At 40.9% G+C, this 144,179-nt stretch overlaps 2 protein-coding genes across 9 annotated transcripts; both read left to right on the top strand.

Moving 5' to 3' along the window:
* The first annotated feature begins 38,182 nt into the window (after positions 1-38,182).
* LOC115057510 (cadherin-12-like) lies at positions 38,183-96,344 on the top strand. Its single transcript, XM_029524662.1, has 12 exons — positions 38,183-38,476; positions 49,151-49,275; positions 53,971-54,140; positions 59,277-59,396; positions 67,515-67,682; positions 67,811-67,998; positions 87,253-87,506; positions 88,148-88,284; positions 90,619-90,740; positions 90,935-91,049; positions 94,923-95,171; positions 95,755-96,344. Exons 1-12 carry the CDS (start codon positions 38,183-38,185, stop codon positions 96,342-96,344), a joined length of 2,532 nt encoding a protein of 843 aa, XP_029380522.1.
* A 14,327-nt stretch (positions 96,345-110,671) lies between these two features.
* depdc5 (DEP domain containing 5, GATOR1 subcomplex subunit) lies at positions 110,672-143,554 on the top strand. Of its 8 annotated transcripts, XM_029525745.1 has the most exons (43): positions 110,672-110,919; positions 111,230-111,297; positions 111,442-111,529; positions 111,655-111,701; positions 112,085-112,170; positions 112,245-112,328; positions 112,401-112,450; positions 113,213-113,282; positions 113,463-113,541; positions 113,627-113,688; positions 113,780-113,849; positions 113,930-114,002; positions 114,096-114,199; positions 114,281-114,355; positions 114,582-114,716; positions 114,809-114,870; positions 114,943-115,016; positions 115,110-115,179; positions 115,276-115,315; positions 115,387-115,507; positions 115,597-115,820; positions 115,947-116,147; positions 118,170-118,305; positions 118,393-118,481; positions 119,073-119,132; positions 120,105-120,288; positions 120,841-121,001; positions 121,968-122,088; positions 129,166-129,333; positions 129,437-129,659; positions 129,930-130,066; positions 130,155-130,248; positions 130,505-130,567; positions 130,884-130,996; positions 131,387-131,467; positions 132,512-132,644; positions 133,751-133,850; positions 134,204-134,443; positions 137,892-138,061; positions 139,680-139,851; positions 139,921-139,981; positions 140,755-140,837; positions 140,933-143,554. In XM_029525745.1, exons 1-43 carry the CDS (start codon positions 110,873-110,875, stop codon positions 141,229-141,231), a joined length of 4,818 nt encoding a protein of 1,605 aa, XP_029381605.1. In that variant the 5' UTR covers positions 110,672-110,872; the 3' UTR covers positions 141,232-143,554. The 8 variants fall into 8 exon arrangements, 7 of the variants coding, with proteins under 7 accessions (XP_029381605.1, XP_029381606.1, XP_029381610.1 ...); XM_029525746.1 differs by lacking the exon at positions 130,505-130,567; XM_029525750.1 differs by lacking the exons at positions 120,841-121,001; positions 121,968-122,088; positions 129,166-129,333; ... (12 more) ...; positions 140,755-140,837; positions 140,933-143,554 and having other exon boundaries at positions 119,048-119,132; positions 120,132-120,246.
* Positions 143,555-144,179: the final 625 nt, after the last annotated feature.

Below are 144,179 nucleotides of genomic sequence, written 5' to 3'. Positions count from 1 at the left end.
TGTCATACAGGAAAGTTTTAAGCCTGGTCTTGAATATTACTAAAGAGTCCGCCCCCCGGACAAATACTGGACGTTGGTTCCATAGAAGAGGAGCCTGATAACTGAACGATCTGCCTCCAGATTTACTCTTGGAGACTCTAGGAACCACAAGTAAACCTCCATCTAGAGAGCGGAGTGGCCTGCTAGGACAGTAAGGAACAATGAGCTCTCTGAGATACGTGTTATGTCCACGTGATTTTTTTCAGTGAAACTTAAGCATGCAGCTCTTTTGGTCAGCCTGTTTATTCCTTGCACATTCCAAGATAAAATTGTTAAATTAGTCATTAGTATCACTGGTGAATGAAAACTGTTGAAATGTAAGGTTTTTGTCACCCCCTTCCCCAGATCACTCACCTTCCTCCCCCTACCCTTGGCTGAAGAGTCCTAAAGGTCCATCCAGCTCCACCTTCCAGCTTCAGACTTTCTCCAATTATTTAAATAATTTGCGGTAACGCTGTACAGTTCACACCCTGAATGTAAAAATATATACCTTCCCCCTCTTCAACAGTCACAGTGTACAATTACCTTCCTTTTCCCAAGAAGACATTTATTGAAAAAGAAATAGGGCATCTAAAATGCTTATTTATCACATATCTAGCTCATCTAGAAAGGACATAGAAGAACAGTCACATTAAAGCAAATAAACTACTAGCACTATCTCGTCCTTTATCACAACCTTCATCAACCTCCACCACCTCCCTCCCTCCCTCTCCCCATCTCTACACACCCCATGATAACCTAATTCATTATTCCTCTATTCACAATTATGTGCTATTAGCAATTTATTTTGTAATATAAAATTCATAAGTTCTTAGTCAAACATGCACCAAGAGAGCAATAAATAAGTGAGTCAGTAAATAAATAATTAAATACGCAAGAAATATATGTAAGCTAAACAAAACAAACAAACAAAAACCCGAGTGATAATAATAATAATAATAATAATAACTGTCTGACTTCTTATATTAACTTAGTACTTTAACAACAGAATGAAACCTTGCTTTTGATTTTTTTTTTTTTTTATAATAATAATAACCCCCTTGCCCCTCTGCTCATGTCCAAGTTGATCGATCCCAATGATCATTATTTTAAATTCCCAGATCCAGAATCAAGATCAGACTTCAGTTCATGATTGTTAATCCAATATTGTGTGTGTGTGTGTGTGTGTGTGTGTGTAAAGACGACTGTGGGTGGGGCCCAAGAGTGAGACAGAGAAAAAGAGAAAGCGAGAGAAGTGAGTGAGGGAGTGATGAGGGATGTAGTGCCTTTGGGCTGAAAATCAATGTTTGCCCACCAGCTTGCTCAGTAAACATCTCCCTGCTTCCCCTGATGTTGCGATGGCGCTGGAGGCTGTCCTGTCTGCCCATCCTGGTGTCTTGTTCCGGCGCGTGTAGAGCTGCACTGCTGGTACCTGCCATCCACCGGCACCAAGCACCTTCAACTTGGCTGGATGGATCAAATGTGATTTCACTCCTTTCTCGCGGAGCTCCTTTCGCAGTTGAACATATTGGCTTCTCTCTTTTTGCACTTTAAAGGAATTGTCTTGGTCAAAGTGAATCCGTCTGTCACCATATTTTATTTTTCTCTTAGGATGCAGCGCGGAGCACTTTTTAGCGAATTTCCCAAGTTACGGAAACGCACAACAACTGAACGTGGTGTCGCTCCACTCCGTGTAGATTTCTTCTGAGGTGATCGGTGTGCAGCCACAATAATAATTTCCTCTTCTGGTATCTCTAATTTCTCTGACAGAAATCGCTTTTTAAAGCTCGCCATATTGTGCCCTTCCGCTCCCTCCCGCTGATAAATCCTGACATTGTTTTGCCTTGATTTGTTTTCCAAACATTCCAGTTTATCAGATTTGATTTGGTGTTGCTGCAACAGGTGAATCACTGCTTCGGCATTAGTTGATTCCTTATCTTCCAACTAATTTATTTGTTGTTGTGCGGCCGAAACTTTCTCTTCTGTGCCCGTTATTTCTCCATGCATCCTCTCACTTACGATCGCAGTTTAGAAAAATCTTCTTTTGTTTCGTCGTGCAGTTGTTAAAACTCCGCTCTAAATTCCTTGATTTGCTCAGAGAGATCTGCTTTAACGCTCAACATGAGACTGTCAATGGCTTTTCCCTCCTCACCCTGTGCCATTGTGTTTGGCGTGTGTTTCCTCTGAGGAGTTTTCTTTTTAATTTCCAATTCTTTGACAACTCCCGAGCGCAGGTTCATGCCACCTCAATCCATTGTCAAGGATGCGGTTTTATAAGATCATATTTAGTGTTTTCAGGAGGTATTTTATAAGCAACTCACAGCGTCCTTCGGCGCCACATCAGCCCTGCGCCATCTTGGACTTTGTGACTGAGATTTCTCAGTCAAAATGTCTTATTTTCTCATGTATATTTATAATTGCTCTTTCAATAAACAAAAACATGTTTTATCCGATTCCTCGAGTAATAATTTTCAGTAGAATACTCAATTATTAAAATGTTCTATAGTAGCAGCCCTACTGGCCAAGTAACAACTTTAATGTGCACAGTTCAAAATATGAAAGTTAAAAAAATAATTAACATGAATTGGAATTAAATAAAATTGTAAAAAACTAAAAAGTGCACATTTGAACTTTTACTTAGTCAAACTAACCATACCTTTGGTGACCAGCATAATTTGGTCCTGACAAAGTGTACACTTTAGCAGAGACAGAACATTTCTGTCACAGCAAATTGAAAAGAGTTAAATTTTGGGTGTTGGTGAAATCTGAGCAAGAGTAGAGTTAATTTGACTCTGGGTACAGTCAAACTGCATATATTTAATACTCAGCTGACAAGTTTTTGGTGTCAGCTGTTAGCAATAAGTTAGTATTAGCGCTAGCTAACGTCAAACAGTAATGCTAACTGCGACCATATGGCACAATGCTATCTGGTGAGACACACTACAACATCAACATTATTTTGTACAAGCAGCAGGAGGAACATAAGGTGTGCCTCTAGGAATGTTTACTGCGAGTCTAATCACAAAAGCATAACTTCTGTGCCACCACAGAGCTACAAAAAGATTGGAGTGAATAATTTATCTCCATAGTGTTAGATTAGCCTTTGAAGAGTCAGGTGCCCTCAGAGTTTGCTTATATTTTACAAGTTTTTATGGCTTTCTGTATTTAATTTGGTAATATTATATTATCTTTTTATGGTTATTTTATTGTTAACGAAGATAATTTTATTTGTGTGTCATCTTTTGGGCGCCCTCTATAACATGATGATGGTGATATCTTCTGATATTATGGTATGGTAAAATACTTTTGCTGTATAAGTTACAAGGTGGCCAACATTGACTTTTTAATTATTTATTTAATTACACTGGCCAAATTGTTCAGAAAGCTAATCTCAATCTTTCCCTGAATGTATACAGAATAGGCTGGCCAAGGTGGAATACGGAGGTGTCCAAAAAAACATTAAAGTTCCCATAGAGTAACGACAACTTCAATTACATCCTTTTTCTTCAAGAGGGTACATATATATAAATATATATTTAAAAATCACAGATTTCATGACATAATTGTTATAGCAGCTTAATGTGATTTACATATATATATATATATATATATATACATATATATATATATATATATATATATACAAGGTAAGACCATTAAATATGTATTTGGAAGAACTGACTCAGTCTTGGTCAGTGTCATTTAGGGGAATGGTCATGGATGCATGAGGCAATAGTTGTTCAGTGACATCTCGGCTGCCTGGCACCTATACCGATCCAGATCAGGCTAGCTTTATTTTTTTGTTGGCCTATTACTGTGGGCGGAGTCAGCAGTACCTATTTTAGCAACGAAAAAAAAAATCTATATCAGTTTAGTTAACTCCAAACAGCCCTTTCAATAAATATCTTAATATCTTAAAATATAATTTAATCTGTCATACTATGAATTGTTTAAGCACTTAAATCAGTATATATATTTTAAAATTATTTCTCTGTGGACCAATTTATAGATCTCAAGATAACTTTGGTAACCGACGAATCCCTGTCATCTGTATTGAGTGACCGATCAACATCTCCAGCTCCACTGCCAGACCCCTCAGCATCACCAGCATCACCGATTCATCAGGTTCAACAATTATCCTCTCAACCACAAAGAATAGGAAAAGGGACCTGAGAGAGCTGGATCACGATGAAGCAAGACAGGTAACCTATGTAACCATCAACAAATTTTATGATTATTAGTATTGAATATGCATCACTATTGAACTACTATCATGCAGCTCATACCAGTTTATTTTTAAAGCTAAAATAAATGTAACAACACTTACACTCAGTAAATATTATATTTGCTAATGCTAAAAGTTTGAAAAACCATATTTGCAGAAGATTGATTCTGTTCTGAGGTCCAGTTCAAAGGGTGAAGAAATATTCAAAGAGTATGACAAAACTAAAATGGTGTTAGATGCAACACGCAGACAGATGGTCAACATACTGATTGCAGAAATGACAGAATCATATGGGTAAGAAATCACTTAATCACCAGTGATATTAATGTAAAAAATATTTGTTTTGAAAGGAAGATTCCACCCATAAGTGTACGGACCTGCTATGCACTGGGAATTGTGACCTTTTTTCCATATCTCCAAGATCCATACTCAAAAAATGGATATGTAAGTTTCAGTGTCTCTTTGAAGACAAAAGCTGTGTTGCTTTTCGGTCATTAGACCGTATTTCCTTATTAATTTTGGGAATGTTTTTGACTCATTGTTTTGTGCCTGTTTGTTTATGTGTATGAACGCTTTATGAACAGGAACATTACTATGATCCTGATGCTAATACTGGCTATCTCGCTTGGAGTCTCATGACAGTCCAGCAAAACACCAGTGATGACTTCCAGGTGTGTTCCAGGTTGACTTTTTGATTGTTGATTGATTGTTAATATAGTGTTCTCCCCTATCCTTACTGATGGCATATGTTACCTAAAACATTTGATCTGTGACCACCATAACATATTTAAAACCTTGTTCCCTGAAAAGAAATTAATTCCCAAACACCATTTAATGATTCACTATCCAAGATGCATTGAAAAAAATTGGCCCGCTTATCCATCTATGGTGTATGAGATTTGAGGCGAAACACAAGTTTTTTAAAAAGTCTGTAAAAAAATTTAAAAACCTTACAAAATCTCTGGTGAAGCAACACCAGTGTCAGCTGGCTTTTTACTATGAAAATTTTAGTTTTAAGAGATTTGAAGTTGGCCCTTTAAGAATGAAAACGATTGCTAGCTGGGAAGGTGGACAAATACTGTGTCAGACATTACATTTAAGTGCTTGTTCAGATGTTTCAACCACAAGTTGGATCAGAAATTATGACACTGAATATCAAATTGGTCTTTTTATATGCGCTGAAGCATCCCATGACCTACCTGTGTTCAAAAGAATGTGCAATATTATAATACATGAGCAACATGTGTTTATAATAGGCTGTACTGTTACCACACTGTACTTTGATGAACATTTTCATGCATATTGTATAGAGGAGAAACCTCATGAATATGCTGTGATTTGTATTGACCAGCTCACTTATTTTAGATCCTTTAACCCTTTAACAATACTGGAATGACAGTGAGAGAGCATACATTGCTCCTCATTGTTATATGTTTTGAAACTGTTATTTGTGGTGCATGTTTGAAAAAAATGTGTTTCAACCAAACGTAACCTTTATTTTTGCAAACTTTCAGAAGAGCTGTTACACCTCACAGTGTTGTTGTTGGCATAACACTGATTTAGACTTGGAAAAAAAGTGCCTTGAGAGAGAGACCCTGGACTTTTTGTTCATCTGTGCATGATACATACATGTTCATTCATCTACTTCGATCGGGAGCCAGACAATCAACTTTCTTACATTTCAAGGTAGCCCCATTGATCCTTTCTGTGATGTACATTTCTGTGATGTATAAAATATAAAATTTGTCGCCAGACCTCACATGTTGACCAAGTTTCATGAGTTTTGGGGCATGTTTAAGCTGATAAAAAGTTGCTTGTTTTGGCACAAAATTGAAGACAAAATCCTATAGATTCAATAGGCCTCTCATACTGTTGAGTGCATGCATATATTTTTAAACCATCTGCATATGAAATAAACAGAGGAGGCTGGCTCCATGGTATAGCTCTAAAATTTGTGCCGACATCACAGAAATTAGAAAGAAAATGGTGTTCCAGCAACAACATCGAGCCTGGAAAGAAAGCTAGTGCTAGAAGTTTATATGACTCAGCACTAATAGAAGAAAAGAAGAACAACCCCGGGTTTCTCTTCAGCACTGTAGCCAGGCTGACAGAGAGTCATAGCTCAGTTGAATCAGTGATCCCCTTAGCTCTAAGCAGTGATGATTTTCTGGGTTTTTTTAAACATAAAAGTCTAACAATCAGAGAAAGAATTCATCAGCTCTTACCTACATTAGCTAGCTCTGAGAAATTTAGAGGTGAGAATTATTCCAGATGTACAATAGGCATTGCAGTTGATTCAGGAGTTGCTGTATTCAGCAGAAGATTATTGTCTAATGTTGGTAGGAGCTGATGAATTCTTTCTCTGATTGTGAGAATTTTATCTGTAAAAAAGTCCAGAAAATCATCACTGCTAAGAGATAAGGGGATCACTGGTTCAACTGAAAAGGAATGTCATGCTTCCTGAAAATGGATCCCAGGGGTAGCATATAAAGAAGAACAATAAAGGGCCCAGAACTGGCCCCTGGTGGGCCCCACAGGTCAGAGGGGCCACTGTGGAGGAAAACTGGTCCATGGGCACAGAGAATGATCTCTCAGAAAGTATAATTTAAACCTACTCAAAGCATCACCTTTGATGCCCACACAGTGTTCAAGGCATGCAAGGAGAATGGTATGATCCATTGTGTCAAAGAACTAAAAAGGCACAATTACCAGAATCAAGGTTTAACAATAGGTCATTAAAACATAAAAAAAAAAAAAAAAAAAATACAGTTTCAGTGCCGTGAAGAGACTTAAATCCAGACTGAAAAAACTCACAAGCATTGGCTTTTTGTAGAAATTCTTGGAGTTGGTTAGAAACGGCTTTCTTCAAAACCTTGGCATTAAAAGGGAGTTTGGAAATTGGCCTAAAGTTAACCAGAATTGAGGGATCCAAATTTTTCTTTTTTAAGAGAAGTTGCACCGTGGAGGATGCAACTTCCAGAGCTGAGACACCAATTTATAAGAAACAAAATAAAAGACTGAACTGAGCTGAAAACCTCCTTAAACAAATGGGATAGAGGGCAGAGAGAGAAACAGGCTCAGACTGCTGAAAGAAAACAGAACTTATTGTAGGAACTGAGGGGTCATGAATAGACTGAGGGAGAGGGGACCTGAGAGCAGAAATCTTACTAATGAAGAACTGCAGAAAATCCTTGCACAGAGAAAACGAAGGTTCAATACTGAACACTTCACAGGGACTCACAAGAGTGTCAGATACATTAAAGAGAATCTTGTGAGCATTTGACAATGAGAGACAATTGAGGAAAAAATTACATTTTTGCAGCTTTCACAGTGTGCTAATAAGTTAACAGATGTAAAAGATCCCAAGAGATTTGAAATGTGTCCTTTTTCCACTTTCTTTCTACCTGTCAACATTCACATCTGAGTGCAAGAGTGGACTCATTCTGCCAAGGCTCAATCTGTGGCTTTACACGCCTTAAAGTCATGGGAGCAATGGAAACCAAAATCCCAGTGTAGATAGAATCAAACATAGTTAAACAGACATCTATGTTGAGGTCGCAAATATTATCCAAAGAATATAAGCGTCAGAGAACTGCAAAAGAGTTGAGGAATTAAAAACACAGACAAGGCGAACGAGGGAAGAGTTCGTAGTGGAGGGTGCATTCAGTGAGAGGGAAAATACAACGGGTAGATGTGATAGGGATGTGTGATAGATATCGGTTATCTGTACATTCAATCTATATGACAACACAAGATCCAAAATGTGGCCTTTTTCTTGCATCAGCTCTGAAACAGTGTGTGCAAGATTCTCTAACCAGAGGTGTAGTCTCACAGCAGAGATGCATCTTGAAGTCAAAGACAATTAAAAAGTGATCATATTTGAGAGTGGCACCTGACCCAAAGTCTGCCTGCATAAAATCTTTATTAAATTTCGGTGGTCTATAGACCTCAAAGAGTTGGAGCTTGAAGCTGGAGCAGTTGATATCTGGAGACTGCTGGCATATACCGGTAATGCGAGGGGAACTGAAGAAACTACATCCAAGGGGAAGGAGCTCCAAAAAAGGAGCAAGTTCACCTTCACGGAGCCAGGTTTCCGTCAAGAACATAAAATCCAGTTTGCGTCAGGTAAAGAAATCATTGCGTAAAAAAGTTTTATTGGTGACAGATCTTCATCAGATGTTGTCTCTTGGGGGCAAGGTAGAGAGGAGGGCGCCTAAGGAATGTTGGGAATTCCTCGACGGAGGAGAGCTCATCAACTTGTCATTTTGATCTGATCGAAGAAACCTCTAATCTCAAGCAGTTTGGCAATCATAGGCAATCATCATCTGGTACATCACTAAACATACAGCAAACATACAGCAGAGTGACGGCCAGCCGGGCACCTTGGCGCCATCTTGTTTCTGAGTACCACTTTCATATGTGGTTCTAAATCAGATACAGATGTAATCTTTTAAATGCAAACTTAGGCTGAATAGTGTTACGTCTGCGTCATTTTAAATTGAATTGAATTAAATTGTCATTTAAAAGATAAACTACCTATATTTAAAAAAAAAAAAAATCTAAAATACCATGTTTGTATTGGTTTTCTGAGTCCCTCCTGTGCACAATTGAGACTAATGTCAATCTAGAGCAGGGGTCAGGAACCGATGGCTCGCGAGGCAGATGTGGCTCTTTTGATGGCTGTATCTGGCTTGCAGACAAATCTTTAACTAAAGAAAAAATAAATTTAAATATAAAACATTCTCATGTATTTCAATCCATTCATTTCCTACTGCTCATGTTTATGGTTGCGGGTGGCTGGAGCCAATCACAGCTGTCCTCTAGGACAACACCAAATTTTTATTGGATAATGCGTAACGTACACGGGTAGTTGTGAGGTCAGGAAGTAAACTTCCCTCCTTTTAATCAAGTAGTCAGCTAGCTAATTGCAGAAACTCTTTTGACAAAGAAGATGGCTAAAAGAAAAAAAGATGAGGAGTATCGTACTTTTCAAAAAAACTTCAACCCGCAGACCAGCTGATTGTCAAAACTTGTAACGCGCTTCCCGTCACATAACACACACTGCAGCGTGTGAGTATTGTTGTACTGACAATGTTTGGCTCTACGCATGCATGTGAGCGGTCTTTCTCACATCTAAAGAACATTAAGACCAACATGCAATCACGTTTAACAGATGGAAGTCTCAACGCCTGCATGAAGCTTGACCTAATTCTGATTCTGGGCACTTGAGCCTGCTGTGTGTGGAATTGTCTGAAAAAAAAAAAAAGACCACAAAATGGAGACATAATTATTATGGACATGTGACCCTAAACAAGCTACATTTCCTAAAGATAAGCAACATATATGAGAAAGTGTGTATTGGATTGCAGGTGTAAATAGCAGTAATACTGTCAAGTGCTCAGGCAGGAGAGAACTGTGTGATTTACCAGCCGTCAGTGACAGAGCTGCTACTGTATAATTATACATTTTTCTAAAAAAAAAACAAAAACAAATTACTATTTTGGACTGTACTCATCTAAACGACCTAAAGCACATTGTGGCCTCATGCCTGTGCATAGCAAAGCGTATGCGTGTTAAACATTACTCACCACCAGGTTCGGTTGTTATGCTCAGACAGTTTGAGAAACAAATCCAAAGCGTGATGTTTCCCAGCTCAGTTTTTTTGTCTTTATCCTTTCTTTTTTTTTATCAGCAGCAGCAACCTCATTGTTGGAACCACCTCCATGTGGCATGAGATGTAAAACAAACACACAAACACAGGTTTAGTTGAGTATTTATTTGTGATTTGTCATCTTTTTAACTCCAATGGTGATTCCCTCTGCAGCAGCAATAAGAACATAAGAACACAAAACAGAGATTTGCACAAACACAGCTGACGGCCTGTCACAGCTCCAAACTGTTCACATAAGAGACACAAAAGAGCTGCTTCTGCTCCCATGATGGGAATTAAAAAATGCTACAAGGAGTTAGTGTTTCCTGGCACTGTACAAATTAACTTGTTTGTGACTTATGCAATTCTGTTTGGGTGCTATTTGTGGGTCTGTGTGTCAGTGTGTTTAGGAATAAGTAAGAGCAACAGTTGGTGTGTATGTGTCTCAGTAGATCAACAGAACTTGGGCATGGCATACCCCGATGACATGAAAAATTTCTCTGGGGGGTTTTGTCCAGACAGAACCGATGTAAGGCCGGGAGGCATTCCAAAGGATGTTTTTCCTTGGGGGGGGGGGGTCTGTTGGGTCTCTTTAAATAATATTATAAAGCGTTTGGTCTAGATCTGCTCTATATGTAAAGTGCCTTGATGTAACTATATAAATAAACCTGACTTGATCTTTTGTTTCTCTAGAGGTTAGATATATTTTTTGTGTGCAACAGAAAAAAAACACCTCATCATCTGCCAGTCTGACAAACAGGATGTGATGCTTCACCAGGCGTTCCCACAGGAAGAACTTCCACTGACGGCTGTTTAGGTAGCAGTTGCAAGTGGTGATGGATTTAAATTCAAGCCACACCTGTGAATCAAAAGCTGGCCTTGCTCATTTTTGAACATTTCCTGTCAAATATGTGTTGTCACTACCTCTTCATATCCTGTTCTGCATGTCGCAATGTTAGCTTCAAGGACAATTTGGGCACTGAGGCTCCCAGGAAGCTGTCTGTTTCCTGACCTGTAACAAAAAGAGTCTAGAGGTTCAGGATGAATGCAAAAAGTGTCATTGTCTACTGCACTGTCTATTCATCCAGGGAAGCATCATTTACCTCAAGTTGCCATTTTCTTGCAGCTGAGTGCAGCCTACATGAAAAATAACCAACAAACGTAAGGAAAACACCATAAAACAAGAGAATCATAAGAAAAAAAAAGGTAACGGCTGTCAAATGATAAAAAAATTTAATCTGATTAATCACAGGGCAGCTGTGAATTAAACATGATGAATCACCATTCCTAAATATGACAGAAAAAACACATATTCTCTGTATGTTGTTGGAACAGAAGGATAAATGACAGGAGGTGGATATATATGTTGAACATTTTTCATTCATGACAAATTCAAATTTTTTCACTAAATATGGAATAGATGGGGGCAACACGGTGCCGTATTAGTTAGTGCTGTCACTCCATAGTAAGAAGACCGCTGGTTTAGTTCCCAGTCTGGGTCCTTTCTGTGTGGCGTTTAGATGTTCTCCCCATGTCAGCGTGGATGTCCAAAGATATCATGCTTGGGTTTTTGGTATCTCTAGATTGTCTGTAGGTCTGAACGGGAGTGGTTGTTTGTCTCTTAATGTTGGCCCTGTGGTGGACTGGCAACCTGTCCAGGGTGTACCCCTTGCTCAGTGTGAGCTGGGATTGGCTCCAGCACCCCTGCGACCCAGATACAAATAAGAGGTTGAAGATGAATGGGATGGATTGAAAACTTCACAACTGATTTTTGGGCTGTATTAACAATGCAAAGTAGTTCTCGCCAATATATCTTGATAGGGAACCAAATTCCCTAAACTACAATCTTCCAGAATTAGAATCATAATTGGAATCAATTATGTAAACCAAGGAATTAGTTTCACAGGACTAATATATAACAGAAAGAACAACATACAAGCAGAAAATAATATTAAAAAGAATATTAAAAAAAAGGAAAATAGTAATGGTAAGTGAAAGTGAAACTTTACTGTATATATTTTTTATTCCTATTGCATATATTTTATTCCCTATGTGTAATGCTGCTGTTACATTGCAATTTCCCAGTTTGGGATAAATAAAGTATCTATCTATCTATCTATCTATCTATCTATCTATCTATCTATCTAATCACTCATCAGACTGAGGGTCAGGGGAAGAAACTGTTCTTATGTGTAGCTGTTTTGGTGTACAGTATCCTGTAATGCTTTCCACAGGGTAGAAGCTGAAAGAGGTTGTGACATGGATGTTATGGATTTGTAGTAATGCTTCAATTTTTCCCCAATCTGGAGGACTACAGATTATAGTACATATGCTCTTCTTCAGTACCAGTTAATCCCTTCCATCACACTTGGCTATAATATGCCGAACATATGGTTACTTTCCCCTTGGGAGGCTAACAAATAAAACAAACCAACAAAAATTTGATTCCACCTAAATATTTCAATGTGTTGAAAATGTTGAACAAGAAAAACAGTAAGCCAACGACCCTGGTCTTTATAGACTACAAAAGAAGAGAACAGACAGCAAAGGATTGGGTAGTGTCAAGGTACCGTGGGAATGGAGAGAGCAGTGGTACTGTGAATAATTTAGTTAACACAATCAATCAAATCACAATTGGCACCAAAAGCATTTTCTGTGGGTGTTAGCTTCAGACAAGTCAAATGAGAGGTGATGAAGGCATTTAGTGCAACACTGCCCTCGAATGGTGGAGCAGAGAATGACACAGTGAAGCAATATCTAATCTGTTGTGTCTAATTTCCCAGTTATAGTTAACCATGTACTGGGCCTCATGACTTTTTATTAACACAGAGGCTTAACCCACAAAGCTGTACCCTGTACCCAGGGTGTACACTGCCCCTCGCACACTGTGAGCTGGGATTGGCTCCAGCTAGAAGAGGGCAGAAGACAAATTAATGAATGGAATTAATATTTATATCTTTGTAACACAAGCTGCTAATTACTTTTACCTTTGTCAAATTTGTTTTTTGTTCCCCTTTTTTTTTTTTTTTTTTTTTTTTTTTTTTTAAGTAAAATTAACCATAACCTGCCCTCGCTGTTGGCTGGCATTGGCTCTATCACCCCCTGTAACCCTTAAAGATACACAGTACAAAGTGAGTAAGAGTAAAAGGAACCATCATAAGCAAAGCAGCTGCTGTTGTCTGGCTGCGAAGTTAAATGTGTGGTGAAGGAACAAAAAAGCCGCACACAATTAATGTGATGTGTGAAAAAAACAACATTAACCATTAAATCTATATATATAGCGGCAGGATGAAGAAACACACAGAAGCCAAAGGTGTGTTTAAACTTTATGACTCAGGAACAACATTGCACCTGAAAAGGCAGTGACATAAACCACTAACCACAGTCCTGCTGGCATGCATATCATGGCATGGCATGGCATGGCATGTCTGCCACACAGCCCCCACCCCCAGCCCCGAACACCCAGAAGGGACTCCTTGAAAGAAGGTCAGTCTCTCACTGGAGGCTTAACCAACTTGCCATAACAGCAGTGCTATCCCTCAGCCAAAAAAAGTGAAGCACAGTCGAGTGCAGGCTGAAACCCAGAAGGCTCAGCTTTCAAAGAGATAGCAGGGGTCCTGGAAGGAGGCCAACCCCAATGGGGAACCTTGGCCAGAAACACAACCTCATCCTCCACCACATGTGCCTAAAATTACATTAGAGTTAAGATATTTGTGTAATAGTTCATTTATTTTTGAGGCTATCTGATTAAAAAGTACATTATTGGAGGAATGAGAACTATACCCATAAATATTACATACAATAACACTTGTATTATCATGCTTAAAAATTATGAGGATATTATGATACATCTACCATCACGTGAAGATACCACCACTATGATTTCCTCTTTAAATCTAACCGCAAAACGGTAAGTACCATGACGACAGTGAATCTTATTTCACCACTGCCCTTTCCAGAACTTTACATCTGACTCATTTGAATGAATTTCTTGTAAAAATATGAAGTCAGCCTCATTATTTTTACAGAGTAGAAAATTGGCTTGTCTCTTCAACAAATCGCACGTAGCTCTGACATCCAATGACATAACCGTTCCATCAGCAATAAAAGAATAAAGTAGCTCTCACAAATAAACAACCAGAACATTTAAGTGTGTTTTAAATTCCTTAAACGAGGGAGTGATAGCCAAAAAAAATTGTGAATATTGAAAAATATAGTGTTGGTATCATTAACACTGTTGGCGTTAGTGATGACTGTTTGTTTGTGATGAATGAGCAAATGAATGACTGACAATGAGTTGTTGGCAGTACCACCTGTGTTTTTAACTTGGTGTCAGAGCAGAATGAAAATCAGTGGTATCACACATCACTAGTATTGACAGCGGAAATTCACTTCTTTTGAAAAGGTGATACCTCAGACTTTACCAATATTTCACTGTCTGAACACTATGTTTGGTTCTGAACTAATACAATTTTTGAGGCTTTTTGTCTTGCTTAAAGCAGTGTTGCTGTTGGGCAAAGATGGGATTTCAGGTAAGTTGGTTGTTTTATCATTATTTTTTTATTTTTTTAAAGAAACTGCTTCTACAGCAACCCCACTGTCTGAAAACACATTTACCAGAACTCTTCTTTTGTGCTAGCAGTTAGCTGAAAGGCAATCGTTTAGTTTCTTTTCTTAAGCGTTATCAAAAGCAAACCCACCACAAACTATGTCAAACAGAACTGCCTACAAAACACTTGAAGACACCTTCGCAGACACCTGGTGCAGCACCAGCTGGCCACTAACACCCTCACCTCCCTCTTATCTTCCAGCTCATCCTCCAGGACATGATGTCACCTGCCCGCAGGCAGATGTAGAGGATGGCACATGCTGTTATGGCCTTACAAAAAAAAAGAAGTTTCATCTACCAAAAGCACTCTCAATGATAACACGTGGCATAGAATGATGGCTGTTGAAGCACTGGGCCCCCACAGCTGCTTGTGAGAGTAATAATGGGGAATGGGTGGTGGAAGCACTGGTACCCACCGCTTTCATCATCATTCAAATTTGGCTAATGGACCACACTTTGTTGAACCAGTTTATTGGCACCACTGCCACATGCTTGTTGATTGGGAACTTAGGCAGGAGAGAAAACAAGAAAAAAGCACAATCAACCATAGAATTCAACTAAATGTTCCAAGAAGTAATTAGTCGAAAACCTTTCACAGCCAATGCTGATTATCAATGAATTAATAATTGCTATGGCAACTAGAGTACCAAATAAAGGAAAGGTTCAATTAATTTGATTAGTGTTAAGCATACCATGATAATTAAAATAGAATAATTCATTTAGTCAAATTCTCTGGTAAATTGTTTATACTGCATAACATGTAAGATTTAACTCCAATGATGGGTTTGGTAAACACAAGCGATTTATCCATCCATCCATTTTCTAATGCTATGCCTGTGGGCCTGATCACAGGGGCAGTAGTCTATGCAGAGGCCCACTCTTTAGTCTTCGTTCATATTTATACCCATGCAAACAAAACTTAAGTTTCCTCCATGTTTCCTCCATATCAATATTGTAACAATATTGTATGAATGACTACAGCTACTTTCACAAACAATGAGGATATTTTAATATATAAATCTGAATAAAATTTAATATTTTACAATAGCAACCATCAATAATGCAAATAATAGAAGAGCAGCTAAAATAGTCAGAACAATGATTTTTAAATTAAAAAAATGTATTGATATTTGACTTTCATGCATGTGACTTGTGAAGCATTTACAGTAGATAAGAAGAATGGTTCCCAAAATATTAGAATAGTGCCAGGCCAGGACTCAGTGAGGAATCAGATGCAGAGGCTTTGTAAGACACAGACTTTATTCTTGGCAGCAAAGATCTCAGAACCAAGTGAAAAAAGGAAACAGGGCTATGAAACATTAACTAAAAGGGATGTCACTAGGTTCTAAGTCGCGAGAAAACAAAATCACTCCCGAAGTAGGTTAAAAACTCTACACTAGAGGAACCAAAAGGGGGAAAACAAAAAAAAAAAAAAACACTCCGTAAGGAGGAAAAACCTGATTAACAAGAGAGACTCACTCACGCTACTAAGTGGAGGATCAAAAGGTAATACTATGAAAACACTCTCAAAAATTGTGGTTATTTTTGATGTAAAATACAAAATAAATCATTTCCAATATAATAGTTTTTTTATTATTTAAATTGCAGAAGAAATTGCTGTCTTAATTGCCATGGGAAAAAACTAACTTACTAAGATTTCTATATCAGAGAAGTGTAGCCTGAAGTTGTTATACATATAGTGTCAAGAAAAGCACTTAGCACTACAGGCCGAGGGTACAGGAAAAACTGCCTAAATTCTATGGCATTCCAACAATCAAAGTCCCTGAGCAATTTCAGCTTGTAGTAAAACACAGGAATGTATGAACACATTTCTAAGGGAACATTTTTGAAAAGGTGAGGGGAGAGGACTTTCTGTATGTCAGAACTGGATAAATAAAAACCAAGGGTAAAATCAAAAATTAAACCATCCATCCTCTACCGCTTTTTTTTTTTTGCAGGTTGTGGGGGGTGCTGGAGCCAATTCCAGCCAACGTTGAGACAGGGTACACCCTGGACAGGTCATTCATAGGGCCAACACACAAAGACAAATGACCACTCACACTCGCATTCAGACCTATGGACAGTTTAGAATCACCAGTTAACCTAGACATGCATGTCTTTGGATGGTGGGAGGAAATCAGATTACCCGGAGGAAACCCACACAGACATGGGGAGAACATGCAAACTCCACACAGAAAGGACCCAGGCCGGGAACCGAACCCACAACCTTCTTATTGTGGGGCAACAGTGCTAACCACTGTGCTGCCCCAAAAATTCAACCTTTAAAAAGAGACTCAAAAAAAGGAAAAGCACAGAGAAGTTTATTCTATTCATGGCTATACTGGTGTGTTTAATGAGCTCAACAAGGAGTGGGTATTCTTCAAATATGCCCCTTCCTGCTGGAGTAGGACAAGGGCATTACTGAGACTCCATCAAGGCCTGGTTGACTGTCCTTGTAACTGAAATAACTGACAAAAGCTCAAATAAGCTTAATATGCAGACTTTAGGTTTTAATTTGAGGGTATTTTCATCCAAATCAGGTAAATGGTGTGGGAATCATACTTTCTTTAAGGGATTGCAAAATTGGAAAAACTAATATAATCATAAATCAAATTGTTATTTTTAATACTTTCAAATCAAATGATTGCAAATCGTTTGCAAGCCTATAAACATCAGCAGATGATTGACTTCGTCCATGGTTGTATTCTGCCAGGCCTCTGCCGCAGCTCTCTTCAGTTCCTGCTTGTTTTTTTGTCATTTTCCCTTCAATTTTGTCTTCAGCAAGGGAAATACCTGTTCAGTTGGCTTCATGTCAACTAGGTGACTTGCCCGTTCTGCAGAACATCTTTGCCTTAAAAAAAATTTTGGTTGCTTTTGCAATATGCTACCAGGCAATGTCAATCTGCACCATGAAGAGCCATTCATGAGTTCTGAAGAAAGTGGCTGAATATGAGCTGATAATATTGCCCCAAACGCTTCAAAATTCATTCTGCAGCTTTTGTCAGAAGTTGCATCATCAATAAATAGTGGAGAACCAGTTCCTTTGGGGACCATCACCTTATTGTTTTGGAGAGGTTTGTGTGTCCCTGTGAACTTGGGAGCTATGTTGTCTGGAGCTTCATGCTCCTGATAGGGTCTCCCATGGCAAATTGGTCTCAGGCAAGGGGCCAGACGAAGACTGGTCCACAAAGACCCCATGAACAACAGAAGAGGGAACAAGAGGACTCTGCCCAGAGGGAGCCAGGCCCGGATGGGGAGCCCGTATGCGAGCGCCTGGTGGTCGGTACTGCCACAGGGCCCGTCCAATGAAGCCACGTGGATAATGCCCCTCCCTCCCATGGAGTTTACCCCTGTGGTCGAGAGAGTCGCCTCCCTGCGCTTTAGGGTTGTGGGGGAAAAACTCTGACTGTTGTCTATGCATATGCACCAAACAGCAACTCGGAGTGTTTGGCATTCTTGGAGAACTTGAACGGGGTCCTGCATGGTGCCGTGGTCGGGGACTTCATACTCCTACTGGGAGACTTCAATGCCCACGGCTCATAAATGTACCTGGTACCAGAGCATCCTAGGCCAAAGGTTGATGATTGATTTTATTTTTTGGACATTTGGGTGAAGAGAGGAGCTGAGCTGTTAACTGATCACCATCTGGTGGTGAGTTGGGTCAAGTGGCGGGAGAAGCCTCTGGACGGAACTCGTAAGCTCAAACATGTAGTGTGGGTGAACGTTTGGAGGAGCCCCCTGTCCAGGAGGCCTTCAACTCCCACCTCCAGCAGAGCTTTTCTGACATCCCTGTGGAGGCTGGGGGCATCGAGCTTGAGTGGTTGATGTTCAAATCCTCCATTACCAAAGCTGCAGCAGAGAGCTGTGGCCTCAAGGGGCGGCAACCCTCGGACACGGTATGCCAAACCAGTCTACATGTGCTTTGTTGACCTGAAGAAGGCATACGACTGGGTCCCCCAGGAGTTTTTGTGAGGGGTGCTGCAGGAGTATGGGGTTAGGGGGTTCAGTTTTAAGGGCCGTCCAATCTCCAATCTGTACACCCAAAGCGAGAGCTGTGTTCAGCAGTGAGTTGGACGCTATCCAAGCAAGGGTTGGCCTCCGCCATGTCACCGATCCTGTTCGTGATTTTCATGGAAAGGATTTCTAGGTGTAGTCAAGGAGGTGAAAGGTTGCAGGTCAGGGGGCTCAGGATCGCTGTTTTTTGTGGACAATGTGGTGCTGTTGGCATCATCAGTCTGTAACCTTCAGCTCTCACTGGACAGTAGGGTGACCAGATCCCAATTCACCAGATGTGGGAACAAAACTTCGTTTGTCTGGGTGTTACATGCCAGGCAGGATCCAAGTGCCTGTGTGTTCTGTTTTCTCTCTTGTTTGCCTCCAGGTGATAACACCCTGAATGAGTTTCCACTGTAAGGACCTGTAAAGTGAAAGGAGCTGGTGGGATTACTTTCTCACTGTTTGAAAGTTTCCCTTGGCATTGATGAACCACCTCAGCCCAGGAAGGCTGGAACAGCACTGGACTGGAGCTGTGAATCAGTGCAATTCCCACCTTGTCATGGAAATCAGCGGGCAACTCCAGCACAGCAATGGCAGAGGTGGTGCCACCCACTGTCCCAACACTTATCGCTATCCACCTATCTCATCCATAAGGCTCTCCGCTTGGGCCGGCAAGGTGCCCATGGACATCGGCCAGGGAAGAGTGACTGTTGAGGTCAAAACGATGTGAGACATCAGGGAGGAGGGTGAATGGGCTACATGTACAGCAGGGCTGGGGGATTGCATGCTGGAGACATACTTTGCCAGGGTAGCAGCAACGGACATAAAAGCTTTCAATCAGCTATTCCTTCTCTTGGAGTCCTGTCTTCAGCTGGTGGATGTCCTCTTTCAACTTTGAGTGTTGATGATTGCAGTGTACACACATAGCCATTTTAGCTGACTTGAAATTAACTTAAAATTATATGTATTGGCTGATTAGCATTAGCTAGCTTGAAACTTGGACGAACTTGGACAAGCAGTTCAAACTTGTAGCTAACGTTAAGTGTTAGCTCTGGGGAACAAACTCCCACTTGAGCCTGTTTGTCCAAGTATTGATGCACCTGTAGCGCCCTGTGAAGGGCTGCAGGTTGCGCTGGGAATTTCGGAGGTCCTTCAGGTAAATGAGAGGACAGCGAACAATCCTCTGTGACCTGGATTATCCTGTGAAGTCCAGTCCAGTCTGCCTAAATATAGCTATCATACCAGACTGAACTGCAGTATGTCAACAGACTCGACACAGAAGAATGATAGATGGTCACTAGCAGCTTCTTTTCAACACTGTTACTACTCAGCACTGTTGTGCCTTCTTAGTTATCGCTGTAGTGTTTACCGTCATATGATGTGGGGATGCTAGGCTGACAAGGCACGCCGTCTCTCCGTCCCTGCAGTTTCTAATGTTCGTTGTGTGTTCGTTATAGTGGTGTCTTCACTCTTACTGAATGTCCAGACAGTGTTGGTGTACGATCACCAGGCGCTTTTCGACATATTAAAATCATTGTCACGGAGTTCTTGCGAGTATGGACATACCTCAGGACTCCTCCCGTTTCTGGCCTCAGTGCCGGATGAACTGCGACGTTTGTGAGCCGGTGTATTCAATCCGGACGAGGTCCCGGAGGAGACACCCCCGCGGTAAACGCGGTGGTTCGCGTGTAAAGATCAGGACATGGTTGTGGATCATCATCCGTGGTTCCGGTATTAATACTTGTATTGGCAACTCAGTCTCATGGTGCCCGCAGCGTTGGATACTTCCTGTTTACCAGGCGTTTCCAGAGCAACTGCAGCCCCATTGGACGCAGAGGAGGCGGGGCAGGGTCTGGGTGACTACGTCATCTGGACCCTCCAACTCTGCCTGCTGATCAGGCAGAAAAAGTCCGAATGGCTCTGATAAACAGCCGGTCATTGTCTAATAAGACTTTTATCCTGCGTGACTTCTTTGACTCCCAGGAGTTAGACTTCATGCAGGGTGAAATAGCGCCCCTGCTGGAACTCTGTCCCCCTGATGCCAGCTTCCTCAGTCAACCCAGACTGACAGGGAGAGGTGGGGCTGTGGCCCCCATATTTAAAGACCGTTTGTCAACAGATGGAACTCTGCTTTCACAACTTTCGAACTGCTGCTCTTCACCATCAACAAGCGTGAGTCTTTTAACCTCGTGTCTGGCTCAACACATCAAGGTGGCCATACTTTGGACCTTGTCTTGGGCTACAGGCTGTCTGTTACAGTGACTGATATCACTCATCAATTTTATTTGAGATTTTAATTCCAAATTTGTCAACTTTGGGTAAAATAACTAGAACAATCAAGCAAACCAGATATATTAGCCCCAATGCATTAGAAGTTTTAACATCAAAGATGTCAGATGTTATAAACCCTGTTTTTAGTCAGACGGTCTTGGTGACCTGTCTCACTGAGAAATTTAATACTTGATTACTTGACTTTATTACTTGACTCAGTGGCTCCTGCAAAACAGCGTAAGGGGCCCAAAGAGAGCCACACTCCCTGGCTAAATGAGGAATTGTTAACCCTTAGGAAAACCTGCAGAAAGACAGTTTGACTTCATATCAGACAGCAATGTCAACAGTGAAAACAGCCTATTATTCTAACCTGATTACGAATAATAAGCACCATTCTTAACTGTTATTTGACACTTTCTCTAGGGTTACACAGCATAAACAGGCTGTCTGCACATGACTTTTTAATGTTTTTTAATGAAAAGGTTGAAGACATCACAGACAAGATCATTGATTCTTCCAAGGATGAAGAAACTGGACTCATTACTAAGTCCATACATAACTGCCCTGGTCTTCATGAATTTGAACTCGTCCCTCTGGCTGCTCTTACTAAGGCTGTTATGTCAGCTCATGGTACAACCTGCTCACTGGATCCTATGCCATCCTGGGTTGTAAAAGAGTTATGGTCAACATTAGGACCTTATGTTTAATAGCTATTGCACATGTCTCTTTCTCTGGGGTTTTCCCAGATTGTTTTAAAATTGCAGTGGTTAAACCACTACTGAAGAAGCCTGGCTTAGCTGTTGACTCTCTGACAAGTTATAGACCTGACTCAAACCTGCCTTTTTATCAAATATTTTTGAGAAAGTGGTCTCAAATCAGCTCATACAGTACTTGTCAACTAACAATCTATTTGGGTCATTACAATCGGACTTCAGATCAAATCATTCCACCGAAAAGCCACTACAAAAGTGATAAATGATTTGCTACTTTCATTGGACTCAGACTCCCCCTCTATTTTATTACTGCTAGACTTGAGCTCTGCTTTTGACACCCTGGATCATCAGACTGAGACTGTGTTGGACAGGCTTGAGAACTTTTTTGGCATCTCAGGTCAGGTCCTCCTGTGGTTGAAGTCATACCTGCTGGAGAGATCACAAACACCCGCTCTGAGTCCTGTACAGTAAGATATGGTGTTCCACAGTGTTCCGTTCTGGGCCCTCAGCTTTTTTCCTTGTATCTGGCACCACTGGGTCAGCTTCTTTGTTCTTTTAATATCAATTTTCATTGTTATGCGGATGATTTGCAGCTATATATGCCACTAACTATCGGTGATCGGTCTAACAAACAGAAACCTTTGGACTGTCTGGCTAAAGTTAAGAGCTGGTTATCAGCAAATCTCCTGCTACTGAACTCAGCCAAGACTGAAATGCTACTTATTAGACCATCAAAGTAGAGCCAACTACAACATACCTTTACTCTGTCTCAAGATGACTGTGTTATTTATTGTGGAGACAGAGTTAGGAATCTTGGTGTGGTCTTTCTTCCACTTAAGAAACATTGCTAGGATCAGACCTGCTTTATCATTTCAGGACACTGAGATTCTGATCCATGCATTTGTGACATCATGATTGGACTATTGTAACGCCCCTTTTGTCTGGCTTACCCAAAAAAAGCACTCATGGTCTGCAAATGGTTCAAAATGCTGCAGCTCGTATCCTGACTGGAGTCAGTAGATTCGATCACATTACCTCAGTGCTGGCCTCCTTACACTGGCTTCCAGTTCAGGTGCGAGCAGACTTCAAGGTGTCACTTCTCAACTATAAAATTGTAAATGGTACCACACCTTCGTATCTTTCCAATCTGGTGAAACAATATGTGCCCGCACGCCTGTTTTTATTTTATTTTATGATTATAATTGGCTCTCGACTCCTTTATATTAGCATTGTTTTAATATGTTTTGCATAGTTTTAATGTGTTTTTATCCTCATATTCTACTTCCTGTACAGCACTTTGATGGAAAGTGCTTTATAAATAAATTTATTATTATTATTGTTATCATTATATGACTGTTGTGTTTGCTGTCCAGATGATGGTACTAAGAAATTTGAAAATCTGAAACCTCATTAGACAGTCTCCATTAATATAAAAGTGGGCAGGGTGTACTCCGTGCTTCCTGAACTCCAGGATGGTCTCCTTTGTCTTAGTGATTTTGTGCCCCACACTCTTGGTTGAACATGACATTGCTAGTTTCAGGATCTAAGTTTGCTGTGCCATCCACAAACGCAGGTCAAAACAACATCATGAGTAGAAAAAAGCAATAGGTGATAGTGGCGTGGGGTATGGAGAAATTTTATATCGACCCAATACCAAGTAAATACTGGGCCAGTATCACCGATATCGTTACCAATGCCTTTTAATAATTAAAGTGGATGTATCTTCAAACTGCTAAATCTGAATGAATTTTCATTTATTTATTACAGCAAAAGTTTTTCTTCAGAGACAATAGAACATGGTTGGAATAATTTTGTTTTCAGACACATTCCTCTTTTCATTATTATTTATATAAATAAGTAAACAATTCTTACCGGTTGAAAGCCTAAATTATACACTTTATCAAGAATAAATCACATTGTCACAATCATTTCATGAGAGGAGGTAAAAAATATTTTATTCCAACATTATGTCCATGAACAGTTTATGATTATCTACCTGGATGTTCTTTGGCAGGCTGAAAGCTTTCTGCCAAAGACCTCTGTTTGAGTCTGACACTGGGGCCATGGTGCAGGGTTTTTCTCCTCCTCTCTCAATTGTTGCAATTGTTGGCATTTTTTTCTTGGTGTGTGGCTTTCATGCGCTTAAATGAATTTGTAGTGTTCACATTGTATGTAACAGCTTTTTTTGCAGATTAGACAACTTGTTATCATTTCATGATAAGAAGTTTCTTCCAACTTCTTACAAAACATGTGCTGCTGAGGCAGTGGGGCTGCTGAGTCACGTGACAGTACAACATCTAAACACAAGAGGGGGAGGAGGAGTGTAGTGTGTGCCTTCCTGCTCTGTGCTGAGGAGCCACACTCACACAGATACGAACAGCTAGGTTGTCTCTCTGATGAAACTGAAACTGAAGTATAGATATTTGGATTGATACGACCACCACTAACAAGGAACATGATCTAGAAATGCTACCATTTTCCCTGGGCCAAAGCTCATCTAAACCATTTTCATTTTGTGTCCATACAAATGAAATGCATTTAAATTATAATAAGTTGATTTTCACAATATCTATGGGAAGCTGTGTGTATGCGTGGGTGAGTTCATCAACACTGAAGTTTGATATGTAGTAAGTTTCTGAGCGCTCATATCACATTGGTTTATATTATCTTATTATATTGTCTTATATTGACAGCCATTACTACTTAATGTGTACTGGATTCTGTCAAAATAACACCCCCCTCAAATGCACATACTACATTTGTGTACATCTAGTCCCTGTTCCCTAACATACCCAAGCAGACACACACCCACAAAGATACTTACTCTAATTAAGACCACCATGTGTTTGTGGGATTATATCTGTGCGAGGCCAACCCAAACCATCTGTGCAGGGGCTGACCAAAGAGTAAAATCACACATGTGCACACACAAACTTAAACTACGCATATTTGCACTTTTAAATCTGCACTCACACTTGCTCATACATCATTTTGCATAAAGATAAAAACACAACATGCAAGCTTGTATTTGCATGTTAACCTTCCTCTTGTGTCAACTTTCTGTTACCATCTCTTATGTTTTGATTTCATGTCTTTAATCACTAAGATCAGCCATAAAATACCCTAAAAACTATTATTTATCATGCAATTTGTTTCTCTCCTTTTTGTTACCTTGTTAGGCTAACTTATCCATGTTGTGGCCTTTGGGCCTTTCTTTTGGCAGAATACCCATGGTTTTCAATATAAAAAAAGTCAAATGAACCTCAGGAATGTTATATAAATAAATAAAAGGCTGTTATGTTTTTAATATTATTAACTATAGTCATGGGCAGTGCGGTGGGATAGCGGTTAGTGCTGTTGCCCCACAATAAGAAGATTTGTGGGTTCGTTTCCTTGGCCTGGGGCATTTCTGTGTGGAATTTGCACGCCCTGTTTCCTCCAGGTACACCAGTTTCCTCCCACCATCCAAAGATATCATGTTTGGATTAATTGGTGCCTCTAAATTGTCCGTAGTTCTGAGTGTGAATGGTTGTTTGTCTCTGTATGTGTGTTGGACCTGCGATGGACTGGTGATCTGTCCAGGGTGTACCCTGCCCTCACCCAGTGTGAACAGGGATTGGCTCCAGCACGGAAACGGATAAGTGGTTGAAGATAAATGAATGAATGAATAACTATAGTAGTATGGCCAGTGTTAAAGGTCAATTTTGATATATATTTACTTCAAGAAAAAGGCAAAAAGCAAGTCTATTTTCCAAAACAGAACTTTATTACTAATACAAAATGAAAAGCGGAACGAGTAAATAAAAGTCTCTGTGCAACAACATGCATGGGCGTCTGTGTATGTTAGATACATGTACAGCAGAACATGACACTTTGAGTGTGTTCTCTTCAAAGGTATTTCTTTGCAAGTAACACACGATGTGCTAATCTTTTTGTCTTTATTGCTATTACATGTGAATACACACATACACCATCATCTCATCTTGTCACATATCAAGCCTTTAATTGTTTAAGATGGAAGCCACATAAAGGTCTTTGTAGACATAGAGACCCCTATGGTGTCTAGCTTTAAAATGGGGGCAGGAGGAGGTACTAATCCACAATTTATCCCCTGTGTGTGTGTGTGCGTTCACCTGCTGCTTGTTAAGAGATGATTGCAGGTCATGTCAAAAGTTTGTTTAGTCTGCATTGTGTTACAAACAGGTAATGCTTGGTTTTCTTTTGCGAACATGGACGTGTGTGTATATGTTTGTGTCATTTTGACATGACTGCATCTTATTTGCTTAATGTCTCTCTTTCACACACAGCCACACGTGAGAAAAGTCTGTAAATATATGTCTGTGTGAGTCCCCCGTAAGTCCTCAGCTTAGGGGAGAACATGTCAGCTGTAATACAAAGAAAACCAGCTGAGAAACAGACCATTTGCCTGGAACCTCATCTGATTCTATCACCAACCATGACCTTACTTTACAAGGAGGGATGGTTGAGGGGAGTAAGAGGCTATGCCAGGCAACAGACTTTACCTTAATAAGGGATCTCATTATATACATTATTATTATTAATTTTATGCATTCATTTACTTTTATTTTATCATATACTTATTGATGTCCACTTTTCTGGTTTTCTGTGACTGAATACCTTACAAAATAATCCCACCTGGAGAGCTAACAGTGCAGTGACACAACTTTAATATCTAAAATAAAGAGGACACCTTTTACAGGCAAATAGATGGGAAGCAACCATATTCAGACGAGTGCTCAATGGAAATGTTTGTTTTAGAGCTGATATCTTTCTTTTTTTAATAAGGAGAGGCTTATTTGGGATTAATATACATCTGAAGTGCAAGGCTGCACTTCTTTCTTTTGGCTACCCATCTGATATGAAAATAAAATACATACAAAATCTCACGGACCATGGTGTCTAGGTGTTGCTTTTATTTTGTCGACACGATTTAAATGAGTGAGCTGCACAGTGAAATAGGGGTTGTCGATGTTGCCTCACAGCAACAGTGAAGGTGTCATAATCATAAAGTAAGAGCTGTGGCTGGCTGACCAGCAACATACAGTATATGATTATATAAATTAGGGATGCAACAATATTCAATATTTTATTGAACCGTTCAATACATCCTGTTCGGTTCAATACGCAAAGGCAAACAATGGTATTTCAGCACGTTTCGGCCCGTCACAAATTCTGATCAAAACTTGCACAGCACATTAGATACACTCGGAGCAGACACAGTAGAGAGAGCAGCACTACACTGTTCATGCTGCCTTCAGAGCCAATCAGAAGTCCCTGAATTTCCCAGGAGCAAATGCAAATACTGGAAAACAGGGTGGAGAGATTAAATCATGAGTTTAAATCATTCTGGATTTAGATGGCGACGGAAATATCACGGTCAACAAACAAAGCGCGGTGTGCAAGCCTTGCTTTGCAATTTAAATCAGGTTTGTTGTTGAACTATTTTGGATTGATGCTGCACATAATGTCATGTTCAGAATTGTTGATTGTGTTTGTAGCAGTTAAGTAGTTTCAGTGAGTGGGTTCAAATTTTGTTTATTTTTATTAGATACTGCACTTTCGATTTGATATTGCCTATTTTTGATAAAGAGCAAGTAAGATAAGTTCTCCCTTTTTATGATACATTTTGTGGTTTGACTACATCTGTGCTATTCTCTGATTTTCTATTTGTAACAGTTAAGTAGTTTGTAATTATGGTGGCTACAATGATGTTTGATGTTGATTATAAAAAAAATAATGTGCTTTCACTATATCTGTGCTTGCTTCTAATTATTTTTACATGCAATATATTGCCTTTTCTAGTGAATAGATTTATATTAAGACACCAAAATCGTACTGTTACCGTGGCCCAAAAACCGTGATGCATACTGAACCGAGGGAAAACTGTACCATTGCATCCCTAGTGTAAATGCTTTTCTTCGACAATTTTTGCATTAAATGTAATGGAGGTCAAAATAATCTCATGGCCCTTCTAGGTAAAAACACTCCTTTCACCTCTCTCTTTTACTCCAGGACCTCCTTAATTCATAGGATCGTTATTCAGGCAGAAATATGTGCAATTTGATAGGTGAGTGAGTTCAAAATGACCTCATGACCTTTCTAGTGTTAATTTAGTTAGATGGCCCAAATTAATGCTAATTTGCTAGGGCTGCAAAGAGCTTGACAGGAATTTACTGTTTGCTGTTTCAGTGAATCCAAACACCAATGAATATACCTGAGCCTGGGGCTGTTTTGTACAGTTTCCATGTTCTCACCGTGCTTGTGTGGGTTTTAATCTGGGTACTCTGGTTTTCTCCCATCCACATGCATGTTTAGGTTAAGTTTTAGGTGAATTGGCGACTCTAAATGTCAGTATGAGTGGTTCATCTTTGTGTGTTGGCTATGTCATGGATTAGCAACCTGTCCAGGGTATACCCTGCTCTCGCCCAATGTGAGCTGGGATTGGCTCCAGGACCTGGAAACAGAAAAACCGTAGAAGATTAATGAATTAATGAATCCCTACCATCTACAAAACCACATTTACTCTCATATTTGACATAGGAATATGAGGAAAATGTAATTTTTATTTGTTTTTCTCCTACTTAAAAAAAAAAATCTCGGTAACACTAGTTGGTGGTCAGTCTCGTACTAATGTTCTGCGTCACACCACCAGTTACTTTAATACCCTAAATATCAAATTGCCTAAATATTCTGCAATGGCTCTGAGAGGAACCTAGAGAGAGGACATTAAGAAAAGGAAGTTTGGCAAACGGAGGGAGGGAGCGAGAGAGAGAGAGGAGGGGCATAAACAAAAGAATAAGAGTCTGAGAGAGGGAGGGATTTCAAGAGAAGCAAGACAGAGAAGAGAGGATACACAGAATAGGGCGGATAAAGTGTGGTTAAATTGAACAGTGAGCACTGAGAAATTACTAAATGGAGAGTTACCTGGAATAACTGCACTAAAGCAGTTTGGAGAAACACTGAGAGACTTTTGTAAGGTAATTGCTCTACTTTTCACTGCTAACAAATTAGAAAATGTTGCTTCATGAAAATTTATTTCTATGTAATATATGCCTGCCTAAGCAGTTGTTTAATTACCTGTTCCCAAGTACCAAGGTTAAGGTAACCTTAAGTAGTTAACAAGAGAGACATGACAGTAAGCCGGAGGGGGTTGGGGAGCATCTAGGTCTCTTAAACCGATTTAAGAAGTGATAGCTAAATTGGCATGCTGCCATTCCTAAAAAGGAAAGCCTGTTGACTATGTGGAAGCGCATCTTTTCTGTCCTTTGATCAGTTTGATTTGGCGATATGAAGCTTCAGTTTAGAGAAGTTGCAATCTGATGTAGAGGATTCAATGGTAAAAGTAAAAAGGTAAACTTAAGATGTAGTTTGAACAAAAAAAAAAAAAGCAAAAACCATATTTTGTTATATACTCACCTTAAAGTTACTAAATTTAGCAACTAGACAGTGCTGGACGAAGATCCAGGGAAACTAAAAAGAGTATCTTGAAGCTCAGTCAACAGGTCATCAACACATCTGTTATTTTATTTATATTCACAAGAGAAGTGTTTCTGAGAGAAGAGAGAAGGATTAATCAGTTCAAATGATTATGTTTCACATTTGTTAGTTTTTATTGGTTTTTGGTTTGTTCATTTTGTTTTAACAACTGACTCACACATCTAGCACATGCTCTGCACCTTTCTTAACTTGGGAGTGGAGCAAAAGGATTTAAACAAAACATCACATTGTGATGTTGCAACACATCAGACAGACGCTGAGAAACATTTGCATTCATTTGTGGTCATGCAGCAAGTATCAGTTTGTCACATCTTAAAAGACGCCACATCTCTATTTCTTATCAGTTAATTTCAATAACTTTGTTCTTTTTTTTAAATCACTACTACTACAGGTATAAATGGACAAAAGTGAAAAGGAAAATAATGGTTTCATTTCTGAATGGCACTTATGCAGAACCCAATGTAAAAGATTAAAAAGTACTATTTGATGCAAAAGTTAGATGACAATAATTCTCTAAAGCAAATAAAGTAATTTAGTTTCATAAATTTAAAGTGGATAACTTAATATAATATATTTATAGATAATATGGAATATGCATGTGGACGTAGCTCAGTGGACTGCATGCTTTGCATGCAGAGGCCCTAGGTTCAATAAGGCATACCATAAGGCAAACCAATAGTCAAATTAGCCAAATCAACAATACAGGTGACCCCAAATCCCCAAAGTGGAAAGAATAAAAAAAAAAAGATAATGTGTAATATATAAATATTTTAATCAAAAAACAGTTCTCAACAGTATTGACGGAAGTCTTTGGTGAAGTTAAAAAAAACAAACCAAAAAAAATTATTTTAGTTCAGGTGTAAGTGGCAATTGCAGTATTGAGAAGAAATATGGTAGAGGGTAGGAAAAGAAAAAAAACAATACAAATATAAGGGAGGATGGGAGAAGGGTCAAAAGAATCAACATAAGGTGATACTGTACCTACAATTGTGATCAGGCATCTGGGTTTAAATATGAAGACGGTGGTGGGAGAGAATTAAGTTGAATTGGCTCAAGAAAAGAGCCCCGCAGGCCTGGCAGGAGCTGAGCCGATTGGCTGAGTGCAGGTAGGCTAGGTTCTTATGAATTGGATAGAACTGGATCCCTTTCTAGTACGTACAGACCATAATTACACTCAGCTGGATTCAAATGTCTGGAAAAGAAGGTGCAAGAGTGTAGATTGTGGGTGTCTGAAGTATGATGAGAAAGCACAACGCTGTCTGGAACATCAACATCACGGACTTAGTGGATATGAGCCTAAAGGAGCTGCAACCTTACTGTAATCTCTTATGAAGCAACAGTAAATATTTGCAAATCCGAGGAAATGTTGCAGTTGTTTTCTGGTAGTTGGTAGCAGACTAATCAACCACTCTTTGGATTTTTATCAATGTCTGGTTGACACTGACATAACCAAGGAAACTTTGTGGTGGAGAGTGAAACTTGCATCTCTCTGATTTCACATTGAGCTTGTTCCTTAGTAGTCTATGTAGCACTAAATGGACATATTAAACATCCTCAGAGAGCATCATTATAATATGAGAGCGGCTCATATGAAAATCAACTGTATCAGCTTTAAAGACTCAGCTCTAAATAGTAATTACTATAACAGTAATTGTAGAAACGTAAATTTTCTTTGATCGACTGACACTTTGCTTACCTTACACAATTCAAAATAATATAATCTATATAGAGTAGTACTAATACAATATACTGTTACTGATCTGCGAAATTCAACAAAAATATGAAATTCCTCTATAATGGATTGGAAAGCATGTTTAGGAATATGTGACATTTCACGCAGAAAATGTCACAAATGCCCAAGTATTTCAGAATCCACAATCTGTACACAGTGTCATAATTATTAAGATCTGGACCCAACACGCAGAACAAAGGCTCAGGTTGATGGTAACAAAAAGGCAGGCTTTAAAAACAGGGACCCTGACACACAGTCAGTTTCTCCTTTTTCTGTGAAATCTAAAATCGGAATACTAGTCAATAAATACCTAGCTTCATTAATACCCAACTTCCATTAATGCATGGCTGATCATTGGGCTAAAGATCAGTAACTACCCTGAATGATGCTAGAAAATCTCTCATTATATGAAGTGTCTAAGACAGTTTGTTTTAAAGTCTCACCCTAAAGAATGGGCAGTATATCCTCTATGTTTCTAAGGTGATGATGCAAATGAATTATTAGAAATTGGTTAGGGGGTATTCAGGTGATGTTCAGAGTGTAGTGGGACATACCAGGAATAGCTGTACCAATTTTTGTGATTTTATCCTCCAATAAATGAAAAATTGGGTTAAAATTTCAAATTCTTTCCACATCTAAGCTATTTTAATGGAATGACTGTCATTAATATGACAGTGAGACTGGTTGTTTACAGCACCACTTGAATACCAAGAAAGACTAAGAAGCAGAGGCAGAGGGCACGACAATACCTACTCCCCTATGGGCGCCTCCCGGTGCCCCAAGGAACAGGCCAGGGTGGTGACGACGGAAGTCCCTGATGACGGACGGGTCCAGGATGTCCCGCCAGGGGACCCAACAGCGCTCCTCAGGGCCATAGCCCTCCCAGTCCACCAGGTAGCGGAAGCCACACCCCTGGCGGCGAACGTCCAAGATACGCCACACCGTGTAGACGGGACCCCCGACCACCATCCAGGGAGGAGGGGCTGGGGGTGCCGCAGGATGAGAGTGAGGACAGGAACAGACAGGCTTCAACAGAGACACATGAAACGTGGGATGAATCCTACAAAAGGAGTGCAGCCTTCATCCCCTGATTGACCCGATCCGTCTCGCCATTGGTCTGTGGATGGTATCCAGAAGATAAGGTGGCAGTAGCCCCAATGGTCTGATAGAAAGCCTTCCAGACCTGAGAGGTAAATTGGGCACAATATCTGAAGGCAGACCATGGATGTCGAACACGTGTTGCACCAACAAATCAGCAGTCTCCCGTGCCGAGGGGAGTTTGGGCAGGGCAACAAAATGTGCAGCCTTCGAGAAACGAACAATGAAAGTTCAAACAGTTGTTCCAGTTTATGGGAGAAAAAGGCACAGGGATGCAGCTTATTATCACAGGGTGAGCGTTGTGAGAGGATAGCGTCCACCTCCACAACAAACTGCAGTGACCGGTCAGGATGGGTAAGGATGGGAGAGGAGATGAACTTGCGCTTGAGCTCTGAGAAGGCTGCCTCGGCTTCAGGCGTCCAGCGGAATGGAACAGATGGAGAGATAAGTGCAGTAAGGAGAGGTGCAATACTGCTGTAGTTTTTTACAAACATGCAATAGAAGTTAGCAAATCCATTGAATCGTTGCAGCTGCTTCCGATTGGTGGGAGTTGGCCTGTTCGCAACAGCTGAGACCTTGGCTGGGTCCATCCTGAGCTCTTCCTGTGAGATAATGAAGCCAAGAAAGGAGGTAGAGGTGGCATGAAACTCACATTTCTCGGCCTTGACTAACAGCTTGTTCTCCAGGAGGTGCTTTAGCACAGTGTGGACATGCTTCTGATCTTCCTGGGGAGAGTGAGAGTAAATCAGGATATCATCTAAATAGACAAATACGAACCGGCCAAGCATGTCGTGGAGCACATCATTCACCAGGGCCTGGCAGACTGCTGGTGAATTAGACAAACCGCAGGGCATGACTAAATACTCAAAATGACCTGACGGGGTGTTGAAAGCAGTTCATCAAAGACTTTTATGGAGTTTCAACCAGGGTAACCCCAGGATCAGAGGAACATGAGGGCTGTCAAGCACATAGAACCTGATTACTTCCTGGTAATTTCTGGATAGGTGCACAGTTACAGGAGTGGTTCTTTGGTAGATAGTGGGAGCATACCATTAAGGGCTTTGGTTTCCAGTGGGACATCAAAGGGCTCAGTCTCGATACCCAGCTGCAGGCAAACGGCACTGTCAATAAGGCTCTCATTAGCCCCAGAGTCAATTAGCGCAGTGAGGGGGAGAGACCGTCCCTGCCACAAGAGGGAGGCAAGGAGCTGAACAGTAAGCCGTCCTTGGCGGATCCTGGACAGCTGTTGGCCAGCTTGCTGGCCCCGTATGGGATGGTCACACACCCATCTTAGCTCCGTGGCAAAGGCATCCACGGACATGGCGAAGGAGTTATGCAGGGGTTTTTCCATCATTACAACAGCGTTACTGTTGCTGACAATTAAATGTGGTGCGTTATGAAGTGTGAAGTGAAGCAGCTCATTGAAGCTACCATCCAATTTTGGTCTCAGACAGCCAGCCACAAGAGTTGCAAAGGTGTGTTTTTTTTTTTTTTTTCGTCTTGGATCACAATCCCCATGAGAAGGAAGCAAAGGCGGTGCAGGGATCGTAAACAAAAAGCAGGAATGTAGGGGCGGGAGGCTCGCTAGGCTACGCAAGCAGCCCCACAAGCTTTCCAGCCTCTCCCTCGCTAATGTGAGATCCTTTGCCAACAAAATGGATGAACTGAGGTTCCAGACGGCTTCAGACAACTTCACCAGAGACTGCTGTGCTCTACTCCTCACTGAAACATAGCTACACTCATCCATCCCGGACACGGCTATCGAGCTAGCATTCCACACAGCGTGTCGACAGGACCAGTAACTCTGGTAAGAACAAAGAAGGAGGCATGTGCATCTACATCAAAAACAACTGGTAAAATAATTGTTGTCATTGTTCCCCTAACTTGGAATATTTGACTGTGAAATGCCATGTTAACCGTTGTACATGTACATTCCACCTGATACTAATACTAGCTCAGCCCTCGGACTATTGCATAGCAACATCAGCCTGCAGCAGAACCGACATACAGACACGGTACATATTATCGCTGGTGACTTTAATCATGTGGACTTAAAATCAGTGTTCCCTAAACGTGGCCAGAGAGTGCTTCTCAGCAGCTGCAGGACTGTTTCAACAGCACTGACTGGGAGATCTGCAAGGACGAAAACCTGAATGTATTCACGGACACTGTATTATGCTACATCAAGAATTGTGTAGACATGGCCACAATGGAGAAACGCATCCGGGTGTACCCTAATCAGAAACCCTGGATGACCAGAGAGGTGAAGCAGCTGCTGTGGGAGAGAAACACTGCCTTCAAAGCTGGTGACAGGGCTCTCTATAGCAAAGCCAGCGTCAACCTGAAGAAAGGCATCATAAAGGCCAAGGAGGACTAAAGGAGGAAGACTGACAACTAGCTGGACAACAACAAGGATGGCGGTTCAGCACCTCACCAACTACAAACCCGGCATCAGAGCTGCTGAGGTTGACACCAATTTGCATACAAGACAAACAGGTCGACAGAGGACGCCGTGAATTCAGCAATTCACACAGGGCTGACCCACCTGGAGACACAGGGAAACTACGTCCGCCTTCTATTTGTGGTTTACATTTCAGCATTCAATACCATCCTTGAACTGCTGAACCTCGGTCTACCTCACTCCACATACCTCTGGATTAAGGACGTCCTGTTGGACCACCCACAGAGGGTCCACAGCTCTTACACTCAGCACCAGTTCCCCTCAAGGCTACATGCTGAGCCCTCTGCTCTTCACCCTATACACCTCAGACTGCACTCCCATCCACACCAGCAACACCTTCATTAAGTATGCGGATGACACCACAGTGGTAGGCTGCATCACTGGAGCTGACGAGTCCACATACCGCGATGAGGTGCAGCAGGTGAGTGTGTGGTGTAGAGAGAACAACCTGTTCCTGAACACAGCTAAAACAAAGGAACTAATAATTGACTTTAGGAGAAACAAACCGGACTTTCAGCCCATTCTCATTGGTGGGACCTGTGTGGAAAGGGTCAGTGACTTCTGCTTACTCAAAGTCCACATATAGGAGAAACTGACCTTGGACAAGAACATCACGCAGGTGGTAAAGAAGGCAGAGCAGAGAATCCACTTCCTGAGAATCCTCAGCAAGAACAACATCAGCCAGAGACTGCTTGTGTCCTTCTACGGCTCCACCATGGAGAGCATCCTCTCATACTGCCTCTGTACGTGGTTTGCAAGCTGCACAGTGGCAAACAGAAAAGAGCTCCAGAGGGTCACCGGAATGGCTGAGAAGGTCATTGGGTGCCCTCTACCCACACTGGAGCATCCCCTCTTACTGCCTTAAGACAACAAACACCATCCTGAAGGACTCATCCCACCAGGGCCACACCCAGGGCCTGCTCTACCTAAAACTAAATAGTATTCAATAGTATTCAAGACTTTTATTTTCATACCACCATCGAATGCAACTGCACTTTCTTTATTACCATTTTTTTGCAACTGCACTACCTCTGGGTAATATCCACTTGCACACTTATCTTCCTGGATATACCTTTTCTTTCTACTATTCATTAGTAAACCATGTTTACTAAATATCCTCTTATCTCTTGTTCCCTAGACTTTATAAGTCTTTATATTGTTTGTATTGTTTATATTGCTGTAAAATTGTTCTTATATAGTTTTTATAACCTGCACTGAAGGCCTACACCTTACTTTTCGATGTATTTGTAACAATGACAATGAAGAGAATCTTGAATCTAGAATACTGACAAGAATACTGTCATCTCGTAAAGGCATATATTGTACTTAAGAATCTTGCCATTGCTTATGCATCAATGCATGCAAGCATTTTCAGAGCATGTGTCCTTAGCCTCAAATACTTTGAATAGGAACATGAGGTAATTTTGGGATAGAAAGAAGTAGTACATGGTTGCTAACTAGTGGTAGACAGTACAATTGAGATTTAGCACAGCAAGTGGAATTACCATTTTTTTTATTCAGGATTGTTTTTGTCACAATTGTGTGACCTTGTTGTTCAGGGGGCTGGCGCTTAATTCATCTCAAAAATAGAAATCAAAGCTATGAAAAACTGTAAAGTTTGAAGCAATAACCCCGAGTCGAGACCAGGAGGCAAAGCTACAGTTTAACACGTTAATCTGCGCCGCAGTCAGAGTGGTTGCCTGCCAAAAATCGAATAGAGTCTCTGTCTATGTTTAGGTCTATCGATGTTTAGGTCTGTCACCCAACCACCTTGGAAAGGTTACTAAACCCAAATTAAAAGAGGAGCTAAAAACAAAAACTTAACTGAAATCAAAAAAGCCATAAATTCGGTCTCAAATAATATTGCAATTAAATGTGTACTATTGAATATTCGATCACTATCATCAAAATTCCTACTAGTCAATAATCTCATAACTGATCATTGTGTTGATTTATTTTGTATAAGTGAAACCTGGCTGCAGCAGGATGAGTATGTTAGTCTTAATGAAACTAAAAACCAAAATTTTTCACATTCCCGTGAAGGTAGTGGTGTCCCTGGGGTAGGGGCTATGAATCTAGCCCTTCAGATCAAGGGTTTTCCGATGCTGACTTCCCAAGGAAGGGCCAGTGAAAATTTCCCAGAATGCTTTACATCATCATTTTCATACTGAATCAAACAACAATGGCGACCCCCAGAGAGTAAGAGGATGTGTTGAAGTTAGAGAAGAAAAACCACAAAAAATTCACAAGAGACAACAGACATCGATGGTGTATTCTTCTCGGGGATGCAGGTTCCTGGTTGCTGCTGGGACTACGCAGTCACTTGTGTGCCTGAACGTAAATTACACAGTGATGTTGCTGTGTCCTAATGGTTTTCCAATTTCTAGGGAAGATTGCAAAGACCTACCCCTTGTGGCTTCCTTTCAAGGGTGAAGGGGTAGTGAGTAGTGCGAACATTGGGATTTGCCCAAAGAAGTTCCAGCAACTTGGAGGAGTCTCATCAAGCCTGGAAAGAAAGCATAAAAACGTATATAAAAAAAAGCTCTCTGCAGTGCTAGAAGTTCATATTACTGAGCACTAATAGAAGAAAATAAGAACAACCCCAGGTTTCTCTTCAGCACTGTAGCCAGGCTGACAGAGTCATAGCTCAGTTGAACCAGTGATCCCCTTAGCTTTCAGCAGTGATGATTTTACTAACTTTTTTACAGATAAAATTCTCACAATCAGAGAAAGAATCCATCAGCTCTTACCTAAATTACAGCAACTCCTGAATCAACTGCAACCCCTATTGTACATCTGGAATCATTCTCATCTCTGAATCTCTCAGCGCTAACTTCAATAGTCTCATCATCTAAACCATCAGCCTGTCTTTTAGACCCAGAGCCAACTAGACTCTTTGAAGAGAATTTCTACTTAATTGAGCCGTTCATTTTAGATCTGATTAATTTGATGTTATCTTTGGGTTATGTGCCTCAGACTCTTAAGACCGAAACCCCAGCTTAAAAAACCAAATCCCATTTATCATATAGATATCAGTTCATCCATGTTAACAATGGCTCCTCATACAAAATAGATAACTACGGAGTTCCACAGGGCTCGGTTGTTGGACCAATATGTTCCTGCTTGCACCTGTGTTGAAAGTACCCTCCTCCCGCTCTCATTCTCTCCTTACTCTACCCAATCCAACCCCCCATCCTCCAACCAAGCCTGTTTCTGCCCCTGAAAGGAAGTTTGCTTGCTCATGGGGGGATCTGTTGGGTCTCTTTAAATAATTTCATAAAAGGTTTGGTCTAGACTGCTCTACAAGTGTCTTGTTGTAACTTTGTTTTGATTTTGGGCTATATAAATAAATCTGATTTGATTTAAAGTGTGACAAAGTGTTCTGAATCTTTGTTGAAGTGACTGTAAACAACACATCTATGTGCTGTCACACTTTTTGAATGCTACACTTCCCATATTGGATTCCATATTGTCAGCAGGTCACAAAATAAAACTGATGGGACAACAACAAAATTAAAACATTCTGCTTCAAAAAATCTTTGTCTCAGTCAACTTCATTAACTGCTTTTTTACTTCTAGGTGCCTGAACTGAGGACTGACACAAGAGAAGACGAGGTTTGTGGCCAGCTATCATCATAGAGCCAAATCCAGTACTTGACCCATGACCTAAACTCCAACCAACATACAACCAGTGAATTCCTCACTCAACATAATGATCTTTAATAACTTGCACATTTCACCAAGGATACTATACTAACATTTTCTTGTCATCACCTTGGCTCATCCTGGAAAATTGGAAATTCAAATCCTGCATTGGATGCATGTCCATGTCCCACCTAAGAGAGAGCTCTCTGAATTTTCATTACTTTGTTTTCAACAGCAATACCACAAATGATCACAAGGGATTTTGTCATTTTGTTTGTGGTGGGCTCTTGCTTCCTGCTGGACTGCAGCTCCCAAATTCCTTTTCAGAGTCAGCTCCACAGAAGTGCTCAATTTGCAATAATGTCAGCCAGGGGGCCAAATGGAAAAAAGAGTGAGGGAATGTCACTGAAGGAAGTGACATTAAAAAACAAAGCAGGCCCAAGGAGACAAAGGATACACCGGGTAAAAAGAGAATGGGTGTGGAATCAATTTTTCGTCGTGGAAGAGTATATGGGGTCTGAGCCTCAATATGTTGGAAAGGTTGGTAAATATTTTTCATACATTAGCTTATATTATTCTACCGTAATATTAAATTTCTTTGGTTTTCACCAAATTAAAACTAAGATTTTACTTTGACGCTATAATTTTACACTGTATTTTATAATAGTTAATAGTTTTAGAGTAGTATTTTGTAATTGTTATAGGTAACATTTTATGGTTGTATAATAGTTTTAAAAAAATTGATATTTTCATGAAGAACTGATTTCCAGTGGCAGAATCCATTCCACAAACACAGGATCCCACCTTAAAGCTTTTATTTGAATTATGTGTTTCTATCTAACGATTTATCATGGTAAAGGTTTGTATGGTGTACGAAGAAGGAATAAATGTGTTAGGCTTAAGCTCAGAGATAAAAGGAACTAGACCCCAAGTAGCAGGCACATGATTCAGAACGTGGGGAAGAAAAACAAGTCTTTAATGGGAATAGAAGCAGACCCGTTGGGCAGGCAGGAAGACAGGCCCACAGCCTGGGAGGCAATGGAGGAAGGTTCATAGGGTAGATGAGCCAGACATGACTACAGACAGCTGGAGCTGCTGGTTCACAGGAAAAAGCAGAATGAAGTGGCCATGAGTGGAAAATTGACCCAGGCTTTAACACAGTGCAGGTTAGCTGATGGCAATCAAGAAGATCACTGGCAAGAGTGTGAGGAGGTGGAGGAGGACTGTGAGGACACGCCCAGCAAGAACACAGGGAAGAAGGGAGAAAAGCTGGAATCCTAACAAAATAAATTGAAAATAGTCATTAGTTAAACAAAGTTAGTTAGAATTCAATTAGAGCACATACTTTGCTCTTGCATTAGTTGATTTATAGTAATATTTGTTTCATACTAAGTGGCTTATTCAGTTTATGCCTGACTACCAAATTATTAATGACATTCTTTTAGAATAAATTGGTTTAACATTCTTATTTAATGAGTCTAAGTTCATAGTCACTAACCTGTGCAGAAATAATTTATGTTTTTTTTAACATTAGTGACATGACTAACCTTTTCATGGAGAATCAATCATTGCTGCTAGTGCTCTCTTGATGAAATGGTGAATATGGTTTCTTAATTAACTTTGCTTTTCATAGCATAGTATGGATGGTTTAGAACTATATTTCTGTTAAATGCACCCAATATTTGATATATTCATTGAGAGTACCATCCAGGTGTGCTAAGACCATGCAGAGTGATCACAACCTTTAGGATTATGAGTGTGCATAATCGTGCAAATGTTGTAGTTGGGAATGAAGAGATTAGTTTTGGCAGCAAAAAAAGTCAGACTTGGGACTTTTCAGTCAACTGAAAATCTTCAACTCGAGCAATATTTTATGTTTTTTTTTTTTTGTCAGTGTGCATTGCAATAAGAGGATAAAACAGATGTTCTCCCTATACACAAAATAGCAAGGTTTGTTTTGCTGGAAAAATACTACCATTCTGCATTAATGGAGCCCTAAAATAGGAGCAGGTCTGTCACACCATGACAGCTGTGAGGCTTCTAGTTTCATTTCAAAATTTGAGCAGCGCAACAGATTCTTTAACTGCCATATAGTATATATGAAAAACACAACAAATAGTTGAATCTTTATATTGAACAGACAAATTGGATGAGACTGACAAAATTACAGCACTGAAATGAGTATAGATTTTTTTTAAAATAGAAATTGCAAGGATACAGGTGTGTGTCGACAGAAGTATGAGATTTACAGTGGCAGCAGCTAAACTGCACCATTCAGTACAATCAACAAACTGCAAATTCTGGGAATACACTCCTCCCTTTGTCTTTGGATCACAGCCTGAGACAACACATATCTTCCACAGTCATTCTCACCACAAGTGTTCTTAAACTGTGTTCTTAGTCACTGTAGGCCCATTACTGCTTCTATTGGATTTGAAGTATTGTTGCTATTGGAGTGAAACTGCCAAACAATTTTTTGTTGTATTCTCATGTGTTTTAAGAACAATAAACTATACTTAAGCAGGTCACCAAAGTTAACAATCCTGCACTTTGCATGTTAATATCATAGAACCGCATGCACTGCTGTTCTATGATATTAACCGGCACTGAGTTCTGCTGTGAGAGTGAAATGAAGAAGTGCTGACCTGGTGCATAGAACATTGTTATTCTGTTGTCTGAGGAGTAGAGGAGAGCCTTGTCGCTCCATTTTTGAGACTGGTGGCTTTCCTTCAATGATCCATGAAGAAACAGAGGAAAAAAGGGTAACAGCTGTTATTATCTTTTCACACGCGTCACATGCAAAAGTGTCACTCACTGGTTAATGAGGTTTCTGGGTAACCTCATGCTGAGTTGTGTTATTATATGATAGTAATACGGTAATTATAATACAAGTGGTTAAATGCTCAAACAGCACAGTTTTATTAAGCCAATGGTTCTCAAACTTGTACTTGAACTTGAACTTGTCATTCAATGCATGCCAATCGAAATGCCAGTCGTGTCATCACAGTAACAATGGAACATAAGAACTGAATGGAAACAGAAATCTGTCCATGACCATTTATTTACCCATCCACCCTAGATGTCAAATCAATGCCCACTGTCTCACATTGCCTTCGCTCCGAGGAAGTTTATTTATTGTTTCCGCTGCATTAAAATGCCGATGCCAATTATACTTTTTACACTATCGTTCCGTCACATCTCACCTCCCCCATTCTAATGCTGAAACTAACTAGGTATAATCTACAAATGAATAGAATTAGATCAGTTGTTTGATTTGTGTGAGTGGGAGTTAAATTTTATCCCTAGTGAGAGAGACCCCTTCCCATGTGCCGCGCCCCATAGTTTCAGAAACACTGCATTAAGATAACAGTACTAAGTAGTCCTTTGCTAATCTATAATAAAGACATTTTGGATAATTGCAGCATCTGTTACCTTGTGTGAAGGATGCTGATATGGTTATGTGCAGGATTTTTAACCTTTTATATCCTTCCATAGAACATCTTCCAGATGATCTTTACATTTTTACATGCTGCAATGCCATTTTTGGAGCATTTCAATTTGCTAAACATCAATACATCCCTAACATTAAAAATATGTATAGACTTGTCCAGTAAATTCCCAGAAGGTGTAATCAACCATTAAAAAAATATTTTTAACAAATATTTTTCTAAATACAGAAATATCATACCTGTATCCTCAAATGGTTCATGTTCACAATCTGATCAAATGTATTCTAACATAGGAAACCCTGTGAACACCCACAGTGTGGGTTATGGGTTTTGTTTTGTTTTTTTTTTTTTTTGTTTTTTTTTGGGGGGTGCTTTATTCTATTTCTGGTCTCACATTGGTGCAGTGCTGAGTGCAGTGCATTGTGAAATCAGGAGTAGCTGCAGCAGTGGAAATGGACACGTGTAGGTGGAGGGGAAGAAGTAGATGTGGTGGAGAAACACATATGTTGAGGACAAGAGGGAGTCGTGGTGGAGATGCATACATGTGGGGTAGAAGAAGCAGCAGTGAAAGCAGGTGTGGCCACAGTGCCAAATCTGTTGAGGAACTGATTAAGTTAATTGGCTCTGCCCACATCACCCACTATTGGCTGTCTTTTCTTTTTGTTGTAGCCAGAGATGGTGTTGATTCCACTCCACAACTCTTGCATGTTGCTTTGTTGTAAATTTCTTTCAATTATCTTTTTGTATTCCACCTTTGCCATCTTCAATCTCCTCTTCAACTCATGTTGCACCTGTTTGAGCTGTTCTTTGTCACCATCTCTAAAAGCTTCCTTTTAGAGATGGTGAAGATTGCTTTTATGCCAAGTGTGATCCAGGGTTTGTTATTGGGGAAACATCGTACAGTCTTTGTTGGTATCACTGTATCTCTACAGAAGTTGATATACTCAGTAAAACAATCACCCTGACTGTCAATGTCCATACTGTTCTTGTCTGTTTCCAGCAGCACACTCCAATCTGTGCATTCAAAGCAGTCCCTTAGAGCATCACGAGCCTTAGGCGTCCATTTCCTGACTGTGAGGGTAGTTGTAGGCTGACTCAACATACATGGTTTATAGCAGGTCCGCAGAAACACCAGGCTGTGATCCGACCGGCCCAGTGGTGGTAAGGAAGTAGCTCTGTAAACATGTTTGACATTGGCATATAGCAGATCAAGTGTTTTACTTTCTCTGGCAGGACAATTAACAAACTGTGTAAATCCAGTCAGGTGGGAGGACAGTTTCACATGGCTGAAATCTTGATCTTGAGGATGTTTAGTTTGTATCCTGGCAACAGTTTCATGGAGAACTTCACATGGAACTTCAGCAGTTGCCTTGGGTGGAATGTACACAATTATGTGTACAAGACTGTAAATAAGTATGATATGACTGAATTCTCTTGGTACATAGTATGGTCTCATACCAAGTGCCAAGAATTTAATATCTGGACAGCACATCTTCTACTCCTCCTTTCTTCTTTCCACTAGCTTTAGTGTCTCTGTCCATCCATATGAGAGTGAAACCAGGTAGCTCCACACAGGAATCAGAGATCTTTTGATTCAACCAGTTTTCAGTAAAACACATGAAGCTGCACTCACGGTATACTTTCTGAGTCTTCACCAATATTTCCATCTCATCACGTTTGTTGGGCAGAGTTGACATTTCCCATGACGATCGATGGCAGAAAGGGTTTATATCCCCATTTCCTGGCCTTCACCTTTGCACCAGCACGGCAACCACGAAAACACCTCTTTGTCTCAGCTGGTATCAGGTGGTATCCTCCAGATTTGCCCAGTTTCAATGAAAGAAGCTCTTCTCTTGAGTAAACTCTTCTCCCCACAGAAATATGCATCAGCAATAGAGCAAAAATAGCAAAAATATAACAAAAACAAACAAAAAACATTTAGTAAAAATTGAGAGCTACCAGACTTTTGCATGATGTGCGATAGCCCACTTGCTAAAGACAATAGTCAGCTTCATTCTGACAGCAGAGGTTTTCATACAACTGTGATCGTGGACAAGGAGCTGGAGCAGAGGATTAAGCTAAGTAGGCAAAAATAACAGATGATGCTATGCTATGTTGAACAGTGAGAGAGAAAGTAACATTTACATTAAATGCTAACTTGCTAACATCGTCTACCCAATCTTTCAATGAAGCTGGGTCAGGCAGACTGTCGCCATCAGCTAAAAGTAATTTTTGAGGTATTCGTCGCGGTGTTTAATGGACAGCAAAAGCGCACAATCTGAATAATTTGGTGGAGGATCGTCAAAATCCATGCTCTCTTCTATGCTATGCTCTGAAAGTTTCTGGCCCAAGCTGCACGCATTCTCATTAGGCTCGGAATGTTTGTATACAATGAAGGGATCCATAGCCGGGCGACAGAGCAGCTCCAAAGCAAGAGTTCGGCAACTGAGGGTAGGCGAAGCAGCAGTGTTCCCGCACTTATCTTACACATCCAGAGTTCAAGCAGTAGTCCCGATCAGCTGGCACCTTCCCGGTGAGGAGAACAATAAGGAGGCTCTGCACTGCTTCGTGTTGACCGGAGTATCTGTGGTGTTCATACCAGCTCTTGCAGTGACCAGGCTTGGGGAGTAACGGAATACACGTAACAACGTTACTGTATTCCACCACAGTTACAAAAAAAAAAAAAAAAAAAAAAAAAAAAAAAGACGTAATCAAATAACAGGTACATTTAGCAAAAAAGGGGATTATTTCGCAGGATATATATATCTATATATCTATATATATATATAGATATATATGCTGCACCATTGTGTCAATCACCATTTCAATGTGCTGTCACTGAAACGGGACAGATAGAGAGAGATAGGGCGCGCATGTCTCACACACGACACTTAATGAGACTCACAACACCGTCGCCCAGCTCTGAAACTTTGCAGTTCTCTCCTCTAGTGAAAAAAAGTGCCTTTACTGGATGGAAATTTTGACATTATTTTGTTTATCAAGCTGAAAAGGGGAACAACAACACTGTGCAGTGCAAGTTATGCCTTCTAGCTGTGAAGCTGCTGTCATCATCAAAGGACTCCCCTTCTAATTTGAAGAAACATTTACAGGTAAGACTGCTAATATTAGCTTAAGTTAACTTTAGTTAGCTAGTGTACCTGCTAATACTGCTACAACTACTACCTCTAAAAAACATTTAGTTATATGCTTTGTTAAACAATAGCTCTGGTTTGCTGGTAATTAAAGTCTGTCCCATATTCCCGTGCACATGTCAATGTGCTTGATGAGCAGGTTAGTACCCTGCGTGGTAACCTGTCATCAGTGTGTGAATGGGGGAATGTGATGTAGTGGCCACAATGATTAGTAAAATTTGTAATTGTAAATGAGACAATGTTCTTAATTGCCTGGATAAATAAAGGTTATATATATTTAGAAAAATGCTATATAAGTACAGTACAGTTCATTGCATGACTAACTTCAAGAAATGTCAATACAGCTTTCTGGCTACATGGTTTAAGTAAATATAAGACAGAAAAACACACAGACATATTAAACATTTAAGCTAAATCAAGGCTGTTAGGCTTTTCAGTGTCATCACAGGAGCAGATGCATTAGGCTGAAAGGCCCAGTTAACATGATCACTAAATTAAATGTGATGATAGGTATTGTAGGTGGCGAGAGTCGGCAGGATGGGATGCGCCTTACACCAATTAGGGCATATATGGGTGATATGACGATAACTACAACGGTGCCATGTATGAAAAGAATACTTGAGAGACCTAATAAAAACTTAAAGTGGGCTAGTATGAGAATCAAGCCTAGTAAGTCTAGAAGTATCTCAATAAGTAGAGGAAGATTAAGTGATCGAAAGTTTGTAATAGATGAAGAGGAAATTCCAATAATTAGGGAAAAACCAGTAAAGAGCTTAGGTAGGTGGTACAAGACAGATTTGCATGACGGAGGACAGGTAGTGCAGTTTAGGAAGGATGTTGCCGAGGGCCTGGAGAGAATAGATAAAACAGGACCTCCAGGAAAGTTGAAGCTGTGGTGTTTGCAGTTTGAGATAGTTGTCTTTGTGTGAGGAGTGGTGATGGCTGGCATTAGGTGGTGACTCTGGGACGTCAGTGTTCACGGTCTAGCCTCCTGGAGGTGTTGTGGGACTAACTAGACGAAACACCAACGAAAGGAGGTTCCCACCTGATGACCCCAAAGACATGATAGCTATCACCGCTCACTGGCCTAGTTGGATATTATCTGTAGGGGACATAGAGCAGGGCGAAAGTTTGTTGCTAGGAAGGTAATCACTGAGTCTGGTTCATTTTTTGGTCGCACAAGTTTCTTGTGTTTTCTCTAAAAAGTTATTATTGTTAGTATTATGAGTTATGAGTTAGATTGGATTAAGCATAATATATATTACAATTGTTTAATTTTTGATTTGTGTTATTGCAGAGGAAGCATTCAAGACATTTGCATCTGAACAAGGAAGACACCAGTCAATCTGAGATGAATGAACAGCTTAGTAAATCTGAACATGGACAAGAGGTCTTGCAGCCTCCCTTCAAACAAGCAAAACTTGGACACAACACAATATGCTGCTACTGCTACTAACATAGTGCTGTTAGTAGACTGATATTTGACTTTGTGATCGATGATGTTCAGCCTTTCTCCTTGGTTGAGCAGTTTTCATTCAAAAAGCTCAAAGAGGGAATCAGTGGTGGCAAAACAGTCATGTGCTGAAAGACCTTAGTGCAGCGTATAGAGAGGGAATTTGTTGCCACGAGAGAAAACTTGACTGTAACACTTGAGAAAGTGGCATATGTGTGCACAACAGCAGACTTGTGGACTGCACACAACAGAAGCTTTTTCGTATGACATGCCATTGGATTGAGGAGGATGCTCTTGAGAGGAAGTCAGCAGCATTGGCCTGTGCACAAGTGAAGTTATGGTGGAAATGTTCTTACCTCAACTCGTAGCAGAATGTCTGACCACATGGAGCAAGTCTTCCTCCTTCATTATAACAGAAGGTTTTGCCCAAATCTTGGTTTTGATTCAATCAATCAATCGCCTTTATTGTCATTATACATAGTACAACGAGATTGGGGCCACCACTATCAATGCAAAGAAATAAACAATATTAGGCTCTTAATATGCTCTTAATTCACAATGTGAACTAAAACAAAGCATATTGTGTCTGCCATGTAAAAGGAAAAAGTTTTATTTTTGCTTAATAAACTGTATTATGTGGCCAAGACTTGAGGACTTTCCTTGTAGGACGATAAGCTACTATCTGAACTTGGCTTCTTCTGTTTCTTTTTACAAGGTTACATTGTTCATTTGTGTTACAGAATACACAAATGTTAGTCCTTTTATTTATATTTAGTTTCTTTTGTCTTTATTAGCATAGTTGGTATTGGAGTAATCCAAAAGTAATTGAAAATAATCTTGTTACATTACTTTAACATCATGGTACTTGGATTACATTACTGACTACATTTTTCAACAGATAACTCGTAACTGTATCGGAATACATTTTTAAAGTAACCCTCCCAACCCTGGTAGCAACTATGGTTAGCATAGACCAGGGGTGTCAATCTCAAATTCACAGTGGGCCAAAATTAAAAATTGGGATGAAGTCGCGAGCCAAACTCAATATTTACTGAAAAACGGACTGCAACTGTGCATCTCTTCCCTCCTCTCCAGATATGTAATGTTGAACCTTTTCATATGGAAACAACTGTAGTTTTGCTTAAACATTGAATCTGGAACAACCAAAGCTTAATATTAACACATGAGAAATTAAATTTGAAATTAAACACATCAGTTGTATTCGTTTCTTATTACGTCTCTCTCCATCTGTAGCCTATCAAGTTCCAATTTAATGTAAATCTTTAACAGGCCAACAACAAAACGACCAAAAATAATTTCATTCAATGAAAATTCAACTATTAACAGTCCATGCCTTGGAGCAGAAAAAGTGCATCAAGACAACATTCATTCAAGCTCAGTTTGCTCTGATTTACTGTGATTCACATTGGTTCGAGCCAGACACCTGACATGTCAAATCACATTTATTTGTATAGCGCCAAATCATAACTAAGCTAGAACAAGCAACAAACTTCCTTTAAGAGGCAGAAACCTCGGCTCGGGGAGGGGGGGGCGGCCATCTGCCTCAACCGGTTTGGTTGAGAGTGGGAGAGGGAGAGAGAGGCGAGGAGGGATGTAGTGTATGGAGAGAATGAGAACAGGAGAGGGGGATATTCAAAACAGGTGTAGGCAGGAACATGATGCTGCATGAAGTTCATGGAGATGAGTTGTAGTATGGAAGTCATGAAGATAAGGGAGCAGGAGGCGTTGCAGGAACATGGGATGGCTATGAGTCACCACCTGCAGGATGAGGACAGGGAGAGAGAGGAGAGGAGCTGGGAGAGACAGACGTTGGCAGAACATGGTTAGTAAATGCAGTATAAATGCTTGGAACTGGGTGAAACAGTGATTTTTAAGAAGCATGGTTATTGTCAGCATGTGCAGGGGGGAAGGAGGGAGAGAGGGTTGGGAGAGAGAGAGAGAGAAGCTCAGTCCTTCCCCCAGCAGCCTAGGCCTATAGCAGCATACCTAAAGAGTAGAGGACTTTTTAACTGTACGCTCTGTCATACAGGAAAGTTTTAAGCCTGGTCTTGAAAGTTACTAAAGAGTCCGCCCCCTGGACCGATGCTGGGAGTTGGTTCCATAGAAGAGGAGCCTGATAACTGAACGATCTGCCTCCAGATTTACTCTTGGAGACTCTAGACATCTCTTCTAAGATGCAAGTGCATCAGTTTCTGGGGTTAGGCTGTGAGCTGAGGAAATCCTCAGGACTGAGTGAAGATGTTCATCAGTGAGACGACTTTCTTAGTGGTGTTTTGTCCATCTTCATCAAAGAGAACAGTTTCTCACATAGACATGTGCTGCCGAACATAGAGAGCATTCTAGCAGCTTGGGCACGGAGTTGTGGCAGTGTGTCGGGAGGAAACATAGAAACGTTGCAGCACCGCTACACTACACTGCAGTCCGATCAGCTCCATTTGGAAGTTGGTGGTGCACTTTCCACGTCATACGCAAACGGATTACTGCGCAGTCAAAATCAGCGTTTCTGGGCTTCAAAGTCGGCAAATCGCCGGGTAAAGTCGGCGCTGAGTACGCTGAATTTTTCAGCAAACTGTGCACTCGGCAACACGGCGGGTGAGATAAGTTTGCCCAATGTGCCTGGTAGAATGGATGCTAACTATTGGCTAACTATTGTCAGCAGAAAGGGAGGGGGCGCTTAGCGGTCTCGGCTGCCCCACCAACGCAAAGCATTCTGGGATTTGTTGTATTAGCGGTGTATGCGCTATATACTGACGGCTCCAGCTCTAATACATATTTGGTAAGATCTTGCGGGCCAAATATAATTACACCGAGGGCCAGATTTGGCCCGCGTGCCTGAGTTTGACACCCGTGACACAGAGGGAAGCCGCAATCCCCGGACCACTGAAAATACAAGGGTGAGCTGTTTATTTAGGAGCTTGACAAGAAACAAGCCGTAGACAATGCAGCCGCTTACCTACCCGCCTGGAGAGCAGAGGAGGGGGCGGGAGGTCAGGAATTAAGGGGTGAATGAGGGACACAGTTTCCTTTTATTCTCCCTAGCAATGTTTGTTAATTTGAGATTGTCAATTAAGATAGGTGATTGATGCTGACTGATTTCTTCAACAGCTGAAGTCCTATGTGTAATTTCTGCCACCTGTAGCTCCACACAGACATGGACCATGGAGACAATACAGTGAAGTACAAACTGTCAGGAGAAGGAGCTGGTTCAGTCTTTACCATTGATCAGATTACTGGAGATATACATGCTCTGGTTGGGCTTGACAGGTCAGTACTGATCAATAATAATATAACTACTTTAATGCTGTCTGAAGTCTCATCTGTCTCATCTTTGCTTCGTTTTTGTGTGTTCTTGTCAAATGTAACTCCAGCTTAAGTACTATTATATTACCAATAAAACCTAGTCAATGAAATGCTATTTTAAATGCTCAACATTTTTGTTGAGACAGATGAGTGGGTCACAAGCCTCTTCATGAAATGAAGAGGCATGTACGATTAAAGATGTGTACGATTATGCAAGATTTCTATAGAATTTCAATTAGCAAATTAGCAAGATAACCATCCATCCTTATTTAGACACATAAAGAGGATTAAGAGGAACAGCTTCCTTAAAGGAGCCAGTAGACCAAGAGAATTTATGTTCAATTTATGATCAATTGCACATATTCTGCCATGGAACAGAGAACAGAATTTGGATCCAAGGAGGCTCAGGAAATGGTTATACTAAATTTTATAAACAAAGTAACAAACAATAGGGGGGGTGGATGGGGTGGTGGCTGAGCCTCTGGGGAGAAAAACAAAAGAAGCAAAAAGAGAAACAAAAGGTGCTGGAAACTCTTGGGGAAGAATGCCTGAGACCCAGAAGAAAAAAGTATTTATATTTTGACGTCTTTTAAATAATTCAAGTAATTGAGGTATAAGAAATATGTCACAAATATTTTTTTCTCAAAAATATGATTTATTTTTTTTATCACATGTCCTTTGTAGGGGACATTGGGTCTCCTTTTTAAGTAACAACTACATTGAAATTCATGAGTTTGGTATAAGATCTTATTTTCAGGACGGTCCACTTCCTTGTGCAGCTTGACATGGGATAAAAGCTGATCATGGGGACACAGATCAACCCCACCCATGTTTTTGTTGTACTCCGCCACAACAGCAGGTCGAGGCAAAGTGACATGGCACTTTTTTTGACCACCTTGTGCAGCTATGCTGGGTCTACACCTCTCCCTTTTTTGCCAAAGCATGCTGTCATTGGACATCTTGGCCTTAAAGATGGCAGGGATTCAATTCTTCATAATGGTCCCTGTTGCCAGGAAACCATTTGACTTCAATTGATCCAGCACTTTGACAGATGTGAAATACCTGTCAAAGTACGGGTGGGAACCCTTTGGCAGTGATTCTGCCATGCAAATGACAGCATTCCCCCCAATGCCACCTGCTTATCTCTGAAAGTGTTTTTCCCCTTGTACACTTCAAAATCAAGCACCAGATCACTGGGACTGCAAAGCACAGAAATGTTCAGACCAGTAGGATTTGGCTTTCCTGGCACAAACTGGCACACAGGACACCGGCCTGTGGAAAGAATTATCTGTTCATCTATGCAGGACTTCAATGGTTGTGGTTGATTGAGGCAGCCCTGTTGCACTTTGTTTATCAGAGGCCTGACCTTCCAGAGAGCATCCTCTTTTTTGGGCCTCTTGCTGGTTATGGAGCAGGAGAGAAGAGTTGAGCTGGAAGCCAGGAGAAGGAGATGGGCAGTGACTTGGCCATCACTGCCGACCCACCATCGAGAGGGTGTTGTGGATAAGGGTCGAAACACCCAATGAACGATGGGTACCACCTGATGACATTAAATCCTCTTGGCCAAGGAACAGCCTCAACCACAGTACTCGCAAGAGGGCACCAACACAAGCTACTGAAAAGAATACAAAGCAATACCCCTAGAGTCTCCTGAGAGGGGAGGGTGGTGGGGGGATGAGAGACTCTTCAGAATGGACACAACGGGAAGGCATTGGAAGTAATTGTGGAAAGACCTGCAAGAACACAAAAGAGCTTAAGATACACCAAATCCGAACCAACTATGGAAAAGGGGGGCCACAGATGCAGCGCACAGCAGTAGCATCTGGTGACATGCAGGAGAACTCCAGACAGGAAGCATCCCACAGTACTGGAGATCTCTCAGCACCTGTGTCACCTCAAGACCTCAGGAGGAACCCACCTGATGCCCTGCCCTTGGGAGCCAACCCCATCCTGCGAGGGAGTGAATTCAATGGCCCAAAATGAGCGACAACAAAGAGTGGGACCAACTGGACCACAGCACTTGACAGTGCTAGAAGTCACACAAGCAGGAACAGCTGAGCAGAAAGTCAATGCTCTAAAAACAATAACCTACAACCTGGATAGAGAGTGGTTTGGAATTGAGAAGGATAGCATCAAGGCTGCACACCAGCCAAGCAGAAGAGAAAGGGAGATTCATTGTCTGAGGGGAGAAATCAAGAATCTTATACCAAACAAAACTGTTCAAAAGAGCCTCTGCTCATGAATGGAAAGGTATCAAGGATCTGACAAGTCAACTCCAGGAGCGTCTCTGCAGACTCTGAAGAGCAGAAAGCACTTGGAGAAAGACGAAGGATAGGGAGAACAAAAGATCCCAGTTCACCAAAGAACCCTTCAGACTCACCAGAACACTGCTGGGTGAAGCAAAAGAAGGAAGGCTGACCAGCTCCAGAGAAGATGTGGAGGCATGCTTGAGGGAGACCCACAATGATGCCTCCAGAAACCAGGCCCTGGATGCAAACCCAAGCATCAACAATGCAAAAACCCCAAGGCTACATTCACTTAAAGTGAATGAAGGCGAAGCATCGTAGGATGTATTTGTAATGTGGTCATCTGAGATGGCAAGGTCATCTGTCACGGATTTGAAGAATCTGTCCCTGGTCATTGAGTTGGAGATGATAGGGACCCTTGTCTTTGCTGCCCAATACATGCAGATCCTCGGGTATTTGACACATTGCTGCAGGGAGACCTGCCCTAATGTGGTTCAACTGTGTCTTGGTCAGCTCACTGTGTATTTAAGTCCTGGTTTCTGTTTAGTCCTTGTCAGATCCTTGTCATTGTCTTTGGCCATTATATATTTTTCATCGTCTTCTTTTGTCTTTAGCCTTGGGTCCATCGGGCCCTTCCACACACCCCCACCCCACGTGACAGCTCTGTTTCCTTAAATATTCAAAATGGATGAAAATTTGTATAAGCAAGTCCCTCTGTCTCCTACAAAGGACATGGACTAAAAAGTATATTTTAAAAGTTAACATACTTCTCTGAAATCTTAGTAATAATGTATTTCAGGCTTTGATACATAAAAAACAAAAGCATTATCAACAATACGAATGTGATAATTGTATAAATTTGATCACTTCTGTTGGCCCCACCCACTTTTGTGTGACACCACTGGAAAGGCCAGGATGTACTCTTCACAGTACAGTAGGGCTCAAATAGGCTACATGCATGGTATTTAAAATGTAGGCCTCAGTGCCATGTCTTCCACAGAGGACAAATATGAATTTCTGTGAGTTTCCACATGAGTTTCAGCAGAAAATCTCTAGCAACTCTACAAGTGACACTAAGTCATAAACAGAGAATTGCTAGAAGATCAAGGATAAGTAGGAACAAAGTAGCGACAAAAAAATCACTAGTGCAATACTAGGAGTGAAAATGGCTTTGGAAAGATGTGTGGTCATATAAGGCGATGGAGAATCCCACAACAAGGAGCAAATAAAATCCAATTAAATAAGATTTATTTGTATAGCGAAATCATAACAAAGTTATATCAAGGTACTTTACATACAGAGCAGGTCAAGACCAAGTTCTTGATAAAATTATTTAAAGATACCCAACTGATCCCCCAATGAGCAAGCACTTGGCGACAACACATTTTGGCAACGGGGGGAGTGGAGACTGGGACTTAAATAGAGTTAATTGGGCTGGGCAGCACACCACATCCAGCCTTGAAACAGAAACGACAAGATGAAAAACATAACACAGAAAACAGAATGCACAGAACTTCAAATTAAGGGAATGACAGTACTGTCCATTCCCTGGCTGGCCTTGTCAGACTGCCTGTTGTATTGAAGGTGATGGCCCGATGAGAGGCTGGAGGAGGTGTCAATGGCCTTGCAGAAGGCTTGCCACACTTGGGACGTGAATTGGAGTCCATGGTCTGATACTATGTCCACCGGGAGGCCATGGAGCCAGAAAACATGGGAAACCAGGAGGTCAGCAGGGGAGTTTAGGGAGAGGAATGAAGGGGACCATCTTGGAAAAATGGAAAATCCCCGCTCCAAGGTGGGAAGAAGATGGCAGAATAAGTCTAGCTGCCAGGGAGATTAATATAGGCTTCCATGGCTTATTTCTCCAGATGCAAGACATTGTACAGCCTACTGGAAGGCAGGCGGGTGCCAGGTATAAGTTAATTGGCGTAGTCATGCAGCGGGTGAGGGGGAAGTGAGAGGGTCCTATCCTTACTGAACACCTCACCCAGGTTGTGAAGAGATCAGGGGGTGTGATCGAGGATGGCAGGAGGTGGATGACAGGGGAAGAGGAACGAAGGAACAGAAACAACAAGATGAACAACATAACACAGAAAACAGAAGAGGAAATTCAAATCACTACTAGTTTTTTCGTTCTTATAATCTAGAAATCATCAAATGGCTTTTCTTCTAACTGCATGATGGGCTGTGACCATCAAATACATATTCTTGTATGCTGAATCACAACAGTAATCTTTCCTCCCACACTGTGAAATGATGAGCATACCCCAATCATGATTATCAATCTAATAACCACTGTCATAAAAGCAGCAGTGTTTTGGGGTTGGTAGCAAAATAAAGAGGTTAGATGTTATGCTGATACTTAGATTGTTCCACAATCACATATTAATACTAATGTATGTGCTGTACTCAGGGAGGAAAAGTCCCACTACATGCTGAAGGCCCAGGCTATTGACATCCACACTGGCCTTCCTCTGGAACCAGAGTCTGAGTTTATCATCAATGTCCAGGACATAAACGACAATGAGCCGCAATTCCAAAATGGACCCTACAGTGGCAGTGTCCCTGAGATGTCCCCGAAAGGTAATGCTGCCAGATGCTTACAGTAGTGATAACAGAATTTTTTTCAGCTTAAATAAAATGGTCATGTGTGGTCAATTAGTTTATTTCCTGACTTGTGTCAATCAAATTTAGCCACAATGAAAATATATGACCTAGAACATAGGTCTTCAACAGGGGTCTGTGGAGGTGCTATAGGGGGTTCCCGAAAATTTTGCTTGATTAGACTTTTTTTTTTTTTTACACCCCCCCACAATTTTTTTAAAAACACAGAAAATTAACCAAGTTCTGTATGTATTATGCATTACAGCTGTTCTTTATGGTCCTGGGGATCAGGGGGTAAAGAATCAAGGCTCTAACTTTGATGTAAAATATATTTATGGGAGATTTCCTGATACTGATCATAAATGTTCATAAATGGCAGTGGCATGGCCACCCTCTGTACCTTGCATGTTCAAAATAAAAACATGAATATGAATCCGTGTATTATGCACAGGTGCATTATACATGGCACTATAGGACCAGTTTAATAGAAAACCCAATTTTATACACAATATATATAAGCAGGGGGTCCCCACTCTATCTCTCCATCACTTAGGGGGTCCTTGGCTTTTAAAACGTTGAAGACCCCTGGCCTCCAATACTGTGGTTTCGATGGCAGTAGAGAGAAAAATTCTGCCTGACATTTCTGTCGAGACGAGCTCATAACAGCACTGTATATTACTCTCTCGTGAAAATTCAGCCTGCCTCACCCAGCAATCACAGTGTTAGGGAAATAAGGTTAGTCTGTTTTTGGGTTTGTAGTTGTTTCATCCCATTCTTTTAAATTGGTTCCTTAGGTTTGTGACATTTGAATGTCTGAGTCTGTTTTTATGAGACTGCCATTTGTTCCTTAGAGTTCAAGATGGAAGCACTCCAATAATATGTAAAAAAGTGTTTACTAAAAAAAGTTTTTACTCAGTAATACCCAAATGGTATTAACATGACCTGCATCTTGACATTAGACACAGATAAGTAGACCCATCTGAAAGCAGGTGTAAATAAATGAAAAAAAAAACAACATATTGAATTACCATTCAAACAGCAAGACTCCATTTATATGCAGTCTGGATCTCTGGGCAGGTGTTAGAAATAAAAATCCACCCAACAAGAGAAAGAGAACAAAGAATTAGAAAAATTATAAGATGGGATCTATAGAATGAATGACAGCGTTGAAGAGGTTGGTCTAACTCAAAAAAGTGAGTCAAGTGAGCAGATGCACCAGACACACACAAAAGTCAACTATACAAAAATATGCTTCTGCAGGTGAGAAGGAAAGAATTAAAACTATGAAAAGCCATTCAAGAGGAATAAAAATTTGGAAAAGGGAATTTGGAAGTGAATTGTATCAAAACCAATTGTGAAATCAAAATGGTGAAACATCAAATATGACAAGTCCAATGGCAATTTTGAGAAAACAAAACAAATAGAGCCCTGTGATGGACTGATGACTTGTCCACAGTATACCCTGCCCTCGGCCAAAGAATTGGCTGGGATTTACTCCAGCATCCCCGGTGACCCTGATGGATAAGCAGTGGAAAATGAAAGAGAGAAACATAATAAATACACCTTTCAGAGACAGAAACTGAAAGCATATCAGGAAGCCATCTTAGGAATTAGAAGCTCTTCCAAAATGTTCTCTCCCAAAAACTTATAAAAATATCATTTAGGGTTAAGTGCCTTGCTCAAACACTAGTGATGATCACGAAAAAGCAATCTTACTCACTTTTAAGTAATATCTTGAAAATTGAAGCAAAAATACTTTTTCTGTAGCGAATCACAGTAAAAACTAAATATTAACTAGAAACTTAACTGCGAAATTTCATAAGTTTATAAGTACAGTACAACAACTGGAATCAGTTCAGTACAGTTGACAGCCCCACTGTATTTTTAAACATGGACAGGTCACCTTCGACGTTTGTGGCCATCCTCTTTATATACCAGGCAGATCCTTTGCTGCCTGCAGATCATGCCACCAGATATTCTTTGACTTGCCTTCTCCCTCCATTTGTCTAACAGAGATCAAAAATCACAATATGACTTGAATAAAAGTGTAATGTAAATACCGTAAAATTAAAGCTGAAAGTACTCACTTAAAGACTATCTTAATTGTTTAATTTCAAAGCCATTGTAGTGGTGTACAGAGCCAAAATGGTGAAAATTGTGTGAATGTCCAAATATTTATGATCCTGAATGTAAAATAATAAAATGTAAAAATATTATCTCCTTGGAGTTGCATGGAGCACAGTGAGTGTGAGTGGTTGTTTGTGTCAATGTGGTCTTTCAATGGACTGGCACCCTGTGCAAGAAGTACCCTGCTCTCACCCTATGTGAGCCGGGATAGTCTCCAGCCCCTCCTGCAACCCACAAACGGATCAATGGTAGAAGATGAGTGAGCGAAAGAAAAGTAAGTAGCTTTCTCCAGAAGTGGCTGGGCTTTCCATGCAGCATTTTATGGGACAAGCAAGACCTTGCAGCTTGCGCTCAATAGACTCAAGGAAGACTTCATGGTGGCTTGCATGCAGGAAGTCCTCCAATACAGGGACTTCAGGGACATTAAAGTATCAGCAGCCGGCATCACATTGAGGACAAGAAGGAATTGGAGAGCGGAGAGGCAGTAGAGGTGGCAGAATCATGCCTGCGACAAAAGGGAAGTGTGACAATCGGCAGGGCGGGTTTGGGCCAGTACCAAAGGACTCAGCAATGCGCCATGTTCTGCAGGAAGAGATCTGTGCAGGGGTGGAGGAATAGTGAGTGAGCAGGGCAGTAAGATTCCAGCAGCAGGAAACGTGGACCAGATGGGAGAGTATACTGCAGTGCAGGATCACCTGGTCAAACATCATGCAGGCAGATTTCTGTTGTGTCCTGTTGATGGTACAGGCAGTCTTGGCATCTTGCCAAGTAAACCTCCACATCTAGGAAAGAGTGAGATGCACTCCTGCCTGTTTTGCCCTGGCAGAGGCTCATTAGAACATCTCCTCAGCAGCTGCCCAAAGGCTCTGGTAGAATGCCACTGTCAGTGGCAACATGACCAGGTGCTGAAGGCAGTTGCTGAGAGTTTAACATCAGCTAAGGCAATCACCACCACACACCAAAGAAAGCAGTGACCTTCATCAAAGCTGGAGAAAAAGCCCAGACTCATGCTGGAACTGACAGTGCCTTGGGAAGAGGAAGCCACTCAGAGGAAACACACCAAGTACCAGGAAATAATTGAAGAGTGCAGGGGCAGAGGCTGAAAAACATTCTACGAGCCAGTAAAATTTGGCTGTATAAGTTTTGCAAAGGCCCTCATTCGTTTGGGCTTCACAAGAGCAGCCAAGCAGAGGGCCATTCAATCTGTCAGTGAGGCCGCAGAAAAAGCAACTAGTTGGCTTTGGTTAAAGAGGGCTGATCTATGGGTAGCTACTGGAAAGCAAGTGTGGGCCTGATCAACCCTTGCTGGGTTACGTGGGCAAGGGTGGATGCTGTGCAACCCGAAACACCTTATGACCCCAGGTCACAACACTGATGATGCATTCCAATACATCCTGGAGAGGTTTCTTGAATCTTGTGATGAGAATATAACATAAAACCTTTGTGTTAGTGAAATTCCAAAATAAATTTGACTTCAAAAATATCTTGTCACATGTTTTTGGTTCAGTTTGTTGATAAATTTTGCTATGGAATGTTTGGACAGATTATCTTGTAGTTGTGGCATATCTTCAGTGTCACATACACACACACGCACACACTAACACAGACTTAGTGGCCCATCTGTCTAAGAGGTGATTTAACAGTCAAGGTTTTCAGGTCAGAAGCTGCTAATCTCAGTTGAGACCCAAATAGCAGATAGAGAAGCGTGACCCCAGCATGCCTCTCAGACACTGAAACACAGGCGCAAAGTGATGAAATGAACATTTAAAGGATCCATATGATTGGATAACTATGAAAAGTTAACAATCCTGAATGGATACAGTCATGTTTGAGATAGTTGTACTTTGAGAGAAATTCACACAGAGGATACAACTAACATAGAGAAGAATAAATACAGGTTATATGATAATACTAAATGAAATAGGAAAAAAAGAAAAACAGAAATTACCATCTTACAATTCTACGCCTCCTGCAACTGTTTGCAGGGTGTATAGTCAAATATTGTGGCAAAATTATTAGTAATCATTTGCCCATATTGATTGAATACTATTTGTGGTCAAAAAATTATTTCCAGGAGAACAGAAACAAAAAGTTTTGGATTTTCAAAGGACACTGCTTTAGCCCAGACTGGCTAAAGACAGTTAAAAGTGGTTACGATCACAGTTTAGTCAGGTTTTCGGAACAAGAATCATTTGGTTTGATTTAGGAGATTTTGTTCTAGGTCAAGTTAAAGGTTAAGACATTCAACATTATGGTTAACATATTAATCGACGTAGTGGTTAGCGCTGTCGTCCCACAATAAGAAGGTCACATGTTTGGTTCCTGGCCTGGGGCCTTTCTGCGTAGAGTTTGCATGTTCTCCCCGTGACTGTGTGCGTTTTCCTCCGGGTACTAGGTTAAGTGGTGACTCTGAATTGTCTGTAGGTACGAGTCTGAGTGTGAGTGGTCGTTTGCGGTTGTGCATCTCTGTCTATCTGTGTGTTGCCCCTGTGATGGACTGGGATTGGCTCCAGCAACCCCCGACCCGGAAACAGAAAAGCAGTAGAAGATGAATGTATGAATGGATGGATGGATGGTTAACATAGTGGTTAAAGTAGGTGGAATGGTTAAAAATAAAGAAACAACACTGAAAATCAATTGCTCACAAGAAACAAACAGTTGTCCTCTGTGTTCTATCAAGCAATCAATCCAACCTCTTCCAAACACAAACTTTGCATTATGTCACCCAACCCTAACCTTCCATTTATCCTCTAACAAGGTTGGTAGAATGCACCAATAACATTTGACTAGCAATCATAAAAAACCTGTTTGTACAATGTCAAAAAAACTTGTGATCTGAAAAGGGATGAGAAGAAAATAAAATTATTACATTTGCTCTATGATCACTCTTGGTTCTTTAGTATTTAGTATGGTACATTATTTTCAACACAATGCTTGTTTTGCTTTGGTGAACCTAATGTGTGTCTGTGTGCATGTGCATTTTTGCAGGAACGTATGTGACACAAGTGACTGCCACAGATAGAGATGACCCGACATATGGCATAAGTGCACGTATTGTCTACAGCATCCTTCATGGACAACCCTATTTCACTGTGGACCCTAAGACAGGTGAGAGAACAGCCAAATTTTTCCTTAACAACTTCATTTAGTCAAGAGTCCACGTATTTCTGTAAAAAGTTTTTCATTATTGGAGAGAGCATTCACAGCTCAGGGGTGAATTGCAACAGAAAAGTGGTCGGTGAGTAATCGTTTTAGTAGGTTTTTGTTTTTTTGTTTTTTTTCCCATTGAACTCAGAAAAACAACTGACTTTTTGTATGAAATCTTATCATAAGTAGCCCAGTTGATGTTATATTAATATTTAACTGTTCACGATATCATTTTTAACTGATAAGGATAAAGCAAGCAAGCCTTGTAACTTGAAATCATAGCATTAATTTACCTTAATCCACATCTGCTTTAATCTCAAGTACTCTCATTTCCCACAAGTCAGTAATCTTAAATCACTTTGTTGCACCTGCCTAGAATTACGTCATCTTCCTCTTTTCAGCTCCACTCTTGAACTGAATGTTATCAATTTCTAATGTACGTGCAAGCAGCACAAAATGAATACTTATTAAGAGTACAGACATGGCATTGCTGGCATGGTTATCCCATTTGCAGTCGCTTACAGTGGACACATTTCAACAGCAACAGAGGATGCAGGATGTGCTGTACTAATTTAACTTGCACACACATTGCAGGCGGAATGTTTAGTAACATTTTAGACAAAATAGCAATTTCAGGCATTTCAATTAGCACATATCAATAGGCTACAATGCAGAAAATTGTTATGCTGCGAGTCTGACCCATAGCAAAAGTATGACTTTCCTCCTTCTAAGACAGTCATACTAAGCAATGCAGTGAGAGCTCCTCCATGCTCCCCAATCAGAAGTGGCCCCAGTCAACTGCATGTACACTCGGGTGGTGAGGTGAAAGCTTACCTGTATTCATGTCATCAAACATAAAGACAGGATGATCTGGAGATCAATAAAGCTCAGCACTGGAGCTAATTTCTGTTGTTTCCTTATTGTTCAGCCCTGGATTGTAGACAACTGCTATAGTGATATGTCCTAACTCCCGTGGAAAATGGTCTAAAGGATAATGACAGAAGCTCGTATTCTTTGTGCACAGCTTTTGTGAACTTTGAAATGAGTATCCCATGTAGTAGCTACTAGGATACACAGTTCTCTGCTAATGATGTTAATTTATGGTGGTTTGCCCTTATGAATGTATAGCCATAAAACCTGATGTCTTGATGAAGACTGTGTTGTCTTCATTGAGTCATATTTCAGTATAACAGATCAAATTGCCCTGAAGAAAATCCTCTTCATGTCAGAGACGAGCTGTGATCTTGTCAATTTTATTGCTCAGTAATCTGACATCTGACAGAGCAATAATTAGGAGGAACATCATGAGAAAATATTTTTTTTCACTGCCAACTCGAAAGCTGCTGAATTGTCATCTAAAGAGATTCCTTTGAGTGCAACTGGACTGTTAATATATTTGTGAAAACGTTTTCCCTATTATCCAAGAGGCTTCATCTGTGCTTTTCCGATTATGCTAAGCTATTCTTCACAGATATAAAACAAAGACATGTTGCCATGATTTTGTTCTGTAGCAGTCTCTGCAACATTTTAATTTTTTCATTTCATTTAATTTCACCCAAACCCTTTAATGCAGCAGAGATGTTCTTCAAACAAGGCCATTTCCTGCTATATGCAGACTATGCAAATGCATAGGGCCCCTCAAGCCACTAGGTGGCCCTCTATAATGAATGGTCAGGCTCATCTAAGAAGAAGTCTGTTGTAACCGTTGTAACCGAGCAAGACATAAAGGCCCGGTTTCGCAAACAAGTCTTATATCAAGCCAGGAGTAGGCCTTTTTTTTTTTTTCAAATATGAGGCTTTTGCATAATCTCATCCATTAATGGTCTGTTAATGCCTGTGTGGTGTTATTTTAAAACATTTTCGAAATTTTTTAGTGAGTGATTCATAAAATAAAAAGGTTCTATCCCCCAAAACACAAACCAAGTTGGAGTTATAAGGTTCTATCTCCAATAGATTCAACATCCAATCGTAGACCGGAATGCACATGAATGGACCAATCATAACCCACCCCTTATCTAACTTGCCTTGTTCATTCTGTGGACTTGTAAAGTGACCTTCTTGGCGCCCAAAAGGAAAGAAAACGTTTAAAAAGAAACAAACACTAACAGAATCGGTAAGTAGAAGCTTATTAGAGTGAGTATGCGCACATTATTTAAAAACCATAAGCTATCAAGTGAGCTAGCTAGCTAGTTTACGAATGTTAGCTAGTTTGATAACATTAGCATAGGTTCGCTTGCTATCTGTTCATTTGATACACATACAGCTAGCTGGCAGCTTAGCTAGCAAACGATACCTGCACTTCTCTCCTACAACAGCTAACTTGCTTTCTGTATTATTAGTGACTTGATAAATTTGACTCTTATCATATAAAATATTTAAATCGTTTTTGTTCCAGGAATTGTGTCACAGAGGCAGAGAGACAGAATGCAGCTGATAGTGGTGGTGGTTGTATTTATAGATTTGATTTTAAAATATAAAATAAACAGGAGGATATCAGAGGCTCAAATGCCAAGACAAGGGCTTTCATGCCAACATCACTCTTGCTGCCAAAACCAAAACCAGTCGCACACAAAAACAGGATCACAGAGGCTAAGAAATCAGACATTTTGTTTATGTTTAAGTGCATGCCTGCTGTCGACAAACTTTATTACACTGCAATATTTCGAATGTAGGTACATACAAATAGGTAAAGTTGGATTTGGGAGGGAGAGCAACAGAGAAGGTAAGGTTAGTGTGTACAGGGATGTTTTCAAAAAATTTACTTTTGTCAATGAATGTTTTGTTTATAGATTTAAACAAATTAAATTAAAATGAATGCTTCTAAAAAAAGCTTTTTATTGATGTTTGAAGTTATTGATATAAAAAAGTTACTTCATTGTTTTTCTGTGTTATTTGCAAATAAAAAACGCTTTTTTCTTCCAGACTTGTTTGGTTTTGTTATTTACTAATATTATATTAAGTACTACAATATATATATTATTGTTATAAATAAACAAATAAATTCAAATCAGTAGTTATATATAGCTATTATTTCAAATGTAGGGTTAAAACAGAGATAGAACCTAATTCTGAGAGCTCTGATTCTGGTTTTATCTCTGTTTGGGCCATCTAAAAAAATCCAAATTCCAAATGTGCCTGAAATTTGATATCCTATTCTCAAAGCACATGCTGGGTAATGGTGTTGTTGAGTTATAATAGAAGATCATACTACATAACAGTTTTACCTACTGGGATGTGAAAACTCAGATGCTCAGTATCTCTTAATTACCCTACACGGAGATAGAACCTTATAATTCTAAGCTCACAATGTGTCTTAGTTGGTCCCAGACTATGGATTCCTGGAGTAAGCTTAAATGAGAACACCTGGGTCAAGCCTCATTAGCCTAAGTGGGAGCACAGCCTGTCACTGTAATGGTGCTCATAAAAACCTGGAATGGAATTGAGGACAGCTTTGCAGGAAGAATTTCGCCCAAACAATGGCTGAAATTAAAAGAGCATGCTCAAAAAACTATACAGAGTATGAAAAAACTCTGCTGAAACAAATTGTGGGAAACCATGCTGTTATTGAAAATAAAGGCCATACTGCTGCTATTGAGGAGTGCTTGGGCTGCTATTTGCAGTGAATTCAATGCAAATGAAAATGTAACCAAAAGAACAATACAGCAACTGCAGGTGAGACATGTCTATTATGACCTGTATATCACAGATGTCATATAGTTTTGTGACATTGTTTATATTGAATGATATCAGCCTTCATAGACTGCGGAAGAACATCAAATTAGATTTGAAAAAAAGGAATGCAGAGACCAGATAAGAGAGATTTAGTACTGGTGGTGGACCCCCACCAAGTGAAGACAAAGGCATCCCAGAGAAAAGATGATGCCACCACCTTCCAGCAGAGACCAAAAAGGATGCCCATACATGAGAAGCTGGTCTTAGAATGTCATGAGCAGAAAATGAAATACCTGAAAGAAGAGCATGACCTGAAAATTAACATTCTACAGGTTGAATTAGAGATTAAATTAGAAGAGAGAGCTGTTCAAAGAAATATGCATGAGGCAGCTATGTAATGAAATGCATTGTGAAAATAAAGTTTTTCTCACTTGACGAGTATTTTGATCTAGTGCGAATATGAACTCTGTTGTATCTTTGCTGCTCAGTTGTGGGATGTGGCCAAGGCGTGAATAAATAGGAACTCTGAGCATATCCGCCTCACCAAGTAGTAGTCCACGATGTTGCCCTCTCTCAAACTGAGCACACAATGAAGAGTTGTGAAAAATCTTTGAATCATTTGTTGCTCCTTTCCAACGGGCAACAATGTTTGAACACTCTTAATTGGGAGTGCATACAGCCTGAACATTGATTGAAAACCAGTTCTTACGGTTCCTGGACTCTTCAGTATCAGGAGTTGATGGACACTTGATTTGAACATGACATCCATCTATTCACCTTATTTTCAAACATGGAAGTAAATAGTGACGAACCTAGGTGTTGTTGTGCAGCACTTCCGGTCAGCCGCTTTCCCTTATCGGAGCTAACGGAGCAAGCTGATGTTGGTCAACAATGTCCTGGGTACACTATAAAGAAACCTTAAAAAACCAAGATGGGAGGCTGGTACCACATCCTCAGATGTTTACTGACTGGGAGGATGACATGAAGAAGTGGCCTGAAATACGATATGAGGATATTTTAATTATTTTGTGTTGTCTCTTGGTGTGGATGGGTCTACTATGCACAACTACAAGAGCACAGAAGCGCACCAGTATCAGTGCAAAGATTATGTACTGCCCAGACAAAGCAAAGCCGACCTCCACTCTGCCTGGGTCCTTACTACATCAGCCGGCACGATCGAAATGGCTGGTTGTTCTTGTGTCACAGGGGAAGTCCTGCAGTCACGCATGAAGAGAAGACATTTTATTTAACATCAAGGTGTAATTATACAGTCTTAAAATCTTTTGGTACCATTCAGTTCTTGAAATATAATTACAAAAATAGAAGAATTAATGAAAAATAGAGGTGACAAACACGAACTGTTCAGAATAAAGTGAGCTCATTCAAGAAACACCCTCTTTCTCATAAATTGTAATTTTTTAGTTCATGTAAACATACACTTTATATATGTATGTATATCATATGTCCAAATTATAGCACAATCAAGGCACAGTGGTCTGTAACTAGATTAAAAAAAAACAACTGGACATGACATTTTTTCTAAATGTAGATTGCACTTTTTGCTCAGCATCATCATGGATAAACCACAGGCAAAGGGATTTATCATCTTTTGACGGAGGATGCAGATAATATCGCTCCTTACATCCACATTCAGCTCTCATACACGGCCAATATTCAAAACACTCCCCCTCTATGTAAACCTTGCGTTTATACCACTTATTAAGACAGCCCCTAACTGCACAAGAGACCCCAGTCTTCCTTGAAGACAAAACCAAAACACAAGTATCTCTCTGTAACTGCAGTAGACACAAGTTAGCTACACAGTGCTCAAGAGTGAAACCACAAAAAAATGGAAGCTGGCTGCGTTCTGTGTTGCCTCTGTGTCTCCGTGAAAAGTAAGGTGAACACAGCCAATCACTCCAGGGAAGCTCCCATGTTCATAGAATCACACTTTATAGTTGGCTTGCTCAGCAGCATCAGGGAATTTAATGTCCTGATTTCTCAGTTCACAAGTGGCACTGCAGATATTGTGAACTATTTTACGCACTGTTGCTTCACTGCTATCACACAAATCACCAGTTTCACGATGAAAGGTTCCAGATGCCAAGAATCTCAAAATGATCAGAACCTGGAGAGAACTGGGTACAGGCCTTCCTCTTTTTGACGAGGAAAATAATTAGGCCAGCACAAAAAGCATTTTAGTCTGGGACTAGACTTAAGCCTTTTCTGCGAAACTGGGCCAAAATGTAACTCACTCTTTGTATACTGTGCATGTGTGGGTGTGGTGGTGGGCATGTGCAACTCTCACACTCAGTGTCACAGATTTGTGGCCAGCTTTGGGCATGACCCAGTAGGTTTGTGTTTAACTTTATTTATCATTTTTAATAAAAAAATAAATGTTATAGGAGATTTAAGACTAAAACAAACCACAAGAAGCTGTGGCTTGATTGAGGATCATCTAAGGGATTATAAATTTCTCCATTGTAGTTAGACAAATTAGGGGCTCCCTAACAGCATCTTTCATAGGGCCCTCAAAGCTAGAAATAACCCCATCTTCAAATGACCATTTAGCCCTTCCTATCTGCGTGGGTTCCTTCGCAGTTTGAGAAGATGGCTTGGTGGAAAGGCCTATCTGGATTTTTGGGCAAATTGGCAGAGGGCAGGACTGTCTGGAGGTGACAACAGCAGCTGAATAATGAGAATTCTTTTAGTCAGTTTTCAATAGTCAGTCATTTTGGTGACTGAATGAGCTCATAGACTGAGATTGAGAAGGAAACTCACATGCTTTGGGTGTCTAAAAACATATTGGAATTTGAACACAAAGGCTGGTAGGAGCTGATGGCAATGTGTGTTGAACGTCAAACCAACAACCAGAAAACAGTCAAGATATCTGTGAGGACTGCAAGGATCCAATCCGGCACAGTCCTCTGGGGGTGGGAGACAAGCTAGTGGAGAACAGATGAGGAGCAGGCAAAAGGCAAGGTCATGATCAGAAGGCTGGGCAGTTTTCCAGCGTCAGAGACAAGGGAGGCACGTCAGAGTATGGCACAGTTGGTAAGAGATCATTCCGAAGTTCTAAAGAGTCCTGCGCAAGGGCAGATGATCTGGCACTGCTGAGAAGTTGTGGACTATTTGTAATGAGTAGGCAAGTGATGATTAGGTGAGCAAGCACAGGCAAGGGTAAAGGAGCTGAGGAACAGATGAAGTTACCAGAGACATATCATGACCCTGAGAGGGTTGATTTGTGACAATCAGCATAATCTCCATCAGTTGTGCAGGTTAGCTGGTGGAAGAAATGAAGTGGTTCAGCTGGAGACAGTATTGACTTGGCTGTTGCCATGTTGATGAACCTGATCAAACAACATAGTAAATATTTTGAACTGCTGGAATCAATATGATCAAGTTCACTAATATGAAAAGTACAGCAGACCTTATGGTATTGTTTTAGATACACAATCAGAAATACTTTATTCATCTTCTGCTGCTTGGTAGATTACCCTCTAACAGTTGTAAAGTCTGAAGGCAGTGGGAATTAACGATTTTCTGCATCTTTCCACTGTGTATCATAGATGGATTAACTGTCCACTGCTGGGGTTTCTCTGATCCACTAGTATGTTATGAAGCATTTAAGATGATCTTTGCCATCTCAGACACCATTGTGCATGTGGATTCTGATAGTCAAGGCATTTCACCTATTATATAGAGTGCTGTAGAAATGAGCCTTAAAAAATGAAAACATTCAACAATCAGAACACAAACAAGTTATTATTTTTGCACCTTCAATTCCCTTGTTCCAAAGTCCGTTTTGTTTTTCTTTCTTTTGTGGATAGATGCTTGAAATAAGATAATAAAATGTAATAAGAAACGCTTTTTATTCTGTGATGCAGAATACATTTATTAATACCTGGAATTATTTTTTTTTCTTTTCTTTTTTTCTTTTTACTTTCATGGGCAAGGGTTCTTTCCAGGCTTGCATTTTTGCAGCCTCTTTGGGTTCCTGCCCTTTCATACTCTGTTTCCTTTTTGTTGTGGGAGCCATGGTGATGCAAACTTTAGAATTGACCTACATATTCTCACTGCACCCCAAAAAATAAGACATCTGGGGATTGAACTAATGAGACCATTACAGGTATTACAGAATAGATGGATAGTGTCTCCAATTTCATATATATGTTATTTGTACGTTTCTTTGTGTGTATTTGCACGTGTTAGTGTCTAATGTACTGCCCTGTGTAATTATGTTTTATGTGTGACTGCAGATGTGAATTAGCTTTAAGCTAAATCTGGTACAGTACATCAAATAGCAACATTTATGTTTAATATAGTACATGGTCCCTTGACAAATAGATGAAATAAACAAAAAATAAAAAACTGTCTCACGCTCTTTCTCACACACTACTTCTGCAGGAGTGATCAGGACCGCACTGGGCAACATGGATCGAGAGGTAAAAGGGGAGTACCAAGTTCTTCTCCAGGCCAAGGACATGGAAGGTCAGCTTGGGGGACTGGCTTCTACCACCACCATCAACATTACCCTAACTGACATCAACGATAACCCACCACGCTTTGCTAAGAGTAAGAATTCCTGGTAATATTTCAATGGGTCAGTTAGTTGATTGGTTTGTTTGTTAATAAAATTAGTCTCAAAGTTCTTTCTTAAATTGTGCAATTTTGCTTTTCTCTTGCCTTTGTCGTTCCTTCAGGTATATTCCATCTTTGGGTGCCCGAGTCTGCTTCTGTTGGCTCAGTGGTCGGCCACATACAGGTCCATGATTTGGATGCTGACAGCAATGCGCAGGTGGATTTTTTCATTGTTCCAGAAGATGAGGGTGACATGTTTGACATCATATCAAATGACCAAAGTCAAGAGGGAGTTGTTGTCTTAAAAAAGGTACAAACACTGATTACTAACTCCACATATGCCTATATTACAGCTGCGATAAAATTGTGAAAAACTCAATACACCATGTGCATTTTATATATTAAAGTCTCCAACAGAGGATTAGGGTCTTTAGAATTATAGTCAGTCACATCTGGGCATACATTGTAAAATTCAGTAAGTCCCAGCACTGTCGGGAGATCAGCGTTCTGTCAGGAATTACTGAGTGAAATAATAATAATAGTGGGGCGGCATGGCTAAGTTATATCACTCATTGCTGAATATATGTTGAATGAATCTGGATACTGGGCCACTGCAAATTTTTATTCTGGTGACTGTGGCAGCCATTTTCAAAACTGACTGCTAGTGGTTACTGGCCTGCCCTACAGCAGCTGTTTCATGTTTTCAGCACCACAAATATAATTTAGAGACATTTTAAAGTTGGAAAAAGCGTTATTACATTGTAACAGAACATATACTTATTGACTCACATTCCCCTTCACAATCTACACTCTCCTCTTTGGCTGTTTCTGTGTTGCTCCTTAAAAAGAAAAAAAAGAAAAAGGAAAATTATCACTTGCCAGATGACATAATTTACCAGTGATCATTTTCAGCACAGTGAATATACAAAATAATTGTACCTTGAGTTAATGAAAAGACAAAATCTGAATACACACACACACGTATATAGTTTACGGATGACATGGAGTCTCTGCTGGGACCTTTTGTGAATTTCTGTGATGTGTTGATCAAATGTCAGTTTATTGTCTATGATGAGTCTGAAGTATTTGAAGAAACTGACGTGTTAAACTGTTTGGTTATGGATGGAAGTAGGGACCAGTCCAGAGGGCGGTGTGCGTGAAGTGTGGATGATCACTTCTTTTGTTTTGACTACATTCAGCTCCAGGAAGTTGTTGGTGCACCACTGAGTGAAGTGAGAGATGGAGTGTCAGTAGGCAGTAATTAGTCCGATTCTGAGAAGCTTTGTGCTTTTCCCTCAGGCTATTTTTGATGTGATGAGTGATCCATGGTTTGGAGTTGGGATATCTCCTGACAGATCTGATGGGGATGTTGCATGAAATACAGAAATTGATGTAATCTGTGATTTAGATCACCCTGAAAAATGTCCCAATCTGCGCAGCCAAGTGAACCCTGTAGTTGTGTAATGGCATCCTCCAACCAGATGGCGGTGCAGTGGATGTGTGGCTTGATGCATATCATTTCTGGTTTGTAGTGTGGCAGCAGGAAGACATTGTGATTAGAGTAGCCGACTGAGGGGGTGTGCGTGAGCAAACAATGCATCAGAAATGTTCCCAATTCTAGGATGTTGTTCTTCCTCGTGGGGATGTCCACGTACTGGTGGAAAGATGGCATGGCACGGTCGAGTCTGCAGTTGTTAAAATCACCCAGATTGTGTGTGATCGTTTGTTTACAAAGATGCAGACGCCTCCGCCTCTGTCTTTGCCACACTGGCTGGTCCTGTCAACCCGCAGGATGGAAAAGTTGTCTAGACTTACCTCAGAGGCTGGGACATCTCTATAGAGCCAGTTTTCTGTCAGAACGATAATGCATGCATCTCTGAAGGCCGGCTCCATTCAGCATTTTGGATGGAGTAGGTCCATTTTATTACTGAGGGGACATACATTTGCCAGTACAACGGAGGGGAGAGGAAGTCTGAAGGGATGCTTCCTCAGCCTGGTGCGTACACCTCCATGTCTACCTTTTTCCTCGGACGGATATCTGGAGGGAGATTGACTGGCGGTTTCGTGTTGCAGAGGACTAAAGAGCATAGTTGGAGAAGCTGTACCCATTGACCTCTGGTAGTAGCTTCGAGCAGTTGGTGAGAATCCATAGTAGAATGCATGTGATCCAGAAAAACTTATCGATCCAGCATTCTGTGTGTGAGACTGAGCAAACTAAACAATAATGGACTGGAAGAGCAGTGTGACAAACCTCTTAATAATGTCCATTGCATCATCTGGAATTTCCTTTGGTCCACTTGCCAGCATCAGTAATGCATCTGGCAGTTCTGGCATTTCCATGTATACCATGTTGCCTTCTTCCCATGTCCAGCAAAACTAGATACAGTGTCAAAGCCTGCCAAAGCATGGAACATTGGAAGGGCACATGACATCTCTGGTCTGAGGGATGCAGCCATTTGGTGGGCTGCCAGGTAGCGAAAGCTCTTGCCAGTTCCAAATACCAGCCACAATTGTGGCAAACACAGCTAAAACCACAGCAATGGTGTCAACAGTGCGGATCAGCATGCAATGGTGGCCATGCTTTGCAGCATGTGACCAGACAAAGGTCTTCTTATATTTAATCAGCTTTTCAAAGGAACACAATTTGAATGTTTTTCTCAACTACAAGAACAGTTTAACCCTCCATCAGAGGATTGGCATAGGTATCTCCACATAAGAGATTATGTTATAAGTCATAAAAAAAATGGAGCTAGTCGGCAAAAAACCCAAGACTATTTTATTGGTGTTGTGGAGAAACATTTACCATCAAAAAACATATATTTAATATATATAAAAGGTTGACAACTAGCATTTCACACAATACAGATTATTTTAAGGAAAAATGGGAATTAGCACTAAACATTATAATTGAGGATATCAAATGGGTGGACACACGGGCAGGCATGGGCAAGGAATAAATAGTCAGTCGTGTGATTGTGTCTGAAGCGGTGAAGTACTTCTTCTAAATTTATGGTCATTATCTTGGTCAGAAAGTGCGGAAATAATGCCAGCAACTTCAATAAATTCCTCTGTTTTACACGCTACATTCTCTGGGTCAGCAGGTCCCGCTTTAGCATACTCTGAAAGGTCTAAAATGTCTATCACTAACTCCAGAGAAAGTTGAAGCACATCGTCCGTAGCCGCAATGTTTTCAAATTCCAGGCTTCTGAACAAAACAATCGATGAGACTCAAATTGCATTAGCCCCACCCACTGACTTTGATGGGTGAATTTGACAGATAAAATTAATTCATGAAGCACTGCAACAGGACCATGAAATTAAATACATAGTTAAATTATTAATAATATAATTAATTGAATAATTATCTATTTTTTCCATTACATTAACTGGTATTTTAATTAATTAATGACACATTCAAGTAGTTTTTTAAAGATTTATTTATATATTTCATTCTGTCCCTTTTGGTCCTCCACACATACATCGCTAGGCTTAATGGGAAAACTTTGTGCTATAGTTTCAACTGATTCAACAAAGTAGTTGTTAAGTGCCTGTGCCACATCAGCTGGATTCTGCAGAATTGTATAATTGATCTTTAATTGAGTTATTTTCTTCATGGAAACATTTTTACCAGTTTGTTGATTTGACTCCACAGTGACTTTGAGTCACCATGACAGTTATCAATGATCTCAGGTGCCTTGTCACTCTGTTCCTCAACATTGTAAATTTCTGTCTGTCACTGGTTAGTTTGGACTTGGCTACTTTAAGGGCAAAAAGGCGAAGACACAAACCAGCGGTCCCAGCGATTATAACGGGGGACGAGAGGTCTTTGGGGAATAAGACAGACGAGCTGGCAGCGCAAGTGAAGACCCAGACGGAATACCATGAGTGTAGCATATTTTGCTTCAGTGAAACATGGCTACACTCGCACATCCCGGACAGCAGCGTTGAGGTCCCAGGTTACAGTTTGGTACGGGGAGACAGAGACTTTTCCAAAAGTCAGAAGAAAAAAGGTGGCAGACTTGCACTTTATGTGAGTGAGAGGTGGTGCAATCCCGAACATGTTAACGTGAAGGAACGTCTCTGTAACCCAGACATTGAACTGCTGGCTGTGGGAATGCGCCCGTATTATTTACAGAGGTAGTTCACAGCCACCATTGTTAATGCTGTTTACATCCCCCCCATCAGCTGATGCAGTCATCAGTCAACAGCTGCTAAACTGTTGACTGAACACTCAGATGCAGTCATGGTTATTTAAGGTGATTTTAATCATGCATCACTGAACAAAACTTTAAATAACTTTCACCAATACATCGACTGCCCCACCAGAGAAAATAAAACGCTGGATCTCCTCTATGCCAATGCCATTGATGCATATGACGCCACAGCCCCCCCGGCAGGTCAGAACTTAGTCAGGATGACTCCCAAGTATGTCCCTCTGGTGAGAAGACAACCCATGTGCACCAGGACAGTGAGCACTGCAGGACATTTGACGAGATGACTGACTGCATCACTGAGTACATCAGATTCTGTGAGGACACCACCATGCCAGCCCGGACCCTGTGCTGCTTCTCCAACAACAAGCCCTGGATCACCAGCGACCTGAAGGCACTTCTGAACGAGAAGAAAAGGGCTTTCAGGTCTGGAGACAGAGAGGAGCAGAGGAGTGCAGCATGGACTCAGAGATATGCTGAGGACATGCAAGGACAATTACAGGAGGAAGCTGGAAATCCAGCAAAACAGTGTGAAGGATGTGTGGACGGGAATTAAGCACATCACAGGGATGAAGGGAAAGACAGGCAGACATCAGGGAGCCTGGACAGAGCAAACCAGTTTAATCAGTTTTTTAACAGCTTCAGCTCACCTCCTGACACCTCTCAGACACCCCCTGCCCCCCACACACCCACACTGTCCCAAATGGCTAGCACCACCCCCAACATCACCTCTCCATCTGCCCCCCCCTCTTTCTCCTCCCTCTTCACTTCCCCAACTGAGGACATATCCTCCACCTCCTACTCCCCCCCTTCCCCCACTGAGGAAACCAGCATCAACCACCCAACGGTGACTGCAGGCCAGGTAAAGAGGCAGCTGGAGAGACTGAACCGGCAAATGGCAGCAGGCCCTGATGGCATCACACCCAGGATCCTGAAGGCCTGTTCCAGCCAGCTGTCTCCTGTACTGAGACATTTGTTCGACCGGAGCCTGAGTCAGGAGAAAGTCCCAATGCTGTGGAAGACGTCCTGCCTGGTTCCAGTCCCCAAGAAGCCGAGACCATCCAACCCACCTGACTACAGACCAATCGCCCTCACATCCCATGTGATGAAGGTCCTGGAGAGACTGGTCCTAGCCCAGCTGAGGCCACAGGTGAGGACGTTTCTGGACCCTTTGCAGTTTGCCTATCAGCCCCATTTAGGAGTCGACAACGCTGTGATTTGCCTGCTGCAACGAGCCCATATGCATCTGGGTGGTGGGGGAGGCATTGTCAGGATCACATTCTTTGATTTCTCCAGTGCTTTCAACACCATTCAGCCTCTGCTACTGGGTGAGAAGCTGCAGGTGATTGGTGTTGACGACGCAGTGATCTCCTGGATTACTGACTACTTGACAGGCCGGCCACAGTTTGTCCGTCTGGGCAGTGTGCTGTCTGATGTGGTGGTCAGTGATACAGGAGCTCCCTTCCTCTTCACCTTATACACCACTGACTTTAAGTACAACTCTTAAGTCATGTCACCTGCAGAAGTTCTCTGATGACTCAGCTGTTGTCAGGTTTATAAGAGAGGGAGGGGAGGGGGAGTACAGGACACTGATAGGCAACTTTGTAGAGTGGTCTGAACATCAACAAGACCAGAGAGATGGTGATCGACTTCAGGAGGAAGAAGACACTTTCACAGCCACTAAGGATCAGAGGGGAGGTGGTAGAGGAGGTGGAGGACTACATATACCTGGGAGTGGTGATCAACAACAGACTGGACTGGAAATCTAACACAGAGTCTGTGTACAAGAATGTTGGAGATCTTCTCAGTCTGCTGTTGCCAGCACCATCTTCTTTGCTGTTGCATGTTGGGGCAGCAGCATCAGAGCCAGCGACACCAACAGACCTGACAAGATCGTCAAGAAGACTGGCTCAGTACTTGGTCATAGACTGGACTCCTTTGAGACTGTCGTGGAGAAGAGGAACCTGAACAAAATGTTATCCATTATGGATAATGAGCAGCACCTCTCCATTACACAGTGGACCGACAGCGGAGCAGCTTCTCCCACAGGCTGCTGCAGCTCCGTTGTCGAAGAGACAGATACAGGAAATCTTTCCTGCCACATGCCATCACACTGTATAATAACAGCTAAAATAACTCTGGTCATCACTTACAATCACTGCGCACTTTATTCTTTACAAACAGTTACACACAGTTCTCCTTATACTTTTTCCTTTGTACAAAACATTTTTATTTCTATTGCTTTTGCTTGCTATTTTGATATTTATTATGTATAATTTGTTCTTTAGTGTATATATTTTTATTCTTATCCCATGTTGTTTGATGTCCCTGTGTGTAATGCTGCTGCTACACTGCAATTTCCCAGCCTGGGATAAATAAAGTATATCTATCTATCCATCTATCCATCTATCCATCCATCCATCCATCCATCCAGCCAGCCAGCCAGCACTGAAAACTTTCTGAGCTCAGTTGAAATTAAATCAAGACCAAATAGTGGCTCTGGAGTTACCGATTTCATGAACTTCAAGAACATGCCAAACAAGAAAGCCCCGGGACCAGATGGTTTCCCTACAGAATTCTACAAAGAATTATGGCCAAAGCTTGCACCAATATTTTACAAAATATTGGTGCAAATAACAAACCTTAACAATGTAATTATTTTAAGTGTAACTGTTTTCAAGCACCTTAACTGCTATGTTCAGGTTTCTTTTTTTAATATTCAACATTGCTATTAATACATTTTTGAAAAACTGCCTCTTTGCAAAAAATGGGTTTTAAAACATGACCAACTCCCTGAGAGGAAAAAAAAAACCTAAGGGTTTGTTGTGCAAAAATGACACCTTTAATCCTCACATCTTTTCAGTGACTGATGTGGGCCTGCTTCATGCTGCAGATCTTCTCAAATCTGGGTTGCAGTTTTGATATTGCCACTCTGAGTTGATTTTCAATGTCCAGCTTTGATCTGTATTTTGTTTTGATTGAGGTCACAGCATCTCACATAGGTAGGATGTGGCAAAAGGAAAAAGTATGGCCAGGGCTCTTTTACCCAGCAGTGGGTAATCTTTCTTCATTCCGATCCAAAATGCAGCCAGTGTCTTTGACTGAAATTGCAGTCTCATTGTTGAATCAGAGGTGACATCAATAAACCGTTCCTACTCTGATGTGCTGAAGTTGGCAGGTGGTGTTGCACTGAAGGGGTCAGGATCATATTCTTTGGGATCCTGCATCAGGAAATATCTCTGGAAATGTTTCTGAAGGGCATAGATGTGTGCATCCATGCATGGGATCACTTCTGCAACTTGTTGTCTTCAATGAATGATTTCAGGTTCTCAAATGAGTCCACATTTCCATCTTTTACTCACTGCAGCCACATTGCAAGTTTTCTGATGAATGATGTGATTTTATCTGCCAGATGTGGGAGGTGTGTATTTGTGCCCTGCAACTGCAAATTCACTTCATTGAGTTTCAGAAACATGTCACTGAGGTGTGCAGGTTTCATGAGAAACTTGTTACAGGAAAAATTGTGGGTAAGATCACTGCCCTCTTCCTCCAAAAAGATGCAGATTTCATCTCGCAGTTTAAAGACCCTGGACAGCACCTTCCCACGCTATGAAAACAGCTGTGTGGTCGGTACCCATTTCCTCGCACAGTGCCAAAAAAGTCTGGGCTTTGACGGGTCGTGTTTTATGTAGTTCACTGTGGCAATGACGTTGGTAATTACATCATTCAGCTCGGGACTCAGCTGTTTGGACGCCAGTGCTTCACGGTGTAACATGTAGTGTGTCCACCGCACATTGGGGAAACCCCACCTTGTTTCCCAGCCATAGCTTGCACCCCGTCTGTGCAGATCCCCACACAGTCCTCCCATTTCAGACCGGCCTCTTTCAAGTAAGTGTCAATGATTTTGAACAGTTCCTCTGCCTTGGCTCTGTCAGGAATTTGTTTGCAGAAAAGCAATTTCTCCCTCATGTCATCTCCATCTATGAATCTGACATAAGTTATCAGTAAACAGTCTTTGTTACTGTCAGTGGCTTCATCCATCTGCAGAGAAAAGCGGCTGTCATGCACCTTATCATTAAGCTGCTCCTCTATGTCCTTCGACTTGTCATAAATGCACCTGCCGATGGTGTTGTTGGACAGAGGACTAGCCTTTAGTTTGCTGGCTACAGAGTCATCAAGCATAATTGACACCATGTCCATAGTGCAGGGAAGTATTAATTACTTCCACTATTGTCTGCAGCTTTTTACACTGCCACTCAGTAGGCAACTTTATATGAGGTGAGTTGAGCGCTTGCCGGTACAGATGCAGCTTTTACAGCAGTTTTTTTCTGAAAAACTCAACTGGCTTGTCTTTATGCTCTGTATGTTTTGTGGCGTCTAAGTTTGTTAGGCTTCAAGCTGTCACAAGCTAGCACATTAAGACAGACTGCGGTGTCTCCTCATTACTCACCGTTGTACAGGTGAAGCCAAAGGCAAGATATGTGTCATCATATTTCCTATTCTTTGCCTTGAAAGGAAATTTGCTTAGGAAGCACATTTGGCAGTGCTTCATCCTCTGCTTTGCGTTCACGTGGGAGACCACATGTACATAAGTACCCTGGCAATCTAACAAATGCCAAACGGATCAGCCAGGCCGTCCATGACCCCTGCCACCCAATGGTCTCAGGAAGAGAGAATTCCAGGTGTGTGATAGCATGAATGCCCCCTCATCCCAGTTGATGGTGTCCCTGGCCCACCTCCTGATCGCTATGGCCTCCTTGAGCCAACGTTTCAATTAGTTACTTTTTGCTCCGATGACCTTTGCGTTGTCCCAATCCATGATGTGGTTATTTATCCTGCAGTGATCTGATATGGCTGATTTTAGATTTTCCTGAATCCATGTATCATTCGTTCTTTGTATTTTCAATTGGCAATCAAAAATCCAAAAAATTAAAAAGAGATTTATTTTGTTATTTTTATACAACACAAAAAAACAAAAAAAATGCCTGGTGTTTTTATATTTCAAGTTAACTCTAATGGGCGAGGCTTACCAACAGTGGGGAGTGTGGGGGTGAGGAAATCCAACCTAAAAAAAAAGAAACACCTCACTCAGACGTAACACATGCACAGCAAAGGTTGAGGTGTACAGAAAACCAAAATCCAGGATTACTGTACACGCAATGAAACAAAAATCATTAAATCATTAGCTGGTTAACAACTTAGCAAACAAAACAAAAACAAAAAGGACAAACAAAGAAAAGGTCGCTGGCCACAGTTACCAACTTAACAAGTGGACGCAATCATTCAATTGAAATAAAAACTAAAGGATAAACAACCAACCAATTCCCACACACACTCACTCATCCACACAGCCAGATATGACTGACCATTCATCCACTCTCTCCGTCCTCACCAACACACACTCCTACTAAGGCCCGCCGCCCAGAGAGGGAGCCGCCACCGTAGCAAGTAGTAGCAATGGTGGCAAGCGAAGCAGACAGTCCATATAGCAATCTCCAGCAAACAGCCACCGTACACCGAGGGTAAGCGAAGCAGCAGTGTTCCTACACTTATCTTAATGTCTAGAGTTCAGCCACAGGTTCGGATCAGCAGGTGTCCTCACAGTGAAGAGAAAGACAATGAGGCGCTGAACCTTTTGCTCCGCTTTCCATGCAGGTTGTGAGAAATTTGGAGAAATAAACAGCGGAAACTTTTTGTCCGTTACGGAACTTCTTGGCCAGTATGACCCTGTATTACAGAGGTTGATTACCAGTAAAAGTAAAACGAAATACTTGAGCCCAAAAATTCAAAACAAAATTATCTCTGTTATAGCGCAAAAAGTCCAAGACAAAATAGTGAAAGAAATCCATGAAACAAAATTTGATTCTGTAATAATGGACACAACTCAAGACATTTCTAAAGTAGATCAATGGAGTCAGGTGATTCGATATGTTACCAGTCCGAAAGATGAAAACGATAATCCTTTAGAGGTGAAAATAAATGAAAGCTTTGTTCGTTTCCACGTAGTCCACAATCAAAGTGCATCTGGTTTGGAGATAGAGATTGTTGGACTTTTAGAGAAGAAAGGAATATCTCGAAATAAATGCGGAGGACAGAGTTACGATGTGGCAGCTACAATGAGTGGCACATACTCTGAGTTGCAAAAACAAGTTTTGGAAAGGGAACCTTATGCCATCTACACTCACCGGCCACTTTATTAGGTACACCATGCTAGTAACGGGTTGGACCCCCTTTTGCCTTCAGAACTGCCTCAATTCTTCGTGGCATAGATTCAACAAGGTGCTGGAAGCATTCCTCAGAGAGTTTGGTCCATATTGACATGATGGCATCACACAGTTGCTGCAGTTGTCGGCTGCACATCCATGATGCGAATCTACCGTTCCACCACATCCCAAAGATGCTCTATTGGATTGAGATCTGGTGACTGTGGAGGCCATTTGAGTACAGTGAACTCATTGTCATGTTCAAGAAACCAGTCTGAGATGATTCCAGCTTTATGACATGGCGCATTATCCTCCTGAAAGTAGCCATCAGAAGTTGGGTACATTGTGGTCATAAAGGGATGGACATGGTTAGCAACAATACTCAGGTAGGCTGTGGTGTTGCAACGATGCTCAATTGGTACCAAGGGGCCCAAAGAGTGACAAGAAAATATTCCCCACACCATTACACCACCACCACCAGCCTGAACCATTGATACAAGGCAGGATGGATCCATGCTTTCATGTTGTTGACGCCAAATTCTGACCCGACCATCCGAATGTCGCAGCAGAAATCGAGACTCATCAGACCAGGCAACGTTTTTCCAATCTTCTCTTGTCCAATTTCCATGAGTTTGTGCAAATTGTAGCCTCAGTTTCCTGTTCTTAGCTGAAAGGAGTGGCACCCGGTGTGGTCTTCTGCTGCTGTAGCCCATCTGCCTCAAAGTTCGACGTACTGTGCGTTCAGAGATGCTCTTCTGCCTACCTTGGTTGTAACGGGTGGTTATTTGAGTCACTGTTGCCTTTCTATCAGCTCAAACCAGTCTGGCCATTCTCCTCTGACCTCTGGCATCAACAAGGCATTTCCGCCCACAGAACTGCCGCTCACTGGATATTTTTTCTTTTTCGGACCATTCTCTGTAAACCCTAGAGATGGTTGTGTGTGAAAATCCCAGTAGATCAGCAGTTTCTGAAATACTCAGACCAGCCCTTCTGGCACCAACAACCATGCCACGTTCAAAGTCACTCAAATCACCTTTCTTCCCCATACTGATGCTCGGTTTGAACTGCAGGAGATTGTCTTGACCATATCTACATGCCTAAATGCACTGAGTTGCCGCCATGTGATTGGCTGATTAGAAATTAAGTGTTAACAAGCAGTTGGACAGGTGTACCTAATAAAGTGGCCGGTGAGTGTATATTCACTGTGTGTCTCAAAATCTAAACCTGGTCCTGAATGATGCATGCCAAAATGTGACAAAAGAATACTATGATACTGTACAGAAATTATATGTTTTCTTCAGTGGTAGTATTAAAAGATGGCAAGTTCTTGAGTCACAGTTCAAAGTGACAGGGCAACCAACGCGCAGGGCATCCAGAAATGATACTGTGCGCTCACTCCGCTTTCGTTACCCAGACGTGAGGGCCAAGGGACTTAAACACAGCATGAAAAATTTAGAATTTGTCCTTCAAACTGTGATACAGGGTAAAATTCAGGAAACGATCAACACTGTTTAACAAAGTGTACAAAAACCGAACGCTGATATCTTGCAGGTAAGCAAATATCTCGCCAGTGCATCCGAGACCCATGTGTCACTCAGAGGGGAGTTTCACAGCCTTAAAGAAACTGCCCAAAATCTTTCTCAGTCATGGGGTATTCCGCCATCATTTCCAAAATACATTTTGATGAGTTATGCAAGGATGAAAGGCTATCAAATGCGCACTTCAAGAGCACTTCAAAGTGTCATATGTGTCAATAATATTTCAAAGTGAAATATTATTCTATTATCCTATTTTATAAATGATTATGCGAATTTCGCAGTGGTTGTAGTGTTTTAGAGCCCTCTTTCACAAGTTCACCATAAATGTAGCCTGTCAACATTAGACCCTTTGTTGAAAAAACTTTTGAAGCATAGCATAGCCAGCTGTACGCTCACTTGTTTTAGTAGTCTTCGTGTTTTAGCAAAAACAACTGTCAAGTCAAAACTAAATCAGTGGTCTATTTAACATTAGGCCCCTTTTCTCTCTCTCACACACCTTCAGCCGCTTTATCTGTATTGTGGGGCTGCTGGAGCCAGCAAGGGGCGCTGTACACCCTGCCCGTCCATCACAGGGCCAACACACAAGGACAAACAGAGACAAACAACCACTCACACTCGTATTCACACATACAGCCAATTTAACGTGTCCAGTTAACCTATACGTCCATGTCCACAGAAAGGACCCAGGCCCTGAACCGAACCAGCGACCTTCTTATTGTGGGGCGACAGCGCTAACCACTACACTGCCATGCTGTCTGGCCCCATTTCTACAAACCATTATTTTTTTGCATACCCTTAACTTAGCCTAGGCTTCTGTGTGCCCAAATATTTTAATAAAATACTAATTTACATTCAAAATACATTGTCTTTCTTCGGGAGGGGGAGGCGAGTTATAGTAAAGTAACTAGTAAAGTCACTAGTTACTGTTTCAGAGTAACTTGACCGACACTGTATTAAGTATTAAGATTATTCCGATTTTTTTTTTATCAAAAATGTATGTTTTCTGCTTTTGCATTTCCCTTTCACCTAAAAACATAATTTGGACTTTTGATCAACAGAACCTTTGAGTGGAGAGGTTGTGGCCGGAGGTGAACAATTGTGTAAACTATTCTGCAAAGATTCTGCATCTCAAATCTGACATGTCAAGTAAGCCATATTGGACTTCACATAGTGGTGCATTCATGGAATGCACACAAGACCCCAGGTATGCTTAACTGATCATTTATACTTTAGAAATATTATTAATCATTTTTTTCCATACCCAATACATCCAACCTGACCAGTATAGCATCTTTGGTAAAATGCAAAATTTTGCTGCCATTGTTGGCTGCAGCTTCTGCATAGATTTATGACATACATTTTATGTCTCCATAATTGAATTGTATTTTTAATTTTTAAATGGGTCACAAAATTACAATTGCTTGTAGGTGCAGTGTTTGCTCTGCACACAAGAGTTGTCTTACAGCAACAACACATCATCTAAGCTGCAACACTTGCGTGTCAGGCATGATGACAATCATACCCAGCAAACCAGTGACCCTGTCAACACTGGAAATCCTGACAGTAAGCTAAATATATATGTATATACTGTATTAATGTATGTGTTAACAATACGTGAACAAATTCTGACAAGAGCAGAGGATCCCCTGAAGTACTGGGTTGTACGAAAGACTTTATATCCTACGCTGTGGAAACTTGCATGCAAGTATCTGTGAATCCTAGCATCATCTGTTCCCTGTGAAAGCATATTTTCCAAATGAAGCCTTTGACAGTAGAAAAAGTTATACTTCTCAATGAAAAGCCGTGAAGACAAATAACTTGTCTGCTTCTCTGAATAATCATTCCAAATCAACCATACAAGTCCCCAAATGACAAACCATTATCTTTAAAGGTTTTTCTTAAAAACACAATGTTTTTGAATTAAACACCATGATCATTTGCAAAGTCAGAAGGATCTCTAAACCTGTTAGGGACTTTTAGTATAGTTTTTAAATAAAGCTCAAAGCTTTAAATAAACCCTTAACCAACATTTAATCCTTAATATAATTTGAATTTATTCTTTGGGTTAATTTGGGATGTGTTTTAGAGTATGGGGGTGGGCATCTGCATATTTTATTGTAATGATGATGTAATCATTATTAGGTATGAATGAACAAAATATTTGAATGACCACACAGACTTTTCTGAACTTTTATTGCTGTTATGGGATTGAATCAGTGCCTGTGCTTCAGTTGTGCGCTTTAGATGTTGCGATGGCTTCATTTGTCCACCAGATGTCACCGTCACTTTAGTCTTGAAGGTTTGAATTTCTTTTTTGGAATACATGAGACTTTTCACAACTTCAGAGATGTATGGGAGTGAAAAATCTTTCAGGAAAATTCCCCCATGGCCCCTTCCCGTCTGGCAACCAACTTCTCAAGTCACACCTTGAACTGTGAACCATCAACACAACACATTTTCATAAAAAAATTCAAACACTGAATAATGAAATTAAATGGTTTCCAGCCTATATGTGAGCGACTGTGTAAGCTGTTCTTCTTTGCATATACTGGCAGCAATCAAGTCTTCATTGCACAAGCATGTGGAAATAATACAACAATTCTAATGCATTAGCTGAACTTTTCATGTCAGGAGTGTCAACATGGTACTAGGAACAGAACCTCTTTCCTAGAAGAGTTCATCCCTCATCACTTGACTGACCACAACTCCACAATGAGCACATTACCTTAAACAGTATGTGTGTCTATTCACTCTTAGCTAGGAGTTATACACAGGTATTATAATTATAACTTAATCAATTATAAATTGCCCCAATCCAGGGCTGAGGATCTGACTGATTTTCTTGGACGAAATTGAATTTATAGGTCGCACCTTAGCAGCTTCTTACTATTTTTCTTTGCACTGTTACTGAAATGCATCTGTTAAGTTCCGTTCCTTGACTAGTGGATGAGCTATGATACTCTTCTTCATACATATTTGTTAATAGGTAAGTACAATTTGGTTTGGGGTTCCCCGGTTAAGAGAACTGCCGCCCAAAGACTTCACCATAGCCCCACCGATTTACAGCATAGCTCACGGTGCACTCATTTATCTCATCTCATTTAAATCCTGAGCCTGCAGTTATCACACACACACAAACCACCACAAACGCACTTATCATTCAGCGCTTCTCAAAACTCTTATTTCCACAGCACACAGCTCGAGCATCCCCGGCTCCATTCTGTGGTAACTTTTCTAACACATAACAGGGACCCAACTCGTCCCTCTTTTCTCTCAGACAGCCTATCCAAGCACTAAGACTGGCCAGTCGCACCGCCAGATATGTCCAATCAGCCAAAACGGAATTTACACCTACGTTGATCAAGCTGCCACAGAGCACCTTCCGTGCTTCTCATAAATACATAACCATAATAACACAACACACACTTTTACAGAATTTGCTGGCAGAACCTCCACGAGGTGGAGCTCACCTGGAGCCTGCATCCCCCTCTCATCCTCCACCACTCTTTCCTTCAACAACGCTTCAACAATGTTTTTGCTCTAATAGCCTCAGTTCAAGGATATTCATTTCAAGTCCATCCACAATAGCCGAGACTTTAGCCGTCATCCCCCACAGCAAGTATACTAGTGTAGATTTAATTTAACCTACCTTGTGCTGTAGCTTTGTTCGGTGCGGGACGCGGCGGCCTCCCTCTCAGCCCAGGATCCAAACTCAATCACGTTGGGGTCACCAATTATGTTGTGGCAGAAAGAGGTGGAAAAGAGAAAGTCAGGTTGTGCGGACACAGGTGTCAGATGGGGAATCTCTGTATTCACATCAGCCCTACTAACAACGTAGTCAGAGACAGAACCAACCAGAAAAACATCTGACATGCTTCTTATACCTAGGACAGGTTACGTGTGTGCGTTGTGTGGATAGCCTTCACCCTTATCTTGAACTTCAGCCATAGTGATTGTGCAGCTCTGTCTGTATGTGCAGTGTAGTTCTCTTCCCTGGCACCCAGATATCTTCTACTTATTGTTTTGACTTGTTAGGCGCCAGAGCAGGTCCTGATGACCTGACTCTCATATTGACGCATGAACAGAGACAAGGTCTCTGGACCTTGTCTTTCCCCTACATTACCTTTTCACATTCTTTTTTGTGTTTCGTTTTTTTTTTTTTTTTCAAGGATAAGACAAACAGTATGCAGCTCCAGCTCAGGCAAAATGGTAACTCCACTTGTGCCTTCTTGCTCTCCAGTTAATCTAGCACATTTTAGCCATCTTGATCATATAGCTCCCATGGAAACTGTATCACGTTCAAATCCACAACATGCTGCCTTGATATTCTGCCAACAAATCTTTTAAGAAATGTCAATTACATAGCTCCAGATGTGTTGCAGATTATAAATAATTCTCTCCAGCCCGGTCAGTTTCTTCAAGCCCTGAAAACTGCAGTAATAAAACCACTCCTAAAAAAGACCAATCTGGATGCTTCAGTAATAAGTTACTGCAGGCCAATATCAAATCTTCCCTTTCTAGGAAAAGTTGTTGAAAGGATTGTTCTTCAACAAATACATGCTTTTGTGATGCAGAACAATCTTTTTAATGCACTTCAGTCTGGATTTTGTTCACACCACAGCACTGAGACTGTACTTATCAAAGTTTTAAGTGATATACATCTGAATAATGATGCCTCCAAAATTTCAGTCTTGGTATTATTAAATCGTAGTGCTGTCTTTAATATGGTTGATCATGACATACTGATTGACAGAATGGAAAAGTGAGTGGGGCTTACTGGCACTGTACTGCACTGGTTCAAATCCTATTTACAAGATAGGGACTACTTCATGTCAATTAGCGAACGTGTCTGAAAGAAAAAAGATTAAGTGTGGAGTGCTGCAAGATTCCATTCTTGGACCACTTCTTTTCAATTTAGAGTAAACACAAGAAACTTATGTGACAAAAAATGGACCAGACTCATTGTCTAACTCCCTAACAACGAACCCTGCCCCTCTGTTCCCTGAAGATAATATGAGCAGTGATAGCTATCATGTCTTTGGGGTCATCAGGTGGAAACCTCCTTTTGTGTTTCGTCAAGTTAGGCCTTCAACACCTCCAGGAGGCTAGACAGTGAACACTGGGGTTCCAGAGTCACCCCCCCCTAATGCCAGCCATCACCGCTCCTCATACAAAGACAACTATCTCACACAGCACTTCCGTCAACTACTCTGACCTCTCACCAACTGCACCAGTGAAAGCGGGGCGGGGATATAGACCCTGGTTAGGGTAGGGGAGAGAAATAGAAGAGGTGGAGATAAAAGTAGGGATGGGATACAGACCCTGGTTTGGGTAGGGGGCATGAAAGCATAGTGAGTACAGGATATCTACATGTTGTCCCTAGCTCAGATTATAGAGCACCATAATGTTGCTTATCAAATGTATGCAGATGACACACAACTTTATATTTCAATGTCATCACATGATTACAGTCCCTTGCTTTCACTGAAAATAATAACATTATGGCACTGTATGTGTGTATGTATGTTTTAGCTCAGCTCACCTCATCATAAAGGCTGGTCCACCTATTTGGCAGCTTGTGTTTCAATCCAGCAGGAACACCATGCTACGTGGCATAGCCTCTCACCCTTTAAAACAACAAGCAAAGGCATGTGGGTTACAATGCAGTAATATAGGCACAGGATTCATCTAAGTGTCTTTTAATGTATATGTAGCTGCTTACTTGAAATGCTGAATTAAAAATGTGTTTGGTAGATCAAACAATTTTGAAGTAATGGTTAATTGCTTCAACTAACCCTTTGCTCACACTGCCTAAACCTTTAAAGACCCACTAACCCAAAAATTTAGTTTTTCAAATTATTAACGTCTATGTAGTGTTTGGGTTCTGCTTAAAGACATTTCAGCTGCAAAGTCTCTAGTACGCGCCATAACTGAGAATTTTAGATTTGAAAATGCAGTTTCAAAACCAGATCTGAAAAAGTTGGATTCAGTTTTTCAGCTCCTCAGTTGGATTTCATATGTTACAAATCCTAGCAAATCCTAGTGGATTTTCTTTCCCAGTTCATTTACATAATATATGCAAAGACTGGAATGCAGGAGCAACGTAAAACAGACAACAATGGCGAATGCTTGCTCTGTCTTTGGGTGTGGAGAGGCTAATCGTGATACCAGCCTTCATCTTTTACCAAAGGATCATACCACGCAGGAGAAATGGTTGCAATTTATTTGGAATGATAATGTCCCTGAAAACATTCCAGCTAAAACATGAGTCTGCAGAAAGCATTTTGAGGACTGCTGCTTCTTGAACCTGGTGCAAAAATGGATGGGTTTTGCCACGAAGCTCATCTTGAAGCATGATGCTTTTCTGAGCGGTTGAGAGCTGATGCAGTGCACTGCCGTTACCAAGCAACCCAGATCAGGCAGCAGCGGTGGGCGGGCACAAGTCTGATGCATTTGCATGCTCATGAATATTCATAAAACCTGGATTTTGCAATGAGGGAGAAATAGTGGACGTGTTTTTAGCCTCTTTGAGAGCTTTTTTAAACATTTTTTTTGTGGGAAAGCAATTTCAATCAAAAAATAGTCAAAAATAGAGCATTTTTAGGCATTCAAAATGTTTTGGTTAGGGGGTTTTTAAGGATCAGTCATCATCTGACTACCTTTACATTTTTCCATGAGTACATAAGTCTCATTTAAATATGTATTTAAGTATCAATAGGTCAAGTATGACACATGACACAGAAAAAGTTATTACACAGTACAAGTTATTGCGTATATTGAGTGAGCGTGTTTGTGTTTAAAGATTGTTCCAATGTTTCTTTTAAAAACCCTTCTAAAGATGGGCATTGGAAATTGCAATACCTACAAATTTGATGATCCACTTTATTTGAATTTTTTTTATAAAATTCTCAATGCATATTCAAACTAATTAATTAATTACTCACTCACTCATCTTCATCTTTATCCGTATACAGGGTTAGGGTTACCGTCGCGGTGCTGCCGGAGCCAATCCCAGCTCACATTGGGTTAGGGGCAGGGTACACCCTGGACAGGTCGCCAGTCCATTGCAGGGCCAACACACAAGGACAAACAACCACTCACACTCTCATTGCCCTTTGGTCAATTTAACATCGCCAGTTAGCCTATACATGCATGTCTTGGGATGGTGGGAGGAAACCGGAGTACCCAGAGGAAACCCACGCAGACACGGGAAAAACATGCAAACTCCACACAGAAAGGCCTCAGGCTGGGAACCGAACCTGCAACCTTTTTATTGTGGGGCGACAGCGTTAACCACTATGCTGCTGTGCTACCCGTTAATTAAATAACTTAATTAAAAAAAAAAAAAGGCCACAAGGGCAATTAGGGAGGTAGATCATGGTCTACAAACATCTTAACATGACAAAAATTAACCCAAAATTTTAATTAAAACTCCTAACTATCTTATTAGATTATTCAAACAATTAATTAGAATACTAATAATATTAATAATAGTAAAAATAGGTTCAAATATATTATGTGGTGATGAAATTACGCCATTGAGATATTTTACAATTTTGATCTGATGATTCTTTCCACATCCCTCCATCCTTTTGTTCTTGTGTTTCTGTAGATGCTTGACTATGAAACCAAAAAGATATACACTTTCAAGGTGGAAGCATCCAATACACACCAGGACCCTCGTTTCCTCCATCTGTGGCCTTTCAAGGACTCAGCCATAGTTACGGTAAATGTCTTGGACATTGAGGAGCCTCCTGTCTTCACAAAGAGCTTCTACTCAGTGGACATGTATGAGGACACCCCCCCTGGAACCATCATCAGCTCAGTGACTGCGCATGACCTAGATGCCAGTAACAGCGCTGTCAGGTAACATGTCTTTCATTTCTTTATGTGTGGAACAGTCTTAACCCCTTGATGCATGGATTTATTTACAGTTGCATAAAAAAAATAATTACTAAACTGGAATTGGGGGAATAAATTTGCAATCTTGGCTGCATTCTGAATGAGCACGGTTAGAGGTGAATGTGTAACAATCATTATCAAGGGGTGAAAGCATTACCAGTGCTACATTTAGCCACTGTTAAAGCACAGAAGACTATATATATATTGTATCCCAGCCTTTTCACTTGCAGAGTTTCCTGGACAGTCACATAGGGTTGGAAATGTTTCCTGGGAGAAAATGTCTTAAATTAGATAAAAATGTATAATTGCCTTACAAGCTTGATAGTTTCATTTCCCAAGCATGTACTTGTGTAATGTAATAAGGTGTATGTGAACAACGTTAATTATTTTGAAATATTCCTCAGAAGATTTTGTAGTTGAAGATTTTAGGGCATTGGTGCTTCGATTGTTTGGTGTTTGAAGTGTTTGTTTGAAGTTCAGGGACAATGTATTTTGTTTGTTGTGCCTGACAAATGGCAATGAGATTCTTTCTCTTGGTCATTTGATGATGCAGAAGTGAGAGGTGGTCTTGTCAGCCTTTAAGTTTACTGGTCTTCTTGCCACAGGTATTCACTGGAATGGCTGACAGAATCTGACAGCTGTTTTGAAATTGACACTGTTGAGGGGACCATTTCCACTAATGAATACCTGGACAGAGAGACAACTGTTCAGCACAATATCACTGTAGTTGCAACCAAAGTCAGTAAGTATTTCACAACAAAGGTGTTCTGCATTTAGCCTTTAGCTAATACAGTTGTGTTACTGTTGTTTTTTGTTGTGGATGTTTTTTATTTATTTATTTTTTTGTTTTCTTTTTGTGTTTTTGCCACTGCGACAGAACCAATTGCTCCACGGGGACAAATACAGGTCTAAAGTCTTTAATCTTGAAGATCAGTCAGCTCATCATTCAAAATAAGCACTTTGCAAGCAAATAAAAATTACAAAAAAACAATCAATCAACTAAGTAACTCACCTCCAAACTAAATAATAATTTATGACTTTGCTTTGTCAAATCAAATCAAATCAGATTTATTTATATAACCGAATTATAACATAATTACATCAAGGCACTTTATATATAGAGCAGGTCAAGACCAAACGCTTTTTGAAATCATTAAAGAGGCCCAACAGATCCCCGATGAGCAAGCACTTGGCGACAGTGGCAACCTGGGATTGTTCTTGCTGAGTAATATGAACTTCTACCACTGCAGAGAACTTTTTTATAAGTTTTTAAGCTTTCTTTCCAGGCTCAGTGACACTCTTCCAAGTTGCTGGAATGCCAACTTCTTTCTAATTTCCGTGACGTCTGCTTTAAGGCACAAATTTGATAATTATACCACGGAGCCAGCCTCCTCTGTTTGATTACTTTCTTTTTGAGAGGGGCAGCATTATCAAGTGTGGCCATACTGCTAATCACAAGGTCATCAACCTGTGTATGGGAGAAATCTTCATTTAAATTTATGAAAGGCATTGTTTATGTGTACAAATTTGGCCATTAAAAATGATTGTAATTCTGAAAAAATCGGATCACAGAAAAATTCTTTCAATTAACGTCAGACAAAACTGAAGTGCTTGTCTCTGGCAATAAGGAGGATTGTTGTTAGTGAACACCTCAAGTCAAAAAAAAAGGCATCTGAAACCTTTGTGTGGTGATAGACTTACATCTGACTTTCAACAGTCAGTTAGTGGGAAGCAGGGTTTATCTGTGGCAGCACACAACTGGAACAAGCCACCAACAGAAATCAGCCCCAAATGCGGACATTTTTAAATGCAGGTTTTCGTGTGCTTATGATTGAGCTCTTTTAACATACTTTTTCTAATTTTCCAATATTTAATATAAAATTGTAATAATTAAGTAATTAATTTTAATATTTAATTGTCGCTGTATGTCATTTTAAAGATTTAATTCCAATAATTATTTTATGCTAAGGTCAAATTTTGTTCTTTTTTTTGGTCTTGCTTTTTATTTTCTTCTCTCACTTTTTAAGCATTGTTTTGTCAGCTTGTTCTTCCAATTGTCACTGCTACATGTTAGGTTTTATGTAAAGCACACTGAGTTGCCCCTGGATATGAAATGCGCTACATAAACATAAATTTTTTGCCCATGTTTCAAATACCCTTCTTGAGCAAGCAAAACATTCCTACCATATTACCATTTACCAGCTTTTTCATAGGTACTACCTGACTTCTTACTTCTTGGCCTGCAACTTGACAACATTAAAATTTTAATGTAAATTTGCCATTGAGGTTCCCTTTTTTTTTGTTTTACCCCCACAATAATTTAGATAGCCATGCTTATGAAATTCAAATAATAAAAATAATAAAAAGCAATTTCATGAAAATGTATTTATTTTGTGGTTAGAGTAGTGGTTAGCGCTGTCGCACTGCAATAAGAAGATTGCGGGTTCGGCTCCCAGCCTGGGCAGTTTCTGTGCAGAGTTTGCATGTTCTCCCCGAGTCTGCATGGGTTTCCTCCCACCATCTGTAGACATCCATGTTTGGGTTAACTGGTAACTCTAAATTGTCTGTAGGTCTGAATGCAAGCATGAGTGGTTGTTCGTCTCTGTTTTTATTGTGTGTTGGCCCTATGATGGAGTGGCAACCTGTCCAAGGTGTACCCTGCAACATTGATAGTTGGCTGGGATTGGCTCCAGCACCCCCTGCAACCCGGAAATGGAAAAGTGGTAGAAGATGGATGGATGGAATAATTTATTTTGTCAATGCAAAATAAATGCAACAGTACAAATTACAACAAAAGGCAGAGCATCCAGAGCCGTATGTTGTGGTGCTCCAGGCCAAAGAAACAAAAGATAAGCAGGAAACAAAAAAAAATGGTAGTAGTAGTATTAGTAGAAGTATGTTGCTTTCAAAATCTAAGAGAAAGGTGGATGATGAACACAGTAGACAGACTATACCTGGGTATAAGGTACCTTATTTTCCTTCTTTTCTGTGGTGATCAGGTTGATAATCATTCAGTATCATTAGGCTGTGCCATATACGAATATTAATATTGATATATTACTTCTTGTTGTTACAGATAACCACATGCTCTCTACAAAGGTGCTGGTAACAGTCAACATCCTGGATGTGAATGAATTCCCTCCTGAGTTAGCTGTTTTGTCTGATCTGTTTGTTTGTGAGAACTCCAGAGTTGGACAGGTAATCTGAACTGGGGAACCTTAAGCCTGAAAAAACACGACAGCAAGGATACTTAATTGAACATGTTCCTCTAGTTTGGAGGGAGGGGATAAAAGTACTATTTAAATTCCTATGTGTAACATGCAAGCCAGCAGAAGTAGTCGGTATGTTGCTTCCTACAGTTGATTTGCTGTATCTATTGGCTCTCTGACCAGGTGATCCAGATTGTGAGTGCTGTCGACAGAGACCTTTCTCCTGTTGGCCAGAGGTTTTTTTTCAAAACGCCCAAGGAGCTTCGCAACAGAAACTTCACTGTTTGGGATTTTGGAAGTAAGTTGAAGGAGTAAAAGGTTGTTACATTTCCTCTGAATTCTGATGTCCCCATTGTTACCGAAATCCTTTAAAGCTTTTTGAATTGATATTCTCTACCAGTAAAGTTTCAATGACAAAATAGGAAATGGAATAAAAAAATAAAATAAAATAACAGGTAGATTCTTAAAGGTGACAGTAGAGAGTCTCCAAGCTCATAATCAAACTTTATACAGTGCCAAATCATAATGAAGTTATCAGTGCCCCTTTCATTCAGCAGCTCTTGACCAAACTGATACTGACTGATACTGGCAGTTGGTTCCATGGAAGAGGATCTTCATAATGGAAAGATTTACCAGCTGATTTACTACAGTCTCTTGGAACCAAGAGCCACAAGTGAACCTAGATCTAGAGTGCAAAGTAACCTATTGGGGCTATCTCAGAGATTGCAACTACTGGGATTTAGACTTTCCTTGGACTAAGGATTTGATGGACTTTGTTTAGTAAGAGGTTTTGTATATGCTAGGAGAAAACTTTTAAATTCAATTCTAATTTAAATGAAGAACCAATTCAGAGATGCAAGCACAGGAAAAATGTGATCCTTTTTTCTAGTTCCTGTTAGTATAACTATAACTCAAGTCCTTTCATAGATTTATCCTGTTAGTAATGATTTACAGTCTAGTCTAGTCTACAGGTAAGAAATGCATCAAGTTTTTCTACATCTTTTTGAGACAGGATGTTTCTGATTTTCTCAATATTGCATTGATAAAAAAAAGCTCTCCTACACACTTGTTTTATGTGAGGGACAAAGGGCATGTCCTGGTCAAGAATGACTCCAAGATTCCTAACAGTTGAACTACAGGCCATGATAATGCTGTTCAGAGTGATCAAGACAAACATAGAAATCGGATGTAGAACCACAATAATCATAAAAAAGATGCACAAATAGATGTTTTGCCATTTTCACAGCCTTTTGTCCAGTCCCAGCGACTTTACCAACTGTGACTCAGCCCACCACCATGCCATCAGCCAATTTACTGTATGATGAGATACGTAAGAAGCCTTGTTTTGACAATATGCCAGACCCCAAATTAGGTGCCCTCGGAAAGTACAGTCACGATTGTGACGGCCCCTGCATTGTCTGTGGTTTGGCCTGATTGCTCTAATCTCTGTTCTCTCTGATTGATTCACACAGCCGGATTAGGAGTACCTGTAGTGGCTTTTTCTTCCCTGCCGGTGCTAGATTGTGTGGGCTTTTTCTTTCATTTCCACACTTAGAGCACACACATAATCTGGCACATACACTCCATTCACACTTACACTTACTGATGTTGCTGACATACACATTCTATGCTCATTGCCTTTATTTTGCTAACTTATGTTACAATAAATAACTAATAAATAACAATAAATAACTGGGACGTCAACGTCTCAGTGATCTAACATATTGACAACGCCCCCTACTGGGTCTAGCAAGTAATGACACATAAAAGGTCACTTCACAACACAACTGTAGGCTGGCACTGCCCATTGAGTGAGTGCACTTCATTCTGGGCAATTGCTTGGCCGCCCCCCCCCCACCAGAGGGTCACATTCACATGATATTTGTTCTTGAGTATATCTTCTGATGCACCTAAACACATCATCAGTGATGTAACCTGATCTCCTCAGGTGTTTTGGGTCTCTCAATATCATACACCTTCCTCCAGGTGACCCCTGGAGGAAGGTGGTCTCGATGCATCTCGATGCTTTCTTGGCTCCCTCTGTGATGTTTTTGATGGCTCTGGTCCTTGCACCCCCTGTGATTGCCCCACAAATCCTCTGCAGCCTACTTTGATGGGCATGCACTTAGCCTTCCAGCCCTGCTCTCGACAGCCGATGACCAGATGTTCATATTTGGTCCTTTTCTTTTCATGAGCCTCCCCCAAGTGTTCTTTCCATGGCACCATTAGCTCCATGATGAGGATGTTCTTGGTAGCCTTGGAGCCTCAGAAGTATATCTGCTTCAAAGTGGTGCTGACGATGTGCTGTGGGAATGTCGGTTGTTTCTCCAGGTCCACTAAGAGCTGCCAGTCCCGGGCTTTGTCTCCACTCCTGCCTTGACGAACATTATTGCACTATTGGTGGTGTTTCGCACTCGGCTGCAGCTGCTGATACCCTTGCTGATGGCCTCCGCAATCAGTTTCAGCACCTGGTTATGGCACCAGGTGTACCAGCCCTGACAGCTTTTGGGCAGGAGCTCAGGATGTGCGGCAACGTTCCCCTGGCTGAGCACAGAGAGCAATTTGGGGTCTCCACCTTTCCCCAGGTGAAGAGGTTTGCTAGGCAAGACATCATACACTGCCCGAATCAGGAAGGTGATGTGGTGTGGCTCTCCCTGCCATAGGTCTGACCAGGTGACTTTCTGGTCCATTGCCTGCTCCCTGTGTCACCCCTCTCCAAACACTTCATTCTGGCCTGGTGAATCTTGAGGCCTCGGCTGTTTTTGCAGATTTTCCCACATCTGCATGTCACGGTCGTAGTTGGTGATCCATTTCCATCTGTCGTTGCCATTTCGTCTGTCAGATTGGGGTTCTCATCCTCTCCCCTCTCGGGCTCCCCTGGGGGTATTTCTCCATGAGTCGATCTGTAGCTTGCTGTTGGGTTTCCTCCTCTCGGAAGATGCAGTTTGGGCTGCCAACCCTCCCTGCCCCGGTTGCTGCCTTTCCAAGCTGTCAATTGTCTCTCCAGTCGTTGCCAACCTATTCCTGGTCATCAAGCAGTCTCTTGCTGGTGGTGACTGCTTTCGCCAGAATAGAAAGTTCTTGAATACATCTTTTGATGCACCTGAACACATCATCAGTGATGTAACCTGATCTCCTCGGATGTTTTGGGTCTCTCAACATCATCCACCCTCCTCCAGGTGACCCCACCACAGTTGATCAGACCGCAGTGTGTGTTCAGGTGGCATTCGCTTGTCCCCATGGACCTTCTCTGGGTACTCTGGCTTCCTTCCACCATCCGAAGACATGCATGTTTAGGTTAACTGGAGACTCTAGAATGTTTGTAGGTCTGAGTGTGAATGGTTGTTTGTCTCTGTCTGTCTCTGTGTGTCGGCCCTGCAATGGATTGGCGACCTGTCCAGGGTGTGCCCTGCCCTTGCCAAGTGTTATCTGGGATTGTGCTCCAGCACCCTGCAACCTGGAAACGGACAAAGTAGTAAAAATTAATAAATTACTTATAAAATGACAAAATAAATAAAAAAAATAACATCATTCCCACATCCAAATACTCAAACATTAAGTAATCTACAGCCAAAATTAGACCCCCACAAATTTATCTTCATTATTATCTATCACTTATGTCTAGTTTGAATGCATTATGTTTATTGACAGCTATGGTGATGCAGCTTTTAGAAAACTTTTTCCATGATCCTAAAACCAGGTAGCGGTCCCTTTGGTAGTGTGGGTAGGTGCCAAGTTCTGCTTGTTAAATAAATCAGCATCCCCATAAAACAAGTCAGCAGAGCATGAAGTCATTTTAAAACTTCCTGTTCAACAGCTGCACTGACCTTTGGCCTGATAAAACACAGTGGACCAATACTAGCAGAGGCCCTGGCTCCCCAAACTCAAGTGACTTGTTACATACATGCATACATACATACTTTTCAGTACTAATTAATTCATATGTTCATTAAAATACGCATAGGAAATGTACATATGTACTATAGTTATGGAAGCCACTTCTGTCTTTAATAAGAACCAAAGGGTTTGGGGCTGGAAGCCACAGATGAGAGATGGCACTGGTCAGGTGGAACTGAGTGACTGCCCTATTGCCCAAATATCTTAGATGTGCTTGTGGATTAAATTACTAAGAATACTAACAGTGCTGTTACCTCATCATTTTGGTTTCCAGACAACACTGCTGGCGTTGTGACTCGGCGGTCAAGCTTTCAGCAGCAACTGCAAGACACCTATGTTCTTCCTGTTGTGGTTGAAGACAGTGGCTATCCTGCTCAGAGTAGCACAGCCACCCTGACCATCCGAGTATGCTCCTGTGAGGCAGGAGGCTTTCTGACCTGTTCAGCTGAGGCCATCTTTATGCCTGTGGACCTCAGCATTGGAGCTACAATGGTTATTCTGCTGTGTATAGCTCTGTTAATAGGTTAGTTCCTCTTACATAACTGTATCCTAGTGATTTATACAGTCACAGCCAAAAATATTGACATCCTTGGTCTCATTCCATACAAAACTCCAAAAATAGACTGGACAAAATGAAGCACCTTCAACCTAATCTGGTAGCGCATCCTTTGGAATGAGGTAAAATTTTAAAGATTTCAGACTGGTAAAGCACATGTAGCTCTAGCCCTGTTGGGTTGCCCTAACAGGTGCATGGCGACTGTCATATATCCAGAGACATACAGGTTGGGTTAAGACAGAGATCCGAATGTTAGAAGAATTTCAGAAGAATGTCAGGGTCATATATCTGAATCAGATCTGTTCATACTATTAATATTATTACTCGGAAACATCTAGTTAAGGGAAGTGGAGAAAAGCAAATAGCCCTGGGGATGATCAGGAATTGAAGTGTAACCACACTAGACTGCTCCATCATGATACTTGACAGTTGTGACAAATCTTTCCTAACTGGTTTGGTCACATGCAAGGACTGTTAGAAGAGAAATAATTCATTCCACATATAAATGTAATTGAGCTAACCACCCTTTAATTTTTCTTATGTTTTGCAGTTATTGCAGGATTATGCATGAGCCAGAGGCACCAAAAAGGGAAAAAGATTCTGATGACATCAAAAGAGGATATCTGTGATAATGTTATTCACTATGATGATGAGGGTGGTGGTGAGGCAGACACTCATGCCTTCGACATGAGCACTCTGTGCAACACATACCCACAGCACATCAGTTCACACAGCAGCACCTTTAAGAAGAAGAAGGGCTATGGTGATGGGTTTCTGCTACATCTCACAAATCGCTGCGAGGATATCAGGTCACCTGACATACATCGTCAAACAGCCAATATTATGGTCGCTGTCAACAACTGGGCATACTTCTCTTCACATGGCATAGTGATGCAGGGTGATGTTGCAACGATCATCGAAAACCGGCCTGAGGAGAGTCAACGGGGATATGTTGCTCCACCCTATGAATATCTTGAAAGTTATGCCTACAAGGGTGATGGCTCTGTGGCTGGCTCGCTCAGCTCTATAGAGGAGTCATGGATTATTGACAATTCAGCAGATATTAGCTCTCTCTTTGACTGGGAAGAGCCGTTCAAAACACTGGCTAGCCAGCCACCTTATCTATCCAAGGGAAACTAAGAATTTTATAATTGAGAATCATTGGGTGGACATGCAGAAAATACCTTTTGATTACATTTTTAGTCATGATTTTAATTCTTTTTTTTTTTCTTTTTTTTACTATGACAGACACTGTTTAGAATGATATGAGGATCTTAAAGAAAGTCATCCATATGAGGTAGGGTTGTGGGGCCCGTTAGAAAATCTAGTAAAAGGTGGTGTGAAAAGTATCAAAGACATTATACTGTAACTTCACTCTTTCAATTCATGTAGTTCAATAAAAATATATAATATATATATATATATATATATATATATATATATATGTAAAATTGGCAACATTACAAATATAATTGGGTTAATATTCTTGGACAGGTTGCATATTACATTTAATTACAATGGGAGATTGAGCAATTCTTTTTACATCCTTTAATTTGCTCAATGAGTGCTTTGAATCTCAAAGGACATTTTTTAAAGAAAACAAAGCAAACAAACAAAGCAAAAAAAAAACAAGGACAGAATCAGGATTAAAATATAAAGCTCCACTCCATTTGGAAAACGTCATCTGTCTAGGATTAAAGGGATAATTTTTGCTCTGTCAAACACCACGTGACTGACCTTTGCAACCACATATCTCAATCTAAAATAGAGGGGCAGGCAAAGAAACAGAAGAAAGACAGCAACATTATAAAATGCACTGATACAGTGGTTACACCAATCCACCAGATCTCATCATTGTGGGATATCAGTCCTACTACTGCTGCGTCATCTGCAAATTTTATAATACGGCTGCCTGGCTGTTTGGATTTTGGCAGTCTGTGGCTGGTGTGTCAGAAACTCCTGGTTCCAGTCACTGAGGAAAGCAACTTTCTTTCCAGATGGGTGAGAGCACTCTGAATAACTGATATTGACTTGTTCTTACTGTAAGTGTACTGGTGTGGATCTATATTCCTGTCAGTAGGGTTCCTCATGTTTTACTAGCTGCTCAAAGCATTTCATGAGAATCAGGGTCAGAACCACTGGGAAATAGTCATTGGCACTTGGAAGACGATGGAAATCTTAAGACACACTAGCACCACAGCCTGATAGAAATGTTAAAAATGCTTGTGCATACTTCTACGAGTTCATGAGTAGAGTCAGTCTCTAAACACTCATCACAAGATTTTGTCCATGATTCCTGCTTTGTAGGGGTTGATGTCTTCCAGACTTCTCACGGCCATAGCTAACACACTGAGGGGCAGCTCACTTGGTAGTTTAGTGGGCAAATTATGTGTTAAGGGACTCTGATAGGTACCAGGGGCATTTAATGTCTCTTTTGGAGGAAAAAGGACCCTCACCTCACACTTCTTCAGCTGAGGTTTCTGCTTGGATGGTTTTATGTCACTCAGTTGTATTAGGGCTGATGAGGAACAGTAACCTGACAAATCAAGAATTATAGAATAGTGAAAAGGTAGGTGATGCAGTTTATTTTGAACATAGTGTTGTGAGGTGTTGTCAGATTGCAAAGAGACTGTTGTCTCCAACAGAGATTTCCCAGATCTCTGCTAAGTGCCATCGCGGACTCTAATCTGGCTCTGGCATTGAAAGATCCTGCTTTCAAAAACAATAATTTTGCAATTGATGCCACAAATCAGCAAAACCACCAGAACCGATGGCATATTGCCTGAGCAGTGTAATCAGTGTGCTTGGTTGTTGCTGATAACTGTTCTGTAAAAAGAAAAGGAAACTTCATACATTTCTGATTTTTCACAGCCAGTCAAGATATGCATGAAAATGTTCTTTTCTTTGTTCATTTGTTTGCTCTGTGATTTCGCGATTAAATAATAATCATTTAATTGTGTTTTACAGCGTTTTACAGTTTTAAGATAAAACCATGTCCACCGAAGTAACCACAACAAGAAAATAAACTGTATTTATCAAAATTATACATTTCTCTTTGCTTTATATATAACTTCAAACATGGGTGAATGAAAGGCGTAGCTTCAAATCCAAACCCTGCCCTTGTTAGGCCCTGAAGGGAGAAATAGGATTTGACCAAATTCACGCCAACAACCAGACTACACCCATGGCTCAGCCCGAAATAAAAGTAATCAAATTAAATTTTATGCAGTCTTGAATTGGTGGAGTTCTGGTGAAGTTCTGGAGAGGAGAGCTTCCCCAGGAGATCTGACAAAGCAATAACAACAACAACAACATAAAAAGAAACTCAGAAGTCAGAATTTATCTGCTAAATTTCAATGGCTAAGTTCCCATTTGAAGCCAGACTGCCTGCGACCAGAACAATTTTGGCCTCAGACTCACTCTCAGCTTTCAATATCAGGCTTAAAACCACCCTCTATAAATTTAAAGTTTAATTAACGCGTCTTTAGCTATGCTGCTATAGGCCTAGACTGCGGGGGGGTGCACTTGGCACCTCTGTCTCTCTCTGTCTCTTTTGAAGGAAATTTTCTTATTTCCCTGGTGAGAGAATTAAAGTGCTCAATGCAGTCAAGCTTGAATGATTTAATATAAGAAAATCTCAAATAAAACACAACAATCCATCCATCCATCCATCATCTACCGCTTTTCCGTTTCTGGGTCACATAAATAGGGATGCTGGAGCCCATCCCAGCCAACGCTCCGGGCGAGGGCGGGGTACACCCTGAACAGTTCACCAGTCCATTACAGGGCAAACACACAAAAACACAGACGAACAACCACTCACACTTGCATTCAGAGTAGACTATAACTAGACAGCCACTAGGCTAATGTCACAAACTGGTCTTTATCTTGCAAATAAAGGACACCACAATGAGATAAGGAACCAGCTGCCCTCGCTAGCTGGGAGGAGAATAACACTGGGAGAGAGTGTGTGTCTGAGACATATTTTTGCGCCACGTTTCTGAGTAAGTATGGACACTACATGTCAATTGGTAATGATATGGATATTTTTGGTAAAGGTTAGGTGTTAGTGTTGTGAGTTTCTGAAGTGTGCCTACATGCCTGCCTGCTGGCCTGACGCCACGTATGCTGCTCCTGTAGAGGGTGCTCAAGACTTCACAACCCGGCTCTCAGGGCAAAGGGAAGTAACACAAAGAACCCATATGTTAATGGCTATAATTGTGGTGGTTATGGACTTGTGGCTTCATTTTGAAAGACTGTTGCCGGAGTTCCTTTTCCTGTCTGTGCTGTGTATGGCTGGCTTACCTTTCCCCAGAGGCTGATCCCATCCCCCGCCCATGGCACTGAGGCTGATTGCACTCACCTGTTTCCAATCATCTCCAGGCCTATAAGACAGCTGCAGACTTCAGCTGCAGTGCCAGAGTATTATCGCCTCTACGCAGTGGTGCATGGCCCCTTGTTGTGTCAAATAAGTATTTTGAGAAAGAGATTTATTGTACCAGCTTATCTTGGCTCTAATCCTTCTGTTTTTTCCAGTGTGTCCCTCCGTGCCTCACACCAGTTCCCAGATCAGCACTCTCTTCCACCTGTTTAGTTTCACTCTGGACTCCGGACTGCCTTTTTTCCTGTGCCTTGTGTTACAATAAAACCTATTTTAACGTTCCACCTGTCTGGCTGCTTTTGGGTTCAACACCTCCACCTCGCCACTATAATGTTTATTGTAACACAAATTAGAAAAAGTGGTTAACAGGCAAACAAAAGATAAACCAAGGAACAGGGCTGGTGGGTGCTGCTTTAAATCAAAAACAGAATATAACCAAAAGAGGACTCTCTAAGAAATTAAAACCAAAACTCAAACAGAAACAGCACCCCTGAACCTAAAGTAGACAATAAGCCCAAAGGCTACAAGGGAGACAATCAACAAAAACAGTCAGCCCAAATCTAAATCTGGTCTCCACTTCCAAGGTTTCACAGATTATCAAGTCTTTTCACAATCCAAACACACAAGCTATAACAAGGGCTGCTATCTTAGCTTTTACAAACCACAAACGCCACAAGCAAAGGGGCCAGCTGCCACACACAGTCAGCCGCCCAGACTGACAAGCTGGCAGGGGTTTGGAATCAGTTGTTTCTGATTGTGGTGGCTGGGATTGGCCAGTCTGCAGACAGGCCACACCGATCAGGAATCTCTATCTCATCTCACATCTAGCTGCTAGACAGACTACTGTTTGCTGTTAACAGTTTCTGAGGTTCCAAGGATCAGCGAGTACTGAGAAAACCCTTTTCTTGAGGATTCAAATGAGCTCCAACATGCGTGACAGCGAAATGGTACCATAACTGAGAAATCCTGGGTATGAGTTGAGACAAGGAATAACTGAGAGATGGGGGAATCTGAACACCATCTCAGCAAGTTTGTGGCAGCTGAAGATGCCACAAGGGTGCAAGACACAGTTCAAGTCCTTGGTATCAAAAAAGCAAAAGAGACTGGGATACATGGGTGTGACAGTGCAACAACAGAAGAATGTCAGTGTTCCAGGGGAAAAATCAGCAATGGATAACCTCCTTCAATCAGACACTGAGTGAGGGGGAAGAGGAAACCCAGGCAGACCAGATCCAAATGGTGGGATATTAAGTTCATATGTACTTTGCAGAGCCACCAATATCCAAAAATTAAGATCCTCTAATATAGTGAAGGAAAAATTAGGGGTGTTTTCCAACACTATCAAAGCTGGCAAGATCTTTTCTGTGCATTCCTGCAACATCCACCCCATCAGAGCGAATCTTCTCTGCAGCGGGGAATATCTGTTCTCAGAAGAGAGCAAGCCTCGCACAAGACTATGTGGAGATGCTGGCTTTCCTCAGTTTGAATAAACTGTAATTGACTTATATCTCATGTAGTTGGAACTTGCGAAAGACACTGTTGATCACAGAATGCTGTGCACAAAATGCATGGCAAATGCACTTTTATTTTCTTTTTATTAAGGGAAGTTTTTATTGTTGTTGTTGATTTCAGGTGATAATCAGTTTCAAATGTATGTACTATAGCATTGATTTCTTGAGTAAACTGAGCCACAGTGGTCTTAAGTGTTTGAAGTAGTTTTGTTGTTTGTTTTTTTATTGCTGCTACTTTGCCTATCTTTGGTTTTAAATGGATACAAATTTTTATTTATCTTTTGTATCAGTAGTAACCTAAACAGCAGCGAACTTTATTAAGACATTTTTGAATGAAGTATCTTTATTGTCTTTGTTAGTTTGCACATGCCTAAAATAACCTCAAATGAAATGCAACAACTGGTACCTAAATAGTGCCATTGTGTAACTGTGTGATTTATTGTCGTTTCAGTAATTGATGACTAGTCGACTATCAAAATTGTCATTTGTTGCAGCCCTAATAATAATTCATTTTAAGAAATACTATTTGGAGTTGAGTAATAATCCATGATTAAGCATGCCACTGGAATTTACAAAGAAAACCACACAAGTTGCAGTTTGAATCAACCAGTATTTCAGACAAGCACACCACATAAAACACAGCAGTGGCTTTGCAAATAAATTTGACAGTGGTACAATGTATGATTTGTCACACATCTCGTTCGAAAACTGTTTGTCATAGGGTCTGTAATAAATAATCATCTTCTTAACTAGAAGAACATAGAATGAATCTGCTCTCTCCTCGATGCATTAACCTTTTGGTCGTGTTCACCTCCCGCCCCTTACTTTAGTGTTCCTGGTCAAAATTGACTGAAAATTGGTCTGCTTTAACTGCTCTTAAATTAGTACAAAGACCATTTTTCACCACCATATTTTTATTCAAAATTCTTTAGCTGTGAACAATATCTCAAAGTAGTGTTTAACATGAATTTATAGAATTAGACATAAAATAACTGCAGTGAAAATACAAATAGGCACTGAAAATGTATTACAAAATGAACATGTAATGTAAAAACTAAATGGAAAACCAAAGACCAAACTCAACATGAAGTCGTGTGTGTGTTTGTGCATGTGAATTCATGCACATGAGTGGCATGTGACACTCAGGTCAGAGTGGGCCTTGCAAACATAGGCATCACATTTGCAGCATCTCAGGCTTGTTTTGTTGTCTCTAGGGGCACAGAGCTCACAGCACTTCCTTTTCTGCCCATGTCCTTGTTGGGGGAGAGCAGCCAGGGCAGTGGCTGGGGCTGGGGCTTGCACACTCCTAACCAGACTGGCAGAGGCTGGTGTGCGGGGAATGTGCTGGCGCCTTTGAATATGACGAGTCACCAAAGCTTTCCCCAGCTCTGCTAGGAAAAGTCTCCTCTTGAAACATTTCCCCTGATTCCAGGTTGGGTCGATGGCTGTCCACACCACATATATGCGTTGAAAGCAGACACATCAAGGATGTTGTGGAACAGTGCCACAGGCCAGCAGGCTGCCATTTGCTTGCAGGTATATGTACCAGTAAACTGCAATAAAAGGAACAATAAATAAGAGATTGGGAACAATATTGAATTTTGATGAGAGTGCCTCTCTTCCTCTGGTCGATACCAGTGCAGGGGGAAGATGAGGTTTGTTCTTCCTCACTGTCCCTACCATGGTGAGCTTTCTTTTCAGCAGCTCCTGACCAAGAGCATATGATGTGAAGAAATTGTCACGTGATATTTTGCCCTTGGAGACCGGTTGTCATGTCCAGCACAACACGCATGCCCTGTTTTTTTTTTTTTTGCCCTTCCAGTACTGGGTTTCCCCATGTATACCTGCATATTCCAGGCATAGCTGCTCCTGGCGTCACATGCTGCCCAGGTCTTTATTCCATATTTCCCTGGTTTGCTTGGAATGTACACCTTGAAGGAACAGCGACCTCTGAAAGGAACCAGGCGCTCATCAACTGTTACGCCAGGGCCTGGATTGTACATAAGTGGTAGGCACTCCACACACCTCTCCCAAATGTTCCAGGCAAATGTTCATGGCAGCCAGTTTGTCATTTCGCCAGCGGACAGGTCGTGTATCTCTGTTATCAAATCGAATAATTCTTGAAAGGACATGAAACAGTTGTAAGGCCTCCCAGACTCTGCATCCCACAGACTTTTTGTAGCCTCATTGTTTGAACGATATACTCCAGCTAAAATCAACAAACCTATGTAGACCTTGGAGGTCTACCAGGTCGATTTCTCTCAAGGTGTCCCCAAACACACGCTTCCCCTCCAGGTTTGTCATCTCCAGTATAATTCCCTCAAGAGATGGGTTCACATAACAGACACCTGTCTAGTCTGTGTGAAGATATGATACATTGTTTCACTGATCACATGGGAGGATCAGCACATACGCGCGGGAAAGAGATGTGTACCCGCAAAAGACATTGTTCAGTCTGAAATGTGTGTGTGAGTGAGTGAGTGAGTTGGGGTGGTGTGTATGGGGATGTTTTCTGTATAGTCTGGATACCCATTCATTTCCTATGGCAAAATGAGAGCTTGGTCATCATGGATAATAATGTTGGTGACCTTTCCGAAAACAGGAATTTCCATATTTGTTCCGGTACAAATAAACATTCCAATCTGATAATCTGTTCCATAGTTCTTCACCCAATTAGTGGTTGACACTTCACAATATGTATTTACATTAAAGACAGAACTTAAAACCAAACCTCCCACCAAGCTATGAATAGTTTCTTTCTTCACTGGACCAGACTCAAATCTCAAAAATCTGAAAAGAAAAATGACGATGTTTGGCACTGTGCACATGCCTGCACTCCCTCCTGTACTCCTCACAACAAGAGGGAGAGTGGTCTTCTCGACAAAGTTTGCCTTCACCCCCACCAATACTCTTGTTTTTTACCTCCCAAAAAAGAACAAGAACATATCCAGCACCATCACATGGAATACAGGGGCCCCCAAGGATGTGTTTTAAGCCCCCTCCTTTTCACCCTGATCCATGACTGCACTCCATCACACAGCTCCAACCTTTTTGTCAAGTTTGTAGATGACACAACTGTGGTGGGTCTTATCAGCAACAGGGACGAGTCACACTACAGGGACGAGGTGAGTTGGGTGGGTTTGCATGTCACAGAAGATCTCTCCTGGTTCACCAACACCACATCACTGGCCAGGAAGGCTCAACAGCGCCTCTACTTTCTGAGGAAATCTAAAGCCCCAGCCCCCATCATGTGCACTTTCCATAGGGGCACTGTTGAGAGCATCCTGACCAGCTGCATCACGGTGTGGTACGGCACCTGCACTGCCTTCTGCCGCAAGTTCCTTCACCGCATTGTGAGAGCAGCTGAAAAGATCATTGGTGTCACTCTCCCTTCCCTTGACATATACCGCACACGCCTCACCTGCAAAGCCCTTTGCATTGTGGGTGATCCCACCCACCCATTACATGGTCTCTTCGACCTGCTGCCCTCAGGGAGAAGACTGAGGAGTCTGCGGCGAGGGACAATAGACTGAAGGACAGGCTCATACAAGAGGCTGTCAGGGTGTTCAACATCCTCCCTACCCTGCACCCTCTCATCGCCTGGAACTCTGCTATTGCACTATATCACATACGTCTCATCTGGCTGTCCGTTTTTCAATGTACTGTATATAAGATGGGGTTTTAGAGAGTTTTTAAAATATGCTTATTTATTTGCTGCTTTTTTAAACACCATTGGGTTCTGAGAAAAAACATAATTTCAATATTCTGCAAGTCTGTACATATAGCTGATTGACAATAAAATGAATAATGAATTGAATGAATTGAATTATAACACTGTTACATTCAGATGACTAATTGTGCCATAAAAAAAAAACCCCGCTTCTACATAAGTAGAATCAGAATAACACAAAAAAATTGCATACCTGAAGATATTTCACAACATGGTCAACAGCTTGACATGAGCTGATTTTGTCACAATGAAAAAAGCGGTGAGGTGCTTTGCAATGTGAGGACCCAATTGCAGGACCCAGAAACCAGGTAGGTGACGAAAAAAAAAAGACTTTAATCTGAACTAAATTTACAACATAAATTGTACAAAAAAACGTGGACAGAGCACGGACAAAACAACAAGGCATAGCATGAACAATGGACAGGCAACAGAAACTGACAAGGACTAAACAGAGCATGGACAAAGCATGGACAGAGCACGGACAAAACGACAAGGCATGGACAAATCTAACAGGGCATGGGCAGGCAACAAGCAGCAAGGATCCGACAAGGACTAGACTGAAAACAGGACTTCAATATACAGTGCTAGACAAGACACAGGTGATCCAGATTAGGGCAGGGAAGGCAATCAAAACAGGACACAACCAGGAAGTAAAGTATGACAGAGCTTATAGTTAAAAAATCAAAGTCTACTACTCTACTCTTTAGCTATGCTGCTGTAGGCCTAGGCTGCTGGGGGAAGGACTGAGCTTCTCTCTCTCCCTCTTTCTCTCTCCCTCCCTCTTGCTCCCCCCCCCCTTGCACACGCTGATAAGAACCATCCTTCTTAAAAAACACAGTTTCACCCAGTTCTAAGCATTTATACAGCATTTACTAACCATGTTCTGCCAAAGTCTCTGTCTCTCCCAGTTCCTCTCCTCTCTCTCCCTGTCCTCATCCTGCAGGTGGTGACTCATCTCCATCCCATGTTTCTGCAACACTTGCTGGTCCCATATTTCATGAATTCTGTACTACAGCTCAACTCCATGAACTTCATGCAGCAACATGTTCCTGCCTACATCCCCCCCCCCATGCCTGTCTCACTCTCTCTCTCTCTCTCTCTCTCTCTCTCTCTCTCTCCCACTCTCAACCCAACCGGTCAAGGCAGACCAAGCCTGGTTCTGCTCGAGGTTTCTGCCTCCTAAAGGAAGTTTTTCCTTGCCACTGTTGCCAAGTGCTTGCTCATCGGGGGATCTGTTGGGTCCCTTTAAATAAATTTATAAAGAGTTTGGTCTAGACCTGCTCTATATGTAAAGTGCCTTGTTGTAACTTTGTTATAATTTGGCGCTATACAAATAAATCTGATTTGATTTGATTTGCTTTAAAGTAATGGAGAACACGAAGGAACCAGGACTACAAAATAAAACAAGTTACAAGGACAGGACAGAATTAACTCAAAACCTGACAGATTTTTGCACTCTTCTTGTGGCCTTTAGAGGTGGGGGGAAGCAAGTGAACCAAAAGCAGAACACATAAATGATTTAGATAATTTAAAAAGAAATATGAGCAAAGCTTACCAGAACTACTGGAGTCTTGCTGCATGGACTAGAGGGTTTCAATGTGCTCATTGGAAGTCATTTTTTTTGCAGTCAGCCAAGATCTTAGGTCTGAAAAAATTGGGCCATTTTGCCAAAAATCTAAATGCAGAGAACATGAACTGTGTGTGAAAAAAGAAGCTGTGCATTTGGTTTTGTAAGAACTGGATCCCAGAGGAGTGTCATTAAGGTGAGCAGGGCATCCCAGATGCAGGAATTACTTCTCAAAGGGCAGAATTTCATCTGGCACCTGGACTCATATGATAAACTGAAGCCATATGAAATCTGTGTGAATTGATGTATTGATGGCTTTTCAAGAAAAGTAATCTGGCTTAATGCTTACACAACTAGTAGTGACACAAAGGTGATTGGAGGGTACTACATAGTAGTGGTGCAGCTCTTATTCGGGTCCCCTAGAGTTGTGAGAGGAACCGAAAATGGCCATGTAAGAGGCTTCCAGCGTGTCCTTCTCCCTGTTCAACCGGACAACACCCTTGATAGTTACTTGGAGGGGGCCAGCACCACCAATCAAAGAATTGAAAATTGGTGGGGTTTCCTACGCGGTGAGTGCGTGAAGTTCTGATTAGCCTTGTTTAAAGAAATCAGAGACAACAGGAATTTTTATGGTGAGTTTCTGGACAAAACGTCTCCTGCAGTTTTGTTGCATGGGACTCATCCAGGTGAGTTGATGAATAATGAGGAACGGAGAGGGAGGACAGAAAAGGGAAATGGAAAGGGAAAGGGGGATGGTGGGAAGACAGAGACAGAGATGGGAGGAAAGGGGTAAGAGAGATGGAGAGGAGGGGTAGAAACAGAAGAAGAGAGGAATAGAGATGGGAAGAAGCAGGGAAGCAGGTCATGTGTGAATGCTATAATTTAGAGCTTTATTTATGTTGTTCCATATGCACAGCTTTAGCTAAATGTATAAATATATTCTTTTTAACAGGATGAGTTGGATGACACTACACAGGTTTGGAATGCACACAATATCAGGCCATCAAGAAACCTGAATATCCCCAGCGATCAGCCTAATGTGATGTATGCTGTTCCTAAACTTTACCGGACAACAGATTTTCTCTCCCCTGTTGAAGATGAACACATTCAACTGCAAAAATGAAAATGAAAAAGTGTCTTTTGGCTGGCTGTACCATGTGATCTAGATGTTTACGAACCCTGGAACATCTTTATGGCTGAGTCCCATCGTGCGCCACCAACAGATCCATACCAGGCTGTGAACTTGTATATGCACCTGAGAGACTATCACTGCATCTCTGTAAATCACCCGACCCTCTCCAGAGGATCGACACTCTATTGCAGTGCGCCTCCCCCCGACCCTACCCCCAGGATGGAGACTCCAATGCATTGCGCCTCCCTAGTGAATGGACACTAAACTGTTGTGCATATCCCTCCCTCCAAACCTCATTTTGTATTTTGTTAAATCTCTAGTGTTCCTTTTATAAATACACAGGGATTTGGCTATTCACTGCACTCTTTGTTTGTTTCTGTAATTGCATAATCCTTATGGTGATGCCATTTACTGCATTTGCTTTTTGATATGAAGGTCGAGTGTGCACAGAACTGTGAAAAAAAAGCATCTATGTGAAAGTTATAAAAATCCCCTTCTGGCTGACCAGCTCCCCAGATTTGGAAAATATGCTTTCACAGGCAACAGATGATGCTAGGATGCACAGATACTTGCAAGTTTCCACAGCATACGATATAAAGTCTTTTTCGTACAACCCAGTACTTCAGGGGATCCTCTGCTCTTGTCAGAATTTGTTCACGTATTGTTCACACATACATATATACAGTATATACGTATATATTTAGCTTACTGTCAGGATTTCCAGTGTTGACAGGGTCACTGGTTTGCTGGGTATGATTGTCATCATGCCTGGCACACAAGTGTCTCAGCTTAGATGATGTGTTGTTGCTGTAAGACAACTCTTGTGTGCAGAGCAAACACCGCACCTACAAGCAATTGTAATTTTGTGACCCATTTAAAAATTAAAAATACAATTCAATTATGGAGACATAAAATATATGTAATAAACTGCAGTATACCTTATTTGGTTGTATGTGATCAAAATGATCCCAAACTTTAGAATGTCACTTATTGGTGGTACTCGCCATGAAACTTGCCAAAATACTCTCACTCTCACTATCCAAATATCTATCTCCTCACAACCCCATTTTGAGGCATAATGACGCATCTTACATAGCTGGTATGGCACCAAACCACTCAAATCTGTCAAACCTGTCAAGCTGTCATTGGCTCAGAATGCATTGAAACGCCATGAGCCAATGCCACACACTGAAAGATTATGAGCCAATGAAAAGCTTGGGAACATTTTGAAGCAACAAAGACACAGCGTTTTGAATCACTCAGTTTCAGGAAGAGTGACACAAGTTCCAAAGCCTCGGTATCATTTGCCTATCACTATTACCCTCTGACATTTCCTAGGTCCTGTTCTTTGGCTACTCTCCTGCTCTTCCATGTTGAATCCCATGTAGAGGATTGTGCCCAGAAGACACAGACTGCCACTGCTATTTTGTTTGTTTTATTTCGTTTGCTTAATCATTTAGTTTGGGTTTGTTGCTGCTCTGGTCATTTTATCTTTGAATTATTTCAGTATGTTCTAACTGTAAACTGTATTAAAAAAACAGACACTATACAGAATCAAGGATATGTAGTTTTATATAGTTCAGCTAACAGTCAGCAGGAATCAGTATTACACTCCTGTGGGTTCCAGCTCACATTGGTATTACAGGGAACGAGTTGGCAAACCGGCATGCTAATAAAGCTACAGAACAACCTGATGTTAATATGGAGATTACTTATAGCAAGGCTGAAATCAAGAGTATCGTAAATGGAAAAATGAGAAGTGCCATTATCTGTGGGACAATGAACAGACAGGTAGACATTTTTGTAACATTCAAAGGACTGTGGGATGGCAAACAAATACAAGTAGAAACACACAGGAAGATGAGAGAATTTCTAGAATGAGGTTAGGTCATATACGGTTGAAAAGTACTTTGTTTCTAATGAAAAAACATGTTGATGGAAACTGTAGTGAAGAGAGCATGTTGTTAAAGCCTGTGCTATATAACAGATAACAGTTCTGTTATCTGTAGTATAGTACAGATAACAGTATGAAAGAGCAGTTATTCAGGTATATTGAAGCTGAGGATATGGCTTTAAGGTTGAGTTAAATATTAAAAAAACCAATCCAGTGAATCATGTTTTAGGAAATTGATGCTGATGCTGATGATCAGCTGATGAACAGCCTATTTCCGTTAAATTGTTGTTTTTAGCAAATTGCCTGCTCAGATTTTTTTCTCTTGCTCCCCTTTCTTCTTTTTGCATTTTGAAGCTCTACTTAAAGCCTTCTAAAGATCCAGCAGTGCAAAATGCAAATTCTTGCAATTTCTTAACTGGTCTTAAGATTTTGATCAGGAGTGTAGGGGCAGCCGCTCCAGCGTTTTGATGATGTGCGGGCCGCCAAACTGTGGTTATGTACATTACAAGATAGTTTCAGAGCCGGGACCAGCCACAAATGTTAACTCAGGTTCAGCTTCACATAGTTGGGCAGCGCAATCCTTGAGCACACACCACCTGGGGCAGCTGCATTTACAGGACAGTCTCTCAATTTCCAACTTCAGATCATAAATAAACGGAAATAATGTAAACGGAACAATGCTTTCTGTGCGGCCCTTACCCTACAACCCTAACCCTCCAATTAAAAACAAGAAGAAGAAGAAAGTTGAAATCGTATGCTTGATAGTGTTTTCAGACTGTACGGTGAAGGGTTATTATACACTCGTTGCTTAGCAAAAGGTGCTTTTTTCAACCGTTCTCAGATTATTTGAAGTTAGTCATAGGCTGAAATGAACGTGCTATATGATAACAGGTTATTGAATCAAATGGTCTCGTTAACACACAAGTTGTGACCCATAGACATCTCATAGACATCAACTTCATCTTAGAACAACTGGCGTCGGCTCCGATATATAAGTATACACTTTGTAGTATACACTTTGTGCAGCGCAACGCTTAATGTAATAAGAATACAAATGATCGACATCCTCTAGATCTGAGTTAATTTGGGTACGTTTATGTTTATTTCAAGACTTGAACACATCTTTAAATCATGAATATTTGGTGGGTGAAAGAAACGTAGATGGAAATAAGCGAAGTGAACCCTCTTGTTTCACTACGATGCTTTGATCGTTGCCACCCGATCACGTCATACGTCTCCATATTTTGGAGGAAGTACGAGTACCGTGTAATAGCTAGTAAGCTAGCACACATATTTATATCTACACGGTATAAACGGCGCTTCTAACTTGTTTCACATATAATGGTGCATTTTCGGTGCAAGTATGCATTGGTGAAACCTACTACGCCTAGTACGCCTGCGCCTAACCCGTAAATTATTTAAAAAATGGCACATGCTAGGCTAGCAGTGACCCATGTCAACATCTCTGGCCGTTGAAGTTTCTGAGGAGAGATTGCTCAGGTACGTGTTTTATGTGGTCATTTGCTTGCACTGGTGTTACGTTACGTTAATATCTGCTGAATATTGGTAAATGACCGTGATTTGAATACATTCCTTGGATTTTTTGAGACAAACATTCATTTTTGTGGTGTTGTGGTTAAAAAGCCTGACAGGAAGCTCATCATGGGTCAGTTTAGGTTATTAATTTGTAATCGTGGAAAATTTTGAATTTGACATTATTCCCCACATGGTGTAGAATGTTGAATCAATATCTCCTTGATTGTTGGCAACACTGATGAAACTGAACTGAAATTATGGTTTTGTCCACTAGGAGATTTATCATGAAGAACAACAAGTCATATAAACTAGTGTTGCACAAGAGAGGTTTTGGTGGAAGTGGTAAGTGAACATTTGACTGTCGCTAATTTTAATCCCTATAGTTGTTTATTCATAGTCGCCACAATTGCTGTATCAATCTTGATTTAGTTTTTTTTATTTTTCCATATTATGAGTTTGTTTCTCAAACCGACTTACTTTGAGCAGATGATGAGTTGGTTGTCAACCCAAAAGTTTTCCCTCAAGCCACGCTTGGAGATATAATCGAAATTGCACATCCCACAGATGAGTACAGGTGAGCTTGCTCAATTGAGATAGTGACTGTTAAGTAGTTTTTACACTTCAACTGATGTGTTTCTGTTACCACTTAGCTGTACTTAGCCTATAATCTGGCGTTGCTTTGTTTTTTTCAATTCTCAGTCCCCTTCTGCTGCAGGTGAAGAGTTTGAAGGAGGATTTACAGAAAGGTAAGTAATTGAACACTGTGTTGCAGCAGTATTTCAGATGTTAGATTACACTTTGTTCAATTAAACTTCAATAATCAGATTACTGGTTGCTAAAATTCAATGGATTTGCAATATATATATTTGTTTATATATTTATTATTTTAAATGTGGGTTTTGCTGTTACAAAGAGCTTTAGGAAAGTTTGGGTTTATTCACAATTGCTTTTGTAATTTTATGACAAATTATCTATTCATCAACTAAATATGTATTTCATTCTACTGTTAATGGACAAATATATATTCACTCGAACCATTCTGACCTTGTATGAGCTAGAATATGAAAAGGTGTGTGATAGTTGTGATATCTGTTCACTACCTTTTAACAAGTATTTGTTTCTTAATTAGAGACAATCAGTGTGGACCAGACTGTGGCACAAGTCTTTAAACTTCGTGCATACCAGGATGTCATTGTTAACATTGTTGACCCCAAGGTATGTTCACTGTGGGTCCTCTGTAGCTCTTTCACCTTTCAGTGTAAGGGACTCTCACAGTTCTGTCTTTGCAGGATGTGACATTGGACTTGGTGGAGCTCACCTTTAAGGACCAATACATTGGCAGAGGAGACATGTGGAGACTGAAAAAGAGTCTAGTAAGCCATAAAAATGTTTATGTAATATTTGTGTAATAGAACAACAACATAACTGTCACCGTCTTATTACAGGTGAGCACATGTGCTTATGTGACACAGAAAGTGGAGTTTGCGGGAATCAGGTATAAAGTTACACTTTGTTTATATAAATGCTTTTTAGGTGTGCATGTTTCTTTCTCTGATCCAAGTTTTATTGCTAGTACACAGGACACAGCAGGAAAAGGGCACATATAGAACGTAAAGTTAAAAAATTAGAAAGCAAATATTTGACTGGAGTGTGTTCAGATAGTGTTCAGAGTCACTTCTTTCACATCGACGCAATAATTTTGAAACAACAGGACTATGATGTGGCCATCACATTCACTGATCTGGGCTTAATGGCATTGAGGACAAATGAAGCTTGTCTTAATTTACAGGTTGTAAAACACGAGAATTCTGTGAATGAGAGAGAAACCAGAACAAAACTGAACTCTTCGGCCTCTAATTTCCTCCAGATATTATGTTTAGAAATGTTTGCACTTCTGTCAGTTTTCAGCTCTGTTGCAGCTTCTTATCTGTATGGTCTTTGCCCTGATTTGCATCATTTATGAGACGTAATTTCAACACATCTCCAACAAGCTTCACCATATATGAATTCCATCCTCAATCATCATTAGTCATTCAGTTATATTTCAGAGGAAGAACTTGAGCCAAACATCGGAAGTCATGATAAAGTGTCTGATCACTTATGCCAATGTGAGATTGTAGTTCCAGTCTTCTCTTCATTCATGTCATTTGGTGAATTGAGTGTAGACTGATGATGCAACATCACAATAAAATGAAAACAGTGAACACTTTAGACGGGTTACATCAGTTTGTTCTGATGATTTTTCCTGATTCTTTAGAGCTCAGGCCAGTGAACTGTGGGTAAGGGGCGAGAAAGTCACCTGTGGCTACATCAGTGAAGACACCAGGGTGAGTTTTCCCAGGCAAAATGACGATGTGACACATAAATTGACTTGCTATAGATAAGCTGTTTATCACTGATAAAATGTTGAATAGATGTGATTTTTACAGCAAGTGTGTAGTTATATGCTTCACGATAACATCTATTTATGTTTGACCCATTTATTTATCTGTATTCCCATGACACAGGTGGTATTCAGATCCACGTCTGCGATGGTCTACATCTTTATCCAAATGAGCTGTGAGATGTGGGACTTTGACATCTATGGTTAGTTGGAACTCTGTGATTATGAGCTGAGCGAGTTCGTTCTCAGTGACATACAGGTTTTCATATTGATATTATTTTGTCTCAGGAGATCTATACTTCGAGAAGGCTGTAAATGGTTTCTTGTCTGACCTTTTTGCAAAGTGGAAGGTTTGTGATTTTCTTTTATTAGCATTTGTAACTCTTAAACTATTTAGTAATTAACGTTAATAATAAGAATTTGTGTTTACTGTTAATCTAGGAGAAGAACTGCAGTCATGAGGTGACCGTTGTTCTTTTCTCACGAACATTGTATAGCGCTAAAACTATAGGTGAGTCTTCATCACCACACCTAGTGAAGACACAGGTGCACTTGTTTCTGTTTCTGTATCTGAGTTTTTGCTCTCCACAGATGAATTTCCTGACATTCTGAGAAGTTCCATCAGACAGGACCATGAGGGTCGTTTTTACGAAGACTTCTACAGGTTAGTTCACTGACAAGGTTCCATCAGCCATTAGCTGGAACTGATACCAGATAGCGATGGTGGTTGATGACTCGTAACATGTTTTGTGAACAGGGTTGTGGCTCAGAATGAGAGGAGAGACGAGTGGACATCATTACTGATCACAATCAAGAAACTGTTTATCCAGTATCCTGTTCTAGTGCGACTGAAAGAAGCAGGTAGTGAAACAGTCCAGCATTTGACAGCCTTTCAATCACGGGCTTTAGTATCTCATTTTTGTTTATTTTCTCTCATGTCAGATGGATTTCCTGTGGGTTATAACTCAACAGCTGCTCAAGGAAATTATCTGGAGGCCATTAACCTTTCCTTCAATGGTGTGTATTTTTAAATAAATATTAGTCAACATCCTAATGTTATTTTGTTTAAAAACTCAATGAGTAACATTTATACAGTGGCAAGAAAAATTTGGCGAATTATTTATTTATTTTTTGTGTTGTAGTTATAATGTGTTCTTTACACACAAAAGAAAACAGCAACAGATTCAGCTCAGTCACTAATTATTGTCATAGAAAGAAGTTGACAGTGGCCATGTCTCCACAGTATTTGACAAACACTACATCAACCGCAATTTCGATCGCACTGGACAGATGTCAGTGGTCATTACACCTGGAGTAGGAGTGTTTGAGGTCGACCGTCTGCTTATGATTCTCACCAAACAACGAATGATTGATAACGGTGAGTGCGGCAAAACCAAGACAATCGAATATTTGACAAGTGACTTAAATGATTATTGCAAGAATGGTGACATGTTTTCTTTCCCTCTTCAGGTATTGGGGTAGACCTGGTGTGTATGGGGGAGCAACCGTTGCACGCAGTGCCATTGTTCAAGGTAACATGTCTGCATGTTTGAATCATTTCAATTGAATCAATCAATTGATAATGTGAGACATTTATTCTATAGCTGCACAATAGGACAAAATCTGGAGATTCTGGTGTGGGAGATGACTACAACCTTCCTCACTGGATCAACCACAGGCAAGCCCACCTTGAAAATGAACAAGACAGATGCTATTTAACTTATCGGTATAATCATCTGATCTATGTCATTTTTATTCGTTTTTCCTGAAGTTTCTACACCTCCAAAAGTCTGAATGCCTGTAGCTCCTTCACCCCTCGAATCAAACTGGCCGGTCGTAAGGTACCTGCACATTTCACAGCTATGTTGTTTTACACTTCAAAATAGTCTTTCTTTTGTTGCTTTTAACAGCTTATTAAAATTACAATTTCTTTCTAGATTCACGCTGAAACATTCAAAAGCAGCAAAGACAAACACAGTGAGTGGTCTCTGGTATCTTTTAAATTTCTTGGAACAATTCTTGAAACTGACTAAACCTTACTGTCTCAGCTCTCTGTGCTCCAAAGGACTCTGATAACAGCCTACCTATTCAGGTTGACTATGATGCTTATGATGCTCAGGTGTTCAGACTCCCGGGGCCTTCACGAATTCAGAGGAGCACAAACTTCAGGTATCTGACCTCTCTGCCAAAGATTTTATTCCCTGTCATTAAAAACAGTGAGAGAGGTACTCTTCACCTTTGAACCTTGTGCCTGTCAGGATATGTCGAGACAAAGACACTACTGGAAGGAAGAGTTGGGGCTCTGTTGACGTTAGTGCTAGCACAGGAGCTTCCCCTCCTGTACGCTCTGGTGGTCCTGAGGAACAGCGTAGCCTGGCCTCTGATGATAGTCTAGGCCCAGTGTCCAACATGCTGCTGATACCCCGTATGCCTACTGTTCAATATGAAGTCAGCAGTTCTTTGGGATATACAAGCACCAGAGGTAACCACTCTAGAGGGTTTGTTGGGATCTGTAGCCCTAATCCAACCGGATTAGTCCATATAATTTACTTTCCCAATTTTTCCATTCTCAATCTCCTCCCTGTTGTTCTGTTATCCCTTTGTACAGAGTTGTTGGAGAAGATGATGGACTCTCAGCGGGACTCCAGTGCCCCTGGCAGGTTCACTGTGGGAAGTGCTGAGTCTACACTGCACATCCGTCCAGGAGGTTACACCCCACAAAGAGCCCTAATAAACCCCTTCACCCCCTCTAGGATGCCCATGAAGCTTACCTCCAACCGTCGGCGTTGGATGCACACCTTCCCTGTTGGTGAGGTGGCATAAACATGAAAACACCTACCATAGGGAACTAGATCAGGTGCTTTTCACAGACTGATTGTAAGCGCAAGGTAGATTCCAAGATCTGCACATTTTATCTTAATATTCAGGCTGCAGACAGAGGGCACTCACTCTTTAATGAGACTGAGAGGCTGTATAGAAAATAATGGATCAGTGACGGCATCTGAGATCCTCCGGGAAGGCAAAGATCATGGGGAGTAGCACCAGCTGGCCCAGTAGCTTGCCCTGGATGTTGTTCAAGGTTTAATTTTGGATGAGTCAAAGATTTAAGAGTCCACTGTCTTGTTAGCCTGACACTAACCATAGCTTGTGTGTTCAGTTTAACATAAATTAAATTCTCAATTCAGATCATGGTAACTGCAGGTGGTCATGTCATGTAGCCCAAGGTTACCACCATAGTTTCTATTCTATGACCCATTTAACAAAATATGATAACAAAAGTCTGTCCTGTCCACCTGATAGATGATGCAAAGTGTCCAAATGTCAGAATGTCTTAGTTTAAATTCACAGAATATGAAGTGTCAAGCACATAAGGATGCTATTTGGCACACTTAACAGCTGCTTCGACAAGTGTAGCAAACTAATGCTAGCAAATACAGGGTCACCATAGAAACAGCATTTTTTTGCTTCTGTAAAATCTCTTTGACTTAACAAAGGAAAGCTTTTAAAATTTCCTGAAGTAACTCTTTTGGCTATGGAGAAATGAAGCATCACATTTCATACCTAATTATAGTTATGGAGGCCTTTTTTATGACTTTATTTTAATAACTAACTAGCAGGGAGGCTGACAGGAAACAGGGAAAGAGAGAGAGATGGGAATGATCAATGAATAATGGGAATATGATCAAGAGATGTCCAATGTATACATTCAAATTGGTCTGTGGTTACAGTGGGGAGAACAAGTATTTGATACACTGCCAATTTTTCAGTTTTTCCCACTTACAAAGCATGTCGAGGTCTGTAATTTTTTTATCATAGGTACTCTTCAACTGTGAGTGAGGGAATCAAAAGAAATATCCAGAAAAGCAATGTGTGATTTTTAAATAATTAATTAGCATTTCATTGCATGACACAAGTATTTGATCACCTACCAACCAGTAAGAATTCCACGTCTCACAGACCTGTTGGTTCTTCTTTAAGAAGCCCTCCTGTTCTCCACTCATTACCTGTAGTAACTGCACCTGTTTGAACTTGTTACCTGTATAAAAGACACCTGTTCACACACACACACACACACACACACACACACTCTCTCTCTTTCACTCACTCACTCACTCACTCACTCTCTCTCTCTCTCTCTCTCTCACACACGAAAACAAACAAAACTCCAACCTCTCCGCAATGGTCAAAATCAGAGAGCTGTGTAAGGACATCAGGGATAAAATTGTAGACCTTCGCAAAGCTGGGATGGGCTACAGGACGATAGGCAAGCAGCTTGGTGAGAAGGCAAAAACTGTTGGCGCAATTTTTGGAAAATGGAAGAAGTTCAAGATGATGGTCCATCTCCCTCGGTCTGGGGCTCCATGCAAGATCTCACCTTTTGGGGCGTCAGTGATCATGAGGAAGGTGAGGGATCAGCCCGGAGCTTCACGGCAGGACCTGGTCAATGACCTGAGCTGGGACCACAGTCTCAAAGAAAACCATTAGTAACACACTACATAATCATTGATTAAAATCCTGCAGTGCACGCAGGGTCCCCCTGCTCAAACCAACGCATGTCCAGAGGAGGAATGGGAGAAGGTCATGAGGTCTGAGAAAATAGAGCTTTTTGTTCTTAACTCCAGTTGCCGTGTTTGGAGGAAGAAGCAGGATGAGTACAACCCCAAGAACACCATCCCAACCATGAAGCATCTTTCTTTGGGGATGTTTTTCTGCAAAGTATATCAAATACTTGTTCTCACCACTGTATATACAAGTGGCAATACATTTATATGGCTGTAGCTTTATTGTCGACTTTGATCCAAGTAGCAGACTGAATTCTCCATTGTTGTAGGTCCTTCTGGAGAGGCTATCCAGATCCATCACCAGACCAGACAGAACATGGCTGAACTGCAGGGAAGCCAGCAGAGAGATCCTGCCCAAACATCCGCTGAGCTGTTGGAACTGGCCTATCATGAGGCCACTGGAAGGTTTGACAAACCAACCAAAGGAACAAGCATTTCCTCTGAAAATATTTTGAGCCTGAGGCAGAAGAATGAAAGTTTCTTATCTTTAAGGCGAACGGCCACCAGGCAATCAGGAGAGAATGGTGTTTACGTAAGTGGAGGGATGGAAGAGTTCACTGGAAGTCCAGGGAGCAATAATGGTAATATACCTCCTGAACACACTTTTTTACTTTTGGTTATTCTGCAGGTCGTGAAACTGGCGAGGTTGCAATTCTCTATATTAATCTTGATTTCTCAGCCTGATGTCCCATAGGGCATTTTTAAAAAAACAAAAAAAAAAGCTTGTCACGTTCTTTAATGAACACATACACAATGGTTAATTTTGACTCAGTCTGACATACATGCTCTTGCTGCCCAAAATATTCAATACCCAAAGTACTTGAGTCCCAAATGTGTCTTAATATGCTGGTGAAAATATTCCCAAAATGCTTCACCACTACACTGTCTACTCCTGCTTGATGGACATTTGTGATGAATGTGAGCAACATTTTCAGTCTTTTAGTCAAATACTAGTAGGTATGGACTAGTAGGTAGGAACACTGACTCACTCATCATGTACTGCTTATCCGTTTCTGCATAAGCATGTACACAGCATCTGAAAATTTTGTGTCAATGGCACCTTTAGAAATATATTAACTGAGAGAAATGGTGATGAGTTGTGGCAACCTTTTCTAAAGTAAAGAGCATGAATTAACAATGATAATAGTGCTGCTCTGTTTTTATTTGTTCAGGAAGTCTGACCAATCATGGCTCATCTTTTGAAGATTCTTCCTTCATCGGTGTCAATCCAAGTGAGTCCATCTAGAAATAAAGACAAATCAGTAGCTAAGTTGCAAGCATGGTCATGAAGCCATTTACTTCAGAAGGTGCCTGATACTCATAATTACCAATCTCATGGTACAAAAAACCTCCAGAGGTGTCTTCAACTTGTGAGGGTTTATTCAGCTTCAGCAGGCAGATTTTTCCACTGGGCATCTGTCTCCAGGGGTTGCAAGTATAAACAGCTGTCGCAAGTCATAGTTTGGGGTTACCTTCCTCTTCCATCTCCATCTTCTTTCGGTTTATTTTCTGACTCCTCTGCTGGGCCTCCTTTTTTTTGATTTGTACCGGCATAATTCTGATTAAATGTAACCAATTCCTGAGATCCTGTAATTAATCAGGCTTTCCATATTTTTTTTATTATTTCCCTACAACAAGCCTCATTCATGCATGACAATGTGCGTATTGTATTTATTTTGATTTGACTGTGACAGTGCTTCTGTGATATAAATCTCTCTCTCTCTTACAAACAATGTTTTGCATGATATAACACTTTGCTTAAATCCACTCACCACTTTACTATTCATATTTGTTGAGCACAGGAAGCATTTGCCACTTGCTTCTCAGTGATGTTGATCATAGTCTCAGCCACAGTCTGCATGTTTGATCACTGCTGCACAACCACAGGCCCCTCAGGAATCACCCGTGGGGGCAACAAGGCCAGTAAAAATAACACTTGACTTGTGTTTTCTTCCCCTTTCTTCTACCTTCTTTTTTGTTCAATTTGTATCATCATTTTCACTCTTCCTCATCTTCAATATTCCATCCTCTTGTGCTCTTTCTCTCTCACTTTCCCACTCCCACACATACATGTACCACTCCACTCTGGGTACATGCATTTTGTCCTTGCTGTGGGGATTTTGTGTATGTGTGTCTGTTTGTGTCTGTTTGTGTGTGTGTGTGTGTGTGCGTGCGTGCGTGCGTGCTTGTTGGTGCTCCTGAAGCCCTACTGCTGTCTGCACCCCCGACAGTGCCCAGCTTCTGTTGCACAGTGGGGGTTGACTGGAAATCACTGACCACACCAGCCTGCCTCCCCCTCACCACCGACTACTTCCCTGACCGTCAGGCACTGCAGAACGACTACACTGAAGGCTGCTACGATTTATTACCACACAGTGATTTGGAGAGGTAGACATCTTCAAAATAAAACTGTTTAGACAAACAGTTTCTGCCTTTAGCTGGCTGACATTTTCTACTTTTAATTTACACACACAGTTGTTTCCACTGAAAGTTCTTCTGTGTTTCTAACACGTTACTAACTGTATAAAATGACAACAGCAGATGTAGTTAGTTTGGAAAGAATTAAATAATTCCAATATAACATTAGGCTGAAATCAAGTGTGTTATTCTACCTGGACAGACCACCCAAGTAAAATTTGCACTACTGCATTATTTTTGATACAAAAATAATTTCTTCTTAATGATGGCCCAAGAACTAGGCATCAGTTAAATCGGTGGTGGTATTCCCAACATTGTAATGATTTTTTTCTGGAGCTAGAAAAACAACAGTAGCATTAGTGAAGCCATAAATTAGAATTTGTTTCAAGCTAATCTCTCAAAAGATTACATATAATTATTCAGAGTGAGAATTGCATATCACAAACTGCTGCTGATATTAGTTACCCAGACCGACATTAAACATTATAAAAAAAATTAAAAAAATTTTTTTTTTTTCCTTAGACGTGAAGATGAAGCTCCAGTGATGAGTGCGTGTCAAGTGTTCGAGGAATTTATCTGTCAGAGGTTGATGCAAGGCTACCAAATCATCGTCCAAACAAACAACAGGAAAGCACAGCCTGCTGTCGCCACACCGCTCGGCAGCAGCCCGCTTTACTCCAGAGGTAAATTAACTCACTCACTTGCATAATATAAAAATCCCTTAAATCAATAATGTGGCCATCTCAATATCAAATATTAAGAGTAGCATTTGTTAAAAGATTTTTTTTTTTTTTTTTGTTATGTATCTGTTTCTTTATCTACTTACACCACAGTGTTTTTACACAACAGAATCTACATGTACTTGCGCTTTAGTTAGGTCTGGCAAAAAGAAGGTCTCAAGAATGTCAAAGGTTAACACAAGGCTCAATCCCAATTTTCACCCTACTCATTACCACTAGCCCTTACTAACTTCCCCTAGCCATCACCCACTACCCCTTCACCCTCAGAAGGAAGCCACAAGGGGTAGGGCTTTGTAATCTTCCTTAGGAATTGGGACACCACTTGCTACATCACTGCATAGTCCCAGCAGCAACATGGAGGCTACGGTTCATGTAAATTTAAGTCAGCATTATTTTATTTTCCTATGTAACCTCCTCACCCTGTTCATCCTCTGTCAATGTAAATTTTGGCAATAAAGAAAACAAAACAACAAAAAACAAAACGTGAAGTCTAAGGTTGCGATTTATTTATTTATTTATTTATTTATTTTTAGCATTCATCATGCTTCGGTTGATAAATAAACCAAGAGCTACGCGGAGAAGAATACACCATTGACATCTGTTGTCTCTTGTGAAATTTTTGTGGTTTTTCTTCTCCGACTTATCCACATCCTCTCGCTCTCTGGGGGTTGCCATCGCTCCCTTTACTGACCTTGAGGTCAAATTTCGCTGCCATTCACACCGAGCAGCACAGTAGCCCATACCACCCCAGCATCACAGCTCTGTGTACTTGTATTAATGCGAAGACGGATGATTCTTCCACCACTGGTTGTTACCCAGAGTTAGTTTATGAAGCTCCACATTTCGGCTGTGAGATGTACACTTTTGAAGACACCTGTGGTAACTGTGTGTGTCCTCTGTGTGTGTCAGGTCTGGTCTCTCTGCGTCGTGCAGAGGAGGAGGAGACGGTTTACTGGCTCAGTATGGGCAAGACCTTCCACAAAGTTTGTCTCAAGGACAAAATAATCACAGTTACTCGTTACCTGCCAAAGTGAGTGCACTTGACAACTTCTAACACAAACATTAATTAATTCATCTTCTGCTGCTTATTTGTTTCTGGGTCGCAGGTGGTGATGGAGCCAATTCCAGCTCACATTGGCGAGGGTGGGCTACACCCTGGACAGGTTGCCAGTACATTCATTATGAGACTGTTCTGACTCCATATGCAATGAACTCTCACAAGGCTTTGTCATGAATGCACATGCTTTGTATCATAGTCGTATTTTGGACTCACAAATGCACATGCTTTGTTTAATGCACTTGCTTTGTGTCGTAGTTGTATTTCACACATCACCAATATAATTTTGAGGCACATTTATAAATTCACAGAGTATACGAATTGCTGAACGTCCATTTATGAAATCTATAGGTTGAATTTTGAGACTGATCTGACGTCTCAGGTCAACCAACCTCATGTTTATGATTGACAGATTCATCAGCCAGTTAGGGTTGTTTGCTTTCAGCCAATCGAATGGAGAAACTTAATCAACCTCAACCTGTCAGTAACATTTTTCTGACTATCCCCTCGTGCCGTGTCACTGAATTAGTTGAAGCATCCTGCTTAGCAAAGTTAAATGTTTGAATGAACATAAACTGTGACCGTATGTTACATGCCGCCTTTGCGAAACGTTGCGAAACATTGTTGTTGTAACGCCAACGGTCACCAAAGGTTAAATGTAAGGGGCCATATGATTGGCTGAAAGCAAACACACCTGATGGTGACGTTGGTTGACTTGCCAAGTCAGATCAGTCTCAATATTCAACATACAGATTTTGTAAATGTACATTCAGCAATTCGTGTGCTCTGTGAATTTATATTGCAAGTGTGCCTCAAAATGTATGTGCATTTGTGAAAAGTCCCGTGAGAGTTCATTCATTATGAAACTGTTCTGAGTCCATAATCACAGGGCAACCACCAATTAACCTTGTGGTCAGAAGTTTACATACACTAAAGCAAAAACTATTCAAGACAGCTTTAACCCAAATTGCCACCCAATTTGAATGAGGACATATATGTGGTTATTCAATAATAGTGTCTTCATTATTCTGTCAATGGGGTAGATCAGAATTTTTGACCTCAGATAGATATTTAGTTGATTTCCCCAAATGACCTCAGGTTCTTGTTGTTCATAAGTTTACATACACCCACTTGTCTGGCCTATTTAACAGTAAATCAGTTGAAATCAGGTTGTGCAATCATCCGTGGAATCATCCGTTTTGTCTGGTGTTCATTCATGTTGTGTAAAAGCCAAGGTGTAGAAATTATGGGGTATAAAAGCAACTTGACTTTACACACACTACATTTCAACTTGAGACTTGCAATGGGAAAGTCAAAAGGATACAGCAATAACATCAGGGAGCAAATTGTTGCCTTGCTTAAGTCAGGCTCGTCTCTTGGGACCATTTCAAGGCAGCTTGATGTACCAAGGGCATCTGTTCAGACAATTGTACACAAATATAAGCACCTTGGGAGAACAGCCATAATGCCACGGTCTGGAAGAAAGCTGAAATTAACATCCAGAGATGAAAAACTTTTGGCAAAAAGGTGAAAATTAACCCCAAGACTGTCAAGAAAGCCATCTGCAAAGAATTGGCTCCCTCAGGAACAAATGTCTGTGGCCATGGTCAAGAGAGTTCTCCGTCGACATGGGCTAAGAGGGTACCAGGCCAGAAAGAAGCCATTACTCTACAGACACAGAAAAGTTTGGCTGAAGTTTGCAAAAGAGCACCAGTGTAAGGATAAAGCCTTCTGGAAGAGTGTCATGTGGTCGGATGAGACGAAAATAGAACTGTTTAGGCATAATGACCAGCATACATTTTCCTGCGAAAGGGCGAAGCCTTTAATCCCAACAATACCATCCCAACAGTCAAACATGGTGGAGGAAGTATCATGTTGTGGGGTTGCTTTGCAGCATCAGGAACTGGTGAACTCCAGAAGATCAATGGAATCGTGAGAAAAGAGCAATACTTGGAAATATTGCAAGGAAACCCCAAAAAGTCAGCCAAATCTCTGCAACTTGGTCGAAATTGGATCTTTCAACAGGACAATGATTCAAAACATACTGCAAAATTAGTTTCAAAATGGTTTCAGCAGAACAAGGTGAAAGTACTGGAGTGGTCTTCACAAAGCCCTGACCTCAATCCTATCGAGAATATGTGGAGTGAACTGCAGAAACGAGTCTGTAAGAGAAGACCGACAAATCTGACAGAGTTGTACCAAATCTGCCAGGAAGTATGGCCAAAAATTGTGTGCCTGGAACATTGTCCGGTCCTGAAGGTTGCTTCTGTGACTCTTGTGGTGATCAATGTTGCTCCTGATGGACCTCCGGCTCAGGATCAAGGGATCGTCCCTGAGGTGAGTCATCACATGAATCGGAAGTGTGGAGCAGTTGATCACCAAGTCTCCAGAAGAGGTGATCACTGGTTTCCACAGTGTAGGACACAGGGCCTGTTTTTGCAACCACTGTTGCAGGTGTCCACTTAACACCACTGGTATAGTTCAAGGTGAGCACCTTATCTCCTGCTCTAAATCTTTTGAGCTTTGTTTTTGTTCATCTTTCCATTTGAGCTCTCTGTTGAAGGTGGACAGCCTCTTTAGTCTTCTGCGGTCTCAGAAGATCTAGCTGAGTGTGGAGCTGTCTCTTTAGCGTCGAAGAAGCAGGAGATACTTCTGTTGTAGCATGAGGTCTGTTCTGTATGACAGCAAAAATGCACTTAGGCATTGGTTGAGAGACTCTGTCCACTCAGAAGACTTGAAAGCTTTCTTCATAGTTTGTACAAATCTTTCAGCAAGCCCATTTGTAGCTGGGCAATAAGGTGCAGACTTGATGTGCTGAGTACCATTCTCTTCCATGAATGTCTTGAACCCTTCAGACACTAGCTGTGCGCCGTTATCACTGACAAGTTGTTGTGGTAGACCAAAACGGCTGAAGATAGACCTGAGCTCTTTGATGATTTTCTCTGAATATGTGCTCTTTATCACAGCAACTCCTGGCTATTTGCTATCAACTACCGCTAAGAACATGTGGTTCTGCAGTGGTCTAGCAAAGTCTATATGGACGCATTGCCACGGTTCTTTTGGCCGGTCCCCCGGATGTAATGGCACCAGCTGTGGGAGGTTTCTCAATTTCTGGCAGTCAGAGCAGAACCTTGCTTTCTCCTCTAGAGCAGCCCGGCCACCAGAAACAGCTGCGTGCAATTTCTGTCATTCGCACTGCACCGCACCACACCACACCACACCGCAGTGTGCAGTATGCAGTTTAGCAAGCAGAGTGGTGGAATGATGACACGGTAGCTCCACAATAAGCATCCAGACTGGACTGAAAGCTCATCTTGTCTCACCAGGTAAGGCTTAAGGCTGGGTGTCATCTCTCTTAACCCTAACCCTAACCCTCTCCTCTTTCCCGAGTGATGATATCCATAACCTCAGACAAGACTGGGTCAGTGCGTGTGTGTTTCTTCATGTGAGCTGAGGTGACTGAAGCAACCGTCACATCGTTTGAAGTAAAATATCTCACCTTGTGTGGGCTCAGTGTCTGTGACAGGCAAAGGGGGTCTTGAGAGCCCATTAGCGTTCTGATGTTGGTATGACTTCCTATACTTGATCTCATGGGCTGATAACAACAGAGCCCATCGGCTGGCTTTCAGCAATGGAATGCCAGTGTGGGAACCAAAAGTGGAGGTTAAAGGTTGATGGTCTGTCAATAGCTTGAACTTCCTGTTGAAGAGATACTGATCAAATTTCTTACACTGCAGTCAGTGCTGCGTCCTAGATGCAAAGGCAATCAGCCTCTCTTCTCCAGATGGCATGATGTGAGATATGACTGCATCCACCCCATAAGATGAGGCATCACATGGCAGCTGAAGTGGTAACTTTCGGTCAAAATGTGGGAGAGCCTCAGATTTGGCAAGGGCTGTCTTTACGTCTGTACGGCTGTATTATGTGGATACAGCGGTCCGTGCTGTATGTGTGTGTCTTTCTCTCTCTCTCTCTCTCACACACTTAGCCACGCCTCCGTCCCTGCGATTGGAACGGCATCTTTCCTACGGTGGCACCTTGACAGTCAGTCAGTCCGGGCGGCTGTCTGAAATGGACGGTTCGCCTTGACTGTGCCATCATTGCATAACTTTGTAATCAGGAAGTCCTGAGAGTGGATGTTTCCTTGTTCCTGAGAGTTCTTGTTAGTTCTGACTGTATAGATTCCAGAAGAAGAGTGGCCAGGATTACCTCCTTGTTATTTGGTATATCTGGCGACTGACCTGGTTTTCTTAAATATTTGACGTGTGGTCTTACTAGGTGCAGGGGTGCTGGTCCTTTTGTATTTTCGGTTTTTAGTTAAGTAGGCAGCTTTTGTGTTTGTTTCTTTTGAAATCAAAAGTAAGTCAAGAAAATAGCTCAGTGAGTCCTCTTTATGTTTTATTCCTTTTTTTGATTTGACCAGCATCCACTGGCCCTCTTCCTCAGTTTGTTCTCTTGGTTATGTTACCCACTTCTTTTGTTCCCCCCCCCCAATGGCAATAAAACCTTGGTTTGCCTAACAACATCTGGCGTTTGTGTTGCGTCCTCTGTTCCCCTAGACTAGGGGCTGTAACAACGTCCTTGAAAGCTGTACAACTTTTTCGAGGACTTTGCCTAAGAAGGGTACGTTTGATATAGGCAGATAGTTGTTTAGTACTGTGGCATCAAGACTGCTCTTCTTTAGAAAACGCTTGATGACAGCAGTTTTTCAGGCATTTGGAAATGTACCAGTCTTAAAGTGAGATGTTGACTAGTTGTGCAAGTTGTGGTAACAAACTGCTCAGCACAGACTTTAGAAATCTAATGGGTAACTCATAAAGGCAGCACGTTGATGGACTCAGACTGCAGGTGATCTATTCGACTGTTTTGTCAGTGACAGGTGTGAAATGTGTCAGTTCTAGGTGTCTAGCTGGATGTAGAGTAGGTATTTGTGTTGTGGAGGTTATTGCATTTTTAATTCCTTGAACTTTGTCATTAAGGAATATTGCAAAGTCATTACACTTAGATGTATAAGGGCAGTGAAACTGGAGGGTTTGGTAATGTGTTCAATGTAGCAAGGACATGAGAGTTGTCATGCAGTTTGTGATGATTTTTGAAAAATAACTCTCCCTCGTTCTACACAAAGTCTGGTTTAACACGTATAGCTTTTCTTTATAAATCTCGTAATCAATCTGAAGCTTTAACTTCCACCATTTTGGTTCGGCTCTCCGGCATTCCTTTTTCCGTGCCCTGACTGAGTCTTCTTTACTCCATAGCGCCTTTTGCCTACTTTTAACCATTCTAACCTTGACAGGAGCAATGGTATCCAACACATTTAAAACACTTGCTGTAAAAGAGTTCAACAAGTCGTCAAAATTAGAATGCTGGGTATTTTCAAACCTTTATATTATTTATATAAACTGTGTCCCTGTGCTGTCGTTTGAGTCTTCCTTGAATAACTGTAGACCTAGCTACCAGTTTGGGTGTGACAGACAAGTTGAAGAAAATACAAAAATGATCAAATAAAGCAATATTGATGAAGATCAAATTTGAGAAAGAAACGCCCTAGGTAATGAGCACATCCAGAATGTGCCCTCTGCGGTGGGTGGGCTCAGTCACATGCTGAGTTAGAACAAACATTTCAAGGACCACAGTGAGTTCTTCAGCGTGCCTGTCATTGGCTACATCCACATGCACATTCAAGTCACCTGTAATAACAAAACAGTCAAAATCAGTGCACAGAAGTGAGAGTAGTTTCGTAAAATCATCAAATAAAACAATTATATGGTGGTTTGTAGAGGGTGATATAAAGTATGTAAGATTGCTTTAGCTGCGTTTTGAATGACACATTATCAAATGGTAAAAAAAAAACAAATAACAATTTGTGGCTAAGTATGTTGTTTCCGAATTTGGCACAAACACCCCCACCCTTCTGGTTTTGTTGCATTTCAGACAAAAAATTGAAGTGAGCTGGACCAGACTTAATTAGGACTGCATTAGCTGTGTTTTGGTTGAGCCATGTCTCGGTTAAAAACATAAAATCAAGATTGTAAGAAGAAATAAAACTATTGATTAAAAAAGATTTGTTATTTAAAGATCTGACATTGAGTACTATGTGTTTAAGAATAGCTGGAGTAGAACTGGATGGTGCGTTCTTGCAGGGGATATGGATTAGATTTCTCTGATCGGACAGTCTAACTGTCCCTCTCTTAACTAATCTCTGTGGTTTGACAGTAGTTTTTGTTTTAGAGGAGAACTCTCCCTTCTCTGAACCTCTGGTTGATATGGGGCTAAGCAACGCAGAGGCCCTTGGCATCCGAGACAACAGCATGATGCTGTTGATGCTGTGTTTCCTATTAATGTTGCCTAAAGGAAGCAAATAAAGAGTGCAGAGGATTGGTTCAAGTACCTACCCCTGTGGAACTCCATAATTGGTTATAGTGTGTGAGGAGGAGCTATTGTTAATACGAACAAACTGATGTCTATCTGATAAATAGGATTTGAACCACCTTAGTGGAGTTCCTTTAATGCCTGTAATAAAATATTATGATCTATGGTGTCAAATGCATCACTGAGATCTAAGAAGAAGAATGGAGGTGGATCCATAGTCTGAAGCCATCAGAATATCATTATAGACTTTAACCAGTGCTTTTTCTGTGCTATGATGAACTCTAAATCCTGACTGAAACTCTTTGAGCAAGCCGTTCCTATGCAGATGATCATGTAATTGGTTTGCTACTGCTTTTTCGATGATTTTAGAAATTATATGGGTCTATAATTGGTCAAAACATCTGGATCAAGATTTGGCTTTTTAAGTTGGGGTTTGATAACTGCGGTATTAAGAGTCCAAGGTACATAACACAAAGATAGAAGTCAGATTCAGTAGATTACTGCCTAATGTAGGTAAGAGCTGATGGATTCTTTCCCTGATAATTTTATCTGTAAAAAAATAACTTCTAGCACTGCGGAGAGCTTTTTTATTAATTTTTAAGCTTTCATTCCAGGCACAATAAGACTCCTCAAATCAGACAGTACAAATTGTTAATAATGCATTATATGTGTGTACTGTAGGTACCTGTATGAGTCAGCTCAAATCCAGTACAGTTACAGCCTCTGTCCTCCACACTCTGATGCTCAATTTGTGTCCTGCTGGGTGGAGTTTGGCCATGAGAGACTAGAAGAATACAAGTGGAACTATTTGGACCAGTACATCTGCTCTGCTGGTTCAGAGGACTTCAGGTGCACACACTCACACACACAGACTCAGGAGAGCACCAACAGTGTTTTCTACATGTTAAATTATTAAGCATCACGGTGTTCCTACCATCTATCCAACTTCTAGTTTAATAGACTCTCTCAAATTCTGGAGAACTCGATTCCTTCTGCTGCCAGCTGGAGGTGCTCGGAGGGTGGCTGATGGGGAAGGCCACTGGGATGTTTATGGAGAGGGAGCAAGTGCTGGAGTGGGTGGCAGTGCTGACTGGGCACTACTGGATGGATTCATCCGCTTCTTGGAGGGTCTCAACCGCATTCGACGACGGCATCGCTCTGACAGGCTCATCAGGGTGAGGCTTTCCTAAAAAGTACCTGCACAAATGTCTTCTCAATGTCATAGTTTTAAATTTGCACGACAATGCTGTTTTGTTTTTTTTGTTTGTTTTTTGTTTTTTCAGGCTGCATTTATTTTAATATTTTATTCACCTGAAATAAATAGAGAAATTGGATCAGCATTGGCTTCCTGTCATATGACCATGCAAGAATCATTGCAATAACATTGTGTAATAATAAAACAGCAAGAAGAAAAATTGACACTTATTTTGTTTTTCCACACACAGCAGAAGGGCACACCAATGAAAGGATTGCAGGTTACCAGTCCTCTCCCTACATATCCAACTGAGCCTTTGCCGCCGCCACAAGGCAAGAAAGGCACCTCTGCTTTATCAGCCCTGTTGGAGATGGAGCAGAATCAGAAGTAAGTAGCCCTAGGGATCAGCATGTTGCATCTGTGCTATGACCTTCCAATTTGAAGACCTAAATGTGTTCTCTTTGCTGTTGGTCAGGACATTAGAGGAGCAGCAGGCAAGGCCCTCACATACCATCAGTGACCTATCAAACATTGCTACAGTACCCACATATGTAGACAGCCCTCGCAAAGTGAGTATCTTATCTGCATGAATGAGCTATTCTGCTTCAGGCATTTAGCCTCTGCTAAAACATCTAAATTAATGTCAACAGCAACAGATACATTGACAAAAGCTTGTTCCTTACTGGTGCTTCAGCTTGGGGCCTTTGCTGTTTTTTTTCTCTTTTCATCTGTTTTTATTGTCCACGCCTCTGCTCTTGTTTTGTTCCTGTGACTGTGGGCTTTGGGTGTTTGATCCTGGGTTGCGTTCTTCATGTATGCTGAAAGGATGCTGCCTTTATTTTGGATTTTATACGTAGCCCCCGTTCCTCCTACATCTGTCACTCTCAGGTTAGTTATAAAGTACCTGGGCATAGCTGAAGCTGTGTGTTTTTGTGTCTCTGCATATTTATTGTCTCATGTTCTCTAGCTCCTTAACAGGACTCTACTTTTCATGACTGTATGAATTTGCTTCACAGAAAATCTTGTGGGACTCATCTTACTTTCTCTGTTCATTGGTCTTTTGTGCTGCTAACACTGTTGTACAGCTGTAACATTATCAACTGTGACACCATAACACTGTTAGTTTAAGAAAAATGTGTTTTACTATCTGATCTGAGGAAACTAGATAAAATATCTCATAATCAAATGAATTTGAATTGTTTAGTTGCCTGCTGAAGTTAATGAGGCTGCAGATAAGGGAGTCCAAACTGGACTGACAGGTGGAGCAGCACCACAGCCTTCAGGAGAATCCATAACTAGCAGCACCACAGACACCAGGTAACCTTTGACTTTTTGTAAGGAAACCTAAAACATGAACATAACACGGAATGTAGGTTATCATATAAAACCATAGTTTGATACCTGTGCAAATATGGGCACAATAATATGGAGGAAGAGATTTAGTGCCATGTATAGTTTAATGTTATGCCTTAAAATATTATAATAAATTGAAATGTATAGCCAAATATGCTCAACCTAAACTGCTGCTTAGTCCAAGTATGATAAAGTGGTGTGTTAATGTCTGTTCGTGCTCTACTTAATGTACTTGTGTTCTCCCAGTTTTTATTTTTTATGGTGGAGTCAGTAAAAATATGTGATATTGTGCAATGAATGGAGAATTATCTATCCAGAGTGAATGTTTTGTACTTATAAGTGATCTATTTACAGTGGCCAGGCTGGAGTAGGAGCCCTCTCTCTTTCCTCTTCCTCTACACTCATGGAGATATTGGAAGCTATCAAACATCCCATGTAAGATTTGTTGTTGCTGTTTGTGTGTTCATGTCTTGGCATGTGACAGTCATGTCTTGCAGAGCTTTAATGAACACAGATCCTGTCATTAAATTGATTCCTCACATGCAAACCAGTAACATAGGGTATTTTTCATTTTCATGTGGTTGTTATAAACAGCAGGTGGTAATGTCATCAACTCTATTATATTTATGCATCCATCTCTTTTCTGCAACTTATTTAGGGGTCTGGTCACAAAGGTTGCACCAAAGTTTGGTCCTGGGTTCCCTTTGCTTAGTAAAATGTGCTGTCTCTTTAGGTGTTTCAACTGTTGTTGAACTGTTTCAACAGCTGTTTCAACAGCTGTTTCAACTGTGCTCTGCTGATGATAATGATAGCCAACTGTGCTAGTCATTCCTGCCATATAACCCCACAGAATCTGCCACATCAATCTGACATGTCCTCATGTTTTAAAGACCACCTTACACCATACATTAAACCTCTCTAAGATTGAACTCTTGAACGAAATCCTGACAAAACATACAATCATCTCCTCGTCTCTTACTCAACCAAGTTTGCGTCGTGTGAGTCTTCTCTAATAATTTTTTTTTTTTTTTTTTTTTGGGGGGGGGGGGGTATTCCTGTCTTTATTAGAGTGACACTGGGAGAAAACATGACATGCAGCAAAAGTGGGGTTGACTCAAACCCAGGACACTGTAGTGAGGCCGCAGCCCTACCAGTTGAGCCAATAAGGAACCTCCCTAAAAATGTATTTGAGCTCTAAATGACTACTCATGGAGCAATTTCCACCGAGCCATGTTCCCTTAAAAGAGACATACTAAGGCTGTGTTAATGCATTAATTTTGATTGCTTTAACACGCCATGATCTCTTCAATGCACCTTTAACTTGTTGTCTCGTCAGCTTCTTAACGTCACAGTGGTGACAACAGTGATATGCTTTGAATGGCTTGTACTTGCAAAAAAAAAAAAAAAAGTTGACAGTTGTGTGTGTTTGGAGAAAAATATTTTTAGTCATCAATGTGTCTGTGTTGTCTGAGGTTACAGGACAGGTGTACAGCTGCTCCCAGAGCAAAAAGGTCTGCCATTCAACTGCTTTATTAGTGCAGAGGTTGTTCATTGGCTGGTGAACAATGTGGAGGGAGTGGCCACACAGGGGATGGCTGTGGATATCATGCAGGTAAGAGGTGTCTCCCCACACTTTCCATTTATTTGATAAAAAATTTCTTCATACCAAGACAAGGTTATATTTCCCTTCATTTTTTATACTAAGACAAAATAACACTGTCTGCAGCTACAGGCATGAGACTTTTTAACTCATGTTAATGTGAGTGTGTGAGAATGTGTGATGTTGACGTGTGAGTGCATGACCAAATAGCAAACTAATTTAAACTCCAAACAAGATGGCTGCTGCGGTCACATGTGTCTGTGTCTCTTTCTTTGTCTGCTGATATAGTTCAAAGGTGCCAAGTTAAAAAAAAAAAAAAAAAGTGGAGGGTTAATTGCATGCAAAGCTAGTAGTGTACTGAGGTACGCATGAATAAACTCTTGGTGTGGCTAACCAAAACCTAAACAGATGACAAGAAAACAGTAACCAAATCAACATATTTACAGTATAAGGTTAACAATCATGTACTTACCTGTGGTTGTGATATGCTAGGGTGGCCCGGTTAACATTACTGAGTTCTCAGAAAAGGAATTCTTCCTTCTTTATTTTGCATGTCTACTGTCTAGCACCCAGAGTCCAGAGCTGCAGGTCTCTGTGGTTGGCAGCCTCCTTTAGTTCCTAAAGTCATTGCTGTTGCTTTAAAGTTAGCTATTGATGCCAACTTGTGGCTGCTTGCTCGAAGAAAGTCTAGTAAGCCTGGTATTAAGTCGGTTAACACTTACTGCTCTTAGGTAGGAGCTTATATTGCTACTGCTGAGGAAGAATGGCATTCTGCTTTGAGCAGGCCTACAAGGAAGAGGAAAGCTCTTTTTGGGAGCTGAGAGCTGGACGCTCCTGTTGGTGGTTAGGTGCAGGGCCAAGAGAGACAAAGGAGTAATGGATGGAGATTTTTTCTGGACTTGGGTCACATCAGCTATTGGTCATATATTGTAGCAGTCTAGTAGCAGCTGGACCTTAGGTCCCTGGGTGAGCTTCTGAGTCTGAGAAAACCTGCTGCATTTTGGGGGTCTGAGTTCTGGTCTTTGTGGAACAAGGGAACATGTGGTCTCATTTATGTCTTAATGGGCTGAGCATCTGTTAACCTTACTTTTAAACTTACTTATGTTTGTTTTGTACAGAAAATGTTGGATGAAGGTTTGGTGGCTCATGCATCTGGAGACGCAATGCGCACCTTCGTCTACGGTTTTTACTTCTACAGAATAGTTGGAGAGAGGGATGGTAAGTTGATTTGAATGGGTAAACACATTTTCACCAAAATCCCAACAATTCATAGCAGAGCTTCAATTTAATAAGCATTCCACCTGTATGCGCTTCCTCTCATCTCTGTACCATGGGTTTCTACTCTTAACATAAATATATCACAAAAATGCTGAAGTCTGTGTGCACTGATTTTTTTTTTATTTTATTTTATTATTTTTTTTATTCCCCCCAACTGCAGTGAGATCATTTTCCACTTAAATCGCAGTGCACACTCCACTACACTCTCATGTTCCGCATAAGCAGAGAAATAGAGTTGGATGCAGTTCTCCTGTTGTAGTTCTAAAAGTTGTGACATTCTCTGTCCTTGGCAGGCCCAACCTCCCAGCTTCCTCCAACAGCACCTGGAGGTTGGTCTGCTGCAGCCCTGGAGGACTTTGCACTATTCCAAAGGAAGTGGTTTGAGGTGGCATTTGTGCTAGAGGAGCGACGACCTTGTGACCTCCCAGCCTTCCTCCTGCCCTGGCTGCCTAGCCGGCCGGCATCCTACGCAAGTAGGCATAGTTCCTTCAGCCGCAGTTTTGGAGGACGCAGCCAGGCCGCCGCACTGCTAGGTACACCCAGCCCAAACCTCCCAGCCCAGCCCACACTGCAGATGAGACCTGGTCTTCTCCCTCATCCAGTCTGGTGCAGATCATACTCATGTCCACTTCAAGACTGTCTGGGTCCAGCATTTAGATTTGTGCAGAGAATTGTGCATTCTCGCTCATTATTTGAAAACTGAACTATTCAGGTCACAGTTCACTGTGTTCATTGAACATGTTCATGCACACTGCATTTGTGTTAGAGAGCTTTGTCTAAAAGTCATCAAGTCTTAATTGCCTGATTTAATGCTGCAGACTATCCTGCCCATTATCCACCCACACAGGATCTTTAAGAGTCTTTGACGCCCTTTACCTTCCATACAACATTCATTCACATTTACATATTGGACATTTAGGTTTATTGTTTCCAGATTGTTCCTGTTTTACCTGTTTAATCAGCCAGGAAGCATAATAAGGATTAAAATGTATGATTGAATGGCAGCATAGATGTTAGTTGTTAGTTGTTAACATTAAGAAGGTTGTGGGTTCGGTTCCCAGGCCTTTCTGTGCGGAGTTTGCATCTACTCCCCGTGCATGTGTGCGTTTCCTCCGGGTACTCTGGTTTCCTCCCACTGTCCAAAGTCTACCATGTCTAGGTTAACTGGTGACTCAAAATTGTCCATAGGTCTGAGTGTGAGGAGTTGTCTGTCTTTCTGTTGGCCCTGCAATGGACTGGCGATCTGTCCAGGGTGTACCCCGCCCTTGCTCAGTGTGAGCTGGGATTGGCTCCAGCATCCATAAGAAAAACGAATAAGCAGTTGAAGATGAATGAATGAATAAATTGCATAGAGTGGGCCAGCATTCTATTTGAGGCCAGTGTGGTTTTGTTTATTATACACTGCTTGTATTAGAGTCATACTTTTATTTGAGGATGATCTAATTAGAATTTGATAGTTAAAGGGCAAAGGTCACTGTAACAGTATGCCCTGAAACTTAACTGTTTGGCAGTTGGCGGTCATTGTACTTCCAGTGATTGTCACATGTTCCTATTGGTTTGGAGTCAAGTTACGTACAAGATTATCTTTATTGTCATTGAAACACTTGAAACACAATGAATCATAAAAATACAGTTACACTGTAGTATAGTATAGATAATATTATTGCATAAATGTATACATACATAATATTGCACGAGGTTAATGAAAACTGAACTGTTTTGTTGCACTAGTGATTGCACAGAACTTTTTCAGTGTTTTTAAATTGAGTTCAGCAGTCTGGCATTTCAGAAGAAACTGTCTTTCACAGTACTGCATCTCAGACTGAGATATCTCATTCCTGATGGAAGGAGTTGGAATGTGGTGCTGAAGCGATGGGAGAATTCCCTGATGTTTTGTGCCCTTTACAGAGTTGTTGTGCCAACTCCTCAGTAGATGGCAGCCTCCAACCTCTGCTGGAATTGCAGAGGCAGATGTAGATTGGAGTGGTCAAGTTGTTTACTCCAGACGTTGAAAACCAGTTTCCTAATGTTTTTATTTTTTTATTTATTTATTTTTATTATTAATATATTTTTTAGCCATTTGGAGTTAAATTATTTTACTGCACCACTCAGCAAAGATGTGATTTTTTTTTTTTCTGTCTTTTTTTTCCCTGAACTTTGCACAACAGTCTTGGATAATGAGGGTGAATATTAGGGGGCTTAACACACATCCTTGCAGAAACCTGGTGCACAGTGACGTAGTGCTTGATCTGCAACTCTCCCCCATATGTTGGGTGGGGCTGTTTGAAAGTCCAAAATCCAGTTTTGTAACCATGAGTTGTGGCCAAGTTAGCTAAGCTAATTGATCAGATGCCAGGGGATTTGGGTGTTAAATGCTAAGCTTAAATTGGCATACAGCATCCAGATAGTGGTGTTCCCGTTGCTGTGATGTGGTAATGGAATTATCTTTGGAATAGTTTGAAATAGGTCAAATGAAAATGGTGTAAAATTATGTACTTACTCATCAGTAGGGGCATTTGTGTTTTTAAAAAATCATTCACTACATTTTTCTAGAAAGGTAATTTTTCTTAAGAAATAGGTGGAATAAGTTAGATACATTCATTCAAAGTTAATCTCGATTGCAGTAGAGCTAAACCTGAAGCAATGAGCCCCACAACTGAACAACCACTGACACAACACTGACCATGATCATGAGTCTTCTTGCTCACACAGTGGGACTCACACACGACGGAGCCATCTAACATTTTATGACATCATATCCGTCACTGTCCATCATCATCATCATCATCATCAATATCAATCTTTTTGCTGTGACACATAATGGACTCAGCTGTCATGACAGTGAACTGTAGATCTGCAGTTAACAGCTGGTGGTGTGCTTACAGATAGTACAGCATGTAGAGTGTGTGGTTGTTGTATGAATCCATCCTGATGTCTGATGTGGCCGCCAAACTGATTGATCAATCAAATTCTTCAACCTCCACTGTCAAATTAGTGCTTGCTGTTTGGTTAGTGTGTAGCTAATCCAAGAACAGTTGTAGTTGGTGTGCATGCTGTGGTGTCAGTGGCTGTGGGTCAGTAGTGCTGTGGTGTGCACTGTCCTCACCTGTTGCCTTCCTGCTGGCTTGTCAACAGAAAGCACAATCACAGCACAAGACGTTGTGACAGTGTTTTAGCTTCAGCTCTTTATAAACTGCTTGCTCGCTTTATAAACTGCTCAAAGTACTGCACTGCAGATTTTTTTAAATGCTTGCAGCTCTAATGCTTCATTCGTATGCTATCTGACTCTGCAAACTGGTTTCCTGGAATAATGCTGAATTATGCAAATTTACATTTGAAGTTGTTGATGAATCATTACTTATTGACCTTGTTCACAACATTTTTTTACTTTAAATGTTATTTATTACACCAGGAAATCTTTTTTTGAACTAGGATAATACAAACTATATAATACTGCAGATTGAACTTGACTTGATATTAAAGGTGGTGATGGTAAAAATGGTAACAACTCATTCATACCATCAGATAAGTGATGACAGTGAGTAGTTATTCACAGGCACTGGGGCTTACAGATTCATTTTAAAGGAAAGAAAAGAAGTGTATCTGTAACGAAAAATTATATAGATATATATGACTTAGTATAGCATAGTGTAGCACCATCTGCTGTTAGACATGGATCATATTTGTCAGCTATTCTTAATCTCCCCCAAACATTTCCTTGATAGAGATTTTAGTGTCGTCCAGTCAGTAGTGCTTATTGAAAGTGTAAAAGTTTGAGCCCTTTTCTGTTACCATGTTAGATGAATGAACATTTCAACAATTCCAACTCAACATTGAAAGAGAGTCTCCAACGCTCACCCCCTTATTCCTAACTTGTCTATCTGCCTGCTCATAGTGCCATCTATCCTTCCTTCTTTTACTTTTTTTGTTTCCTGTCCTCCTGTCTCTCTTCTTCCCTCCATGCCTCTCTCGGTCCTATAGCTGCCACAGTCCCAGAGCAGAAGACAGTCACTCTGGATGTGGACGTGAACAACCGCAGTGACAGGACTGAGTGGTGCAGCTGCTATTACCATGGAAACTTCTCCCTCAACGCTGCCTTTGAGATCAAGCTGCATTGGATGGCTGTCACTGCTGCTGTGCTCTTTGAGATGGTAACTTGATTAAATTAAGAAATTGCTATCAATCCACATACTGCATCTGTAGTAAAAGATTAAATTAAAAATCCATACAATGTTCTACAATGACTCTTCGGACCTTTAAAGTAAACAGAACTCCACCGAGTTGACATTGCATTCCTACATTCCACCTCAGGAGTTGCGCACAAGGAAAAAGGACAATGAAATGCATGTAATGATTTCAAAGCAAAGTACTGAGGGAGAGAGTTAGAAAGTAACTCTGATTCACATTGAAATAAAGTGAACAAATTGAATTAGATTTTTCTCTGAAAAGTGCTGTAACCTCTCTTTCCCGAGAGGTTACTGCACTTACAGGAAAATACCAACTGCAATAGAAGAACGCAAAATACAAGAAAATAATTGAAAATTAAGTGCTCAGTTTTTTTATTGAAATTAAAATGTAGCTTGACTTTCTTCTATTATTCTAAACCATGATTAAAAAAAAAAAAAAACAGGCTCAATAATTAAACCGTTTCAACATGTCCTTTGCTCTCTTTTCCTTGCTTCTCTCTGTCTTCCTCCAATATTTTTCCCAATGGAGTGTGTCTCATTTCAAATCATAACAGCCTTACTTTAGGCTCTGTACCTATAGAGTAGGTTAATAAAATTATTTCAAGAGACCCAAGAATCCTTCCTTGAGCAAACACTTAAGATGGGCAGAGACACATGCCTGGTTGAGGGTTAGGGTTAGCAGGAAGAAAGAGAACACAATAAAAATCCAAGCAAAACTTTGAGTTGTAGGATTAAAGACTGATACCACTAAATGGGTGTAGAAAGTAAAAATAATTAAGGAGAAGTAATAATTGAAAATGATAATAATAGCTAATAGTTCCTTCTCAAAATCTGATATTGCAAATGTTGAGAAAAGTCATGAAGCAGAGATGATTGATAGATGAGACCTATGGCGGCATAGCTAAAGAGTAAGTAAACTATATTTTAACAGTAAGCTTTGTCACAGAGGAAGGGTTTATGTCTGATCTTGAAAGTAGAAAAAGCCCCCCCCAAGAACAACACTGGGAATTTGTTCAACAGAAGACATGCCTAATAGCTGAAAGATCAGCCTTCTGATTTACTCTAGGAGACTTTAGGAACGACTGATACATCTCCATCTAGAAAGCAAAGTGACTTACAAGTATTCTGTTAATACTTTTGCAGCAGTATTCTGAGTGAACTGAATGCTTTTCATGGATTTGTTGGGACATCCTGATAGTATAGAATTAAAGAAGTCCAGTCTCGAAGTAAAAAAATGCATAATCCTTTTTTGCATGTACTTGAGATGTTTCTGATAAATTCATTGAGGTTAAATTCGTAGTTGGTTACATAGGACTTTGGGATAAAAATTCTCTAAAACATGAAAAGGTTAGAGCTCAATATTTCAAAACTTCATGAATACAAGTTCTTCAGTAACAACATAAAGTGACACTTTATAACAATCATTCTTAGCTTGTCTACTACTTGGCCTCTGAATGTGTTCCAGGTGTGAGCGCTGGAGGAAAGGACAGAGAGTCTTTACTGATTTCAACTATGTAGCAAAATAGAGAAGCAGGCATCAGTTTTCACACTGAACACTGTGTAATCAGTTTTTGTCTGTCAGGTTCAAGGATGGCACAGGAAAGCAGCCTCCTGTGGTTTCCTGTTGGTTCCTGTGCTGGAGGTTCCTTTTGCCCTGACGTCTTACTTGTATGGAGACCCCCTGAGAGCCCAGCTCTTTATCCCACTGAGTATTCAGTGTCTACTGAAGAGTGGCAAAGAAAACCTGTTTGAAGGTAGAGAAGCCCTCCAATTGAAGCTGTTTCAGCTATGTGAAGTTGTTAAACATCTGTCTGTTGTCACAGGTTTTGAACCAGAGACATACTGGGACAGGATGCAGCTGCTTCAGGAGGCCATACTCTACAGGTTGATGCTATTTTGTGTTTCTTGTGCACTGGGACATTTACATTTTTTCCAACACCTAAATTTATTTCTGGGGGAGAAATGATTATCACTGTAGTCTGAGGAGAAAAAACTTTGTTTTCCTCCTCCACCTCATTGCACTATAACAGTCAATTGAAAGGAGGAAGCAATGTGTGTGTGCCTATAGTTGAAATTAAGTTTTGTCAAACTCTCTTTTTTGTTTGTTTGTTGCTTTGTTTTAATCATGTGGCTTGTGCTGGATAAACAGTATTTTATGTCGCTGACTAAACTGGGGATTATCAGATACACAGCCAAAGCATTGTGGTCATTTTATTTTCCTCTTTTGCATTCTACTGTGCCTTCAACACACCACTGGTTTAAAGTAAATCACATGTAGTAGATAGACCCAGCAGAGGTCTGTTCATTCAGTCCACTTTTCTTCTATAAAATAGAATTTATGGCAAATGGAATGGACTTTAAGGATTGAGAGACATCTCAGCGCTTTTAATTGCTTCAGACAACCAACCGGCTACACCCACACACCAGACTTGTAATATAGATTAGATTATTGAATCAAATCAAATTCTATTTGTAAAACACTTTTCATGCAAGTGAACAACACAAAGTACAGGAAGGAAGTATGCAAAAAGAAAATTGTTGTCCTTTGTCAAACCATTTGCAATCAGTGCCTCAATGCTGGTGAAGGAATGAAGAACAATATAACAGTCAAATTCACATTCGACTTGCATAAGTAAACTTTGTGCCCTTTTTTCCAGGTTTGGCTTCGTGCATGACAAGTTTTCGGCCTCTGCTTTTAATTTTCCTTCTGAGAACAAGCCGCAGTACATTCATGTTACAGGTTTGTCATGTCACAAAACAAACAAACAAAAAAACACACAAGTTGCCTCTCCATCGCCAGGATGCTCAAATCCCATGTTGCTGCTTCTCTATCAGGCACTGTGTTCCTGCAGCTGCCATACTCCAAAAGAAAGTACTCGAGTGGGCAACAGCGGCGGCGCAGAAACTCCACCACCTCTAACAGCCATGGGCCATTTGGCAGCGAAGAGCGGGTTGGTTACTACTGGGCCTACAACACCATGCTCACAAAAGCCTGGAGGACAGGCACTCTGGGAGATGAGCGGCTACCTGACCGCCTGCTGAAAGATTTCACTGACTTTTGCGCCAACAGAGACAACAGACTGCTCAACTTCTGGGACAGCTGTCAAGAGAAAATGAATTCCAGTGCTCCCTGACATCACGAAAATGATTGAGGACTATTACTTCACCCAACAACCAGTGTTAATGTGCCCGCTAACCTAACCAACCTAAAGATGATTACTCTGATCAAGGAGAGCAATATTAGAACGAAATGTTGCTGCTGCTTGGTTAGTCAGTTCCGAAACTGACTAAATTAAGAAAATCTCATGAGTCAGAAAATAATCCTCTTACTAACTGACTGAGAACGCACTGCACACCAATCTTTTTTCCTCCAAACAGCAGGTTGTTTATCAACACTGTGGTGATGCTTGCACTGTTGTGACACTGTATCGACCCTCCTAAAGCACATTATCCAACAAGCTATGGCTAACACAGGTATCTAGCAAATGTTTTTTTCCTGTTTACCATTATGAGAAGAGAGACACTAAATCATGTACAAATGTTAAGCATGACACAATACGCGCCAACGCCTGGTTTGATGGATATTCTGCTGCAGTATGTCGTATACACATATACATATATACTGACTTTGGTAGTTTTATGTTGAATGGTAGCTTCAGGTAGGCAATGTAGCTCAATGTAATTATAAATGCCCTGATTATGACCTTATTCTAACATTAGTTTTGTGACTCCTCAGCCTACCACTTGACCTGATCTTTGCAGATCAGTTTTGCCTTTTAAGCAGAGATTCTGTTCTGGTGTTATAAATGAATAGTAAGACGCCTGCATTATTTGGTGAAATTCAAACAAGGAAGAGTGTCAAGTACCACAAAGGTGTAGATGTCCTCTTGGTTGATGATATCAGTCAGCTGACAGCTTCTTCAGTGTCAGGTGGTTTCATGAGAGACATGTAGCTGAGTCCCCAGATTGGACCTTACACCCAGAGTTAAAAATCCAAACACATTAATTCATCCATCTTCTACCAGGGGTACTGGAGCCAATCCCAGCTGACAGTGGGCAAGGGCAGGGCCAAACACAATGTCATTCAAATACAGAACACACAAAAGCATCCTGGACCATTTAGGTCCTTCATGGTTGAGTTATTTGCTAATTTGCATAAACTGACAAAAAGTAATATTAACAAAACTTGCCCAACTTTTACACTGACACCAGACTGTTTAGAGCCTCGGGAGGGTGAGCAAAAAGTGGCTAAAATATCTCTCTGAAACCTTGTCATACAGAATTCTCCAGTTTTTTTGAGTGGATATTCATATATCACTATCAGCCATCTTAACGCCATTTATTGATTTACAGTGAGCAACTTGACACATGACCTTTGGCACCATAACAATATGATATTTCCCAGCATTCTTCATCCTGGATCAGTGCCGTTAAGTGTCTCTCAGCCAAGTTCAGAGACCTCAGTGCTTGCTTCAGTCTGAGATGTTTGGAACATGCCAAAATGTGTGGGGAAAAAAAAGCCTCATGCAAGTTGAATTCACACTTTTGGAACCTTTTTTGCATTTTGAGGGTGAAACACTTGTTTGTGTGTGTTTGTGGTGTGAATTTGTAACATTTTCACTAATGGATGTTGTGGCAGTGCAGAAAATCTCACATTAAGACCAACATACGGCAATCTGACATATAAAGGTGAAGTGATCTTCATCATGACACCTATTAGTGGTGGTGGGATATATGAGGCAGCAAGTGAACATTTTGTACTCAAAGTGGAATGTGTTAGAAGCAGAAAAAAATCTGCAAGCATAAAGATTTGAGAAAGTTTGACAAGGGCTAAATTGTAATGACAATACGATCGGGTCAGAGCATCTCCAAAACAGAAGCTTTTGTCGAGTGTTCCCAGTCTACAGTCAAAAGTGGTCTGAGGACGGAACAGGGGTGAATTGGTGACAGGGTGATAGGCAGCGGTGTCTCATTGATGCACGTGGGAATGAAGACTGGCCTATTTAGTCCAATTCGAAAGAAGAGCTACTGTTGCTCAAATTGCAGAAGAAGTTAATGCTGATTCTGATAGAGAGGGGCTGCATAGCCAAAGACCAGTTGAGGGCTAATGCTGACCCCTGTGCACCTCCAAAAGAGCCAACAATGGGCATTTGAGCATCAGAAATGGACCACAGAGCAACAGAAAAATGTGGCCTGGTCTGATGAATCACTTTTTATTTACATTACATGGATTGGTTGTATTTGTGTAGCTTACCTGGAGAAAACATAGCACCAGGATACACAATGGGAAGAAGGTGAGCCGACAGAGGCAGAGTGATCCTATGATGTTTATGATATTAATGAAGCTACACACCCTACTCATGTTAATTTTCACATCCCACAGGTCGAGGAGGGGGTCAGCTGTGATATTTCAATCAAGCCTATTAATCAACCCCAGACCAAAATCTGGCTGCAGGTCTTTTGAAAATCACACTTTTAGTCTTTCCCACTCAGACTGGAAAAGTGAAAAATCAGTTCTGTTAGTTACAGTATACCGTCCACCTGGTCCGTACTCAGAATTCCTATCAGAGTTTCCTGAGTTTATATCAGAGTTAGTACAGATAAAATCATTATACTGGGAGATTTCAATATACATGTAGATGTAGAAAGTGACAGCCTTAGTTGTGGGTTTTTTTCCCAACTAGAGTTGCCTCATATGCAACATTATATGTACCGAGTTATTGTTTGATTTCTTGTCCCAGATGTGTATATATGCCTAAATTATAATTTTTTTCTTGTCATGATGTCACTTAGAGGTCACATCTTCGCCAGTACTGAATAAGTTCAACACAGACACATTATTTAGCGAATGCCTTTATAAAACAAGGACAGAAGTCAAAGGTAGCAAAGCCACATTTCCCATAGCATCCAGTCAAGTACAACTGCTCTGGTAGTCAGCATTTGTGATTTCCCTTGTATTGATATTCCTATATTCTCAAAAAGGTTAGAAATAATATTGATTCCCTTAAAGTCATCTTTAATATTCTAGTTTCTAGTCAACAAAACATTTGTTGTAATCATCTGGTTTGATTATAAACAAGTC

This window comes from Echeneis naucrates, chromosome 17, assembly GCF_900963305.1.
Source record: "Echeneis naucrates chromosome 17, fEcheNa1.1, whole genome shotgun sequence".
Lineage (NCBI taxonomy): Eukaryota > Metazoa > Chordata > Actinopteri > Carangiformes > Echeneidae > Echeneis > Echeneis naucrates.
This window is presented reverse-complemented; position numbering and strand designations above follow the sequence as displayed.

What these genes read in the sequence shown, in the direction of transcription:
- LOC115057510 (XM_029524662.1), top strand. Translation starts at nt 38,183, where the DNA reads ATGATCACAAGGGATTTTGTCATTTTGTTTGTGGTGGGCTCTTGCTTC. An exon ending in TGTAGTTGCAACCAAAGTCA is followed by an intron (nt 88,285 to 90,618) that starts GTAAGTATTTCA and finishes TTGTTGTTACAG; the next exon opens with ATAACCACATGCTCTCTACA. An exon ending in AGAACTCCAGAGTTGGACAG is followed by an intron (nt 90,741 to 90,934) that starts GTAATCTGAACT and finishes CTCTCTGACCAG; the next exon opens with GTGATCCAGATTGTGAGTGC.
- depdc5 (XM_029525745.1), top strand. Translation starts at nt 110,873, where the DNA reads ATGTCAACATCTCTGGCCGTTGAAGTTTCTGAGGAGAGATTGCTCAG. An exon ending in TCTGAGGAGAGATTGCTCAG is followed by an intron (nt 110,920 to 111,229) that starts GTACGTGTTTTA and finishes TTTGTCCACTAG; the next exon opens with GAGATTTATCATGAAGAACA. An exon ending in ACGCAGTGCCATTGTTCAAG is followed by an intron (nt 114,871 to 114,942) that starts GTAACATGTCTG and finishes TTTATTCTATAG; the next exon opens with CTGCACAATAGGACAAAATC.